This window comes from Ostrinia nubilalis, chromosome 16 (assembly GCF_963855985.1).
Source record: "Ostrinia nubilalis chromosome 16, ilOstNubi1.1, whole genome shotgun sequence".
NCBI classification, from domain to species: domain Eukaryota; kingdom Metazoa; phylum Arthropoda; class Insecta; order Lepidoptera; family Crambidae; genus Ostrinia; species Ostrinia nubilalis.
In genome coordinates, this window is record NC_087103.1 from 12,555,299 (window position 1) to 12,699,477 (window position 144,179).

At 36.4% G+C, this 144,179-nt stretch overlaps 1 protein-coding gene across 1 annotated transcript; it reads right to left on the reverse strand.

The window, feature by feature from the left end:
• Positions 1 to 2,668: 2,668 nt before the first annotated feature.
• LOC135079447 (acetylcholine receptor subunit alpha-like 1) lies at positions 2,669 to 86,557 on the reverse strand. The gene is made up of 7 exons (XM_063974111.1): positions 86,367 to 86,557; positions 33,887 to 33,931; positions 17,317 to 17,426; positions 8,746 to 8,926; positions 6,753 to 7,343; positions 5,451 to 5,726; positions 2,669 to 4,886 (listed from the first exon to the last, which is right to left on the reverse strand). The coding sequence occupies exons 1-7, from the start codon at positions 86,550 to 86,552 to the stop codon at positions 4,674 to 4,676; spliced, it is 1,602 nt and encodes a 533-aa protein (XP_063830181.1). The 5' UTR covers positions 86,553 to 86,557; the 3' UTR covers positions 2,669 to 4,673.
• Positions 86,558 to 144,179: the final 57,622 nt, after the last annotated feature.

Genomic DNA, 144,179 nt, shown 5'->3' on the forward strand with positions numbered 1-144,179 from the left:
CATTTTTCAATGTTTTACAGTCATAGTGGTAATTCTACTATTACTGAACTGTTGTAAAGCTAAATAATACTCATGTAATGCAAATGAAGATTGTAAAAAAAATTTTTTTTGTGTAAAAAATACATAGTATGTATCCATAATAATACGTATCAAAATACATAATATGTATCCATCCATAGATATTTTCGATCAAAACTGAATAATAAGCTTCCATTTTAGTAATACTTTAGATGTAATGACACACACATTTACCTACATAGACGAGAATAAAACTTATTTTGAGTCGGTTGAATAAGTTTTAAATAAGAAAAAACATTAAAAAAAAGAGAAAACGATTGCCTTTCTAAGAAAAGCAATGAGAAATGTATTCCTGTCTTCCTCATAAGAAACCTTAGACAATGTTTAACATCATGAGAAACTATTGCAAAGTCCGATCACCTAGCTAAGCGCTAAAACCCGTTCTCTGCCTTACCCCATATCTCTTTAACACCGAAAATATTTACAATATAATCTTATCTTAACCCTAACACTTCATTTTCATAAACATCCAATATAATTATTATATCGCCATCAACTCGTACCTAACGACCTTTAGCCTATGGTGTTAGAAAATCTATTATTACTTGCAGTCATATAAAAATAACAACAGACTGTTCATTTTCTAGCAAATATCTACAATAAAAGTTCGGATGACCACGGAACCATAGTATAGTGTTGACCAGTAGGTTCAAATGGCACTGGTAGCGATTTTGGTGAACCATAGACTGGCTTAGATATTTTTTTCTTGAATATTGTTTGAAAAGAGGCAGATACTAGACTAAAGAATATTTTTATCGTTTAACTTGTATGTATAAGTTAGTTTCATTAACATTTTTTAACTTTGCCGAAAGAACCACTCAAATTTAGTTAGAGTTGTACGTATAAAACGAAATCATTTTAAAGATTTTATTTTAACAGCACCACACTTATGGTGGTTGCGTAAATACGTAGAAGAAGTAGAAAATATGGATTTCGCATTCTACTTGTTTTCGAGAATGTTTTTTTATCTGATCCAAAGGCTTTTGAAATACATCTTTAGGTCTATGATGCTACTATTATTTGTTATGGTAGCTAACAACTCACTTTGTTATTCAAGAAAAAAATATTCCCAATTTTTTTAAGATTGGTAACACAAAATCGCCACCAGTGCCTTAGGTCTGAACACATTGACACCACTTATCTCAGTAGTCTATGGTGTCCATGAAGGGATCCTATCTTCTATTAACAGAACTGTGAGGGAAGCCAGTGGACTTAGCTAACCATTAATGATATTAATTAATTACTAAATTGGTGTGTGTTTCGGTAGGTGCAATAGCACATGCCTACTTCATTTAAATCGACGCACTGTGTAGTCTTATAAAGAAATTAATTTAGTTAGTAGACGTAACAATTCCATCGAAAATTCCATCGATTCTGTTCGACCACAAAATACTAATTTACAGAAGGCCCGCTCGTGTAGGTATGACGTTATTTTGATGCATATGTGCGTCAAATAGAGGCCCTTTACTGCGTTTTGGCGTTGCGTCAAGGCTACCCACATTGGGTTCCCAACACCATACATTATGTTATAGAAAATATCAAAATCCAAGACTTGCTTCATCGCAATCGCAGTCCTAAGCCCAATCAATCGCATACGAAGAAAAAAATTAATCTTATCACCTTAATTCGTGAGACGAGTAATTTTTTGCACAAAAGAGCATATATAATCTTATTTTCAAGTTCACCTTATTTGATGAGACATGTAAATTATTGCACAAGAGTGCACATCCTTTTTAATTGTGGTAGAAACCGTAGTTATTGCAAGGAATCGTATAGTAGATTCAATAAGTTGTACAGTTGTACATCAAAAGCGTTGTGAGTCTTGCGACATAATGTTATATTATGTATTTTGATCTTATGCCTCAATACTTATTCAAATTTTTAATTTGAAAGTTTATATAGAGTTAGTGTGACAATAAAATTCTTCTATCAACTTATTATGTCTTATCATTTCCCAATCGATTCAAATCATACTGGCATACACACGGCTAAAACACACTTGCATCTTATTTACTAAGAGCGGGCCTACTGTCTTACAATATATTGCGACCAACCTTAGAGCCAGCGTTCGTTTTGTCGAGCATCATCGACGATAGACTAAGAACATTCAACCTTTAGCGAGCTTCATGGCTTCGTCTATATTGGGGATGTGCTGTATTTGTTGGTGTTAATCAGGAAAATGGCCTGAAGGAGCCGATAAATGTCCATTGGTTCCAAAAATAATGTCTTGTTGCTTCAGACAAGAGTACTAAGATTGGGCTTTAGCTACTGTTTACTGATGGGTTTTGGGTAGGTCTTCACCGGGAAACTACAGGTTAGTAACTTTAAAATAACATACAATGACATGTCAAAGTTACTAGTTAAATATCAATCAAGTTTTACTAGGAAAACACTTTAAATTATAAATTTCATAGCTAGAACAATAATGAGGGAGGTGGTGTAGTCGTTTGCATATCATGCATCATTTTACAGAAATGATTTCATGTTTTTTTATTTAATCGGCGTTAAGTTATTTTATAATAGACAAGCTAAGACATGAGCAGATTTTCACTAGGGTCATAAGATCCACCTTTTTGTGCACTTTTGAAAAACCGTAATCCGTCTTTCCATCAGTAGGTAACTAACAGACAACCTTCAAAGTGAGACCAAAATAGGAATGAAAATGCAGATACTTCAACCCCGATCATCTAAATAGACCATTGAAAGGTAGAGTTTTGTTCTATAGAAATTACGAAATATACCAACAAATAAAGCACACCCCTTAGACCGTTCCACGTAAATTACTACTACGTTCAACTATTCTAAACTAGCCCAGTGTAGCCTCACACGAACAGCTCTACACATCCAGTAACACTTACATTATGAAGACGAACAAAACAACTGAAAATATATTATTTAACCATCCCTGTTTCCCTAAACTGCTCGCTGTGGATTCATTATCAATAATTCAGAATTATCTAAGTAATCTAAATATTATTATGAGTTACGTTGACATATCGAATACGCGGCTCGAAATTTTTTTTTAAATTACTTTAGACTGCTACAATACCCTACAAAATGGGTCGAAGTGAGGAAAACCCTCTATGAGCGAGGTTTGAAAAACCTTCGAACACACTAACTACAAATTAATTAGTAAGGATGAAGAAGGAATACTTAAGTGTGGTAGAAATGAAACACCTAATTTTGAATCTAATCTAGGTACAAATTAATAGGTTACCTAAATTTTTAAGACTAACGTCAACAATAGTGTCTTATCTAAAAGTGGTAAAGTGCCGATAAGTGAGTAAAAGACATTACAATCTGTGAAAATTTGTGAGAATACAAATCAATAGAAGAAACTTGTGTACTAGATTACCCTGTACTCTAGGATTTATTAGTGAAATTACTGTTAACATTAAATTACAGAGGTGACGTCTGCAGGCGCCTCAACTTAAGCATAAATTGAATCAGATCATTCAGTCATTATTTTTTGGGCAAGCATTCGTTTTATTTCTTATAATTATCACTGAATCTTGATGAAGGTCAAGCAAAACCCGAAACAAGACATCGTACAGTACATACATAAATAGTATTAAATGACAGTTACGAGTTTCATTGGCATTGTCCGGAACTATAAACTTTGCTGGCAGATTTGGCACACCGTTTAAAAAATCTAATAAAACAAGTTATCGAACTATCTAAGAATATCGACTTTTATAAAAATGTTTTTAATTTTACAATTGGCAGTCAATTGTGTGTCACAAATATATTCTAGTCAAATAATATCACCATCGCGACGTGACTATATATCTATTTGGCATATGATAAGTGTTCACTCCACCTTGATGACTAGACTTTATCCTAATATATCTACAATCCCTTACATAACTATTACTACTGGGAAATTATTACCATTCGTCAAATATCGATATTGTCCTTATGATTTTTACGCGAGTACGTAGTTATCAAATACTAAATTATAATTCAAATTTTTACATCACCATCTTTAATCATCTAGAATGTCCGGCTCTCATAGAGGACGTTTGCAAAAAACTATCATAATAATGTTGATGCTAATCGACGTTTGATTGAATAGTACCACTTTACAATACTTAAACATTACGAAATTGAGCTCGATTTTATTTGAAGTAAACCTTAGAGTAGTATTAACGGTATCATACGCATGTTACTCGAAACTTAATCTTCCTATCGCAAAAAACAATAAACCTCCTAAAGATAATCTGTACAATGTTTGTGCGCTCGTATCAAATAAGTTATGGGAAAGTAAAGTCCGATGGGAACATACAAAAGATGCGTTCGCTTAAAGTATAAACGTTCAATACAGCGTTCTAATTATAAAAAATAGTTGCGGCGGTCTCGGTTGTAACCGGCGGTTCACTATCGACGGACACATACTAAAGTTTCAGTTACAAAAGACGGCTTATGATGCGCGTTCGCGGTATCGTCCGGCGCACCGTGCATTGCACCACGTAAGCACTAAAGTCCTCGCCTGTCAGTTCCTCTCTGGGGCCTTACATGGATCATCCATGCCACCACATGACGATGAGCTCCCAGAACGTCTTCGGCGGCGAGTGGCCGAAGACGTAAGACGAATTTCAGAGACCCGGGTCGCCTTCTGAGCCCATTTTTAGCAGCTCGAGCTTCTTCTTGGCGATCTTCGAGTAGAGGATGTCAATGGGCTTGGTGTTGTCGTAGAAGGTCGGCGCCCTGAATATGATCAGGGCCGTCCCCAACACGCAGGCTATCGTGAACGCGAACAGGAAGATTCTGTCCAGAACCATGGCCACGTACTTCCAGTCGTCCTCCACCTTCAACAAAGGGATCAGTTATTTTTGCAGAAGTTGATATGGAGAAGGATGTAGGTAATACATAACTATTTATCATAGTCTTAATGTTACAAGATTTAAAAGCAAATAGCAGAACTTTAAAGTTCAAGTACTGTGACATATACTGGACTTTGTATTTTAAGTAATCTTTGGTCAATTTAATATGTTCGATTACCATCAGTTATGTCGGCTAAGAAATAAATAATAAATAGAACCTGTAATACCATAATTTGAAGGAAACTACAAAAAAGGTGAAGAAAAACTTATCATGATACTAGCTTTCCGCCCGCGGCTTCGCCCGCGTGGAATTTTGTCTGTCACAGAAAAACTTTATCGCGCGCGTCCCTGTTTCAAAAACCGGGATAAAAACTATCCTATGTTCTTTCCCGGGACTCAAACTATCTCTATGCCAAATTTCATCAAAATCGGTTGCGAGGTTTAAGCGGGAAAGCGTAACAGACAGACAGACAGACAGAGTTACTTTCGCATTTATAATATTATAGTTGGGATTGTAGATACCCTCATAAAATACAGAAAAGAACTTACGCTCTCAAACTTATCCTTATTCTTAACGTGCTGCGCAATGAACCTCGACCCTTCTATAGTTTTCTCCATCTCTCTCACGTAGGGTTTCTCTAGAGATGGGCTGCCATCATCCAGGTCCAGACGGCAGGGGGATCCGGGGGGTGGCGAGAAGAGCTCATCGTCACCCCCCGGGGGCGGAGGGGGCGATGGGGGCATCCCTGGTAATTCGTACTCCTCGCACCCCCACTCTTTGAATTTTCCATCCATGTCGTCACCTCCAAAGACATCGGTGATCACCTAAAAATAAAGTTGGATTAGTCATAGTCAAAATTAGATTATGTTGAAATTGAAATTGTACAATGAACACACTTTAGTCATGATGTTTGAATTGTATATCTACGAGTAAAAGTAGTAAGTATAATTTGTTGTAGGTACTGTGTTGTTTATTTACGCAAAAAATTTTTTTATGCAAGTTGTATCAAAAATATTTAAAGGCATTGTTTACTACTTGCATCGATGTTTAAGATCGCCTTTTAGACATACGAGTACACTTTAGTACACCTACCATTCATTGTATTTAAAAATACTGCCAGCTCTACTTAATTATGTTAATAGCTTCAGCAGGAAACTCCGCGTTCCAATTTAGCTTTAGAATGTGCTCTTGACTAAATAGATTCACGAGCCCGAGTTAAAAGGCCAGCCGTCCTATTCCGGAGTGCTAATGTCTGTACGTGAAATACCGTGAGATTAAAACGTCAGTTGGTGTTTCGCGGGATAGTGTATCGACGTGGCCTAAGCCGGCACACAATTAGGCCGGAGTAGAGCCTCAGCTCGGGTCTGCTGGCCGTATATCGCGCGATCCGTTCGCAGCCACCAGGGGAACATAAATAACGCGGGCTCGCGCTCGTTAAGCCTCTGGCGTTGAGTAATAAAGGAAAATCGAAATGGAATGAAATTGGGTTGGAAACGATATTTCCACGATACACACAGAACACAATGGATTTAGAATATCGCCGAAGAAACCTTCCCCAAGAGTGTCGCGGCTGACGACAATTAAAATCGTTACTGTTGGCTCGACTGTAACGCCGAATTGGTTCTGGCGGAAAATGTTTTGAACGAATTCGCGGAGAAAAGGAGCAGCTTGTTTTTTTCGCTCAAAAGGGATTTCAACAGAAGTACTTCATTTGTAAAGGCATTCACTTCTCAAGTTTAATTAAAACGCTACTCTATTGAGTGCTCAGGTAAATGATTAATGAGTTCAGGGAAGTGTGGGTGCTGTTCGGATTTTTCGTTAATGTGATTTATTAATTCAATATTTCTTACCTCGGTCGGCTTATCGTTATCGTCATCATCATCCGGCGGCTTCTCTGGCCTTTGTATACACAATATTCTGGGTAAAAAATCTATAAAGACCTTCCGCACCCACGGAGCCATGTGGTGGGTGACTGGCGACCTAAAATTTACGTTTAGCACCACGATAGTGACAACTACTGATAATGTGACTAGCATCATAGTGAACAACAAATACTTTCCCAGCAGTGGGACTGTTAAGGACGTCGGTGGGATAATTTCTGCTAATAGCAAGAAGAACACGGTAAGAGAGAGCAGGATTGAAATGCAGAGTGAGATCTTTTCACCCGAGTCCGAGGGTAGGTAGAAGACGAGAACCGAAAGGAACGAAATTCCGACGCAGGGGATGATGAGGTTGACCGTGTAGAAGAGGGTCTTTCTCCTAAGGGTTAGGTTGAAAATGATATCGGGGTATGGTTCTTCGCAGCACGAGTAGAATTTCTCGTTTCGCGTGGCGGGTACTCGCATGATGTCCCATTCGACGGAGATGTAGTACTCAGAGAGATCGATGCCCATGCCAATGTGATCCGAGTCTGGCGTTTGTTTCAGATGCCTCAAGTCCACCTGCAACAGAAATACAACGTCAAAACGAATTCCATTATCGCTCGGGTTGTAATAACTGAGGTTACAACCCTAATGTCAAACGTAATGAACCGCCATATGCTTCTGACGTGGCTCAATTCAACCGACGCGGCGACGTCATAAAGTGCCCTCGGAGTACGCGGATAATTCTGATCAAAAGGGTTTTGGCGAAATTCGTCAATTCAGTATTTTTACTCATGCGTCGTCAAGTAATATAATTTACTTGAATTTGTAAATAAATACTTTCATGTAAAAATTGCTTGACATTGCGTTCTTCATTTTAATCACTCTATTTCTTATCTTTGAGAAAACTTTGACAATACGGTAAGTATTTACTTTTCGGAAATATTTAGTAGACGAGAAACATTTAAATACAAAACTGCGATAGCCATGTGGTTACGACTTACGACTCTCGATTTATGCGATTACTTGGGAACTACGAAAATACCGAGCTATCTGTTATTAGGGAATCAAACCATCCAGTCGGTTATAAATGCCGGTTGCTATCTCGAGCTACGATCTGAGGTGTGAGCAGAAGTTTGGAATCCCTTGTGAACTTTAACACCGCGATATAAAGCACAGAATAAGTCCTGGCTTATTTATGTTGAGTTGGTAGCCTCAGATTTATTGGCTCCCTTACACCGATGAATGGTGGTGTCTCTTTCAGAGCTATCATTGTAAACTCAGGTTGAAACTTATTATCACTTCCTTTCATCGCATATATCTCATTTCCTGCATTATTTATTGCTACCCCATATTTATTTCTTGGCAGCAGAAATTGGAACCCTTTTGCGGAATTTCGATTACATTCCTTTTTTAGGCTCGGTACAACATTCTTTGTAATTCGTGTGTTTTTGTAAAAGAAATGTAGGCGCTATTACGGTCGCTGGTTCTGTGAAATCAACTATCATTCAATTGGCGGAAAGACTTTTTATTGCCTGTCTCAAATTATTTGTATTATAGCTGTGATTGTTGATTGTGGAATTTCTTTTTCGTTTTATTTATTTGTTAGAATCCTAAAAAAGGTATAGTGTTTAGAGTGGTTACTTGTTTACTTATTACTTAGATAATTTTAGTAGGATGAATAAGTCAGTAAGTTATCGACTACCTACTTCATTAAGATGTATTTAATAAGTCTTCCTTGAAGATATTCATTGATAAACAAAATTATGAAATAGTAGTTACATTAATGTGAGTCAGATCCATCACATTTCATTTCACAATCACTCAGGTAATCCAAAAGGATTAAGTTACTCATATGTTTTAAGACATGGAACTTTGCAATTTTTGAAACGCATTTTGATTCTAATGAAATTCACCATGAACCTTAAGCTCGTGCATTAAGATTATACTTCACAAGCACATTAAAATTTTAAAATCTTACCGTGTAACCATCATAGCTCCAGGACCCGAACTTCATGAAGCAGGTCTGCTCATCAAAAGGGAAGTACTCGACGTCGATCTCGCAGAAAGACTTGTAGATGGCCGGCGGCTTCCACACCACTTTGCCGTCGTGGTGGAGGATGGCCTTCGTCATTATTGTCACTTCGTAGTTACCATCCGCGCTGGAAAGAAAAATGGAGTTAGAATTTGACACAAGACTTCGCAATTTTCCCGTCACGGTCCCCCGTGGGCCCAGTAAAAATGGGCCCCGTCGACGTAAGACTCTATGCACTTACCTATAGTTATTAATTATGAGTTTATGACGAGCACTTACTGAAGTAAGTTTTTTTCGGCTCTATGACTTGCAGCAGATTTTGTGTGTCAAGAGTTCGAGACCCAGTGGCTTAAATCAATTTCAACGGAATTTGCAGTTTGAATTTCGCTACAGTTGAGTTTTTGGAAAGTTAGGCTTTCGAAAACTCAAAGTTTTTACGTATCAAACTACTATTGCCTATAGAAGTTCAGCCAGCAAGGGGAAATAAAACATAGTTCAACAAATCAGTCAAGTAAGTAGGAGGTAACTTTTGTGAGACAAATAGTTATGGGGAATCAATACTGTAATAAAATTAGTTACATCTTTTTACGATGGTGTTACACCGTCTTACTCAAACACACCCGTATAATGTTCATGATATACTTATATTATACATCCGGCTCGAAGGATCATGAACAGGTCTGTACTAGGTAGCTACAATAAAACCGTGGACTGTATGTACTATATCCTTCTATTTGGCTTTCAAACTAGTTCTATCTCTGTTCTACTACAATGTTCTACCTTTTTACAGACTTTGATAGACACATAAACCCAAGGAAATGGAAAAAATCAAATTGAACCGCGTGTTAATCGACCCTCAGTGCCATCTAGTATCACTTTGTAACAACTAAAACCCAACATATACAACAGTACTATATTTTGATACTAGAGTTACTTTATACACATATTATGTGACTTCAACAGGTATATTAAAAGGTATGGTATAAGGTATGATTCATATAAACAAAATATGTTATTATCTGTAATAGGTAGGTTTAACATAGACCGAGCTGTAACGACTACACAATAGACGTCTGTAAGCCCATGTTACTCTTCAAATGTTGTTGTAATTTGTACATTATTTTCTATAAAACAAAGGGCACTTTCCCGTGCCAAACTATCGTCCCAGCCACAGGTTTGACATACAGAGGATTATCGTGATAAACCGGTATTAGGATGCCGCAGTTAAGCCCAACCGTGGACATAAATAAAGTTAAGACAATGTACTAGGCTTAGCCGAAATAAAGGGTTCGAATTAGGTAATTGATATACACATAAGCGCTAATACTACATACGAGTAATATTAAAGACACAAAATGAGAATGGCAAGATGTTTTCTATTCCTTCACAAAATACAATTATTATGTTCGTACATTGTTAAAGTCATCAGAGTAGCTTATGGTGTACGCTGTAGTCCTGGATAAACAGATGTTGACAATATTTAGTGACTGAGTTGACTGAGTTCCTTGCGCAGCTTCTTCTCAGCACTGGCCCATTTATTGTCCCGAAGCAGTGGTAGGGTTAATACTGGGACGTGTAAAAGTGCTTTTTAAAAGCCTACTTGCATAAATAAATGAGTTTTATGAGTTTTTATGAGTTTTTTATGCAGCAATGAGAAGGAGAGGTGAGAATAGTCGCGATTTAAATTTGATAGACAAGTAGGACACACGCCAGCATTATTATTATCAGACTAAACATTTCTGGTTGCAAAATATCACATAAAATTACAAATAAATAGAATGCCACAGATTACCTTGATGTCCTGACGTCCGTAATACCCACAAAAATGCAAGTATGTATTCAGTTATTGATTAATGTGTTATCCCTTGGCCAATAACGAACCATTCGACGAAATGTTTCACTAATTACAAGTCATAATCATCAATCAGATGTAATAATAACGTTTCCTTGATTTGTACAAATATATGTAACAAAACCATTGTGACTAGATGCTGTTTACGAGTAGAGTCATAAAAGTCATTATTGTAATGAGGCTTTTAAAAAGCGCTTTTACACGCCCCATTTCAACCCTACCACTGCTTTAGGACAATAATGTGAGCCAGTGCTGAGAAAACTGTAGCTACTTATAATAGGTTGATTATAGTTCAACTCACGAAGGCGAGTGAGCTTTACTTGTGTGTGTACGTGTACATGCTAAACGATAGTGTAATGTCTATCAAAACTTTTGAAAACGAACAGTAACGAGCCACCACTTATATAAAGCTCTCACGCCTTTGTGAATTGCAACAACTATACCTATTTAATGACGTGATGACACATCAGTACAGGGCCTTAATTAAAACAAAGAGAAAATTAATTAATGTTTCCGCAGTCTTTTTAAAAGAAACAATAAACCTAAAAGTCTTATCAAAAGAAAGACAATACAGCGACAAGTCTCACATTGACATTGGAACAACTTAAGACTGTCACAAGCAACTTTGGAGCATTCCTGAAAATGGCGCCATAAAATAGGTCACCTTCCATTAACGTAACGCCGTAACATTAAAAATAAAGTTGGCAGCGAATTTCCGAGAGCTTTTAAGGGTCACAGGTGCATAAAACCGCGTCTGCTTAAATTTGAAAATATTACAGCAAGCCATGGACTAAAGGCTAATCTTAATAATATGTTGGTGTTGCGCATTACATTTACAACTTTAGTTAAAGAGGTGAAAGGGTTAAAATGTAGGTAAGAGTTTATTTGGGAATATTCGTTTAAATTGCCCATATGAAAAGGATAATTGAGATTCATTTCAGTTTAACTGTCTTATACATGAAACTCGTTTCAGTCATTAATTTTTCAATGTTCTCGTACCTTTGGACTCTACATTTAAAAACCTCGTAAGTGACGTCAATTTTATTGTAAATTAAATTTAAACTTTTTTAACCCTTTCATACCACGTTCGTTGTTTTTACACAGTTGAAAATTATTGACTGAAAATTTTATTCTGAAGAAAACCTACAGGAAATTACATCCCACTTATTCCTAACAGAATTTCCATTAGAAAATTGTTTGCTGACCCAATGAAACAGGGCAGACATAGACCCCTTTGACGCTAGAGACCTCACAGACGAGCGAAATTATTATGGCGACTGTTAGCGACTTAGGCGACTGTCGGCGAGAGTCTCTGAATCGCGCCTTTCTCTGTCTTGACGTCATGTTGACACTCTGACTATACGTGACTGAGAGGGCGTAGCTACTGGCCCGTCTCTGAGAGTCATCGGTGACTGTCAGCGACCATCAGCAGTATTCGCGATGCGTCGACAACGGTCGTCTAATTTCAATATTTATGTTGCCTGCGATTATCGACGACTGTCAACGACTTAAGTTGCAAGCAGTCGCAGCAATAATGTCGCTCGTCTGCGAGCTCCCTTAGCCTCCGCACACCTTGATGCTATTTAGATTAAACGCAACACTTATCGTGTCTTCCGCTTGGCCACCCCTAAGCGCACATTCCACTCCCCTAACCCCACTCAAACATCCACCTAAACACCACCGGATAAGCCACACTTTCCATCAACAAACCACCACGCTAATGCATATAAATGTGGTGAACTACTGATAACACTGACGCTGCTGGTGTTGGTTAAAAATGAACGTGACTCATGAAGGTGGATGACATTAAAATTTGCAGGTTAATGCTGTGCAGTTAAGTGAATGGTGGACTTCTTGGCAACTATTCTGTATGTTGGTTTTTTAAGTAGGTGTTTTATTTTAAATATACTAGCTAAAACATGCTTGCATGTATTGCACTTTAGCGGTTCAACATCATTATCATGATTTCAGCCGCAGGACATCCACTGCTGAACATGGGTCTCTCCCAATGATTTTCTTATTGTCCAATTGGTAGCGGTTTACATCCAGTGCTTTTCTGCTACCTTCATGAGATCGTCGGTAACTTTATTATTTCGAAAAATGAAATAAGTAGTATTATTTTCAGGTGAAAAGCGTATTTGAAAACATAACCTGAATAAGTCTCCGACTACAAGATTTTCAAATAATCTTAAAAAAGTCACTGGATTCTCGCAAAGGAACCATTTAATTTTTTTTTCTCCACACTACACTACTGTTTTTATTCGTTTTAAAATGTCAAGTCAAACGATTGCTGGAAATTACCTACTCAAGAAAAGCTATGTATAGAACTTTCAAACTTAATAGCAATTATGTTACTTAAGTTGGAATATTCGCGTCTAATTCTGAGCGCAATTTAGAGAATAAAAACTAAAGCAAAAATGCTTCAGATGACTGCAAAAAAATTAAGATTACACAATTGTTTTACAGTGTACTGTCAGCAGATGGCAGGCGGTATACAGGCTGATCCTTTAGAATTTTTGTAATGAAGTACAGTATTTGTTTGTAATAAGGAGGTGTTTACGTTTAAAATCTTGTTTTTGTACATGTCATTTCAAGTCCTAATCAGACAGTCTGATTTTTAAGGGATATGGGTTAAAATCAAGTTTGATAGAAATCTGTTTTGTTGAATTTGACAAAGATTAAATAAAAATCATCAAATTGTCTGATCATTACAGCTCTATTGCAGGAGCATATACCTCTCTACTTTATCAGAGGATTTGAGGATACAGATCCTGTTTAATTATTTTATTATTTTCTCCTTTCGAATATAGTAAACAAACTCTATTAAGTTAAAACTCATCATAACTAAACCTAACTTTGAGGTTCAAACAAATTCCCACACACCCTGTATACAGCGAGCAGGTATAACAACTGCAGAACTGGTCTCAACAACTGAACCGGTGGGATTGTAATTAGAAAGCTCCACGCTACGGTTATGGCTCGAATAGTAAAGCAGTTTTGAACAAAATGAATATTAGAGCAGTCAAAAAGGATTCTAAATAACACAGCTTAGGTTGCAGAAACAGCTGGGTTTTGCATGTCATTGGATTCTGCTTCTATAAACACTATCATCTACATTAAAACCTGATTTGATAACACTAATAGCATTTTACACCACCCAGAAGGTGGACCGACGACCTCATAAAGGCGCTGGATGAAAACCGCTATCAACCGGGTGATGTGGAAATAATTTTTGGGGGCCTATCTTCAGCAGTGGACGTCCTATGTCTGAAATTAATGATGATGATTAAGAACAGTTCTTCTCTATGATTTTCAAGATAATAGTATACTCATCATCATTTTTCATATAAAATCAATCCAGTTTTACCATGTGAAAATACGTGAACGTAAATATTAGCGTTTTAGTGATCCCTTTCATTGATAAATTGGCTGAGAGAGAGAGCAGGATCAAATTTACCAAATTGGTCTATTATGAGAGCGGATCCGATCATTAAATCTTGTGTGAGACAATTAATTTGTTATTGAGCGATCATCAGACACCTAGCATGTAATTATACCAAACCAACAGACATAACCAGCTGTTAACATAATTGGATTTGGAATAATAAGGTTGTGATTATGTTAAAAACTATGACACTATATGGGTTATCTTTTAAGTATGGATAAAACAAAAAAAAATGATTCTACAGCTCAAATGCAACAATTTTCCTCAAGAGAAAGCTAGAAGTTCGTATCTTAAAAAAATCCATACAAATTATCATCATCTATAATTATTATCAGCTAATTATAGTAATATTTTTTTAAGAATTTCGGTATTTTTTCTGTATGAAAGTTTTTGCATTTGAGCAGTAGAATCAATATTTTTTGTGTGATCCATACTTAAAAAGACACCCCGTATGTAAACACTATTCCTTGGTTCACCTAATAAATGCTTCTGCATATCTTTTCTTACAACATCAACCTCAATATCAACTAATTCACCTCGACATTCCCACAAAACCCGACTGTCAGATGCAATAAAAAACAAATGTGTCGACGAAATTCAGTGGCCTTTCCGAAGCAGTCCTATTGATTTATCTTTTGACTTGGAGCCAAAAGTGTAATGACCGAACGTAATATAGGCTTCCTTAGATTGAATCTGGTGTTTCCATAAAGGATAAGCCACACAAGATGCGGTCTGCGATCTCAAAATGAACGCAGACCGCATTGTGTTTGAACAACATTGTCGGTCAGGCAACGGTCCGGGCAAGACAATCTGTCAGCGGTCGTGCTTTGCGTTCTTTGTTCATGCCCGTACGGTCAGATGGCCACAAAGGGGACCGACGACCTCATAAAGGTAGCAGGAAGGCGCTGGATGCAGGCCGCTACCGGCCGGCCTTTGTGGAAATCATTGGGGGAGGCCTATATTCAGCATTGGACGTCCTATGGCTGAAATGATAACGATGATGTACGGTCAGATCGCATCAATACAAAATGTATAGAGACCGAGAATTTCGTTCATAGATTATGCGGGCTTGCGTTCACTTTGACCTGACCGCAGATCGCAACCAGTGTGGCAAGTCCTTAAGACGTACGGCTAGAATTCCCAAGTTTTAACCCAACTAAGAACTTCTTAACAGTTGAATGCTCTAAGCGAAAATGGGGATTTTAAGTCGTTACGAACAAAAAATGAGAGAAATTAAAATTGCTTTCATTTACAGTGTTCTTTGTAGATTCTTTGGGCTGATGTATTGTTTCGTAGAATGGGGTGGAATGAGATCTGGCTAGCTTTGTAAGTATTGTAGATGATTAAATCTGTGCTGGTAATATAATGCTTAAAACTTCTGATTATCTTTGACACTTGAATTATTATACATTGGCAGGGATAGTTTCATTTCAAGGTAGGAAGTTTGTTTCAAATACTGTTCCATACTGTCTGTTTACCAAGCTGGCAAGTACCTACCTCATTGCCTAAAATTCATTGCTTGCATATACGTATACTGAATATAATTAATGTCAGAAATATTATTACAGTTAAACAGAACAAATAGAAGAATAGTGGAAAAATATACCTGCGGCTACGACATTAATAAAATTGTAAAAAAAAACTCGTAATCTGTTATTACATACTGTCAAGCCTACTGCAAAAACATCAATGCCTAAAATTGTAACAAAACGCAACCAAGCACTCCCACAAATCAGCCCGCCATATAAAAACGCCGTAACTCTTCCCATTGTATCCAAACGAATGCATAAACCCCACAAAATAAACCTTGATTCAAAACAAAGTGACGTAACCCTCCCCATCTTAACTCTGCGATCTCATTCTTGTATCAGTCGCGGTTAACTTCCTACTAAACTCGTCTGCTTGTCGCGATAATGCAGAATAATAGCCTCCCCAGAATGAGGATGGCCTCGAAGAAGGACTTTATATATCCTAATAGAAGGACCTTTATACAGGGTGGAATTTTGTAATGCCACCTGGAGGGAAAGTACTCTTATTACTGTAGATAGAAAATTTTACTGAAAGAAAACATTCCTGTATTTTTGAAAAGAAAGAGAACTGCATTCAAAGAATTTCGATTTTTTTTTCGAAAATTCACTACCATACGAGTACCATACAATTTTCTGTCACATTATTAAAATAATTTAAGATTTCATGCTTTTCCTTTCATTTGATTTATCAAGTTTGTTAAAGAGATTTCATCCTTATGCTTAACCCTAACGATCGATGTATTTTAATACAGTTCGATTCCCGGGTGTGGCAAGAAAATTTTAGGAATTCTTTGAATGCAGTTCTATTTCTTTTCAAAAATAAAGGAATGTTTTGTTTGAGAATTTTTTTCTATCTACAATATTAAGAGTACTTTCCCTCCAGGAGGCATTACAAAATTTCACCCTGTATATGTGCAAAGAGAGGTCAAATTCATTGAAAGGAACGGCGCAAGTTGTGACGGGCAGACTTAAATTGATTCCGCGGTAAACAGTGTTGGAGTGAGATTTATACGGGGTTTTCGTCGCTGATTGGGAAATGTGGGGCTTTAAAGAAAGAGACGAAAAGTCTGATTAGAGTTGGCCACTTGTTTTTGGTGAACTTAAAACTTGAGTAGGGAGACCGAGAAAGTTGTAACAGAGAAAAGTTGAGACATTGACGATTTTTTGGAACTTATTAACTACTAGCGAGCTCGTAACAGTGCGCGCTTTTCAGTTCAAGTCTCGAGCTAATAAATACGCGCTGTTGCGAGCTCGCTGACAGTTAATAGGTTTCCAAAAATGGACAATCTCACAACACTCTCCTCAGTCTCCCCTAAGCTTAAAGTTACTCGTAGTGACAATTTACTACAAAGCAATTTAGAAGGAAATCATTACAGCTGCCTAGGATTTTCCACTCCTACTAAATATTAGCTTCATGATAAAGATTTTGGTGATTGATGGAGAAAATACAAACATTCATCATTAATTTTCTTCCAATTTCAGATATTTTCCGATACATACAAACCCTTGGAAATCCTAATCTCACCAAATAGTTAGCTTTTAAACCATTGTCAAGGAAAAATCCTATGCTTGAAGTACCAAGTAAAAAGGAAATTTCTTCTTGCATCATGATGTACAATTTTACGAACATTGCTGCTATTTTTGCATTTTTTATTGCTAGTAGAGAAAAAGAAATATAAAATTGGACTTACTTATTGTAAAGCACGATGTCTGGCAGCCAAATGTGTTCTGAGGGTACGTGCAGCGTCTCCACACCACCGTAGTCGTCTGGGTTCCACTTCAGCTTGTAGTCATTCCATTCCTGTAACAAATAATAACTATCTTAGTATCTGTCATACTAACTATCACACACCTCAACAAATAGACATCATTTGCCATAATCTTAGATCTCGTTTCATCCACGAAGATGCGCCCCACCAATTTTTGGTCGAGGGAAGCGCGAGGTGCGGTGGGTTTGATCCGAGCAATCCGAGCGTCATTATTGTAGTGTGTGTGTGCACTCATGGACAATTTAACGTGTACCAAACATTTAAACATTAGCGGAAGAATGGTGGGGCGCGTCTTTGTGGATGAAACGATCTATAAATAATTATGCCCTACACAAATACGTTAATATCTTTAACTTTGCCTAATTCAGTAACACATTGTTGGATCCTCCTATTGAGCAACAGATTGTGCTTATGCTAGGAAGCAGCGCTCTTCCATATGATAGCAAGATTAATAGTTAGATAGGCAAAATCCTATAAATATCCTTATTTAAGTCTCGCCGCTGCCTTGATAGTTATTTAATTAAAATTGTGCATCGTGACCTGAACTAACTTCAAATAAAATGCGCTCGTAAATAATGACATCATTTAACACGTAACTGTTTACCATGAGTTTACGTTAGGTGTGCTCGCTAGCGACTGCGTAAAAAATTACATTAAATGTTTGACAAATTGTAATAGCGGCTAATTTCAAGAACTAAATCTTCATAGAATTTTTGACGCACTCGCTAGCGAACACACCTAACGTAAACTCTTGGTAAGCACATGGGTCTCATTATACGATATGACTTAGTTTCTCGAATACAACCATCACTAGATCTGCTCCTTTTGCTTGCTCGCAATCGACTAATTAAAGTTATCAAGTTCAACACAGTCTGAGTCTCACTGTACCAGAAGTGTTAAAGGCTTAGAAGACAGTGCAATATCTGTAAATACTCGTATGTAACTAACTCTTAAAGAAAACACTCTTAAAGGTTTATACGGTGGAAAATGCATTCATGAATATAAACAACTTTCATAATAAGGTCAACATATAAATTATGTAAAAGTTTACATAATATTCCATACATTATTGTTAAGAGTTGGCAGATTTTTCATTTTATAGCAAAAGTTGGTATCTTATGCGCGTATTTCCTTCTTACATATTACAGGCAATAAAATGAAGTCCCACCAAATTGATATAAGCAGGTTAGTATGGTACGGGTAAGTTAGGAGATAACTCAATGCCTTGTGTCTAAAAAGATATTCATGTGGACAATCATCGCAATGCATTTGACTATGCAGTCGGTATCCTTTTTCTAGTTAAACACACCTACACTAGAATGGTAGTAGAATTGAATCTTACTGAGGGTAACTTATGGCCTAATGAGAATTACGAAAGAACGAAAAAGAGGTTGACCAAGGTGACTGAGTTTCTTGCGCCACTTCTTCTTAGCACCAGCCCAGTGGTGGTAGGGCAAGCTATATTTGGGACGTGTATAAGCGCCCTGGAATGGGCCTAAGTGCTGATTAAGAGATTTGATAACCGCCTCTGTGGTCTAGTGGTAAGACCACCTGCTTCAGACGCAGAGGTCCCGGGTTCGATTCCCAGTGGGGGCAGATTTTTCTGTTCGGTTTGGTTGGTGGTAGGGCTTGTTCTAAGTCCGCCTGGCTAGCTACCACCATCTTACCTAAGTCTGTCACCATAACAACAATGTTAACAGCATTATTGTGTTCCGGCAGTTATAGGTAAGATAGCCAGTTCCTCCGTGGTTGAGGATTCCGGGTGAAGCTCGCTTCCACCTTCGGCCTGATCGTCACTTACCATCAGGTGAGATACAGGCCAAGAGCTTCCTTGTTGTGGATAATATAAAAAAAATTATTCGATCAAAATAAGCAAAAACAAAAGAAGTCTAAATAAAAATGGTGAATTCAAAAAATCTCTCATTTACAACTCACGTAATGTACTGTAATAAAAAACCATATCCAATTACACAGCAATTATCCGAATAACTTTTAGGCACCGTAATATCGTTAAACGTAATGCCCTATCCAAGAGACGTTAGGCGTTCCTTCGCTAATTTTAGGAGCATCCCAGGATGACTTTGGGAAAGTGTTAATTCATACCTATGTCTTCCATAAACGCACATTAATTACCTTATAATGATTCATAAACCCAGACCCATTCCAGTGAGATATCGTAAAATAAACACACCCGTTACTTGCGTGTGTTATTCTAATACAAGCCAGAATAAACCCTGTTTCAATGCGCGAAGACGCACTTTGGGAGGCGTTTTTATGTAGTTTTGTGATTGCAGCAAGATAAAATGTAAGGGTGAAATTAGGAAACCAATTAACAGAGATAACATTGAGAAAGACGTGTTATATGTATGTAATGAAAATAATACCTTTAAAAACGCGCGTAGGGTTGTTAAAGTTTCAGAGATAACATTTTTAATTTTTTTATTTCCATGTCGACTAGAATTGCTTGTCACGGTCTAGGTTTACCTTATCTCTTAGATATCTCAAAAATGGCTGCCCGAATAACTATTATAGATCAAGCGCTTTAGTAAGTCAGCGCCTGAGATATGGGAGTGGCATGGGAGGGTGTTTTTAAGACGTCAAATGTCATCGAGACCACAGATTTTGAAAGAAAGCAAGAAAGAAACATTTATTGCCATGGACATCACAAAAGACAAAAGAGGCAAATAAAAAAAAAGCAAATAAGACAGAGGTGACATAAAACATACAATGAAAGAGCAAGTAAACTAAGCAGTGCCACCCTGACCAGGCCTGTTCATCTCCGCGAGTTAACATCGAAAACAAAACACGTACGATGACCCACCTACAGGATACTATTCGACAAGGCCTCACATACGAGCGAACATTGACTCACGCACGCGTATTCTTGTGTATGATGGAAGAAAATAAAGAAAATGGTGTACTAAATACTGTGCAGTATTTAACTGCCTAAATAATAATAAAAACACAGAATGTACTTTTTTAAGTTGCCTCAAGACACTGAGAGGTAAATAAGTAGTTAATATTATTCATGATAATTCATGCTAAATCATGTATTTCCTCCGCCATTTTCCGCAGTTTGGCACCTCACGTCACATAATTTTACCGAAGTCAGCCCTATAGCTTCGGCGCAGTGCCGATCACTGACGTTTGTCAACAAAATGGTGCTTGAATCTTGAGACAGGCTAAATTACACCATATTGTTAATGACATTGAGCATACATTTTTTTAAATACCTTCGCGAAGTAAAACTTCTGTACGTAGTACTTATTATTATTCTGTGCCCTGACGCACAGCGATGGGACCCCACTCAGCATATGCCGTGGCCCCCGGTGAGGGAGGCCACAACACTGGTTTTCAGTGTACCCAGATTTGTATACTCTATCACGTAATAATTTTGTCAATGTCACCCATCCCCTACCGCGCTCATACCTCAGGCACTGGCTGAATTATCGGCTAGACCTATACGGGACTATTCCCACCTCTCGTTCCCACCACTGCAACTCCTGTGTAGCCAGGATCTACAGCTTGACCGCCACAAAAACCCAACCAATGAAGGTCAAGTTTGTCCCGGGGGAAAGTTAAACTGTCATTGGACCCGCAACGAAATGAATCAGAAGAACATAGGAGGAGTTCGAAATTAAGGCTAGACCTATAGTAAAATTGACTCACTTTCTGCAATTCATGACGTAAAATTGCAGGTACGTGGATATAAAAATATTTAAAGCTTTATTGCTAACGGACAGACATAAAGTACTGCCCGTACTATTCAATGCCATAATTGAGATAAGTTTTTCTAGACTAGATGGTGCAGTGTAAAATATGTAACATATTTATTTATTCCTGAGGCTAGTGGTATCTTTTATCAAAGATTAAATACCACCGAATTATTCCCAGTATCTAAAGCTAACCAAAGTAAGTCAACAAAACCAACCCTGAAAAGAAACTTGGCGCCGACTCTTGGCAAGCGTCATGTAGAAACTCAATTATTATTTTGGCTTGGCGAATACTTTGTTCGTGAATTACTGTAGCCATAACTCAATTTAAAATCGTCTACGTACAACTTCGGGAAGGTTGCGTTTTGTTTAATGAGAGTTGATTGGATCGCAGGTGTGAAGTTTAATGAGTTTACGACAGCACGTCAAAGTGTACGAATTCAATGTGGTGCAGTAGTTGTAAAGAAAAAGGACGAAGCACACTTATCAATCTGACGGCCGATGGGGCAGCAAGGTTCTGGAATGGAGGCCACGTACCGGAAAACGCAGCGTGGGACGTCCACCTACAAGGTGGACCGACGACATCGTAAAGGTAGCAGGGAAGCGCTGGACGCAGGCCGCTACCAATTGATCAAATTGGGGAAGGCCTATGTTCAGCAGGGGACGTCCTATGAAATGATGATAATGATGACACTTATCAATCCCGGAACAGATCGTAACAATCAACTTGGTGCGGCCATTATTCTTTGTATGAAACTCCGTACTGCTACGTAACGTAAACGCCTCACCTCGCGGCGAAGGCGATACTGTGGCGATACGGTGTTGATCCATTTCCGGGTTAATAAGAATACCATGACCTTTACGCCCGTATTCACAAACATTACTATGAGGTCTCACAGTGCGCGTGGACGCATAGGGTGACACACGAACCAATCACAGAGCTCTTTCAACGCTGTGCGTTCGATTTCAAGCATCGTTTGTGAATACGGGCGTTAGATGCTTATTAAACAAGCTACCAGGAAGAGTTGAGGTACTGTTCCATCAACCGTTTATTGACGTAATCGATTCACATCACTCGACCAATTTCTCGCCGAAACCAATGAAAATCGCGGCTTTCGAACTCACTCGTAAAAGATTTTATAACTTCGGCTTTTCATCTAACTTACGGTCCCGACAGTGGCGGACTTGAATCGTCCTCGGAACATAATAAGGCCCCGCAATTTCCCGTGGCCCGACTGAGTCAACAACTGCCCATCCCCCAAAACGGCCACTTTGTCAGCCTTAAATGGGGGTTAAAATCGAAAAACGTAACCGTTCCGATTTTACGTTTTATTATTTTAGATTGACGACCGAGATATCGGTGCGGATATGATTAATTGTGAAATAAAATTTAATTGGACTAGAACAATGGTCCTCTTAGAGACTGAAACGACGCTGAAAATCGTTCGTTTTCAAGTATAGATAAGGTTGGTTAGATCCAATATTTATACCGGCAATTAGAGGTCAAAGATTGTTTTGTGATAATGATGATGGTGAGCATAAGCATTTATTTACTTGGAGTCATGGATGTTTTTAGCGGGTATATTATAAAAAAAAACGAATTTTACATGACAAGGATTTTTTTAAGTCAATGTATAGTTACTCCGTGATAATAGCGCTTGCAACAGTGCTGAAAAAAATAAATAAATATTTTTTTATTAAATAAATCTTTATTATTTCTTCACAAGTAAATATCGGAGGCTCGTAAATAAGGTCAAGTATCTGTCATGACAATGTAGCAATCCCGTTTATAATTATTCTAATGTTAGTAAACATGAAATAAAACCTCACTTAACACCAGGTGCAATTACGGTCAAATACCTACCTTGTCTAGCATAAAAAAAAGTATACAAAAAAACGCTTCCTATTTTTTTTTTTAGTTAGTCTAAACTAACCACCTGCAATGTGGACCCCAATAATTTTATTTCCAAAGTTCCATAATAGTAGGCCACTATACGAAATACCCCCATAAAATATTATTAAGCTCTCGCCCCATCCTAATGTGCCGCGTTAAAACGATAAAAAAGTTCGTATCGTAAAAAGGTAATAGTTGACAATCCTTTTTTTCTGTTTTTAACTTTTAAAAGTTAAGCTTTACTTTAGTTGATATTGTCTTTTCTGTTATTGCTTCTATAATTATTATTATTGTTCTATAAATAGAATAGTATTAAGGCTGAAATTTGAAGCTGAATTAGTTTAAGCCATGGAATACTTTTATTGGAAAAGAATGAAAACATGGTATTAGGTAAAATTAGAGAGCTCAACTATCGAGTTATTGAATAGTAGCGTCAAAATTAAATAAGCTACTTAGTTAAAAAAAACACTCTAAAATGTCTTTCGTTAAGAATTTGAAAGCTATCAAATATACATTCTCTGTTAGAAATGATATTTTATAGCCTAAAAGAAGTAAAAATAAGCAAAAAATAAATGAAATTACGAAATCGTCATATCTTTGCACAGTCAATTGATTGCGAACGCACCGATCTGAAAATCGGCGTCAAAAGGACACGAAAATTACACGAATAAAATTCCAATAACCACCTCCCTTTGTAATAGTAAACAATTGGTCTCGCATGGCCGAAAAACAGCGCGCGTTCGACCGTACCATTCAAATTTCGAGACGAACGATTCACTATGGCCGAATAATCGGGCTGAATGAACTAGTGTGTCCGAAAATCGATAGGACCGATGGACCTTTTGTAATATAAAAATCGACAAGCTTATTTGTTAATATTTTATTAATTCATGCCATGAAATAAAATACGAGTATAAATAAAATATCTATAGTTACTTTTGATAAGATATAAAAATGATTATATCGATTGCGGGATCATATCGAATAAAACGATTATAACTTAAAAATCTGATGTTAATCATGAGGAGGGAGACAATATTATTATAGCTTAGTCAATGAAATAAAATAAAGTCTTCTACTACAATTATAAATGTGATTCACGCAAACACTACAGAATGGATTTCCATGAAAAACAACAAGCGTGTTAAAATTATGTTTAAATCAGACTATTAATATAAAGTTAATAGGCTTACTGAAATGCACGCGGGCAAAAGTTTAACGAATTTCAAATAAAGTTCCTAAAGAAAGACCTAAATCTTTTTTTTTATTTCGGTAGTTTAACAAGCAACAGCATTTTTGTTTCTCTCCAATATAAAAACATTTATCAGTGGTAAACACAGTGATTTCTTACAAGAAGAATAGTGCCAAGCAAACCTGATCTAACTATCTACGATCTGAACTATGAATTGAAAGTTTTTAGTGCTCATAAGTGCAGTTTTCTTGAAAAATAATAGACGAGTGTTATTGTTTTGCTGGACATTAATCACAGTCTGCAGTGCTTTGAGTATTACGCGTAAGCGACGCGTATCGCACGGCGCTTACGACCTTTTCGCCGCGACCATACTAGTTACACAAGTCAGCGGCTCAGTACTACAATATCGCTTTCGCTGCGCAGATTCTGTTACGCTGGACGGCAGGAGCTTTACATCGCTTAAAGCGATTTAATCTATACACAGCCGAACGCGCCGCCCGTCTACCTTCTACAAAATGCCTAACAAAAGCAATAGATGCGCTGCTTGCCCAAATGTTTTGAAGGGTATTAGCTTTCTACATTGTTGTCGATGCAAGGAGCAATACCATTATTCATGTATGAATTTCTCGGCGGATGATTATAGAAGCTTTACGGCTGATTTTAAGTCTTCATGGATTTGCCTAACATGTCGTTGTAAGGAGCCTAAAACCGGCAGTAACTGTGACACTCCCGTACGGCCGGCGCCCGCGGGGCCCTCCACCGTCCCTCAATATGACAATGTCACCCTTCGAGCCAAGAAAAAGTCAAGCACGTCTTTCTCCTCTCCCCCACCCGCTCAAAGTTGCTCATGTCTAACTGCAGCTGACATTCGAGCCGTAGTGAGGGAGGAATTACATCAAATTGTTAGAACAGAAATTAACTCTGAACTAAAAGAGATAAGAAAGGGCATGTCAACATTGGAAGCGTCAATATCATTTTTTAATGAGGAATTTGAGAAAATCAAGACCGCTGTAGCCGCGCAGACTGATACTGTCGCCGCCCTCCGCAAAGACAATGACTTTTTGCGCAATACTACACAAGAGCTCTCTGCCAGGCTTCGTCAGCTCGATCAAAGATCCCGTTCGTCCAATTTGGAAATTCAATGCGTACCCGAGCACAAGCAGGAAAACTTAACCAATATGGTATTGCAGCTAGCTAAAGTTATTAAATGCCCTGTAAATGATAGCGATATACACTATTGTTCTAGAGTAGCGAAACTGAATGCGAATAGCACTAGACCGAGGTCTATACTATTGAAATTGAGAAGCCCTCGCCTCAGAGACAATTTCTTGGCAGCAACTTCTTTATTCAATAAAAAGAATTCCACCGAGAAGCTGAATACGAGTCACCTGGGGTTAGGCGGGGAGAAAAAGCATCCTGTCTTTGTGGCCGAACACTTGACTCCAGAGAATAAGGAACTTCATGCTGCGGCTCGTCGTAAATCTAAGGATTTAAATTATAAATTTGTTTGGGTACGAGACGGCAAGGTTTTTGTAAGAAAGAGTGAAGAGACAAATTATATACATATACGTAATATTGATGCTCTAGAAAAGATGACCTAATTTGTTAACTTATTACTATTAGTTTTTGTTTGGCCGCGTGTTGGATTGTTTTTGTTTTTGTTAAGTTCGCTGATTTAAAGATATATTATCAAAATGTCAGAGGTTTAAGGACAAAGACAGTGGATTTGTTTAATAATGTAGTATGTAACAATTTCGATTTGGTTGTTTTTACTGAAACCTGGCTTAATTCAAGTGTTCATGATTCGGAGCTCTTTGATAATCGATATGTTGTTTATAGAAGGGATCGGGAAAGTAGTGGTTTTCATTCTCATAAGGATGGTGGTGGTGTTCTCATTGCAGTCTCCGTGAAACTTAAGTCTTCAAGACTAAATAAATTGGAATCTAGCTGTGAAGATCTTTGGATATCTTTAGATGTTGCGAGAGGTGGAGATGGTTTTAAGAAGCTTTTTATTTGTTGTGTATATTTACCTCCGCCAATCCAGGGTCACATATTAAATCATTATTTTGAAAATGCTAGCCGTATCATGATAGCCAATCAAGGAGTAGGTGACACGATTATAATGGGCGATTTTAATCTAAGCAGTGTTACATGGAGCCCAAGCGAGGACTCAACTATAATGAAGGGTTTCAGCAACGGAGGTAAGTTCACTGATGATTTGCTCGAATTTATGGCCTTAAATGAGCTGGAGCAATATAATTGTGTTTTAAATGTGAAGGGTAAAATACTAGACCTGGTACTTTGTTCAATTGCCATTACGGAATTGGACCTAAATTCAGATCCTTTAACATCAGTGGATCCGTTGCATCCACCGCTTCAATTCATAGTCCCTAGTGCTGACCCTGTAACTCTTTTGCCGAATAGTGACGTAAAGTTCTGTTTCTTCAAGGCTGATTACGTTAAGATAGTTGCTGCGCTACAGAAGATATCATGGAACGACGTATTACCGGACGACCTTGGAGTTGATCTGATGTCGACCAAATTCCATGCCATCCTTCGCAATGTAATCGAGAAGCATGTCCCGAAGTCTAAACCACCAAACTATAAGTTCCCGCCCTGGTTCACGCCGAGCCTTATCAAATCATTAAAAGAAAAACACAAATGCAGACTAAAAGTGCGCAAGTATAACAAAAATCCACGTGATATTTTAGAGTTTGAGCTGTTAAGGCATAGATGCTACCAACTACAAAAATCTGCATACAATAAACACCTGAGTAACCTGGAACAGACATTAACTTCTAATCCTAAATTTCTATGGTCCTTTATCAAGCAAAAAAGGAAGGGTAAAAGTATGTACCCAGCGGAAATGTCTCTCGGGGATGTTGCGGCGACTGAGGGCAGGGAAATTTGCAATCTATTTGCTTCCCATTTTGAGTCTGTGTATAATCGAGATGCTCCCCGAGCTGCTAATGCCTCGACATCGGATCACTCTGGTAACGTCTGTCTCGCTTCTGTCGTCTTTACCAGGGATCAAGTTTATCGAGTTTTGAAGAGACTGGACTTGCATAAGGGAGCGGGTGAAGACGGACTGCCGTCGGTGTTTGTGGTAAGGTGTGCCGATGTTCTTGCATATCCATTATCACGCATATTCAACAAATCATTGAGTACCGGCACATTCCCATCGAATTGGAAGACATCATTGGTTCTACCTTTACATAAGTCTGGTCATCTGGGTCATGTTGATAACTACAGGCCAATTTCTATTCTTCCTACATTTGCCAAAGTGTTTGAATCGATGGTAAGCCCCTTGATTTCCTGGCATTTCCGCCAATTGGTTTCTCCGCATCAGCATGGCTTTGTGAAGGCAAGATCAACTTCCACCAACCTAGTAACCCTTGTAGAGGATTTGGTGAGATCTCTTGACCAGGGAAAGCCTGTGGATGTTATCTATACAGACTTCAGTAAGGCTTTCGATAAAGTCAATCACGATGTACTACTTCGAAAACTTTCCTTGATTGGTATTAGTGGAAACCTACTGAATTGGTGTGGATCATACCTACAGAAACGAAAGTCAGTAGTGGTAGTGAATGGCTACACGTCGGATCCTTTCGATGCCTCTTCTGGAGTCCCACAGGGATCTATTCTCGGCCCAATTTTCTTCAACATCTTTATTAATGATATTCATCTTTGCTTTAAAAATTCTAACATTTACTTGTTTGCCGATGACCTCAAGATTCTGAGGCAAATTGAGGACATAAGTGATACTAAACTACTACAGGAGGATTTGGATAGTCTGGTTGAATGGTGCGAGGTTAACGGCATGTCTCTAAACGCGAAAAAATGTTTTGTAATTAATTTTACCCGTAACAAAACGTCCATCGCTAGAGATTATACTATAGGACCTGACAAACTTATGGAATTGAATTGTATTCGTGACCTGGGAGTGACTCTTGATAATAAACTGCGATTTAATATTCATATAGATAACATTATAAATAAGAGTTATAAATTACTTGGATTTGTGTTGCGAAACTGTAAAGAGTTCAAGAAGCCACAAACTAAAATAGTTTTATACAACGCACTCGTGCGAAGTGGTCTAGAATATTGTAGTGTAGTGTGGAATCCACATTACGACGTTTATATAAAAAAACTTGAGCGCATCCAAAAAAGGTTGTTATGGCATCTGGCATTCAGTGTCAACCTGGCAAAAAAATTACCCCACTATCAAGATAGATTACGTTACTTCAAGTTAAATACTCTTCAGGAACGCCGCTGTGTGCTTGATAATTCGTTTTTATACAAATTGGTCAACGGTGCTTTTGACTGCCCTAACCTGCTCTCAAAAGTTAATCTAAACGTTCCCTATAAGTTGCCTAGGATATCCCGATACAACTTGTTTGCGACCAGGAGCTCCAAATCAAATCTAGGTCTGTTTTCCCCTTTAAATAGAATGTTTAATCAATACAATGCCCTGTCTAGGTCCAATAATGTTAATGTTGATATTTTTTTCCTTAGTTTACGTAAATACAAGTCCACATGCTTGGACAAATCTCACCGATTTGAACAAGCATAGGGACTTCTTTACACCATATTAAATAAGTATTTTTAGTTTTTAATCCCTAATTGCTGTTGCTTTAGTCTCTAACGCATGATGTTTTCACCTATAATTAAGTTTGCATTTAACAAGTGTCATTTTTTATAGTTACTTTTGTGAAGCCTCAATGTAACCTTGTTGGTGTTCAAATAAATAAATAAATAAATAAATTTCAATTGAACACAATCGATTAAATTGGCAATCGATTTTCGACGGCACTACGCCGAATCCGGTCCAATGAAATGCCCCGTAATTTAGTGAAGGGAAAAGGGAATATTAAGTGACATCCCCCCGCTGACGGCGGCAAGTTTTACAATTGACCGCGTCGGCTTTAAGTGCATCTTTTGGGGAATAGAGCTTTTGTAAGATTTTGTCTATTCTTCAGTTTTCTGAAGGCTTAGAATGTGGCCATGTTATTTAAAATTGTATTATTATTTTAAAACGTAGAATATTTTATAACCCTTTTTGGCATAAAGGAAACAGCCGTAAAACGTAAATATTATTAAATCTATCTAAAAGACTAACAGCTCTTTTAAAAAAGTATCTCAAAATTATCATTTACAATGCAAAAAAACAGCACAATATCCGATATCTACGTAAATTTGGTAATCATTCTTAGGTATTTGTCATAACTTGTAAAACGGCTTGTTAAAATAAGTGTAGGAGTATCTATATACCTAACTTTAATGGTGCACAATAATAAACAGAATGCAAATCTAAATATTTAAATCTAAACACAAACTTATTTTTACCAAAACAATTCAAAATTGTATTTTTAAGCACCATCCAATTCTCGAGCACTAAAAATCATAGCTGAACAATAAAAAGTTTCGCAAGTGCTGTTTCTGTTTACGAAAACAATCCTCCGATGAGTAACGGAGGAATAACTTCCAAATTCAAATACAGAACAAAGCAAAAAACAAATGAGTGTTGCTACTAGGTATTTTCCGTTACAAAAATTCCGCAAACTTTGCCGCCCGGCGGGAGACCGAAAAAGAATTTGCGGAAAGAATGCATTTAAAATGGCCGCTTTAAAAAACATCACGTAATAAAATTCTCGTCGAATATTAACGTTATTGTTAACGGTATTTCGTTATTACACGTCGTCAAAGCGAAACAGAATGAGATTTTTCAACCGCTCATTTTCGATGGACGCAACTTTTAATTTAAAAGTCTTAAGGTCAATTTCACCTTTAACTCGAGAACTTTGGCTTTGGCGAAGTTAAATTCCATTTAAAACTTTGGCTCACCGCAAAAATACCAGTCGGTAATCTACAAATGATTTATTCGGGGCTTTAAAGGGTTTCTTGTGGTATTGTTTACTTTGAAGGCAGAAATGGATACAGTTGGTGAGCGACTGATATTAAATGATATAAAAATATCGTATTGCTCCAATCGAGAACGACAAAACATGGCTTTTAAATCATAAGAGTTGTTGTAACAATGAGGGTCACAACTTAAAACCATGTTAAAGTTAATTAAATTGTAGATAAGAAATAAATATTAGAAAGGATCCATAAAGAAAACTTTTCCGTTAATGGCTTATTTTATAAGTAAAATACCTATTAAGGTTCGGCCAAACCAACGCGATCATCACACGCGATCAGCCGGCGTGCAGCGATGGCGACCAGACTTAAATGCATTGATCGCCATCGCTGCACGCCGGCTGATCGCGTGTGATCGCGTTGGTTTGGCCGAACCTTTATTCAGTCGCTACTCGTTTCAGCCCCTTAAAACGCCTACCTCCAAAATATTAACGCCTCGTACCTCAAGTGAAAAAGCCCTCACAAATTATAATCGACTTTCCATGTCGTGAGTAGATATATCGCGAAAAAAACACCCAACATGGCCGTTCAAAAATGTGTTAACCGGGCTCGGCTTGTATGATTTATGATGTACTGCAAGGGACAGAGAGACCCTTCGGTGTAGGGATGATCGATGTCTGTTGTTCGACATCGATGTTTCGATGTCGGTAACGACCACTCTATGTTTAGTTCCGTCTTCAAGTAGACAGCGATTCATTCAGAAATGCGACTTATTGTTAAGTCTTTTGTGATGATTTCGGTCACGTTATTTTTAAATGTATGATTTAAACTTATAAATTACTAGCTTTTGCCCGCGGCTTCACCCGCGTGAAATTTAGTTTGTCACATAATATTCTGGGTTATAAACAATAATACTGTAGAGTTTCATCAACATCCGTTCAGTAGTTTTTTCGTGAAAGAGTAACAAACATCCACACAAACTTTCGCATTTATAATATTAGTAGGATATTTTTTTCTTTTGAATATTATAATTTTATACACTTCTCTAAACTCAAAATATTCAAGTATTTTAATTTTCAAATGGTTTCGCCTTCATTTTATTAGTAGGTACTCTCATGTTATGGTGCGGCAAGCAAACAAAGCTACTTGACTTTTCCGATATTTTCTTTGAACATCAAAACCAAGAATCAAGTAACGTGTTATCGATAAATTCATTTAACAAATTAGCTGTCTATCCCCATCACTAAAAAGGATTGCACGATCCTGGAAGCTGGCGTATACTAATGTTATAAAAATATTTAGGCCCTGATAAGGGATGTTGGCGCTCTATCGACTCCAGGATTAATGTCCTCATTTTTGATAGATTGCACAAATATCTGACTTTATCGGATACCTATTGAATATTCAGTAATCTTTCTTTCGGTACGATATCTTTTATTGAGCCGATTTGTATTGGACAGTACTGTATAACACCAATAAATATGACTACTGTGCTACTTATTCAGAAGCAGGTTTGTGTGTTTCCAAATTCAATCAAACAATAGATTTATCGTTCAATTAACAATGAAGACTCAAAGAGAAAGTTGTTGAGTTAATAAAAGGGTCAACAACTGTACAATTTGTATAATAGCCTTTTAAATACACAATGTAGACATTAAAACACGTGCCAATTGGACCCATCTTGCTGTGCCCGCGACTTCGTATGTGTGAAAATAGTTTGAATTTCGGTTTTTACTACATTTTTTTACTGATCCCCCCTTATTGGCTGTAGGGTGATGTTATATCCTAAAGCTTTCATCGATAATTTGCTATTCAACACAAAAATATTTTTTCATATTGGACCAGTAAGTCCCTGAGATTAGCGCGTTCAAGCAAAATAACTCTTTAGCTTTATAATATTAGTATAGAATAGATTACTGTGCCATATTAATACATACTTTTAACAACGTTAACCTACGTCCAGATTCTATCAGAAACATAAAAAAACTAACTTTTAGCTCCACTCGATCTCAAAGATCCTACAAAGTTTGTTTGCCTCCTTATTATTATTTTATGTCCCAAATATACTGTGGACTCGAGAACTATCTACAAATAAATAAACCGTAAACCTAACTTCGTCATAACATTTTTATTGTCGGAACAAGTTGTATGAGAGAAAACTTTGCGAACCGGATGAGCGAGAGGCAGATATCATTTGGTAATGGATGAAAGAGATGAATATACTGTCGTGAGCCCAATCAATATGTTGTTTGAAAGCTCGCATTACTATATTTGGGGTAATAAATGCGGGAGAATAATAAATGTCCTGGTATCATTTTGGGTGTTCGTCAGGATTATGGAAGGTTTGCTTTATCAAGGTTTATAATACACACGCATTTATACGATACATAAATAGTTTTATGTAGGCGATTTGTGTATTTTAGTGAGTAAAAAAGAAAAAGGTATAAACTAATATCTGCAGTCGAAGCACGTAGATGTTTACTGCTCAATACAACCAATACCAATACATAATAGTTGAGGAGTTAGCAGATTACTGTAGTACCTAATTAAAATAAATTAGTTAAAAATTATTTATTTTAGATAATTTTAAAAGTCCATATTAAGCGGGTTCAAAATTTAATATCTACTGCAATCTTAGCTTTGTGGCTAAGCAATTCTATATTGTTATTCTTTTTCTATTGTGAATAAACCTTGATGTAAGGCAGCCTAGGCGTCTAACATGAAATAAAATATCTAGACGATTTTTACTAATGTTCAGTGTACCTACCATGAGTTTACGTTAGGTGTGCTCGCTAGCGAGTACGTCAAAAATCTCTATGAAGATTTTGTTTCTTGAAAGTAGCCGCTAGGGGCGCTGCACAATATGTCATACAATTAATGTCATTTTTATACGCAGTCGCTAGCGAGCACACCTAACGTAAACTCATGGTAGGCACACAGAATAATTCCTTGTAGGCAATTAGGTAGAGTTTAAAATGAAGGCACAAAAGCTATGCGTCTGATTTGAGAGAGTCAAACTCTCTTTTTAATGGAGTTACCTACTCTCCAGCCACTGAACCTTGATCGTATTTTTAGTAACAGTCATAATTATTCAATTTTAAATTCGCATTCTTTATTAGTTCGATGTCCTTTTCAAGGCACTTATTCACGTCACGTCCCTATAGCTTGCTCTACCACCACTTCGGGACACAATATATCGGCTGGTTAGAACCATTTAACCATATAATTTTCTTAGAAGAAGAAGTTAAACTCTGTCACCTCTCAATTCTGTAGAGGTCAAGCTGTAGACCACGCAGGAGTTTCAACGGGAACGAAAAGTGAATAATCCCGTTCAACGGCCTCGGAAGCGATCTATATTTCACGTTGGTTCGTAAAAAAAAGGAGAATGTGCTAGTCTAACCGAAATTATTTCCGAAAAGTATCCTTCCGTTGTGTTTATGGCGGTCACGTGAGGCCCGCCGGCCATTTGTCACGGGAATGGGACATGTCCTGCGCACGTTTGATAATTTTGCCACAGTGTTCCGGTCTGAGATAAATTGTTGAAGAATTTAGTTTTCTTACTTTAACTTAAGATTAAGCTGCGATTTTAGTGTCGTTTGACCTCATATTGTTTTTAAAGGTTGTGTGTATTATTGACCCAATTAACACTTTAACCGCCAGAATATTCGTCATTTCAGCCACAGGACGTCCACTGCTGAACATAGGCCTCCCCCAATAACTTCCATTCGTATAATCATAATATTATAATCACGGACTGACTACGTGAACGGCTGTAAAAGGTTTAAGATAAATCATTAGACAAATCGCCAGTGTAAGTAATTGAAAAAAACTCACCTGTTCTACCCACACGTTCGTTGTCATGATTTGATTCTTAAGATTCTGAAAAGAAGAGAAAAAGAACAGTTAGTAAATATGTCATACATGATAAATTAATAAAAAAAACGACCTACTTTCTTAAAATAAATAATGGGAAATTAATTTCAAAAGTTATACTATGATGTTTGCTTTCTGTATGTTCAAAAACTATTTTCGACAGATAAAAGCTTCAATATTGCTTCTGCACTTCTACTAATCGCATTTTGCCTCCTATTTAACCACATGACGTTGTAAACACAATCTTCGCATCAAAAAGGTGTCAACCGAAGTGCGAACACTTACTAAAAGTGTAACACTTTGTGAATTTTCACACTTCGCCAACTTGCAGGCCGCTTGTGCAGTGAAATGTAGTTCAGTACTAAAATAAGTTATAGGCCCTTTTTGCCCTCGCACCTTGCAGAGTGCCATAAAGTGGCTCGAATTTATTTTGAGTCAGTAATTAAAGCTAAAAGGTAATAATTCGTCATTCAGTATTTTTTTAACTACAACGAGAAAGCCTGCATCTCACTTGCTGGAAAGTGATTATCAGCCTGAAGGTGAAAGCGAGCTTGGGTATCGGTGTGACTGTTTCAATGCAAAGATAGAAGTAAAATGATGTTTTATTTTTATTATTGTGACAATTTTTTGTGTCATTATCACGAAAAATCTAAGAGTTGGTAACTCTGGTGTAAATGTCAGTTAGCCCTTAGTAAGTTTGCTTCTTCTTAAGTGTTTTAGTCAAAACAATAGTCACTAAATACCAACAGGAGATTGCTCCGGAAAAACAACTCTTAAATGTCACGTCACCGCTCCAGCAACTGTAACCGAAGTGAAAAGTATAGCGGCAACATTAACGAGAGAAAACACACACGCAGGAGAAAGTGGGAACACTCCGCTAAAGTCTCAATGAGCCCCGCCCCAGTTATAGAGGCAGTTTAATGAAATTTCTTGGGAACAATCGAACTAAGTTATCGTTCTTTCGTGTATAAAAGATACCGCGGTTAGTTATGATCGGGCTCTTTTATGGAGCACCTTGGAAATCCAATTCGGTGAGGCATTGGTCGGATGAACAGGAAAAAACTGGAATTAAACTTTGTGGGTTCGAATCCTTTTATTCTATGGGTTTCTTTATAGTTTTTTGTTTGCGGATTTCGCAGAAACAATTATCGAGGATTTCTTTCTAAAGATAGACTCTTTGAAACAAATAATTTTGTATAAAATATCAGATACCTAACAGTATCGATGAAAGGAATTAAGACGCCCTGCATACTACGAACTTTTTTCGGTCGATAGTTTGGTTCGGCTGTTAATAAATAAGTATGGAAAATAATAGGCACGTATGAAAGGGCGTATATTACACAGATTTTGTATCAGCCGACTCCTCATACAAATCAGAAGCCGGCCTAACTATTGGTCGACTGAAATCTATAGAGTGCAGGGAGTTGTAATTTTTACAATCCCGTAGTCAAATGCAAATCACGTGCAGTCATTCATTATTGGCTGTAAAATACTCTCAACTACATGCATAAAATATTTGTTGTTAACATGAAGTGTAAGAGTGTTATACCATTGGCTCCAAAAACACTACGCCAAAAAGAGTGGCTGGAGCCTGAACACAAACAATTGAAATTTCAAACAAAGTTGGTAGAGTTGGGCCAACATTACAGCAAGTAAGGTGGCTTCCACACATGCATAGTGTAGGTACAATTCCAGAATCTATGTGTTATACAAACATGAACTGTTAGTGGAATTAGCTACTTGATGTTTTTGTTATTTTTACAATATTTAAAAAAAGAACTCGCACGATCATAACAATAAATCTTTGTATTTTATTAACTCTGATTCCAGTTGTTTTAGCGTAGTTAATAGCCAAAGCTCTATCTGACGTGTTAAAGGTGGTTAAAAGTTGAAAGTCGTTGACTATGATTTCAAAATAAGTTTCGCGGTTTCGGTTTGATGTGTGACAGTGTGATCAAACCTTGTATGACAGAAGGGAAGAAACCGTGGATAAACGCATGTGAGCAACGAGCGGTGAACCTATAAATGAAGGTGAGCAATATTAACTTTGTGAATAAATAATTTCAGCAACATCTATGGAGATAACTTTCTTCTTAATTCGATAATTCTTCGATAATTCTTTGTTAGTCCCTTTTCAGAACACTTAAACACGTCCCAGTTTCAATTTTCATTTAGAATTGTACTTACTTTATTTTATAAAGTCTGCTATTCAATTTCACTAAACTATGAAAGTTCAACAATGCCCGTCCACAATGTGGTCGCACCTTACCAGCAAAGCGGTAGTTCGCACTGGACCCATTGTTTGAGTCAACTTTAGATTCCCTGACTTTAATTACCGGACTCCGGACTCCGGATCTGATAAAATTGCATTCCGCAAGTCCGGAGAGACGCTAACACAGATTCTTCTAAACGTAGATATTCAGGAATCCTTGGAATGTGTTTCTCCTTTATTTGTATTGGCATTGGCATACGTTGGAAGTGGAAATATTTTCTTGCCCGCCTTTTGTAAGCGAGCGAATTCATAGTTGCAAGATTTTATTTTAATTCGAAATTAAATTTGTTTTCGAGAGAATGCTTTCGGAATGTCTGATTTAAGAATTAAAGGAATAATTCAAATGAATGTAAAGTTTGTGGTACTCGTAGGTAACATTGCTGGTGAAAGTGATAAAGAAGAAAGAAAAGTGCTTTTAACTTTTGATTAAAAAATGTTTTACAACGTAAGCTCAATATCTCTATCAAACTGATAAAGAACCTTTGAGGAACAAAAAAGCAAATGAAAACTCTTGCTAGAGCATTATGTTTTTAGAAAAGGTCATCTACAAAAGTTTGAGAACATTGGCATAAAGTTTGACCGAATATCTATATGGGTTTAGGCTGTGGTGGCAACTATTGTTTTAGATTCAAATATTTTCAAAAGAAAACATTTTTATTAAATTCTGATGTCTAGTCGGTTAGGAAATAGGAATCTCTACATAACTCCTGGCTTCCCCACAGTCAGTTTCAGACAGTTTTTCACATGAATTATAATAGTATGTAGGTACCTACCGTTTATGCCTTGACAACCACCCGCTAGATTTACGTAGAATTCCCAAACTTTGTAAGTCGAAAAAGTCTGATATAACGGTCCTTCTTCAGTTGATAAGCGAACTTTTATACTTTGCAGTAATTCATGACCTGCTTATACTATTTGGGCTTTTATGTGATTGAAGGTAGGTATATAATTTTTTACTATCAAACCTTCTCTATATTTACCGATATTGCCTTTGGTATTTAGGATGTACTTGTACATTGAGACCCTTTTCTGCCTGTCTTAGTAAAGACGTAGGTATTCTTGCATGGCGAATGCTTAAAGAAATGTTTCCTACGTGTTTTAATCGGGTGCTCCTAAATCTTGAAAAGTCTTTAAGTTGGTAGGTACCTACTTAACTTCGTTTAAGTGCTCTTGGTCGTGCTTTTAAATTTACCACACTTTCTTACAATTTTGATAACGTTGAATAGTTCCAATTTAAGGCTAAGTTGCACCACCTTATTTTAACCGTATCAATAACATTATGCGGTGCTTTTTGTATGGAGTTTGACAGATTTTTGACGTTTGTTAAAGTTAAAGTAAGATGGTGTAACCCAGCCTAAGTTTTTATCAAGTAACTATTCATTAATTTCTTTTCGTTTGTTACTATCTTCTTGTGAAAAATATTTATCGTCTATTTACCTTAACCCTAAGAATTTGCGAACGATTATGTGGGGTTGGCGGGATGACGTCATAAATGCTAAACGACGCATAAAAAGTATTATGACTATTTGTTTTCGTAACAGTGTTTCGATTGAGCATTAAACTGCCTTTTATATTGACGCTGAAGACTCGGAATCGTAAGTAAATTTTATGATATCACCCAAACTATCTGTTTTATAACTTTGTCACGATGTTTGCGACATATTTTGCTCAAGGTGGTGTCGTTATGAACCAATAACAAAAAATTGGGTTATAGGTTACCTCATTTCTAGATAATTTATTATATTTTGTTCTCCAATAATCAGCTTGAGCTAATGTTTAGATATAAAATTATAATCAACTTTCACTTTTTAAAGTTTATGGGTTTACAACTACCTAATTATGAGTAAAAAAAATTTTTTTTCAAGACATCATGGCGTCTAAAATCGGCCATTTAGATTTTTTCCAATTTTAATATAGACAGTGTCACTCTCACAATTAAGACGAATCTAACGACACCTAAACTCACTCACGCTAAAATCGGCCAAGCTGTTTAGATTGTAGGCCGTGCTAAAGAAATATACATACATACATACACTCGAAAAACATAACCCTCCTTCTGGCGCAGTCGGGTAATAACTGACAAACAATCCAACGTAATAAAGTGTATTTTAGTATCGTATCCACACTGCATCTAAAATTTTGCAGATGTAAATACGCGACAAGTTGCAAACTGACCGCGCTTTAGAATTCAATACAGCGTACCAACTTTAGCATACGCTGACAACTAGCTAAAACTAGCTGAAACTAGTTACGGGTAGCTTATGATGGACACGAATGTCAGTGGATGTCAACAAATGCGCTGATTAAACTTCGTAATTGGCTGGGAGAGGGACTTTTGTAAATTGACAGTCAAGCTTGCTCGTATGGCTTGTGAAAGTGTGCTGTGAGATAACATTTAGTGAACAAAAGTATACTTTAGAAATAGAGTTTTTGTAGGTGATATTATTTAGTCAAGAGTTGCTTATCTTTTGAGGACTAATTTGAGGTATCTATGAGGTCAAGATGACCGCGGTTGGTCTTACCTAGTCGACTCAACAGAAGTGGGAACACTCCATGTTTCTAATGTGTTTAAGTCTCAAATAACTTGTCGTAGACCCATGGCGCCGCGGCGTGTATGATTAGGCAATTTTCAAGGGCTAGAAAAAGTCTATTTTGAAGTTTTTTTTTACTATTATTATCAGGGACTATATTATAGCAATTAGAATGATAGTCGTCTTATTATGCTGTTGTACTGCACATAATTCCCACCAAAAATACGTGCTAATGTTGTCCAAAAATCTAATTTAAAATACATTCCTTCCTATGAAGGTGTACGTCCGGGCTTGGGCATAATCGAAATGGCCATAAACCCCGTAAAATCCCATTCAATACCGTATCAAGTAGGATTTGGATGATGTATGAGCTTGGGCTTCGCTGTCAACGCGTTTTGATGCGCCGGCTTGAGTTGGGTGGGTTTATATTACATGCCTTTGAAGGTGGCTTTGCCCGTGTGGTTTCGTAACATAGTTATATTATTTATATAGCATAAATGCATATTTTGATGTATACGATACAACTGTAAACTTTAGTATTTGTTGAAATTCATCATGGAAGTCATTCGTGGAGGCCTATGTTCAGCAGCGGATGTCCTATGGCTGAAATGATGATGTTGAATAATACATCCATTCATCCTATAGAACTAGCCTTTTACCCAAAATTCTACCTTCCGTGGTTTTCAGCTTGACTAAGAGCATTAAGAGCACAAAGGGCACTCAATCTATCACACCTAAATATTGTTTCGTGGGTTATGCTTGAAATGTAACAGGCAAACAGAGATGCATTTAAATTAAACTTGTAATTTAGTTATGGCAGTTCCATGTCATAGATTTTATGTATAATATACTACTTCATTATTCATTATTAATACTACTTTATTTATTGAGCATTTACTAACTCTACACGCACGGATGATGGCACATCAAACTAAATACTAGCATGTACTTAATACTTACTATTTTGTAACAAAAATATGTCTGTACGTAAACGGAGTTTTTGTGTGAAAGACGAACAAATATAGGTACATCTACCCTCACAAACTTTCGCATTAAGGATGCCTGTTCTTTAGTAAATATCTGGAATTCAACCTTGAAACGAGCAACAAAAGATAATTCACCATACTTTATCTAGGCCGCCTAAAGCCTTCCGAAGGAATGTGCTCGGGAGCGCTCGTAAATTTTTAACTAAGCTCTTAGCTGGTATCTGTACCATGAGTAGCGACATCTGTGTTCTGAAACTACACCCTGATGAGTAATTAAACTTTGTAATTGGATCGGTCGGGTCAGCGGGAGTGTGGTCGAAGTCATTTGCCTGCTGAGGGGAGGCTGGGGCGCGTCAATACTTTTTTTGGGTGCTGTAAAAAGCAACCTCATTTACGAAGTGAAACTAATTTACTGGGGTGTTGGTGGTGATTAGCTGAAATTGGTGAGTTTTTATATGAGATTTATTGTGTTAAGGCGAATTTGTTCGCACGTGGCATACTTTAAAAGTTCATCTTTGAAGCAAACAAAAATTAGAAAAGAAAGCGGTTTAAAGTTTAAGTGAAAAAATACGAAGCTGCGAGTAAGACTAAACAGTTTTGATATTTTAATTGTTATTACAATTTGTTGGAATTTGGGCGTAAATTTAAAAGTAAAATTTCCTAGTGCGGTTATGATTATTTTCGTATATTATGAAACAAAGATAGAATGTTCATGTCGTGGGTAGCGCCTTTTGTAGATGGTTCTTGACAGAGCTGTCAAGTTTCTTCTTTCCCTAAGCGCAGAATTACGTTAAGACCAGACAAGATAATTCTTGGGCATTTCTAAAATACTAGTAATGGAATAGTTAAATGATTGTTAACTAAAACACTCATTTATAGCAAAACAACGTTGTGACTATTCGATAAAGTCAGAGATTCGTTTTGGAATGCAAGTCGATTAAGCTGTATCAGTGAGTAAACCACGCAAACGCAATGCTGCCAAACAGCCTGCAATCGCTAACCTAAACGTGCCTAAACCGAACCGATGTAGGCTCCCCAAACATTTACACTAACTCGATTCCCGCGCTAACTGGACCCAACTATGGCTGAAGAATCAGCATCGGCGGAAAACGTCTAAATCAGCTGAAATAGAAAACTCATGCCGTAGTGATGAGCTACGTTGGTACTTTTTATCGATAGACTGTGAAAATAGTACTTAATCAAAGATTTAATATAAATCCAACAGTAACACACAAAATAAAAAAATCTTTATTGTGAATCATGTTAATACAGTTTGTCAGACACATTAATTGAAAACATTAATTCATCGAATCTTAAAAGATTTCTAAATTTTCAAAACTTAGAAATTATACTTTGCATAGATTTTAAGCCGTGTGGTGACGGCAGAGTAGAATACATTTGTCACCAACCCCTACTCTTCCCGCGGGTGTCGTAAGAGGCGACTTAGGGACTACACATCAAACAGAGAATGGGCAGCAGCGCTCTCTGAAAAACATCAATCTTTTAACCTGCGATCTCCAACCCGCCTGCCAAGCGTGGAGATTATGGCAAAACCCTCCACTATAGTGGAGGAGGCTCATAGTCCAGCAGTGGACTGTAAACGGCTGTTGATGATGATGATGATGATAGATTTTTACACCGGAATTTATTTCCAAATGTAGGTAGAGAATATTAGTGTACTATAGATAGAATAAATAAATGCAGGAAATCTACACGTACCTAATGTAAAATGTCATGTTACTATTATCTTACTAGGTTATAAATAATAATAAATAGTTATTAATGAAAATAAAAGCGTTGAACTCATTATGCCAGAGTTTACATACATAGCTTAGAATTAATATTACAGTAACACAACGTCAAATTAAGTCTTGTATTAATGAACCACAACATTTCTTTTATCTCACAAACAGCAACTGTCAGTAGCTAATTACTGTAACCGTTACTTTATTATTCCGTAACAACTACATCACTACGGCAATTCCGAGGTTATTTATTATTAGTCGCTTAATGAGCCCTTGGCTGGCGTTACATAACACGATCCCATTATTATACCACAAAAGAAGCCATAAATCAACATAGCCAGGGGAGTTGACATCTTTTTTATTAACAATAGCCAAGATCCTCTTTGTAGATCATCGTTACGGGTACTTTTGTTTTTTGGTGCAGTAAAATGAATTTTTGGAATGCTTTTACGGTTGTAATCAGGGTGAAAGAATCTTTTATGAATAAAAAGATAAGCCTATTGTAGGTAGTTATGCTTTTAAACGAAAAGATGTAAGTAAGAACGGAGAATGTCAATAATTTTTTATTATTTTCTAAATAAATTAATTAAAACGATCAAAAATTTCAATTTGGTCAAAAAATATATTACAGAAAGCGTTATTTGATTGAATCAATAAAAAAAGTTATGTGGTTAATAATTTGACCATTATGTAGCTTTTTTTTTACTATCTTTATTCTAGAAAAACTTAAAATAACCGTTGTTACAAAAACTGCAAAAAGACAGAAATCTACATACTTATTATAACAACACAGCATAAAAATTGAGTGTCTATTCCTGTATCGCTCGCCATAATCGCGCACGTTTGTTTTAGTAGTCCTCGAGAAAACTTGTGAATAAAAATTTGCCATCGACAAATCGTTTCCCAATGCGGGGGAGAGTCGTTACGCTCGCAAAATGGCGCCGGCTTTTAACTGCCTGAAAATTTTCCACTTTGAACTTAGGAAAAAATGGAAATTACAAAAGTAATTTGATTATGTCGTAGTTATAAAGCAAAAATATTAACCTTACTTTAAAAGGTTTCATGTTCGTAATGCAAAAAATTAAGAAGTTAATAGGAAATCCATTGAACGTTAATAGGTTATTTGAAAGGTTCTTTAATTTCTTGCGGCATTAATGCCACATTGTTGGAAGAACTAAACGACTCATGGGTGCTTCATTATTTGAATACATTTCTAAATGCTTCACGCGAAGTTACCGTTTACTTCAAAGACTTTTTGTACACAAATGTGTCAACTCAATATTCACGGCAAGTAAATAAGCGAATACCTCAGTCTAACCCTCGTTAAAACTGTAGTACCAGAAAAATTACCCACTTCAACCAGCACGAAAAGGAAATTATCCGTGATATTTACTCAACAAATATTATTCAATCATGCGAATAAATGGGAGTTCCGAAGGCCGATTTTCTTGTTATGTCAGCAAACACGTGACGACGTCTGTCAACACACTCGAATTTATTTTGATGCCGTGATCAAATTGGTAAAGCATGTTTTACGGATTGGACCGTTTTGTTGATGCGGTTTTGCATTAAATTGGAAATTCGTTTTAAACCCATGCCGTGTTTATGTACCTTTTTCGATTAGTGCTGGAATAGGTCCCCATGATTTCGTTATGTAACCTTTTCAAGCGTCATAAAGTTTGATTTACAATCTACATACCTAATTATTTATTTATTTAAAGACTTTATTGCACACACAACAATGTTCCGTACAAAAAGGCAAGTTTAATGCCATACGTCATTCTCTACCAGCTGACCTTGAGCAAAACAGAGATATTGAGTAGGCGGTGTATTGAATTATGTATCTTTGTTTGACAAAGTCTTGTGGGACGTCCACCCACAAGGTGGACCGACGACCTGATAAAGGTAGCAGGAAGGCGCTGGATGCAGGCCGCTACCAACCGTGCGATGTGGAAGTCATCATTGGAGGCCTATGTTCAGCAGTGGACGTCCTGTGACGCTAAATGATGATGATGATGTTTGACAAAAATGACATCATTTTGCACTGTTGAGAAGTTCTTTATTATTTTTAAGATATTTTTTTTAGCGGCTGTCGCTACAATGCGGCACAAAATAGATCTAAATAACATAAATCTAGACAGTATGAATGCGCTTATACAAATTGTCTGACTGGGTCAAGCGTTTACTACGGTTGGTTTTACATATTATTATAACTTTTTACTGCAGAATACATTTAAATGTTCTTCTCTATCTTTGAACTGCAATAAATTAAATTCAAAAGGCTTCATTTAAAGCCCCAATAGCGGGTATGAGAAGAGAAAGCGTTGCCAATTTCCGCGTCGTCTGCCCTATGACGGACGACGGTTGGAGTACGGCCAATGCAATTCTGCGTACAATGAAAAATCTCAGTTATGGTCAAGTACAGTGATATAAATTCAGTTATACGATCCCGTGGCCCACTTTTGGTTTGTCTTGATTCTTTGCGTTTACTGCAACCGCGGTGTTGTTTATCGCAAGGTATTTTGCATTGTAAACTATAATGGCGCCTTTTATGTGTTCTTTTTTAAATGTGATTTTGGAGATGTTCGAAAATAGAACAAATTGACAAAAGAATCGCGCTTACTTTTTTTACCGTCACTACGATTCTTTTTTTCTTTTATAAAAATACTGGCACGTTAAAAATAGCGTCTCAAAAAAGAAATAAATTTAAGGATGCGCCAAAATAAACCTAAAAATAGCACAAAACGTTTTTAGGGACAAACAGACACTTGGACTAGAGTCGAGAAACCCTTTCGCGACACAAAAACGCTGACTTCGAAACGGATCTTTTGTCGAAGTCCTTTCACGGCGACCATTTATCAGTGACCTGTCCGTTTCTGCCCCAATTCCTCTTTTTGTTCCCGTGCAAAGAATAGTAAGGGCTTGTTCCCACGGCTATCCAGTTTCGCAGGACATGGGAAAGCAGGATCCGAAAACTGGACTCGTAAACTACTAAACGGGTCATGCAAAAACAGTTCCGTGCAATAAACAGGATGTCTCCGTGAGAAAAAGCCCTCCTGAATATTCCATTCATCATCATCTACGAACATCCCGTTTGCAGTCTCGCAAAAAAAAAAACGATCCGTGCAAATTCTGAATTAGAATTTCAAACACACATAGGCTGAGTTGCACCACCTAACTTTTACCGTAACTATAACGATAACCGGCGTTTTTTTTATGGAGGTTGACACATTTTTGACGTTTGTCAGAATTAAAGTGAGATGATGCAACCCAGCCATAATGTATACCTACACACGATAGTCCAGTTTTGCAGCATCCTGCATTACTGGGTCCCGAAAAACTGGATAGCCGTGGGAACTAGCCCTAACGCCCGTATTCACAAACCATTATTACTTAAGTGAAGCAGCCAATCGAACGCACAGCGTTGAATAGAGCTTTATGATTGGTTCGTGTGTCACCCGCCTCCACGCGCACTGTGAGACCTCATAGTAATGTTTGTGAATACGGGCGTAAGTGTCAACTAACACTGGCCGAGTCTATTACGGTAGTCACGTATGCAACAAAAGAGAACTATGATGAAGGTCTCCTTGTTATTAAAACGTCCAGAAGCCCTTTTATACAGGGTGACCTTGCAATCTGTATCCATTTTTTTTAAATAAGCTATACAGAACAATGTAACAATACAAAACTTTATATTTATTTATAATCGTGGTAGTTTTCGCAAAAATAAATATTGAAAATCTAATTTGCATGAGAGCCCCATATCTTAAGTTTTAAAAGTTAAGGCTTATTTTTGCGCACCACAATTATGTCTATTAAGCTTTGCAGTTAACCATTTATTGTACGTATCTTTTTATAAACGAAGTTTTTATTCGCTTGTGATAATTTTGAAACCGCGCGCAGCTGCTAAAAATAATTAAATATGAAAAAAAAAATTTTTTTACGTAAATCGATTGGTTACTGATTCTGAGTCGCTCCTAATTTGGACACTAATAACAAATTCACCCTGTATATGCCTGAAGCCCTGAACGTACAGTCGGCACCATACATGTTTCTTCCAAAATAGACTCTATTACAAGTGTGTAAGAGACCAAATTTTTAGCTTGATGTCATCTGTACAAGGTCGGGGGAATCTGTTGATGACAAGTTTATTGTGGGTTAAGATATAAGGCCGCAAGCGATTTCTAGGCATGTAAATGGTCAAAGGAAAACGAATTATTATTTTGGTTTGTCTTTTAGACGGTTCAAATGATTATCTTGACCGGACTTTATAAATTATAATATGTATTGTTTTTAATTAATTTTGGATAGAGATACAAGTGGTGGCCTTTGTGGAAATCCTTGGGGAAGGCCTTTGTCTAACAGTGGACGTCATTTGGCTGAAACGAACGAACGAAAGAGACAAGAGAAAAAAAAGAAACAGTTTAATCAAATTCAATTTCACTATTGAGTGCTTAGACAATTTGAAAACAAAAATCTTGCTTTGTTTTACACAACTTTGTGATCAGTACCGTAATAATTATTTTTTTGAAAAGGAATAGCTTAGAAGTATTAAAACTAATTTAATGTAAGAATTATAACAATAACTCTAAGGCTGAGTTGCACCACCTGACTTTCACCGTAACTATTAGGATAACCGGTGCTTTTTGTATGGAGTTTGACAGATTTTTGACGTTTGTCAAAGCTAAAGTAACATGGTGCAACCCAGCCTAAATCTATGCAAGTATTTGTTACAGGATCCTAAATTACCCCGCATACCTACATAGTACATACATAACCTCCGAACTATTTGCTACAATATATCTACCGAATCTACATTGCTAATGGGCCTTAGTCCCTCTTAGTTATATCTGTTACTCTGTGCTACAGTGTATGTAAATGAAGTAAGTTCAATCAGTATATTAGCCCACTATTAAAGTTCTATCTATAGATTTGAAGGGATCAAAACCTAATAATGTTCGACTACCACTTTGTGAAGGGCGATTTGGTTATGATACACAAATAGACCCTAAAATAGTGACTAAGAAATGAAATGCTTGTGGACTTGACTTACCAATGAAATATAGCTTTAACTGCTGAGACATAATTTTGAGGTTACCTCTTGCTTTTTCCTAGCATCACACTTGTATAACAAACTAAATAAGCACTTAAATATATACAGCAAATCAAGATACGAATGTAGAAATGTCATTGGAAACTGGTTACTTAATACTAATTATAATGACACTGAAGCTCTATTAGTAATACCGCAATAAACAATTAATGATAGTAGTATCCAACACAACTAATGTTACACACACACGAGCTCACGTACACACACACACACACACACACACACACACACACACACACACACACACACACACACACACACACACACACACACACACACACACACACACACACTAACATATCACAACGTATACACGCGCGCCATAAAAACCTACGCATAGGCACTTAGCACTTAACTTGAATCTTTTTGTAATATCTTATTGTGCTCCGCGGGTGGGGGACCTGGAGGCCTGAAATACAGGGTGACCCTAGTTTAGGCTCCAGATCGCACACTCAGAACAACAATTGTTATCTTCCAAAATGTTTTAATGTACTATAATGAGTGTCTGATAAAATAAACAATTTTTATTTATTTATTATTTATTTTTACACTAAACAGCAAAATAAACGTTTATATTTAAAGATGCCGCTCACAAAATTACTTTCCACCAACCCAGAGGTAATCCCTCTCCATATTAGGTATAATTATAGGTACTAGGAATATTTTCTATTATCAGATTATTTTGAGGTGTGTGATATCTCTTATTGCAGTTTGATATTTCCTGAGTTTCAAATCACAACTCATGACGACTACGATCACTCTGTCAAAAGTGTAACGATTGAGAAGAAGAAAGAATAATTACATGGCCCAAGAACAGCCATCGTAATTCTAGCTCTTCTGAATCTATTTATATTGTGAATACGGTATCCGTAGACATTTACACCAGACAATAATCTTTCCATTATTACCCCCACAATGGGTCTTAATAGATCCTGTTTGGGCTCCTGTCTTACTGGGCGGGTAACACTGTAATTGATATAAAATAATTCTGTAACAGATTAATGCTGGTTTTTTGGTCTTTGGGAACTAGTATTGATGGTAATTAGAGCTGTATTTAGAGGATTTAGCTGGATTAATTATTAGTTGATCGTTTCTTTTAGCACTTTTTGTTTTTTCAATATAAGAACAAGACGAATGCTGAGTAATCTTTAAGTATTTTGTAATAATTTAAGAAATAATGATACTTTAAAAAAAAGAGCTTACTAATATAAGAGTTTCTTTATTTTGAAATACTTAACGAGTACTAAAATTCATCACCCATCATGAAGTTATAGAAAAAACTTAATATACGTAATACCACACATACTTTCCCTATAATTTTTAGAAATTAGACCCATTCCCAAAAATTTCACTCCTCAACTTGAATATTATCTTGAATCCGGTTTTATACAAGACGAGCTGTGCCCCGCGGTTTTACCCGCGGTAAAATGTAGCCTGTGTTAATCCAGGGTGTCAGCTAACTCCATACCAAATATTAAAATCGCTCCAGCCGTTTAGACGTGAAGAAGTAACAAACATACACACTCGCTTTCGCCTTTATAATATTAGTGTGATATAGGGAGGCCATTGCATTTCCACGTAAATTCCATCCCGACGTACCAACATGTAAACAACTATCTTTCTCATTCTAATGTACGACCTTGTAAATCTAGTAAAAGATACATAATGCCAACATTACCGCTACAAATAAAGGCCTGTTTTTCTCCGGGGAGACCCGGGGCGAGCTCCTATTATATATTTTACGGGAATCTTTACGACCTAGATATTATATAAACCGTATATGTTTATTCAATGGATGTGAAAAGTTGGAGGGTTCGCGTTTTGTGGAGTTGAAACTGTTTGTGAAAGATATTTCATGCTTTGGTACGGCTTTTATTTTTGTAAAGATTTCCGAGGCTGTAATTGGATTGGATTTGGTAAAGGATCTTGAAGATGAAGATTCTAATATAATATTAAAAGGTAACGTTAACAATGCTGGGGATTCTGATTTATTAGTTATCAGTAACAATTAATATTATTCTCATCAAAACGAGAGTTAATAAGCTTTTACAGGGCAGGTATGTATCATCGTAGTCAAATAAGTAGTTGCTTTATGCTACTAAATAAAAAAATATATCATCTAGAAGATTGTCTAGAAGTTATAGAAGTCTTCAATCGGTCGTCGTGAAGATCCATAGTGGGCCTATGTCCAGCCCAGCAGTGGATGACTTTAGGTTAAAACGAGGGCTATAGAATCTGCCCGTATTCACAAACATTACTATGAGGTCTCACAGTACGCGTGAATGCACAGGGTGACACACGAACCAATAACAGAGCTCTATTCGATTTGCTTCTTGACATAAGCAAGTAGCGTTTGTAAATATGGGCATATGACACTATACATTTCATACTAAAATCTGCGACAGACAGAACAATAATGCTAACCTTCTTTATGAATATGCTATCAATTCCTATCAAGATATTACAGAACACAAGGAAAGTAGCGACATAAATCTCCCAAGATCGAAAAGTGAAAAAATGGTACACATCAAAAATGGACGAGCGGACGCATTCCGAATTCATCGGAATTGGATGTCAAACCCACATCGGTGATGTCTGATATTGACAGATAACAGCTCACCGTGTTTCGGGCAAGATTGTTTATGCCCACCTTATAATATTCTGGCAGTCCATAGACACGGGAGATCTAAAAAACGACGCGGTAAAAATAACGAATTTCATGAATATGGAAACATAGAAAAATAGGTCGTATTTTTTTGGTGACAATTATGATTTCAAAACATGGCTGCCATATGTATTCACTTAATGATCTCTACAAAATACATATTTGATTGAAATTCAGTCTGAGACTTTCACAATATGTAGATTTACAAACTACATAATTTGTATAATACAATAAAACAAAAATCTGAAACTAGTTTAAATAAAGCAGTGTAACATATTTTGACAAGCTTTACATTTTGTTTTAACATCGTTTTACAACTAAATAGGTATGCCATCATCGTACCTTGCCCCGTCGGAGAAACTTCAACGGTCAATGTATATTTCGATTAATGTAGGTATTATTTGAACGAAAACAACTCTTAATCTACACAACTTTTCTCATAATAACACGCTCTAATCCATACAAGCAAATAAAATCAATCAGAACCCCTCATCATCCCATGTTAACAAAATAAACTATACACGTTAATGTTTCTACGGAACCGGCATACGTTCCCGAACACACCCTTGATTCTCCTCCCTTACCATGTTCCCCCCGGGCTACTATTAAATTCGCTCTCTGACCTCTCTAATATTGTTTAATATTCAACGGAATTAATGAAGATGTTGCTAGTTAAAAAAAATCTCCCGGAAAATTGCGAGAACGATGGGAACATTCAGGGAGATTTTAAAAATTGATAGCAAGAATAATGGAGATTAATTTGATTAATTTCATTTTGCAGGTAGTCTTTTATGTTATGTCGATGTTCCTGTCAATATGAAGAGGGTAATGTTTTGGCTATTCTTGTACTCAATAAGATTATTCCAACAGAATTGAATCTATTCTTATCATGTCGATGTCACTACCTTCTGTGAGTTTGACAAAATTGGGCAAAATACCAGCGTCATGGAATGTATACCTCAGCATGCTGAGTGAGTAGGTAGGTACTTGTAATGCTTGGTATAATATTTTATTTTATTTTTGTTTTATACCATATGTGTGTCAATTTTATAATGTATTATGCCAAATTAGTTTTTTTCATTCAGTTTGTAAAACTGTTTATTATTAACACAGAACTTATTGCTAACACAGAGAAAATGGATTTCGTTTATTTAACAAATTTCTTCATAGTCTAAGATCCCGCTATACAAGGACCTTCACCGAGATGCTTATTTGATGAAACATATTTTATATTCAATTTAACATGTCAATAATTATATTGCTTAAGGGTTGCCTAATAAATTTCAGTCCAGGATATGATTAATTAATCATTAAAAAAAGTTTTATTCTTAAATATTTCATCGGTTTGATTATTAAACAAACTCCATACCAATCGAAAGTATGAAGCCCATAGAATATGCAAACGTTAGGTTGCCTATTCTTTTCCAGTCATAACTCTCGGGTTGCCAGGTATAAACAGGTAAATTGATAGAGCATTTTGCATCGGTCTGATAATTTAATCAAATATAAATGAAAATAAAGATAATTTCATTATGAACACGGTGGTATAGGGTTGCCTGCGAAAAATCAGTCCTGAATGACGGTTGTCGAATTTTGTAAAGTGAAATTAAACTGAAAGGTGACATTTTTCGAGTAGTTGGCAACATTTGGGAAAGACGAGTTGTATGAGGCGTTTGTGTGTCTTGTCAAGAGGTGTCGCTTGGGTGAAGAAATTTCTCCAGTGTTGCCATGCTTTCGGAGATTTGGTCCAAAAATGTCGAAAGTGGAAATAACGACTTCCGGTCAAAAATTTGGATGACGCCTCCTGCAAAAGAGTCGTACAAATGACATTTGATCATTTTCATCTCGATCACCTGGCAACACTGGCAGCTACGGGGAAAAGTATTTTTTTTTCGACATGGGTGTCTTTAAAGTTAAGGACGGACAGAAGGAGATATGGCAGAAAAAAACCAAAAATGGGGTTTGGTCGGTTATACAACCCAGATTATGGGAAAAATCCGAAAATTCAGAAAATCAAGATGGCGACCGAGTGAGCGGTCATTTTGTAAAAAGTTTCAGATTTCTGATTTTTCAAATGCATTTTTTGGGCAGTTGGCAACATTTGGGAAACTCGAGTTGTATAGAGCGATTACGTAGTTTGCTAAGGAGTATCGTTTGGAAAAACAACATTTTCCAGTGTTGCCATACTTTGAAAGATTTGGTCAAAACATGTAAAAAATGGAAATAACGACTTTTGGTCCAAAATTTGGATGACGCCTCCTGCAAATAGGTCAAACTAATGACATTTGACTATTTTTATCTCGATTACCTGGCAACACTGGCAGTTACGGGGCCACAAAATTTTGGGACTTGGGTGGTTTTAAGGAATTGTTTCACGGGATTGGTTTAAGTTAGAAAAAAAGTAAAAATGGGTTTCGGCGCGGAAAATGGTCTAGATTAAGCGAAAAATGCAATAAGTATGGCAACAATGGAAAATGTTGTTTTTCCAAACGATACTCCTTAGCAAACTACGTAATCGCTCTATACAACTCGAGTTTCCCAAATGTTGCCAACTGCCCAAAAAATGCATTTGAAAAATCAGAAATCTGAAACTTTTTACAAAATGGCCGCTCACTCGGTCGCCATCTTGATTTTCTGAATTTTCGGATTTTTCCCATAATTTGGGTCGTATAACCGACCAAACCCCATTTTTGGATTTTTTCTGCCATATCTCCTTCTGTCCGTCCTTAACTTTAAAGACACCCATGTCGAAAAAAAATACTTTTCCCCATAGCTGCAAGTGTTGCCAGGTGATCGAGATGAAAATGGTCAAATGTCATTTGTACGACCCTTTTGCAGGAGGCGTCATCCAAATTTTTGACCGGAAGTCGTTATTTCCACTTTCGACATTTTTGGACCAAATCTCCGAAAGCATGGCAACACTGGAGAAATTTCTTCACCCAAGCGACACCTCTTGACAAGACACACAAACGCCTCATACAACTCGTCTTTCCCAAATGTTGCCAACTACTCGAAAAATGTCACCTTTCAGTTTTAATTTCACTTTACAAAATTCGACAACCGTCATTCAGGACTGATTTTTCGCAGGCAACCCTATACCACCGTGTTCATAATGAAATAATCTTTATTTTCATTTATATTTGATTAAATTATCAGACCGATGCAAAATGCTCTATCAATTTACCTGTTTATACCTGGCAACCCGAGAGTTATGACTGGAAAAGAATAGGCAACCTAACGTTTGCATATTCTATGGGCTTCATACTTTCGATTGGTATGGAGTTTGTTTAATAATCAAACCGATGAAATATTTAAAAATAAAACTTTTTTTAATGATTAATTAATCATATCCTGGACTGAAATTTATTAGGCAACCCTTAAGCAATATAATTATTGACATGTTAAATTGAATATAAAATATGTTTCATCAAATAAGCATCTCGGTGAAGGTCGTTGTATAGCGGGATCTTATACTATCAGCAGTGAAGTTTAAAATCATTTGAAATTTATGGCATGAGATAATAAGTAAATATAATATTATGAACTTACGAGTATTTATAATTTACCTACGATCTCTAATAATCGCAATTCGATTTGTTTTACAAGTAAACTCAAGAATTCAACCAAAGACCGGGATGGTAGCTAAAAACGATTACCAAGCCACTAAGCCGTCCACGCGTTAATTATTGACATGACAAGGGTCCGCGTTGTTATCTCCGACAGTGGGACCCTAATTAAATGCTGTCTAGTACCACCGAAGTTTTTGTTTCGGCCGGTTTCGGCCGATAATTGTTTTCGGCCACAGATTTTGGCAGAAAACGAAACAGTATTTTTAAACTTAATATTTTGTCAGGAGATTCAAGTACCAATTGAATCTCTTCATCCTTACTAAGTATCATCTTGTCCAAAGGAGACAGATCTTAGGAGGAGTACAGCTAAGTAAACCACCAACTAAATTATGTTCGTTTCGAATCGATGTTTAATTAAAATAAGCACCTATACATATCAATCACTAACTCATATTTTTTTAGGATCCATCATAATTAATTTGGCTTGCAGAATAAAAATAATATTCGGCCGAAACTCAAGAGCGAAAAAATCTGTAACGTTTTTGGTTTCGGCTGAAAATAGCGTTTCGGTATCCTTACTGTGTTGCATGTGTGCGTAACGTTATGCATGTTTACTACATTAACGTAAATGTGTGTATAATGAGATGGCTGTTAACTTGGCTCCAAATTAATGTTCCGAAAGACAATGTCAGCTCAGAAATATGTTCGCTCCGTCGGCTACATCATTATAATAATACAGGTTCAGTGTCAGTTACAAATTGACAACCAAATAAAGAACTTACACGTTTACATGGATTTTTAATAATGACAGTTTTTTTTTCAAAGCTATATTTATTTACTTTTCTCTCTCATCGCATTTGGAGCCTCGTTTATGTTTTGTGATGAACGAAATTAATAAATATACCTAAGCCAAAAGGTTTGATTGCAAGGTGCGAAGGTATGAGACCAATTAAAACATTTTTCTCAATTAATTGATAGAGATGCGAAATTAGCTAAAGAGCACGTTGCAGGCTTTAATAAACTTGATTCGTTGAAAAAGAAATATTAAAGAGATCACGTCAGGTCATAGTACTCAGAATGCATCTTCTTAGACGGTTGTGGAGACTCATAAAGCTTGACCAGTTTTGTGTCGTCAGTTATTGCAACCCAAACGATCCACGAGAACCAACCCAAAACCTATCGTGTAGAGCTGTTAAAAATAATGTAGCAAATCATCATCATGGTCACAATAACTAATAAAATTCCACTACTTTACCACGAAAGCTTCCCCCCAAAGAATGCCACGAGGCATCTTCGTCAGTTCATTCATTGATCTCTCGTATCTATAGGTCCATAGAAGTAGTGCCTAAGCGTTTTTCTCTATCATAACCAGGAACCTGCTTCCACAGATAATACACATTACACATGCATTATACATAATTAGGGTCCCCTCACACGAGATAGCGCGCGTCGACCCATGTCACGTCATTGATTTCCTTTCGCCGGATTGCGTTAACACGTACGCTGAGCTTTATTAAGCTCACAGCGGAGTGAGCGTGGCTTGGCATTTTATGATTTGACTATAGTTTTTGCATGTAGCGCCACCCGTATTGGAGTGAGAGTCTGTGAACTGTATCTTTGTTGTTTTATAAAAGCTGAAAGTTTTTCAGCGCATGCTCCCAACATAGGTAAGAACGTTGGTGAATCATGAAATTTGGGTTATCATGGCTTTGGTTTATTATGAACATAGCTATTATGAACATAGCTATACAGTCTAAAGTGTTATATTAGGTATAGGGTGTTTATCTTAATTAACATAAGAATTAAATGTGGTAAACAGACACTTAGATTGAGAGAGACAGAACAGATTTTTGAATGAACAAAATCATTTAATTGCAGTCCCAATAATTAAATTTAAATTAGTAAAATGTGAAATTTAAAGTGATGGCCGCGTCGTGTTGTGGTTTCGATAACGACCACCAATGGAATAACGACCACCGCAACTGGTGGAGTGAAACTTAACATGATTTTATACGTTCTGCTGATCGTCTCTGCGGTTCGTATTAATCTGCTTGCAATAAAATTGTGAGGCAAAATTGGGCACGTTTATTTAAGTTTTCTGCATTTTGGCTGGAGGTACAAACTGTGTAACGTGAATCTCACTGTGGAATCTTACGTTTTCGCAACAGAAAATTCCCACCGAAACGTGTAAAATGTTGCTAAGATGGGGCCGTTTGGATCGCACTGTCAAAATTTTATTAAATCTGTGGTAGAGCCAAGCTATTAACACTATAAGTCTAGGCGCAGACCAACGACTTTTTCTCGGCCGATAGTTTGGCCCGATTTTAATATGTATGAAAATCAAATTGGTGTGGTGTGTGGTTCACTTCCATACATGCCCATACTGATTAACTGCCCGACTAAACTATTTAAAGCCGACAAAAAGTTGACGGTCTGCGCCTAGGCTTATTCTACGCCTAAGACAGGGGTATCATAACCCTAAGGTAAAAATGTTTTATTATTTAGAATCGGTAGTAATTAAGTCCACATTTTTTAAAATACTGTACACATTCAAAATTTTTAATTCATATCCACCCATTTTACGAGTATGTATAACCTTTTTAATGCCCATCTCATTACCTTCTAAAGAGATTAAAACGGAGCTAGGAAAGAGGAGGTCCGGCCCTCAGCAAGCCCAGAAGAATTATGTGGCTGAATTAATGGGATTCAACGTTAAAACCCTTTGCAAAAAGAACTTGGGAATTTTAAGGGATGCTGGGGAAAGATTGGCATTGCGTACACAGTTTAAAACATTGTGCTTACCTATGAATTTTCATCAGTAAATGAATTATTATTAAGTCAAGATTTTCCGGTTGCACTAATTGCGTTAAATCATGGGCTTTCCATGCTACCAATCGATCAACATGGAAAGCATTGGGGGAGGCCTATGTTCAGCAGTGGACGTCCTATGGCTGAAATGATGATGATGATGATGGGCTTTCCAATTTATCTAATAGGTAATCTAAATGCATCTCGTCACTAATACATAAATAAACCTAAAAGTCATACATACATGTAACTTCTGAATACCATCAGAATTTATGTTAAAAATCCACTTTACTTTGATACAAATTTTGTATTCTTCATGCTACCAATGCTACCAATCGATCAACATGGAAAGCATTGGGGGAGGCCTATGTTCAGCAGTGGACGTCCTATGGCTGAAATGATGATGATGATGATGGTCTTTCCAATTTATCTAATAGGTAATCTAAATGCATCTCGTCACTAATACATAAAGAAACCTAAAAGTCATACATACATGTAACTTCTGAATACCATCAGAATTTATGTTAAAAATCCACTTTACTTTGATACAAATTTTGTATTCTTAAAACCGTACTACGCGAAGCGATCTATTTTCTTAGTAGAATTTTTTGTCATACAAATTCGACACCTTTAGTAAACAATATTGATACATTGTTATTGAAATTGAGAATAAATTGAAAGCAGATTTCATTCGCTTTCCATCAGTCCTTTCAAATAAAGAATGAAATGAAAACAAACAAAATTGGAAACCGAAACCACTATCCATTTCGGAGGACCTTCCAACCGAAATGTATTTCCATAAAATACTGCAATACCAAAACTCATAACCGGGATGCAAATGTCACTATTAATAAACACAGGCTTAATAAGAAATTCTTTATTAAAACCAGGAGCGACTGCCTAATTTCCATACTGTCAACACTGGTAGACCGGGCGCCCGGAGACACAAAGAGCGCGCGAATCGTATATGACCTTATGGAGCGTTGTCTTTCATATGCATATACACACAGTCATGTTAATCTGACGAATAACTCTACTTGATTTTATGTTGAATATGTGTACAATGCATCTCACGCAGAACTTATTAATTTGTGCTAAGTAAATTCAGATTAGGTAGGTACTTACCTACTTCATGAATTGTAATGTGTTAACGTGCACATAATTATTATTATGAAAGACGGTACTTTGTATAGCATTCATGACCCCTTTTTTATAGCGTCAATTTTAAGTATTTACTTTTCCCTCATGAAAATAAATTGCTGCCAAATAGGTACTGCTTGCCCACTTATTAGTAAAAAACCATAACCTAAACTCTTAAAATTAAATTCAAAATTAAACCCTACTTCATTTATTTCAAATAATATTAATATTATGAATACTATTGGTTGAATTGTCTACTAGTGCTATTTAATAGTCTGGATATCGCCAACTTAACAGCAAAATGAACAACTGAAACAAAAACTATTTGCTCATCGCCGCCTAGCCTACAAGCAAAATGAGGGATGCATCTCATACACAATGTTGGATAGAATACCACCCAAGGGTAATAGGCAAATATGTACACACGGGCTCGGATTGCAGACGCGCGCGCTGCGACTACGTATTTCAGAATTAGTCAAATAGTTGCAGTGAACTTGCAGTTTGATGAAAATTCGCGGGGATTGTTGATTGTCTAAACGATGTTGGGGATATGAGATTGAAGTTGAGGGATGTGGAAGTGATTAACAGATAGATCTGTTGCAGTGCACATTATTATGATTGAAATGAGAACTGAACTGTGAGGGTATTGCAGGTTTTTAGCATCGAGGTTAGGGTAAAATAGATATGGATTGTAAAAGGAACTTTGTAGTTTTTGAAAAAGCTGTGCACAATGTACTATTCTACAATGAACCATTCCTTTTGAATAAAAGACCGTTTAAAATATTGGAACTTTTAAATTGAATGCATGTAACCTAGCTGAAATTTAAAATCCGTATCCATTTGAAGTGAGACACCGGTAGCCAATATGAACCCGTGTTTTCCAGACACATACGCTCGGCATGTATGCAGTGATTGCAGCGGGTGTTATTGAATCCACCTGTGTGCTATGACTTGACATAACGTTCAATGGATTCAAAGCAAAAGGTACGGCTTGTGTTTTATTCAGTTGTATTATGTAATTTTGTCATATTTTGTACTGGTCCATGTCATCAATATCGTAATTTATGTACTTAAATGACAAAACAATTTGTCGAATATGAACATTGTATCCTACCACATCCTGACAATATCCTACTAAATGTAAAAGTTTGTAAGGAGGATAGATGTTTGCGATTCTTTTTCTGTGTGCTTACCATGAGTTTACGTTAGGTGAGCTCGCTAGCGAGTACGTCAAAAATCTCTATGAAGATTTTGTTTCTTGAAAGTAGCCGCTAGGGGCGCTGCACGATATGTCATACAATTAATGTCATTTTTTTACGCAGTCGCTAGCGAGCACACCTAACGTAAACTCATGGTAAGCACACTGAACGCGTTTTGATGAAACTTTACAGTGCTTATTAGTGTTTATACATCAGAATCACTTCTTCTTCTTCTTCAATCAATTTACAACGATCTATGACAATTTAATAATAACGTAGAAGTTATAATCGTTACGGGTGAAGCACCGCGCTAAAACTACTAAACTGTAAAGTGATCGTGATTGGGTGTGAATGAATGAATCAGTGTGTTTTGACAAGGAAATACTCGTGCCTATCTCATTAAAATTTGACCCCAGCGGGAATCCGACCTGCAACTTCACTAGCTCACTAATTCCTTAAGATTAAAAGCTGCTTTACAATTAATAACTGGAAGGCTCAAACCTCGCTTGAGTAAATCCAAAAAGACTAAACATGAGTAATCCTGCAAACTAAAACAAGGTGAATAAAATTGTGAAAGTAAATCCTTTTTACTGTCGCATCGCTCTTAATTTTAATGCACTGTAATCTCGGGGTCCATTAAAAACTATAAACACCAGGACATCAGGGCAGGCGTACATTTTCTCATTAGACCGAAGTAACTACGTATTATAGCGTCGCTTTTTATCGTCTAGATAGTAAGTTACTAAGTTAACAGTGATTTAGTTTGGATTAGGTACAAAAGTGGGGTAATTTCTTTGTTGCCTGTACGTAACAAGTTACATAGGTGCTTGTATGAAAAAAATGCACAAACGATTAATTTAGTTTTCGCATTTCTATGAGATTAACATCGTCAACTTAATTACTTATGGCTAATAAATGGTTCTTAAGAGAAATACGCTACTTAAAATGTAAACCGTAACCTTTTCAAAAAGGGAGTTAGTCTTATTTATTTAGAAGCTAATTTCAATAAAACTTTAAGTGGTTTTAATTATAAAAAGGGAAGTTTGTCTCGCTAATTAAGTTTTTTATAATAAAGCATGGCAGCAGCAAGGCTTCATTAACTTTAACTGTCATCTAAATACCTGATCCAGAATTACACTAATAGCCTTAATAAGCTAAATAAACTCTAAATTGCACTATTAGATAGCAAACAGCTGTAAAGGCTTATAATATCGATTTTATCTAAAATTCTGTATGTCCGTTTAGTCTCAATCAACATAAAATCTCAAACTTCGTTTAACGTTTTAGTAAGCTAACTCTATAACTTTACTACCATCGACTCTACTATCGCGTTATTAAAGAAAGGATACACCATAAACGAATACGGCCAGTTAAAATATATATCCCCTGGGACTAAGCACGGAAATTAACTGGGTTTTCTTGTCACACAGAATTAATAGGACTACCTACTAGTGTTTACACGGGACGTTCATTGGGTTCATTGGTTCACATATTATGTTACAACGTGTTCTTGGGGGTGTTATTTTGTAACTAAGATCTGTTAGTAATATCTATACTAATACATCAAATAAATCGCACCTCCCGCGACAAGCACTTTCAAACGTATGCATCCCCACTTCCCACCAATATTGGCACCATTTCAAAACCTAGTTCTAACCTTCATTTTATTAAAGGAAAGGTTTTTACCCCAAAAATGTGTCTTTAGAAGGATCCAGAGTCACTTCTTTAAAAAATAGGTAGTAACGTTTGAGCCAATTTTTATGGCTATAAAATCATTAAGTTGGGATTAATCGCTATCCATCTGTTAAAGAGGACACGTGAGATCATTATTTGGTTTTATAACCATAAATATTGGTCTAATTGATCCCAGAGGTGGGCCCAAAGTGAGGTATTTATTCAAGTCACATTTATGGTATATGTTAATCATTTATTAAGAAATTAAATGTGTTTTTCTTAAAGGATATTTATTGGGCTTTCAAATAACACCAATATTGTTGGGGCACCATGATTGTGTCAGAAGAAATTCTTTAAAGTTCGCGTCGCGGAAGGTGCGGTTTATTTGACGTTGAGTATATTATAAAGCTGAAGAGTTTGTTTGTTTGTTTACTTGAACGCGCTAATCTCAGGAACCGGTCCGATTTGAAAAATTATTTCAGTGTTAGATAGCTCATTTACCGAGGAAGGCTATAGGCTATATACCATCACGCTACGAGTAATAGGTGCAGAGCAAAAATGAAAAATGTTGCGAAAACGGGTTTTCACGCGTACGAAGTCGCGGGCGGCCGCTAGTAGATTTATAAAATCAAGAATATGTTGTAACACATTTTCCTAATTGAAGTTTAAGGTTGTGTTTAAAATGTCCTAAATTGAAGTTACTTGTGCATTTAATCAGTAGAAATTGTATTTATTTTACATAGTCAAGGTTTTTATGAACGGCTACAATGTAGTGAGATAGAGAGTTGTACTGACATGGTAGACCTGGAAAAAGGCATTATAATGATGAAATAGCTGCACTTAGGCTTAGTTGCATCACCTAACTTTGACCGTAACTATAACGACAACCGGCGTTTTTTGTGTGGAGTTTGACAGATTTTTGACGTTTGTCAAAGTTAAAGTAAGATAGTGCAAACTGTAACCAAGCCTTACAGTGGTTTGGAAATTTCCTTTACCCTCTGTCTATTTCTATGAGTACATAAAACTATCAGTTGCCACAACCTATCTACATACTACAAGCTAATAATAAGTTCGTCTGAGACTGTTTAAAAACACAATGTGCGTTATCTTTCAATGTATAATAAATTCATTCTTTCCATGTAAAATACATATAAAAAGCGTTACCTAAAACAAAAAACGAATCTTCCAAGAAAAGAGATCGCGATGAATTTGAAATTTGAATATCTGGACGTTTCATCTCGACGCCGAAATTGATGAATCAGCTGCGACATACTTTATTAGATCTTGACTTTGTTTTAGCGAGGAAATAACGATGTTAATTCAAAAGAAATGTGATAAAACTTTTTTTAATGGAAAAATGTTTTATTGAACTTCATTTCAACCTAGTTCTGTCCACTGCTGGACAAGATTTCCCTAAAGATTTCCATAACAACCGGTTATTTGCGACCTTCACCAGATCGTCGGTACACCAAGTGGGAGGCCTGCCTACACTACGTTTTCCGGTTCGTGGTCGCTACTACATAATAAGCACATAAAATTGTGTTTGTAATAGCTTGTTATATAACACAGGTAAAAATTTCTTACCGAAGAAGTAAAACATGAACTGCGATGTAATTCTAAATAGCTTGATCTAATAGATTCGTTAATATCTCAGATGTCACGAAAAAAGTATGGCTGTTACATGGAACTACTTGTTGTAAAATGCTTCACTGCTATCCGCATTCAGTCTTAGGCCGAGTTACACCACCTAACTTTAACCGTGACTATGACGATAACCGATGTATTTTGTATGGAGTTTGACAGATTTTTGACGTTTGTTAAAGTCAAAGTAAGATGGTGCAACCCAGCCTTATTCGCGTATCAATAATAAATTAATCTATCTGTTTTGTATCGTATGAAAACATTCATTCATTCATCCAATAGTTTTTAATTCTGGATACGTATTAAAATTTCCCAGAAGCCAGTTTATTTATTTATTGATGGATGTCAGTAATAAATAACCGCTAAATATTGCTTAAAAGCTGACATTTGTTGTTCTAGGAAAACCAATATTGTAGATATTTCGCTTTTACAATTTTGCAGAGAGTGCTAGCTACTATTAAGGCGATTAGAGTCCTCAATCCGCGTCAAATGGGCATTTTGTAAAGCCTACTCCTCTTTTACTGCTGGACAGAAATAGTTGAAAAAAATATATGTTATACAACAGTTCAAGGACTACATTTGTGACGTTTGAATTTTCGCTACGTCTCTTTGTTTTGGATTAAAAAAATAAATACGGGACATCGATTTTTTACTTAAATTCCCTACTCCTCCAAAACGGCTATGTTAATTTAATAGATTTTTGCACGAATAGATTAGGAATTCTTTAATCTTTAAATGACACGTTGCATTTTTTAATCGAACAATACTTTCATTCATAAATTTTACTTTTGATAAATTCCGAACGTTTTGCTGTTGAGGGGGCCTTCGCGGGGTGCGGGCGGCAGTCGGCCGCTGGCCTTCAGACGGGGAGGTTGTGTCACTCGCTGCAAACTGACATTAGCGATCAAAATGAATTTTTTCTTTGACTGAGTTGCACCACCTGACGTGACCTAACTTTGACCGTAGCTTTGGCGTTAACCGGTGTTTTTTTGTATGGAGTTTGACAGATTTTTGACTTTTGTCAAATTTAAAATAAGATGGTGCAACCTAGTCTTTGTTTGACAATAGTTTTTATGTCAGAGTTGTTCATAGAGCACGTTCAGTCAGACGATACGATTGAATTAAGGCATGCTCGGACGCTATTATCTACCTAAATAGAATCAATTAGTGTAAGAAATTCGACTCCAAAAAAAACGGCACTAGATAAGTAAAAGTTGAAAATATATTCCGTTATTTATTTACTAGGCCTTTGCAATCAGTATCCAAATTAGGAGCGAGTCAGAATCAGTAACTTAATCGATTTACGTGAAGAAAACAATTTATATTTTTCATACTTAGGCTCGTTGCAAATGGGCCATTTAGAATTAGATTTTCGATATGTTTCTTCGCGAAAATACGACAGTTAAAAAAAATAAGATAAAGTGGTATTGATAAATTGTTCTATAGAGCTTATTAAAAAATGTGGATACTGATTACAAATGCCCGTATATCATGATTGATATTTTCGGAGTCGGTGACAGCCTACCTTTTGGTGATTCGTTTTGGAGTTGGTTTTAATTTTTGGTGAAAATTGATTTATTTCATGCCTTTAGTAGACTATAGGTACTCAATAGACCTTGTTGTTGCCACTGAAGGTGCATAGGTACACAGTACATTGATACCATATTTTTCATGTTAAGTGCAAATAAACTTCCCTAAATTACCTAACCATGAAACGTACCTATAGGCTATAATAATTAAAAAGTTTCGTCGATAAAAACTGAAATCCTCTTATAAGATGATGAATTTTGGGAGCATGTCATGAAACTAAAATTATTAGCATACAAAAACTTGTTTTTATAAAAAAGGTTTTTTCTTTTAATTTATTTTTTTATTTATGATGCGGAATTTGCTGCGGCGTAGTAGCAAAGATTTTTCGTTATGTAGCTCGTAATAATTTCGAAGAATAGGGATGTTTCCTGGGTAAAGCAAGAGTCTGAATTAGTCCGTCGGTCAACTTACCAAAAGAATACTTTAAATGTATTTTTCACTTTTTTAAACTTATGAAAATTTAAAGAGATAAAGCGCGCCAAAGTTCAGAAGAGGCCCATGACGTTAAGGCGTGCTTAAAATTGTTGCGATTTGTGACGTCACGCGGAATTTCATCGCATCATAACTTCGTAATTACTTGTTTGTTGACAAATAAAAATATCCCGTGTCCAATATTTTTTGATAGTGTAATTGACGGACTAAAAGTGTTTTTTTAAGAAACTAGCCTATTCCTACGGCCACATTCCAGCTCCATCATCAGACCCTGTTTGCCTTTGAGAATTGAAGTAGGTAGGTACTCATGATTTTTAAAGTAGCTTACTTACATAATATTACTTACTTATATTTATTTAAATAAATAAATACAAATCAAACGAGCCTAAACTCGATGGAATCGTTTAATCCCGGAGTTGCTATGGGGCCACTGGCATTCCAGCTCTATCATCAGATCGACTCCATGTCATCACAATATTGCATTGTCATCCGAATTACCTACATGTATATCCAAAATTTTAACTCAATCAGTTGTTGAAGGATTTTTAATAAAAAGGCGAGATTAAACACATTTTCAGTTTATTCTTCATAAGTGACACAAAGAGAATGACAATAGACAAAAGAAGAAACATTTGCTTTTTTAAACCATAGACAATACTACTATGTGTTCCAATACCTACAGTTGTCGTCAGGAAGTTGGTCTAACAAATTCAGCTTGCAAGATTCCACCCGAAGTTTATGTAGGTAACTTCGGGTGGAATCTTGCAAGCTTACATGTTCAAATTTCGAGAACGGCTGAACCGACAAAAATATTAGAAAATTTACAAAAAAATAAAAAATATCCCGTACAAAATGTTCATGGATTGTGTTATTTTTATTAAATACCTTTACGCCTGAGTTAAATGACACCGACATCAAGGTTCATCAATTCAAGTTTAAAATAATAGGCAGTAATGTCATGAAAAAAGAGCTTCTATTCTGTATCTACCTATGCCCGTGTAATTTTGATCGGTGTCAAATCGGTTTTTTCGTGCGGGGTGCGCGGGTGTTTCGCGCGGCGTGAAGGTCAAACGCCCAAGGTCATTGAGGACTCTAATCGCCTTAATATTGTTGATTGGAAAATTTTAATGATGAGGAAGTAGAGGCTATGTATGAGGACATAAGTAGGGCCATACATACTACTAAAACCTACTTCAATGTTGTTATGGGGGACTTCAACGCGAAGCTGGGCATGCGAGGTGATGATGAGCTGAGAGTGGGGCAATTTGGATGTGGGCAAAGGAACCCCAGGGGGCAGAGGCTGGCCGAATTTCTGGAGAAGGAAGACCTCTTTGCGATGAACTCCTTCTTCCAGAAGCCGCCTCATAGGAAGTGGACCTGGACATGGATGAGTCCCGATGGTTCTACGAAAAATGAGATTGACTTCATCATGACCACAAAGCGACGAATATTTAGTGATGTCTCCGTGATCAACAGGGTGAAAACCAGTAGTGATCACCGAATGGTCAGAGGCATACTAAATATTAACGTCAAGCTAGAAAGGTCCCGTCTGATGAAGTCTACGCTCCGACCCTACAATTCCCATATCCACTGCCCCCGAGAGCTTTCAGCTCGAGTTGTCAAATCGCTTTGCATGCCTGGAAAACTGCGAGTCAGTGGATGAGATCAATAACGGGTTCGTAGAAACTGTCCAGGCGGCTGGGTTTAAATTCTTTAGACCTCGTCGTAAAGACAAGCCGCAAAAGCTCACCGACCACACCCTCAACCTCATGGCAGAACGACGTGCAATGACGCTGCAGTCCTCCGTTGACGCTACGGCATATAGGCAGCTCAATAGACAGATAAGGAAGTCCTTGCGACATGATATTCGCAACTTTAATACAAACAGTATTAAAGAGGCGATAGAGCGGAACCAAGGCTCCAAAGTGTTCGCAAGAGACAACTCTATTGGGCAAAGCCAGCTGACGAAGCTAACGACGGCGGACGGTAGTGTAACGTCAACAAAAGCCGAGGTTCTGGGTGAGATCGAGAGGTTTTATGGACAGCTATATACCTCGGTCACCAAACCCGTTGATAGCTCAACTTCAGATCCAAGAGCTAAGCTAACTCGACACTATACCGAAGATATCCCGGACATCAGCCTATACGAGATTAGGATGGCTCTCAAACAGCTAAAGAACAACAAGGCACCGGGTGATGACGGAATAACATCGGAGCTTCTGAATGCGGGTGGAACACCGATACTGAAAGTCCTTCAGAGACTCTTTAACTCCGACTTACTCCAGGGAACTACGCCAGAGGCATGGAACAGAAGCGTGGTGGTGCTCTTCTTCAAGAAAGGTGATAAGACCTTGCTGAAGAATTACAGACCCATCTCGCTTCTGAGTCATGTCTACAAACTGTTTTCGAGAGTCATCACGAACCGTCTCGCGCGTAGGTTCGATGACTTCCAGCCTCCCGAACAAACCGGATTCCGAAAAGGTTATAGTACCATAGACCACATCCATACGCTGCGGCAGGTTATACAGAAGACTGAGGAGTATAACTTGCCACTATGCTTGGCGTTTGTGGACTATGAGAAGGCCTTCGATTCGATTGAGACTTGGGCAGTGTTACAATCTCTCCAGCGGTGCCGTATTGACTATCGGTATATCGAGGTGCTGAAGTGCTTGTACAAAAACGCCACCATGTCGGTCCGAGTACAGGAGCAGAGCACGGGGGCGATTCCACTGCAGCGAGGCGTTAGGCAGGGAGATGTTATATCTCCGAAACTGTTCACCGCTGTATTGGAAGACGCTTTCAAACTCTTGGAATGGAAAGGATTCGGCATAAACATTAATGGCGAGTACATCACTCACCTTCGGTTTGCCGACGATATTGTAGTCATGGCAGAATCGTTGGAAGATCTTGGCACAATGCTCGAAGACCTTAATCGAGTTTCCTAACAGGTAGGCCTGAGGATGAACATGGACAAAACGAAGCTTATGTCGAATGTCCATGTTACGCCCTACCCAGTTTCAGTTGGGAGCTCAATTCTCGAGATTGTCGACAAGTATGTCTACCTCGGACAAACGATCCAGCTAGGTAGGTCCAATTTCGAGAAGGAGGTCAATCGTCGAATCCAACTCGGCTGGGCAGCGTTCGGGAAACTACGCAACATCTTTTCGTCCAAAATACCTCAATGCCTGAAGACTAGAGTGTATAACCAATGTGTGTTACCAGTGATAACTTATGGCTCGGAAACATGGCCTCTCACTATAGGCCTTATACAGAAGCTCAAAGTTGCACAGCGTGCTATGGAGAGGGCTATGCTTGGTGTTTCTTTGCGAGATCTAATCAGAAATGAGGAGATCCGTAAACGAACCAAAGTCGCTGACATAGCCCGACGGATTAGCAAGCTGAAGTGGCAATGGGCAGGGCACATAGAACGCAGAACTGACGGCCGATGGGGCAGAAAGGTTCTGGAATGGAGGCCGCGTACCGGAAAACGCAGCGTGGGACGTCCACCTACAAGGTGGACCGACGACATCGTAAAGGTAGCAGGGAAGCGCTGGACGCAGACCGCTGCCAATCGATCAACATGGAAAGCATTGGGGGAGGCCTATGTTCAGCAGTGGACGTCCTATGGCTGAAATGATGATGATGATGATGGAAAATTTTAATACTGAAACAGATAACACTCATTGCATTAATTATTTTTTCTAATGAAACACAAAACAACAAATAAATTAGTCTCACTATTATTTTATTAACAAAGAATGCATAAATTATGACTATCGATTTGGTAATAAAATTAACAATTAATGTTCGCGGAAATCATTAAAACGATCAATTCCGGATTAAAGAAGATGTAAACAAAAGCAATGTTTGAAAACTGATAATGCCAAGTATTTTAATTTTAAATTAACGCCCGTATTCACAAACGATGCCTGCGTAAGTGAAGCAGCAAATCGAGCGCACAGCGTTGAATAGAGCTCTGTGATTGGTTTATGTGTCACCCTGTGCGTCCACGCGCACTGTGAGACCTCATAGTATTTTTTGTGAATACGAGCGTAAGTAACTAGATTATTCTCCAAAACGAACTAAAACTAAAACGGTTAAGCGAAAGCTTCATAGCCTAAAGCTAAACTAAATAAGGCGGAATCAGTGAGCTTTCAATTAAACGTTTTACTAGGCCAAAATTAACCAAAGCACACAAAATAACACTTCACTAATTAAGTACTAAGCACACTAAACCTCCACTTGGCTGGCTCCAATCTGAACCTCCGCAAAATCGCCGCTTTAGTGGTCGCAACTTGGCAGCGTGTTTAAGGATCTGTCACACTGGATGTGTTCTGCGGTCAGGTTAAAGTGAACGCAGCCCAGATCATGTATGAACATTGAACAACTTCGTCATTAAAAAAACTCATTAAAACTCATTTATTTCTGTAAATAGGCTTAAAAAAAGCACTTTTACACGTCCCAGTATTAACCCTACCACTGCTTCAGGAAAATAAATGGGCCAGTGCTGAGAAGAAGCAGCGCAAGAAACTCAGTCACTATTGTCAGCCTCTTTTTCAAAGGTTTACATGCTTTAAAATGTACAAAGTTATAAATATTTATGCGAGCTAGGCAGTAACGTATCCCAAATATTTTTATCTTTTAAATAATCATCGACTTTATAGTAGCCCTTTTTCATTAAGGTACTTTTAATATAATGTGCTTTGAATTTATGAATGGGTAGTTCTACAACAGTTTGTGGTAATTTATTAAAGAATTTAATACATTTTCCCATAAACGAATTACCAATCTTGAAATTTGGAACGGCAAGTTTATTTTTGTTTCTTGTATTAAAGTCGTCGGTCTCTATACATTTCGTATTGATGTGATCAGGGGGCGTAGTGTGAGTTTACGTACGCACCTTCACTCAACCGCTGCCCGCGGAACGCATCCAGTGTGTCATGTCCCTTAGTGGTCGCAACTTGGCTGTGTGCTTACCGTGTTTTCCCATGCAGACAGATACGAGACGCATTCATTGTAATTATTGTGGGAACGAGGTAAATTTTAGATAAAAGCGAATGCAAACTACAGAGGTACGGTTTAGTGGATGCAAATTTGTATTGCTGCCTCGAATTTGTAAAGTGCAGCTGATCTGGTTAGTAAATACGTATTTAGTTTCTACTTTTTCTTATGCAAACGGCGTCTTGGGTAAAGTTTCGGGATGAGACTTGGTCTCATCTTATAAGCGATCTTCATAAAATTACAGGGTGTTAGGTAAATGCATACAGATTAGGTTTAGCTTATTAGAATAATATGGTTTTAAAGGACTTAACATACCCATTGAAGACTATCTGAAAACACCTGGGATAATAAATCTGTGAAATTTTAACGTTGGAATTGGAAGTAGTTAATACATTCACTAATCGTCGTTTAAGTTCTATCACCACTTAATTAATTTTTAGCAACTTTTCAGGAGATTGGACGAAACGACACGTCTTTCGATTCTAGAGAATGGCATCAAAATGACAAAATATCTTACGTCGTGATAGAACTTAACCGATGTAATGTACATGTACTTATCTTGTTACAGTAGAAAAGGATAATACTAATATTTATAACCCTTTTCCTTTTTTGTCAAAACATGACCCATCAGCTTTTCTTATAATAAGACAGACAGATAAGACATTTTCTGTAAAATTAGAAAGAAAGAAAGAAGAAAGAAAACAATGTTTTTTTCGCAACAAACTCAGGCAACAAATTAGTTTCTCTACGATATTATGATACAATACTTTAATAGACCCTCACCCTCAAGTCTTTCCCAAGTTTTCATCAAGCAATATATCGATGCTATTCTATTTCAAAGCATATTCATCGCATCGTGTCGCCAGGGAGCACATGTCCGTTACAAGACCCGCCTGATTGACTTATGGACGAAATTCGGCTTCAACGGAGGCATCTATTGCCTATCATAGCATGTCAGGCAGACAGCCCGGTCAGGTTTAATTGGACGGTCAATGGCTTTATCTATTTATTGTACCTAGGAAAATACAGGGTGTTTCAAACAGTAGCCAGATATTTAGGATGGATATTCTATTTTTTTTTTGGAAAATCTTGGCTGAAGGCTGAAAGACTGCTAACGGAAAGTGGGAAAGAGGTTCTTCGGATTCTTTAATTAAAGACAAACTTCAACTGCCGAAGTACAACAATATTGTTAACATTGTTGTTATGAGGATAGACTTAGATTAGTACACTGTGGTACTGTGGTAGTTAGTCAGGCGGATTTAGAACATATCCATATCAATCATAATCAACCGAGCTGAAAATTTTACCCTCTCTGAAAACCCGGGACCTGTGTATCTCAAACAGGTCAGACAGGTGACCACCTGTTACCACTAGGCAGTAGTGACCACTAGGCGTACCTAAAAGGTCATAATCATAATCGCTTCTAGACCACACAGCAACATTTACTATGGGACTGATAGAGTCGCGAAAAAAAAAACAGCTGCTCTAAAAGAAGTCGCTAAAGATTAAACCAATATGAATAAAACAGTCAATTCCTGAAGCATCAATAACATCGACTCAAAGGAGTGTCCATGCCGTCCAAAGTCGCTTTAAACTACCGATAAATAACGGTCAATAAAAATACTCTCTAAACTCTACAGTTTAGAGCGCCTCATACATAGTAAAGTGGCCGAGGACTGATATTGCTTGGTACAGTCTGCGCCAATAGAGTGTGGCTCTTGTAAATAAGAAGGAAGAAATACTGAAACCATCTTAGATAATACAACTTTTGGAATAGGTACTCTCTTGCAAATATCTCTACATATTGTCGCCTGAGTATCGTACTCCGCGTAATTATTTTTGGAGTTTGACATTTTGATATCATTCGATTCGGGATTATCTAAATCTAAAAATGTACACTTGAAGGCTGAATTCCACCACCTAACTTTAACTGTAACTATAACGATAACCGGTGTTTTTTGTATGGAGTTTAACGTATTTTTGACGTTTGGCTAAAGTTAAAGTAAGATCGTCAGCTTACTTAAGTCTATCCGACATACCTTGGATAAAAAGCAAAAATAACATGCCTAAATGTTTTCATACAGGTTATTTTCAGTTAAAATCAAACGCTTAAAGAACTTTTAAAGGCAATATCGTGCGTGCCTTCGCTGTGGATGTTTCCAGACTATATTGGTCGCAATATTGGCTATTTCTCCCGCTGAGTGTACTGTCTACAGACACGCTATCTCTCTTAACATCGCAGTTTACTGCGACCCAGTGAGAATTTCAATGGGTCCTGAACACCCGGTCGGGTATTGGGAGTGCATCTTTCAAAGTGGTTGTTACAGAGCATTGGAGCCTTTTATCTTTTTATTTTGATCTTTTCTTCCCTTTGAAATAGATTTGAGAAAGATATAGATAGATATTTATGCGAGGCTTTTGATGCCTACCTTCAAATTACAGAGTAAACAAGCGAGCTGTGTTATGAATGGATTTTATCACAATTCAGTAAAAAGTTGTTAACTCTAAAAAAGTGTCACAATTTCAAATTGCTTTCAACTAAAAATGGTACAAAATTATTAACATAATATTTTATGTTTTTGAATTTAAATCCGATGTCTTCATTCGCAAATTTGCAATTTAAATTACAGTAAAATAAAGCAAAACACCTTCGTTTCAGCCAAATGACGTCCACTGCTGGACAAAGGCCTCCCCCAAGGTTTTCCACAATGAACGGTCCTGCGCTCACCTTAATCAAGACACCTTAATCATTATAAAATATTACAGGTTAAAAATTAGGGTATCACCATTGTTCTAAGGCGATCGACATAAAAAACCGAAGGTAAGCTTAAAGGTTACGATCGCCCGTAAATATCTCGTATACGACCTGCCCCGATACATCAAGCGGACTTACGGCAGCGAAAAAGGTGCCCAATTGCGTATAGCTCGCTCGACGAAAGTTGAGGCGAAGAAACTCATAATACAGGTGTAATATTGAAAACAGAACACAAACAATAACACACTACACATTCAAGTTCAAATATCTAATTATCGAGCTACCTCGCTCTTGTTAAATTTCTGCGAGCAAGACAGAAAGCACTTGTGAGTCCGAATACGCAAGATGTTAGCATAGACAGCGTAGGTATATTATAGAGTGTTTTCTTTTAGTTGATCAAACAAAACGGGTTCATTCTACATTCTACTACAGGGACAATGTCAAACTCTCAAATAAAATAGACATTTCTATACTAAATAACTAATTTGTATGAAAAGCTTTTTTTAAATATTTGAACTTTAGTCTCTTGGGAAAATTTGGTGCATTTGAGAAGCAATCCTTTTTGTTTGATCAAATATAAACACACTGTATAGAAACAGATCTTTGCTTGTTAAAAGCCTCAATTCTTGTCGCGCGACCTATACCCTCGAAACGTCAATAGAAAAGTCGCGTTTCAAACAAAATTAACTCCAGTCATTAGCCGGGTATGTCGGGCATTTGTCACACTCAATTTACCCCCAAAAGGGTAGCGTGGCCAGGAAATGAATCAGCCGATTGATGCCCGAATCCACTACCTGTCTACTAATCGAAAGGCCGTGGGTTTTGGACGTTTTTAGGTTTAATTGAATTTATGTTACGTATGTGAAGAGGAGGAATACCTACATACCTATTGGTTTTTCAGGTAGCTGAAAATTAAATTGTGAATCCGGATCATGATTAGTTTAAAACCAGTTGAAGGTTTATTTCATGGTGCCTAAATTTAGGACTTTACCTAATTTATAATCACTTCTATCAAAATACTAGGGGAGACCTAGGAGAGTTGTGACAGAGGTGAGTTGTGACAAGGACGATTTCTCCTTACTTAATATAGTTAGGAAGCTGGTAAAAACGCTTGTTTGTCGCTTTTAAGACGCTCTTCTTGACTAAGTACCTGCGGGCGGCGCAAGAGGCACGGTTACGTAAATATGACGTCTGTGTACAAAAAAATGCGAAAAGTAAGTTTTTCTTCAAAATTTTATTTCAATTTATATCATGTTTTAGTATATGTACACTGTTCTGTTATTTTTTCTCAAGTTGCATGGTTATTCAGGTCTCGAAATGTAGCACTGATCTTTTGTGTGCGCATCGTGTTTAGAAAATAAAAATTATTATTCGAACCAAGTCGTCATTTTAAACACCTAGGAGAGTTGTGACAGGCTGTCACAACTCTCCTAGCTTACTAAATTTTTCTGATGGGCCATTTCCACAATGTTTTTAGATGTTTTTTAGTAGGTTCATAATTTGTATAATTGCATGCTGTTACTGTTTTGATTCAGAATGCCTAATAACTATACATGAAAGCCATATAGAGGAACTGCTTGTTAGAGCCGAAATCTAGGACGGGGCTTATGAAGTGATTAGGTTAAAGGGTTAAAGTTTAAGATAATATGCTGCGACCTCTTACAATCTAAACTTGTCAAGATATATGAAGAAGAAAGAGGCTTATCAAGTAAACCCAGAAGGCGAAGCTCCGTCTATGGATTATACCACGACTATTTTATTTTTACAGAAGAGGAAGAAATAATTATATTAAGTGACTATTATTACTTAAAAATATAGTAAAAAAAATCCAGTGTCGTGGGAGAAAAATGAAAGCTGGAGAAATGGCTCAATCTGTGTAACGACATCCTATAACCTATAACACAGATAATAACTATTTGTTTTAATTAGTACTAAGGGATGATTAAAGTACTTTTTTGCTAAAAAAAATCATATTTGATTAAGTTTAATAGTATTTTTATATCTAATAGATGAAATACAATGCTGTCACAACTCACCTCGGTACCTGTCACAACTTACCTCGGTGCTAGGAGAGTTGTGACAGAGGGAGTGGTCTAAGATTTTGGTGATTTTCTTAGAAACCCTAATACTTTAGTTAACTTTGGTGATTGTTTTGAAAACAGAAGGAACGGCGCTACATTAATTTGTATGATTCATAGCTGTGGAATGTTTTTTGACCGAGATATGGCCCCTAAAGTAAAAATTGTCACAACTCTCCTAGGTCTCCCCTATAAGGTGTATTAGAACTTTTTTAAATTTAGTAACGAAAAAATGTCCACTAGAAATATTCGGACCTAATCTGATACGCAAACTAGGTAGTATAACTTCGATATAACTTACCTTGTTACCTATATACTTATTTACGCCTTCAATGATTATCCTATCATCATCCACAAATCATCTTACTAGCTCGCGAAACCCTAAGTGGTCACATGAGACCGCGGTAACAATTGATTTCTATGGTGTCTTGATTCGCTGGTACTTGAAGCACTAGAGATAAAAAATTGGCACAAATTGTATCGAACTCATGTCATATTATCAGGTAACGTGGAAATGTAGCATAATGGCTGCAAATAGTTCACTGTTCACCTAAAACTATATGCACTAAAAGTCACTAAAAGCCTTCGAACACATCGATACGCGCAAGTTTTAATCTGCGCATAATCTAACTCTAAAATATTAGTCGGCAAACCGCCACCAGTTTGTTTTGAACTCGGCCACCAACAAACTAATTTTAAATACAAAACTTTCCTTTTAGCCCCATTAATATTTAAATGAAGCCCTTTACACGGCGTGGAAAAACAAATAAAATTTGTTGCATACTAAATAGTTTTAAGATCAAAGAATGCTTGATGAGGGTAGATAAACTTTGAGATTTTTGCATAAGCTGCTGTGGGGATTATATTATAAATATTCGAATAACAGAGTTTTAATTATACGTAATTTCTTACCTTAATGAGATCTGATGGGGAGATCTGGGAACAATCTAATAGACGCAACTTCCTACCGAAGTCTTTCGGGAATTGAAATGAGAAATCATCATCATCATCATCAACAGCCCTTTACAGTCCACTGCTGGACTATGAGCCTCCTCCACTATAGTGGAGGGTTTTGCTATGATCCCCACGCTTGGCAGGCGGGTTGGAGATCGCAGTTTTAAAATGTTTTTCAGAGAGCGCTGTTGCCCGTTCTCTGTTTGATGTGTAGTCCCTAAGTCGCGTCCGAAATGAGAAATGAGACAAGTTAATTAAAAAGTCATAACATTGAATTAAATATTTTTTTATTCAATTCTCTTCTTCTTCTTCTTCTTTTCGTGTCGACAACAAACCTACACAGTGTCAGCCCAAAACTCCGCCACATGAGTGGCGTTGTCAGTAACACTCATCAAATCCTCCTGAGTGCAGTTGCTTGGGCACTCAGGGCATGACATCAGGTGCTTCATCGACTGGGGAACAAAACCGCACCTACACTCCATGCTCAAACCATCCAAGAATCCCCACCTGGCCAGATTGTCCTTACTACGGCCAACCTGCGTCCGAAGTCTATTTAAAGACTATTTATTCAATTTATCTCATCAAAATTAATCTCTATTAATGTAAAAACAACGGATAAGTATTGTATCGCACTCGCTTATAATTGTTCTTAGCGTTATAGCCTACAAGTGTACCTAATGAACCCAATTTCACTAATTAATAAGAACCCCCTTCTAGCAGAACGCGGGCCTAGCAGGAGGTTAAATTAGTGTTGGGGTAAATATACCGAATTGTCTATCGATATGGATAAAACAGATAAAAACATATTTGCCACAAAGCAATATGAGTTTTAATAATAGTTGAAATATAAGTTAATGAGCTAAATAGAAACATTGTTAATAATGGGATTGAAGAAATTTGAAGCTGGGAATAAATACAAAGAAATATTTGTGTGATAATAGGGTATAAGATGGGTGCTATTTAGTGATACTACTAAAGATAGAGGCATGCGTTGTGAATTTTGTAATAAACATTGATATGGTTAGCATGCCACAACACATATAGCTAATGACTCGGTTTGATTAGTACCTAAGCTGTACTAGTTGATTACCAAAATACGGTAATTGTCGCCACTCTTGTGGCGCAGTTTTGGGCTGACACTGTGTAGGTTTGTTGTCGACACGAAAAGAAGAAGACGGTAATTGTTAATTTATTATTTAACTAATTTATTTATTTATTATTAAACGACATCGATACTGAACACAACACTAACGAATATGAATACGACGAATTAGAAACGACGGCACGCGGCATGACGTCGCTTAAACGAAGCGATACCGTTACGTTTTACATTGATCTTGCCTGTTGATTTTAATTAGGGAGCCTGCGTGGAGTGTAATTGAAACAATACAAAACGTTGTCTTGGAAATTGAGAATGCCATACACGTTTAAAGCAATTAACCAGGTAAGATGGATAGAACAATGGAAAAGAGTAGAGATATTAAGACAATACAATCTATTTTTTTAATAACCTTGTCTTTAAACAGAAATAATTATTAAAAAAATCAAGCTAACCAGAGTTAGATAAGAAACTAAGGTAAGGATTAAATCACATTCACTACACAATAAACTTAAATTAATCAACAAGTGGTATGAAATGAAATTGATTTATTACATTGAATAAAAGTAATAGTAGTGGCATATTGAGGTAAAATGCTATGATCAAAATAGAATCGGGAAACAAGCTATTAAAAGAGCAGATGAAAAGTACGTAAAAAGGTTGTTTAGTAGAAGCAAAAGCGTAAAAACGCATGACGTCTTTTATTCTGTGTCTAGACAAAAGCAGACAGACAGGTCTACCCACCCAGCAACTTGCACCGATTTATGCTTAATATGTATTATAAATGCGAAAGTAACTCTGTCTGTCTTGCTTTCACGCCTAAACCACTGAACGGATTTTGATGAAATTTGACATAGAGATAGTTTGAGTCCCGGGAAAGGACATAGGATAGTTTTTATCCCGGTTTTCGAAACAGGGACGCGCGCGATAAAGTTTTTATGTGACAGACAAAATTCCACGCGGGTGAAGCCGAATAATATTTAAATAAAAAATAATAAAATAAAATAGCTATCTAGACAAAAGCATCATTTATGGACTCATACATCTTGCAACTAGGACGAAGACACTAGTTGCGAAAGTTCGCAACTACAACAAATATGGCTCATAGACCATTGCCCTCCGGGGCAACGTCGTTAATAATTCTGCAAGCCAGCAACTTGCACCGATGTGTTAACATCACTCAAGAGTCAACTTTTAGTTGGCGCCCGGGGAAAATACTGGCAACTAATAAATCAGAGAAAAAAACTCTTTTGATGAACTTTTTGCAACTTGTTTAAACTTTTAGAAAAGTTTCAGTTTATGTTTTGTTAGATAATTTTATACAAAATACTAGCTGTGCTCGCGACTTTGTACCACATTGAGTATGAAAAAATTGATTACGTGCAACTCAGACCTACTGAATACACACAAAATTTCAAAATCGGTCAAGCAAGAGGAGGTTTTTTACAAACACGGTGTCACAAGAACTTTATAAAGCATGTTATAGATATAAAATCTCTACTTATTCAAGAGCAAATTGTAAGTTCTACCATTTTAACATGTCGTGGTGACTCTAATACAAATTCAACTGGCAGTCATCTTCTTTTTCTATACCTAAGTAGTATGAATCGGTGTAATTGGATTCACAACCCAAGAAAAAAATCATTTGATTCATTTGCTTGATTTTTCTTTGGTTGATTAAACATACTTACACTGTAACTGCAAAATATAAAGCTCACTACTACTCATATTTGAAACGTCACGAATATAATCCGCTCAAAACGACCCAACGCCACAGTTCAATTTCAAAATGGGTTCATTTTGAATTCACAATACCCGACTGCACCATGAAATTTTAAAACATTCTCCAGACCTTCTGGTCTAAGTGGCCCATCTGCTTCTAAATGCATCCGTAAGAGCCATTCGAATACGGGCTCAGTGGTGCGTGGTAATCGTACGAAGAACATGCTTTTTCATATTTGTTATGGAACATGAGGGGTCCCTAATTATTATTGAGAGCGCATTGAAATGGTTTGCTTAGAAAAGTCGGACAAAATTAAGGTGGATTTATATTTGTGTCAGACGTGTTGTGTCGTGACGCGACGCATCAAAGCGGAATCGGTTTCACTATGTAATTTGATTGTCAAACTTCAGTGTAGTGACGTCGTGGCTTCTGACGTCAGCGTACTAAACGTATGAAAGAATTTTACCGTCTAGAAATTGATCACATGGTAAACGTTTCTCTCACATTGTCACTCTTTCTCCAGAGACCTCATGTCTCTCATGTTGATGTGGTAAGATGCGACTAAGGGAGATATATGAACAAGAACATCGAGTCTTCTAAACCTATCTGGCCAGAGTGCAGGACAAATCCTCCCATTTGCTTCTAGTAAATCTAGAAATGTTTTCCTGCAGTGGAGACTACTTAATACCCGTACGCTGCTTGCTTGCTTAAGTAAAGTAGCAAATCGAACGCACAGCTTTGACTAGAGCTCTGTGATTGGTTCGTGAGTCACCCTGTGCGTCCACGTGCACTGTGATACCTCATAGTAATGTTTGTGAATACGGGCGTAAATGACCTGAAGCATTTCTTCTCAAGTATTTAGATACGAAACTTGCGTAGCTAACACTTCCATATTTATTTAAATTAAAACTAAAGTAATAAGTAAACTTTGTGGAACCTAATGAGGTTACAGTGGCCGCGTAATATGGCTCTAGAGTACCATTAGTTGGAACCTAGATTCAAGCAGAACTAACTAAGATGCATCTTAGGAGAAATGTCGTTCTTATGTTTAAAAGATGAAGTTTCAAGTTGAATAAAGTTTGTCATTAGTTGAGAAAAGAATCGTGAGTTTCCAATCAAATGTTAAAATTAGGTCTACAATTTCACCTTTAGGACCGTATTATGAAATAAAAATAACACTCAAACCTTGATTCAGACTCAAGAGGCTCAGAAGTTAAAATAATATTGAAACTCGACTAATCACAAGCCTTAATCCCTACTTGAGTAAAAAGCCAGTTTTGAGTATCATTGTAAATTATAAATGTTCTATTTTATTTTGAGTAGCATTTTGTAATACAAGCCTAATTTAGTCATTGAATCTTTCTTTACATAGTATAATTCGCTCCCGCAGTCTGTATGCTGAGATTTTTAAAACTACGCGACGGATTTTATTGCTGTTTTCAGCAATATATAAAGTGATGAAAGAGGAAGGTATAATAATAATTAATTCAATTAAAACATTTGGATCTAACAAGGGGTGAACCCTGTTACCGAAACTAGTAAAAAAATACTGTGTTTTCAGTGTCAGTGATTCCTCGACATTTGTAGGCTAACATAGAAAAATTTAACTTTGTATAATAAATACGTACAAAGCCATTATATATAAAATACATGGTCAATATTGAAACAATAAAGCAGTATCCTTGAAAAACGTCAATATACAAAGTGTTCAAACATGAAATTGCACTCAATACGTTCGAAAACAACATATTCGCAAATAAAATCGATGCAAATCCAAATCGTTCTACACCAGATTCTGTTTTCGAACATTTTTCGTCTTCCATACAAACAGATCTACAATTTGACAGCGAGGTTTCAGGCATTACCATATTGGGAATACGAAAAATACCTGCGGGTGGTTGTGTAAACAAACTTGTCTTTGAATAAGATATTTCGTGTAGAAAGTGCAGGAACAGGGCCGGACTATTAACACCTTTGCTGCGGCAGTAACTTTCTGATACTTTCCATTCCTGCGGTACAAGGTCAGTAAACCTGGTATTAAAACTTACATTGTGGCGGCACAAGGCTTAAAGACCTTGTAATATTTAAGATATATTAATGTTATTTTTGGCTTCATGTTAATAGATATTGTGTTTTTTTTCTTTGAATATTAATAATAATGCATTTATTGACATACACCTGAAGGCGTTCGTGAATAACTTGTTTAGTATAAAAATTATACCTATATTCAAAATACAAGGCTTATGCACCCTGTGCCGCACTGAAGTAGAGAAGTCTGGTGGGTATTCTAGGGATGTGAAATACAAATATCGATAGTTTAAATTAAGTTTTAAGAAAAAATTAAAAAAGTAACAAACAAAGATGTTTTAATAATTTAGTCTAAATATTTTACAAATAAGACATACGTGCATAAATACTTAAATAAGCTATATTTAAAGAAAACATATTATTTAATAACATTTAGTTACAACTTCAAATGTTTGTCTCGAAAAACATTATTTAAATTAGCAATAAATCGTGTAGCAAATTAAATTATAATCAATTTGCAGTTTTGATTTTGTTTGTTTCTCTTGACGCCATGTCGACATGTGCGTTTCTTACGAATGCGAGGCAACACTGGCTGCACGAAGCTAGCGTGGGGTGCGGTACCAGGTGCGCAGGGTACAAGGTGCTTCGACCTGGTTTCGCATTGTGAAGATATTTTATTACTTCCGTGCGGTACCAGGTCTAAAAACCTGGTATTAAGGTAGGTACATCATTGGATTCTATTTTAAGAATACATCATAGATATATATTCATCACTTTCCTACACCGGACCCAATTGAAGTTATGCCTTTCGCACGACAAGGAAGACTATAATTTTCTTAGCCGCACGGTAAGCGAGACGTACACAAGGTCTATAGACCTGGTTTCGCACTCAACGTGTTAACGGACTTGTGGGCCCTAAAATTCCAAATAGGAGTACCACGCCAATCTTGTTCTGTAGATGCCGTCAAACTCTTCTTACAATGTCAACAAGGGAAATGTAATGAAATGACCATATTTTATGCTAACCATAAGAAACGCTCTAATGCTAGTTCTTATTGCTTGTTTTAAGTGATTAGTTAATCTTCTTGAATATTAATCAAGAGGTGTAATGATTAGATATTGGATAATCTACTCATGAAATTGAAAAAATGTACCTATCTACATATTATGGTTCTAAGAATGGATCTTCAGGATAGACCAGAATAAATATTACTTACATGTAAAGTATGTATTTCCAAAGAGTTCAAGCACTATTTTTAAGCAGTGCTTAGTTCTTGTCTGTGTACACCAGCAGGGCCCACAAGCTTTGCCTGAATACGGCCCAGTCCTGCATGCATTACTATTCCGCGGGTGCCCCTGAGTAATGAGGGAGCGAGCTACCAATACTTGCATCGCACAGCCCGGGGGATTCAGAGGGTTTGTAAAGTATCTTTATTTATTTTTCTAAAAGAACATGACGTCATGTCATGTAAAGTGGCCAAGGTTTTAAAATAACTGAAAATCGAGATGAGGCACGCATAGTCAATACATTTTTCACGAAAATAATATCTTGCCAATATTTTGTTGATAAATAATATTAAATCTTGTGCCTAATATGAATAACCATTCAAGTAGGTTAAACCTTCTATACTCAAAAATTGATTTAAAATCAATTTTAAGACTGTTTCCAAAATTTAATTTTCAGTAAGCTCTTCACAGGCTTCAATAAGATAATGTGTTCTACGTTGCCTCCTTTTGACTTTAAGTTCTTAAATAAGTATTTAAAATGTGGTTTTAATTTAATAATTCATATCTTTATACAATTTCAAATAGCTTTTTGTTTTAAACAAAGGAGACTTCATTAAAGTCATCAGTTAAATATGTAAATATCTTTAAGTAAAATTCGGTTCGCTACTCCTGAACTTGCCCCACTCATTAAGGAGGAAAGTTTTTGCAAGAAGCAAGGATTTCCTCTGTCCCGCAAATAATGAAGAAACCGAAAAGGAACGCCGGGGTATTTCTTTAGCAATGGTAATTAGTGACAATGGAAAAATGCAGTGGAATTTAGAGTCATATTTTAGAGAAAAGGATACGGTTTTTTTGGGGGTTGCTATTGATTGGGAGTTTCGAGGATTTCTGGAACTTGACGGTGCTTTAATTGATGTTTTATCACAGGGGCTTGTGAAAGGTTAAAATAAAAACTTTGAGTATATTTTGTCCATGGCTTTGTTTGTACAAAATTACATTGGTATCATTGATATTGGTGTCAAAGGGATTTTGTTTGTAGCAACGACGAGTAAGGTTGATGTAAAATCGAAATACTTGATGGTGTTTCTAATGATGGCTTATGCGAAGGATTTTGTTTAAATAAATTAATCAATTATATTTGTCTGATTCTTTGAGTATTAGTTAACAGTCCCAAGAGAATTTGTCTGAACAAAGTCAATGACTACTGAAATATTCTAAACATAGCAAAGTAGGCGTAAAATTAATTAATTCAATCGTTAATCAATTTTCACTTCTCCTTCACGAAACAACCTAATTGATCAATAATCAAAACAACGAAGCGAATTCGATTCCAATCCTAGTTTGGTCGAGCGATTTAGTTAGATGAGTTTAGCCTCCATTTTGAAAGTTCAATGCAAATTCGTAGCTGGCTTAAGGTAATTGTACACTTACAACTTGGGGTTTAGACTATGAAAACATTAATTAGTATAAATTTGTTAAGGCAATTACACAGAACACAATGCTATTTCGTGTAATGAAAGAACAATGATGAACGATGTAACGTTATGTTACCTAATAATCTAGTATTCTAATAATATTTTTTACTGATAATTAATATCAGTCACTTTAGAGGTCATTTTAGAGACTGAAATGCTTAAATCATAGTCTACGTTTTTATCTACTTCAAACTGATTTTTAGCTGTATTCCTAAATGTAGCAAACAAAATTAAAGACACATTGATTCAAAGTTTTTGGACACAAATAAGGCCGCCTAACATACACTAATCGACATTGAGCTGTTTAAGTACCTAGTGGTACAAAAACTTTTATAATAATTGCATTTACTAAATTACCTAACCTAGGTCTCATTAACCGACTTCAACAAAAGGAGAGGTTCTAATTTTCTAGATAGAATTGAAGATACAATAATGGTCCAAAGCAAAGTAGGAAGTATTTCCATTTACACTTTTTCTTAATTAAGGCATTCCAATTTTAGTAAGTCTAAAAGGAGAAATTTTACCGGTAGACATAATTCCAAGACAGATCTAAATTCAATTACTGTAGCGTCTAAAGAGGTTTAGTTAAATGAGTTTGGTCGGCGCCATTTGTTGTTAGAGTTAAATGCAACCCGCAGCTGGCATGTAATTTATTGAATGATACTGTTTAAAACTTTAGCAAAGTCAGAAACGAAGATATAACGCAGGGCCGAGAGTAGAGCCTTGTGGTACTCCTCTAAATGATATAACGCTTTGCTAAGATCTACAGTTTACAAAATTATATTTTGATTGAATAGGATATTGGGTTCTGAAATTAAAATTGGATTTTACGATACGAATGACGTATAGTCAATAAATATTTAAATCATAACTACAGCACTGTTCCAAAAACAAATTATAATGTAAATTTAAATAACTGTAATTACGGAAGCGTGAAATCCATAACAATTTATTTAATTAAAAATGAATTCGTCAGCTTTAGTAGCTGATGGTATTGAATTCGTAAAATTCAATTGACTGCTTCAATAGGCTTTACAAGTTGATTTTCGTTGAAAAGGATAATTTGGTTTGAATTCTGAAAACTCCATTGTCTTCCCGATTCCATATACAATGGGACGAAGGCTTGGACCGTTCAAACAAAGTTAAATACAATTCCGAACAACCACAGCTTACACTCGAAGTTGAAAACTATGGAACTTTAACTTTTCTAATACGCGTGTATAACAATTGCCAGCAATATCGTCCATTTGTAGTTAAAATCGTTTCAAATGATATCTCGTAAGCGTATAATTGTGTAATGTGAATTCGTGTACATGCACACCTGAAACTTTTTTATTTATAACCAGCGAGCGATTATAAAACGGCGAAGATGGACTGATCGTAACCCAGTCGTAACCAAAGCATATTCAGCGTAGTACGAGGGGTTAACGGGACTATTAGTATGTAATTTGCGCAAAACTAATATTTTCCAAAAGAGTTATAAAACACGTACTATTTACTTTGTAAGAGTATGTTAATATCCCTAAGCGCATGCAAAAAGCTCAATGTAACCCACGTGAATCCTTTCTAATGAAGGGCTTTAAGCTATTCGACTAAATCCTGCTATACCTATCCAAACTATTTAAAGGGGAGACGTGAACGAATTGTAAATTAAACTGTGATCCCAATAGAGGGTCGGGTCATAAAAGGTTTAGTTTTGTTATTATAAGAAATGGTATGGCTTGTAATACGATTGTTTTGGGTATTCTTGGAAGAGAAAATTGGCTTTTAGAGACGGCTCTTTGTAGTAATGAAAGAGCTTTGATGATAAAAATGTGGACGGCTAGTGGTAACGCAGTGAATGATAAAGTAGTCCAGAGAAAATTTTACACGTTGTGCCGTTGTAACTGATATTATTATGTATTTACGTGCCGTACATGTGTGTGAAAAATGCGTTGGTGCATCCTTGAGGTTTTTCTTACGCAGTAAGTATGCAAATTGAAAGTCAATGTGTGTCCTATGTTTTATGTTCTTCAACATAATGTTGTATTAGTGATTAGTTGACCAATCGATCGGATTGAAAGTAACTACATTTTGAGAATCGATCGGATTACACGGAGTTAGGAGCATTTTGCAGCTTTCAGCAGGGAAGCACTGGACGCAGGCCGCTACCAATCAATCAACATGGAAAGCATTGGGGGAGGCCTGTGTTCAGCAGTGGACGTCCTACGGCTGAAATGATGATGATGATGAAGATGATGATGCGCATTTTGAGCTTATTTTTTATTTCTTACTTTTATTATAATAAACATATAAATCATTACTAATCTATCCGTATATTTTCCTACAATTCTTAGTTCCACGTCCACCAAAGTGCTTGTTTCGCCTCACTGGGCGAGCTCATAAATTCAGATTTCTGTGCCGACTCCCATTTTACTAGTTGAAAGGTACTTTGGGAGAAAAAGTAGGGGTATGGTTGAGGGTTAAATGGTCTATACCCAGCTGTACTCTATGGCACAATAATAGATGATTTAAGGCTGTGATTGATAACATCGGAAGTTTTTAGTCGTTAGATAAAATAAAGGAGACGCTTGAAATTTACGTCTGGCACTATATTGCCATTTTTGTATTGAAATTAGTGGTTGTACGGGATTAACTTTCAGACAGCTTAAATCATTTCGTTTAATGATAATCTTGTCCTCATTTAATTGATTCGTCTTTATAGTAAGGCTCAGTTCTGTTGCCTTATCGTACATAATCTTATAATCTTTTTGTGTTATCAGCGCTAGGATAAAACATTGTCAAGGTATTCCAACGGTGTTGACAATGACTATCGGTTCGAGATTCGATGAACACTAGTTTGATCTCTGTTGATCGCAAGACGCTGTAGTCGTGTCGGCAGCCTATTCAAGATTCGAAGAACCGTTAGGCGTTGACTGCTGAACTTTAATTGCGGTGAACCCACTCCTTACACAAGCATTTATCCCCATCCTTCCCTCATCTTGACGGTGAGCCGATCTGAGTTGTTTCTCATGGGCCGGATCAGGCGGTGGTAGTTATTTTACTCTTTATGCCTCACCAGGTGGAAAGAATGAAGAAGAAGAAAAGAACCAGGTGAAAAAAAAATCGTCTAACGGTGGTGCCAATAGTCTAACCGAGTGGGGAACAAACCGCCGATTCGAATAATCAAGGAACTTTTGTATGATCTCCTTCTCCGTCGATCGCAAGATAAGTATTTTTATAGTCTATATAGATAGAGCATTAAGTATTTTTATGACCAATTCCTAGATTTTTTAATAATAGAAGGTAGTTAAAAACCGGCCAAGTGCGAGTCGGGCTCGCACACCGAGGGTTCCGCCGTACAAACGTAGCGGTTTACAATTTATGACGTATTAAATCAAATTACTTACTTGATTCCGTTGCGAGTAGTGGCGAATTTCAAAATATGCGGTATGATTATTTTTTATTTATTTATTTTTCCTATATTTGCATTATAGGTAGGTACCTACCTCAGCGTTTTGAATTTTTGCGTTGATTTAGAATTTCTCACAGTTTAGAGGCAATTAGATTTAAGAAGTGTTTGATATGAATTTCAACTTTATTATCTCTACGCGTTCATGTGAAAAAGGGTAGGTAGTAAGTTTATAATTATTAAAAAAATATTTTATGTCATGTAAGCAAAAATAATATTTTAAATTTTATATAACTTCAAATTTATCATTTTCGCAATTTTTCCTTTATCTGTACTATATAACGTTGCTTCGTGCCGAATTTCAAGATTCTGAGTTCACAGGAAGTACCTTGTAGGTTTTGATTCCCTAGCGTGTGACGGAAATTCGTCTAAGGTGTCGGTATAAACTGCTGTATCTTTTGATCGCGTTAACTTAGAAGTTTGATTTTTTTATTTCTTAAAGGGACAATAGATCTAGGTATTTGGTATAAGTTTCAATTTGATACCTTTATTCGGTCGTGAGAAATAAGGTAGTAAGTTTCATTTTATTAAAATATTTTTATTATATTATATAACTAAAAAAATGTAATTTTCGCAATTTTTCCTATATTTGCATTATATGACAATGCTTTATGCCAAATTTCAAGATTCTGAGTTTACGGGAAGTATCCTGTAGGTTTTGATTCCTTTGCGAGTGTCGAAAATTTGTTGAAAATATCGACATAATCGGCTGTATCTTTTGATTGGCTTGGCTTAGAAGTTTGATATTTTCACAGCTTAAAGGGACAATAGACCTGAGTATTTCATGTGAATTTCAGCTTGATACGTTCACGCGTTCTTGAGATAAAGGGTCTTGACAGAAGGACGGACGGACAACAAAGTGATCCTATAAGGGTTCCGTTTTTTCCTTTTGAGGTACGGAACCCTAAAAAGGAGTAGGTACTCACAACCCCGATGAGCTGACTGAGCCTTAGCCCTATCTTGACGGTGAGCCGGTCTTCCATGGGCCGGATCAGGCGGTTGTAGTTATTTTACTCGTATATGTGTCCTAATCTTTATGCCCACAAGCTGGGAAGAAGCGCCTCAGTACAAACAAAGTGACAATAGCCTAATCACGTGGGCAACGGACTGCCGATTCGAGATTCAAAGAACGCTAGTTTGATCTTCGTCGATCTGCAGACGCTGTATTATGGTGACGAGAACCGCTTACCTTACAGCAGTTCACATGGAGCATATGTAATTTTAGTTATGACAAATTCCTAGTTTAGTTTTATAACAGTAGGTAGTAAAAGGAGTAAGTACTCACAACGTCGATGAGCTGACTGAGCCTTAGCCCCATCTTGACGGTGAGCCGGTCTGAGTTGTTCCCGACGGGCCGGATCAGCCGGTTGTAGTTGGACAGCAGGTCGTCGTACAGCCGCTTCGCTTCAGGGTTAGCGACGGTCAGGCGGCCCCACACGCACAGGAGTCCGACCACCAGAGCCAACACCATCTTAGGCTAACACCACCCCTGGGGACAAGGAGAAAGGTGACTTGAATATCTGATGCGAAGGTCGCTTTTTAAAACAAAGATCGATTTTTTTCTTAAAAATGGTTAGTAATTTGTTATTACACACATTACTAATAGAATAGCAGAGTAAATACAAATGAGTAGGTTATCTTCATAGAAACGCACGGGCGCGGTTTGTATGTGAGCGCGCCAACACGTATGCGGCGCGCACGCACACACTGACAAAATTTAGAGGGATTAGCGGGGAGCCAGTCGTGGTTGCGCCTAATTTGATCAGTGTGTGCGTGCGCGCCGCATACGTTTAATATTGGCACGCTCACATACAAACCGAGCTCGGTGCGTTTCTATGAAGATGACCTACTCATTTGTATTTACTCTGCTAATAGTCCCGTTAGACACTCGTACTAAGCTAAATAATATGCTTGTGTCACGAGTGAGCTCACCACAATAGTCGAACGGCGGCGGGGACCGAACCCACGTTCCCCCGATCACGAGTCGGCCAGTTGGACCCCTTCACCGTTCGGCTATCGTGGCTTCGAATTTGATTGACATCAGCCATAGTCCTTTAATTAATCTCGTTCGTTTCAGCAAAATGACGCCTACTGCTGGACAATGGCTTCCCCCAAGGGTTTTCATAATGGCCAGTTAATTCTGCGCTGCCCACATCTAGGTGCTTTCTACGGCTTTCACCAGATCGTCGGTCCACTGAGTGGGAGAGTAAAGTAAAAAAAATATATTTGTAGAAATCCTTAGGGGAGGCCTTTCTCCAGCAGTGGACTTCCTACGAGTATTAGCTTAAATAGTAAAGTATAATAGAATAGGACATGTCATAAGAGTCAGCCAGCGTGACGCTAGATTAAATTTCAGGGAGTACTTGTTAGTTTCTAAATCAATCAAAACTTTAAGTTATAAAAATAACAAGAGAAAGTAACATAAAAAACAAATTGACGCAAAAAATAAGACCCTTAATTTTAATTAGTTTACTCTCCAGTTACAGTAAACATCCGAAAAAGTTCTCTCTCGTTGAACGCTGGGTATTTTTACTGGCATTCAAGAATTCCAGTTAAACGTAAATTGCTTTTAACGCCACTCAGATAATGTAGTGATGAGGGTCAACTCTGTCGATATATTTGTATAGTTACCATACTTTTTATGAGTGTACCTACTTATATATTTGTATACGTCTGTCATACTTATTTAGTGAATGATATTGCTTATAAAGTCTTCTTTAAGAATATGGACTAAAATACAATAATATAATGAAAGTTTATGTATAAATAGTAACCAATTTATATCAAAAAACCAATCCTTTTCTGTTATAAATAAAACTTAATTAATAAAAATGTTGTAACTTATATTGAAAGCTCTTACGCCTTAGCCAACCAATGAGGGTTTACGCGAATGAAAAATCGCGAGGTCCAAATGCTGCATGATTGGTTATTTTTGACATGACATTGACAGATATGTCAAAATCCACCAATCACGCAGCAGTCAGACCCCATACACGTCCCGCCATCTAGCGGATCTTTCATTCGCGAAAACCCTCATTGCAAAATGAAAATCTCTAGACTCACTTGTGTGGATTATTAAGTACTTACTTCAAATACAAAACTTATTTGTACATAATAATCGAATTGTCCTTACAAAATTCCGCCCATCACTAGTAGCCAATTTCTTATTTTCTATTATTATTCCAAGAGACTCTCCAATTGGTTTAAGATTCTATTTATTTCCTCTTTATTGTGTCAATTAACGATATTTTGTGAAACAAAGACTTCTGAAGTCCATTGTTCTTTTGTTTTGTTTTACGTAGTTACCGTCTTCTATTGGTCTTGTACTCGTATTTCAAAAGAAACGTACCTATTTGAAGTGTCTATTAAAATAAAACGTCTAAAGACAATCTGTGTGCCTACCATGAGTTTACGTTAGGTGAGCTCGCTAGCGAATACGTCAAAAAATTCTATGAAGATTTTATTTCTTGAAAGTAGCCGCTAGGGGCTCTGCACAATATGTCATACATTTAAATGTAATTTTTTTACGCAGTCGCTAGCGAGCACACCTAACGTAAACTCATGGTAGGCACACTGAGTCCCTTGAATATTAAACCTAAGGTTTAAAAATCTTCTAAATATTAGGTTATAACTCAAAGGTGACTGACTGACATAGTGATCTATCAACCCACAGACCAAACCACTGGACGGATCGGGCTAAAATTTGGCATGCAGGTAGATGTTATGACGTAGGCATCCTCTAAGAAAGGAGGTAAAACGGGATCCACGCGTATTATTCAAATTTTTAAACCAAACGGCAAACAGTCAGCAAATACAAATACAAATATTTTATTTAGATAACACAACGTTTACACGCTCATACACAATATTATTATGATTCAAAATATATGAAAATTTTGAACATTCAGCGTTTGGGAGTTTAAGGCCGGGTAGCAGAGAAAATGGCGAAAATGAGGTTTTCATTTTTCATTTTTGAGGCACTAAACAGTAAAATTAAAGGCTAAGATTTTTATTGGGCATAGTTGAGGATATTTTCTAGGGCTATTAACGGATGGAAACACGATTTGATGAAGTTGACTCGATAGAATAAATTCCCAAAGTTACCTCTATTCGTTTTCTATTTATGGTTTTATTTTTAAAATAAGCGATTTGAGATTCTAAATCTTTTACTAAACTAAAGTTCAGAAATAACTTGAGGGCTTTTAACGGATGAAATTTTTATATTGCGTCTTATTTAGTTACTATGTTAAAAAATGTGGAAAAAATCGTCCATGACGGCTTGGACAATCTCAATCAGTCGCGCGGTGGCGCTTACGGAGGACGGACGCGTGTCAGTTTTTTGGCCGTGACAGTTCGCGATTTGTCAATATTTTTGACAATGATGACTTTGATGAGTCACAGTATAATAATATCAGTGTTACTGGAGAAAGCTAAAATTTTTGATAATTAAGAATTATCAATTTTGTCTACCTATTGAAATTTAAATCGTTTGCATCCTTTTAAACGAAGACTCTACTCATGATACATAGTACATTCCTCAAATATGAGACAAAACCAATGAGTTAAAATTACATTTTAATAGTACCTACATACAATTGTCTTACACTCTTTAGAAGAGCACACTGATACAAATAAATAATAAAAAATTAGGTCAGTGGGTCAAATATAGGGGCAGCTGCACGTCACTGAAAGACGATTCTGTTTACTCGGCATCTGGGCTGGAGAACATGAACCCTTGTTTACAGATGCAGATGTAAATGGAGTTATAACTGGACAAATTTTACATGAAATGTTTAACAGAAATCAGTTAAAAGACACATACATGGAATACCAATAAGGTTGCGGAGGGAAAGCTACCTATTATAAACTAGCGGCCGCCCGCGACTTCGTTCGCGTGGACCTCGTTTTACCCCCGTTAGATATCATGTTGATAGATGGCGTTTCACGGGCTTCCCCCGAATGAATATTTACGAACGTCATACAGTAGTTTGTCCAGCGCTGTAGATTTTAACCAATGACGATAGGTAGATGGCGCTTTTTAGACACGTCTTATTTATTTATTGAAATTTATTTGTCACATATCGTCATAAGTTAGCCTATTTATGTTAATCTGGGTTATAAACAAAATATTAATGAATTCAAAAAGAAAAGTGATATTCACCAAATTAACACTAGAAATAAAAATAAATTGGCCATACCCGCTTTTAGACTTAATAAAGTGTTTGCCACATTTATGGGACAAGGTATCTATTTTTATAACAAAGTCCCTGATAAATATAAAGAGCTACCGTATAATAAATTTAAAGGTATAGTTAAAGATCACATGCTTAAAAAAGCCTATTATACAACTCGAGATTTTCTTAATGATAAGTCATCCTGGGAGTAGGATTATGGTCCTCTCATGCTCGCACTAAAAAGAATTAAAATGAAAAGTAATGTATAAACTAATAATAATTTCTCAAATGTTATAGTGTCATGCTTCTCAATCTGGACTGTTACTTAGCTTTATTATTAGTTTTTTTTTAAAGAGATAACTTGGAATTGTCATTCTCACTAAAATGTCTCTGGGGTGGTGGCGTAGTGAGGCGGGTCGTTACATTCCCTCTAATATGGTCGAGTGAAGCGATGGCTGGTTCACTCGTCATGTCTGTGAACAGGCGCTGCTTTCGGGGACTGGTCAATCCAAGTTATTCAAATTTATGTATGCGAGTCATTTCTACTAGTATCTTAATATGTAAGTCTAGATATTAGCACGTCACTACCTTGTTTAATATACCACGCAATCTTGTATACCCATTCTTATAAGATACACCATACAAGAATGCATGGTAAATTCAGTGAACTGCTCCTGAATCGAATGTACCTACTACTACTATTTATTTATATTAACCGGCAGACAGTGGTGACTGAGTTTGTTGCGGCGCTTCTTCTCAGCACTTGCCAAATGTTGGTCTCGAAGCGCTGGTAGGGTAAAAAGATTATGAGACATGTAGAGGCTCCTTAAGAGCAAAATGACGATTTGTAAGAACTATTTATTAGTCTAAACAAATAAAGAAATTTTGACTTTGACTTTGAAACAATAATACTGTAAAGTTTCAACAAAATCCGTTCAGTAGTTTTTGCGTGAAAGAGTAACAAACATCCAGACATCCAGACATCATGACATCCAAACATCCAAACTTTCGCCTTTATAATATTAGTAGGATAGGATATTTCACAATCCAAACTAATATTTACTGTAAGTAAATGCTAAATAGTAAATATTAGTTTGGATTGTGAAATATTTAAAATAAAAAAAAGAACAAAACAAAATAGGGTTTCAAATATTTCAAGAAAAAAATTAAAAACTATTATAAAGCTCAATTTTGCTCTCATGGAGCCTTTACCTACTCTGACAAATTAAGACTTAGAGAAGAATTTCATACTAAAACTATTTAACTGTCCTGCATTGAAAAGCTTGATCGGGTACAACACCTCAAGTTATGTCAGAACTTGATTTCATTAAAAGACTCCGAATATCAAATCGCTTAGGTATCTAAAGTCAAACGATTCTGAAATGTCAAGTGGCATAAAGTTGGGACTAATGAATAACCCATTAAGATAGTAGCGCCCTCCTGTCAATGACATACCTGGAACGATAGAGTATGGGACAACTAATAAAAATGCTTTGTCCTAAATGACTGACGGATATCGTAGAGACCTAAATGATGGAAGGTGTGTTCTTTGTATGACGTAGGCATCTCATAAGAAAATATTTTCCGAAATGGGGTCATGAAATGAAGGGGGTGAAAAAAAGGGGCAAAGTTTGTATGGGACAAAGTGATTCCTTGGTTCAATCTACTTGAAATTTAGCTTAACAATTCCTTAATATAATTCATGAAAGACGTGTGGAACGGGTAGAAAGTCATTTTGGCAGTCATTTTCTTCGAAGTTGATATCAATACTACTTAGTGTGCCTTTGATTTAATTACTTTTTATTTTTACAAGTGTTTGAAAACTCCATGTCAGATTGTGTTCAATGTCAAGTGAAATCTCAAATTGAAATGTCTCAATCTCAATGAGGAGACTGTATTTATTCCTAGAATTCCTAACACCGTCAAATTTCCCTTTCGAATTCAAGACAGTGCAGTTTCCCATCAGTCTGCTTCGTAATGACTATAAACAAAGCTCAAAGTCAAACTCTAGGGACCTCTGCTTGAACTCCCATGACTGCACAGAGGTATGCAGGTAACCGCGTGTGATGCTCATAGTAATTTTCGATACAGAACCCCGTACATACGTCATACATATTATAGATGGAAAACACCCAGACCAATACAAACAAATATGTTTTTGCAATTTTAGTATGATATTTTTATTTATTAAAAAACAAAGAGACTGAACAAAATTCATGCGTTTACTGATTAATGTTATTAACCACATGCAAAGCTTCGTGAATTGCAACAACTATAACTTATTATCCAAGCTCTAAATAATCGCTACTAAGAATAACTTATCATAAAATGTTTTTCCAATCGCTCAAGCACCCAAGGGCCTACCGATAGGTCGGGTGACGTAATCTTGAAATTCTTTAAGCCGGCGCAGAACTTCTAGAAGATCGGGCGACGCCACGGCCACTTTGAACCGTGTTTAGTTCTGCAGTTATATTTTATATTTATTCGATTTTAGAATATATTCCCAAAAAGTCTGAAAGGTGTTTTAATTTGTATCACTTGGATATGATTTGTATTAGAAAGTGTTGTGAGTGTGACGCTTGAAGGGAAGGAAGTCAACCTAACCTAACCAACTGCGTATTTTTCTATACTGTGTAGCTGGAAATTGTGGCGGGAGCTCTTTGGCGCGCTGTCTTCGGCGAAGAATTGCGCGCGCAGATTTTGACAGCGCGAAATACCTACTTTAGCAGAAATACCAAGCCTTAAAAGAAGTGGTAAGTGCATATTTTAGATTCATGAAGTTAGGTGGACTGTGGTAGTTGAAGCCTTTGTCTGGATTCCTCTAGAATTTCGCAATAAGGCTATTGACGAAGCACGCATTTTAGTGGGTATGCTTTCATCCTGCCGATGAGGGAAACCCGTGAAAACCTACCTTTTTGCGGAGAAAAAAATGAAATTATTCTTTTTTACCCCGAAAAAAAAAGCTTTTTACCTGCACACTTTGGAGGTGAAAACTGTCTAAGCTTAAACAAAATATTAGTACTCCTCAAATACCTCCAATCGACATCCCTACTTATTTGGCCAGACCCTGGATTAAGGTCAACTTAGTCTTAATTACAAGATAAGAGACCCTTAAGCCACAATAAACCAGCCCACAATAAATCAATCCAACTGAGATAAAACCAGACTAGATCTTTTAATAAAGACTTGTTCTGAGAATAATATGGCTCGTAAACAGGGAACGGTTTTTGTGGTTTTATTTACCTTGACTGTTACTAAAGGCACAGAATAATAATAAGTACTACGTACAGAAGTTTTACTTCGCGAAGGTATTTAAAAAAATGTATGCTCAATGACATTAACAATATGGTGTAATTTAGCCTGTCTCAAGAGTCAAGCACCATTTTGTTGACAAACGTCAGTGATCGGCACTGCGCCGAAGCTATAGGGCTGACTTCGGTCACTTCGGTAAAATGATGTGACGTGAGGTGCCAAACTGCGGAAAATAGCGGAGGAAATACATGATTTAGCATGAATTATCATGAATAATATTAACTACTTATTTACCTCTCAGTGTCTTGAGGCAATTTAAAAAAGTAGGTACATTCTGTGTTTTTATTATTATTTAGGAAGTTAAATACTGCACAGTATTTAGTACACCATTTTCTTTATTTTCTTCCATCATACACAAGAATACGCGTGCGTGAGTCAATGTTCGCTCGTATGTGAGGCCTTGTCGAATAGTATCCTGTAGGTGGGCCATCGTGCGTGTTTTGTTTTCGATGTAAACTCGCGGAGATGAACAGGCCTGCTAAAGGTCTTTCTCAGTCAGTGCTTGAGGTATGGGAGCGGCATGGAACGTCAAACGTCAGCTCTATTTCAGATACTCAATACTCAATTCCTTATAATGCATCCATAATGTTACAGAGATTTACTTTTGAAAGTTTATGAGGAGATTGAAACCACCAAAGAGATTTAAAAAAATGTTTCTGTTGTTCAGGACTTGAACATGTACCCGCATAGTTTGTAGTCTATTGTTAGTCACTAAGCCATCAAACCATAATCATCATCATTTCTGGCATCATCAACATTGATGTTTAGAAGCCCTACTTTGTATGCGTCAATTAATAGAATATAATCCAATTGCTTTTAATCACCTAATCCTAGTTTAGCAATGAGATTAAAATTCATAACTACAAGAGCTATAATAGAAAGTCAAACTCATAAAACTTCATTCAATAAATTCGATACAATATCCCTAACTAGTGTTGCCAAACTAACAAAAACTAATTTCATTCAATCGAATTACCGGTTCGAAATATCAAATGATTGTGGCTTATTATAATATCTCGGTATATTTTACTCTGAATAGGAAGTAAAATGTGATATTTACGAGAATTGATAGTCCAATACGCCAAACATCCGCAATTGAGTATCAAATTCCATTAAAGTATCGTCACAAGAAATAAATGTTTTCTGTTTTAGAATAAACAATTTCATTGAATTGGTTTAGTTAGGTCAATTTGAATATTTGTTTGATATTTTAATAACTTCCCGTGGTTTCGTACTGGAATGATCTTATCCATAACAAGAGTTCTTTTCAGTTCTAACGATGCTTGCAAATTTAACGCACAGCGTTGAATAGAGCTCTATGATTGGTTCGTGTGTCACCCTGTGCGTCCACGCGCACTGTGAGGCCTAATAGTAATGTTTGTGAATACGGGTGTAATATTTGTGTGAAAATAATAAGTGGTTAACTATACTAATTATTTTGATACATTTTTCATTGCTGTACGAGTAGTTAAGGCTATTGGAATTATAATGAAATATGAGCGGAGTAAATGGTGGAAGTGGCTGGGTGAAAAAAGCTGTCGGAGCTTAGTGGATTTCAATAGTGAACTTACAGAGGCTGAAATTATGAAGTGCAGGTAAAAGTAATATAAAATAACTCAAACTTCCAATAAATGTAAAATTCCAGGTAAACTATCTTGCAAAATGATATTTACCAACAAATATGATTGGAATACCTCTACGTTTCACATATTTCTGTACGTTTCGTGTGGATATTAAAAAGCATTTGTCAAACGCAGTCATACTATTTACGCGCACGATAATATCGAGTGAAGCACAGCTCGAGAATATCAGCCAGGTTGATCAGAGGTGGAATTGTGTAAAAAAATGAAAAAGAAAATGAAATTTATTCGTCATTATCATAGTTACAAAGTTTATTCTATCAGACGCTTTGTTTAACTGACTTTATCGTACGTTATGAACTGTCAAATGATTACGATTGCTTTATACAATTCCACTTTTGAAAGGAACCATAAAGGTGGCCGTGCTAACTCTACATCGTCTTATGAAATAATGTGGTATTTTTTTTAAAAAGAAATAAAGAAAAACTTTGTTGTCACAGCAGTTTTTCATTGCAATACTTTAGGAAAATAATAATAGGAAGCCTGTGCCTCTTCTCAGCAAGTATCGTAACATGCTCACAAGGGGCGTCAAGAAGTTTTTCAATATTTTTTTATTTATTTATATCAACATTTCACTGTCATTACAGCAGGTCCTATTGCGACAGTGAAGACAATGCATTAATATTATGCATTAATTGTTGAGTGGTCAAGCTAGATAAAAAAATCTAAATTTTCATTAGAACCTACCGAATACGTGTGCATCTACACTCAAGAATAATGTTAGAGTTTGAGTCAAGTTTGAGCTTCAAGAAGTCCAATACTCAATTTTCTCAATTCACAAGATAACAGAGCTGTGAAGTGTCTTTTACATTTTGTTTTGTCTGTGCTGTGGCGCAGTCACCGCTGTGGAATGTTTCTATCACATTTGCTGTATGTAGGTAAATATTTACAATTTCTATGTAAGAAGTGTTAATGCACGGACAACGACATAAACCTAACCATTTGGTGTCTTGGAGTCTTACTTACTATACTACAGTATCAAATTCAAATATTTTATTCAGTACATAGGCCCTTTCCAGGGCACTTATATCTACCTACTATACTTTGGATAGACGAGTTATATATAATACATTTTTTTTCTTTATAATTATTTTATGAAAGTGATAATTTTCTTTCATCAATATTGTTCACATGGTGACTTGGCGCCCGCATGTAACGCAGTATTTTTTGCCAACGAAGATCCTTATAATAGTCTAACTAAAAATATATCTTTTTTCCCAACAATATTTAAAGAATAACCCTACTTTCCTTACAACGCCTCCTATATGCAAAGTAAACTCAATAGAATTGACTTAAGATTGAATTTCGTTGAAAATAACGCGGCGTGACGTCAAAGTGAGTCGCTGCCATGCTTAAAGTTGAGGTATTATGTAAGCAGCTTACCGAGGGCTGTCAGGAGTGACACTGTCCCGGAATATCCCACCCTTGTCCTAAGTGGACGTGACTACAATATTACCTTTTTAACCGTTGTCAAGTCATAAACATTAAAGTAAATATTAACGTTTTTCTTTCATTAAGTAAGTAATTTAAAACAAGGGGATTAGAGCAATATTTAATTTTTATGGGCACATTTTGATTTGATATTGCAATGATGAGTAGTGGATTAAAATCCCATCGATGGCAATCATCAACGGAAATGTGTCTAGTTTTTTTTTTACTTTCTCTTGTTTATGTAACTTATGGCACAGTAATGAGACGAGTTTATTACTTACTTGCTATAATTTATATCTACAAATGCAACAAAAAAGACTTTAAGCTTGTAGAATTTAACTCTCAAAACCAAAATTTTTGTCCCAATAATTATTAATTCTCATTTGCGAATGTAACAAGAAAACTTACCTAAAGCTATTTATAAAAGCGAAAGGTCACTGATTGACTGACTTACTCACTCATCACGAAATCTCAAAAACTACAAGTGCTAGAAGTCTCAAATTTTGTATGGGGGTTCCTTTTGGAACGTAGGTGCTCGCTAAGAACGGATTTTACGAAACTCCAACCCTAAGAGGGTAAAACGGGATCCACGCGTACGAAGTCGCAGGCGGCCGCTAGTAATTTATAATTTTCGTCCCAAATTATGTCTCTCTGGCAACCCTAGCCCCACATATTCGCCTCGAGGCAAGTAAAATGACGTCAAAGACGAATTATAATTTCGAGGGCGTATTTGTCGGGAATTTTCTTGGTTTGATATTTCGCTACTGAGCTGTGGGGTCCACTGAACATAAAACGACATTTGAAAGCAAATGAAGGATACTTTATGCTTATTACTATGATTTATGTTTGCTTCTGATGTTTTTATGGCATGATTGACTAATAGGGATTAGGGATCAAGGGGGTTTGGGAGAGGTTTAGTGGTCGGTCTTGAGATTGGATTGGACTCCTCCAGTGTTTGGGTTTCACTTAAAGTTTAAAGGGATAGTTTTCGGCTGGTTTTAAGTAAATTTTAACATGTTTTATTGCATGACTTGGTTGTGTGAAAAAATATTACAGATATCATGGTTGCTAAAACTACTTAATAATAGTTTATGCGAACTTCCATAAAATATAAACTTGTGTAACATGCGGGGCCGCGTACCGGAAAACGCAAACGTTGGACGTCCACCCACAAAGTGAACTGAAGATTATCGTAAAAGTACTTAGCAGGGAGGCGTTGGACGCAGACCGCTTCCTACCGGGCAACATGGAAAGCATTGGGGGCGGCCTATGTTCAGCAGTGGACGTCCTATGGCTGAGATTATGATGATGATAATGTTACACATGTAAAAAATCCTGATCATCCTGTCACTAGACCTATTATAACTCTATTTCAATTTATTTTCTTTAAGCTACTCTGAGCTTCGAAAACGATAATTTAAATCTATTGTTGAATTCCTAATAACGCATACTCTACCTCCTCTCTACTCTTCTTAGTAAAACATTGTCAGCAATACTGGTGACGATGACCATAAACCAACCGTACGTTTTCGCATATCTTATTTGTTTAAAAAAGCGATATAAATCCGTGCCTCGGCCATGTGAACAGCATAAATATTAGCATCTAGAGCCTCCATAAAACACAGCTCATGCAGATACCCAAGCACTGGAGCGTACGAATAATATAAAAACGCATCTGGGCTCTACAAAATACAGCGCGATGTTGGACTGTACCACCCATAAAATAAGGTCTAGCGATTAGTGAAATATTGCCTCCAGAGCTGAATTGAGAGAAACCCATCGCCAAAGCATTTTCAACCGGCGCCTATAAATTTTAAAGTCGAGTTTACAACGCGAGATTACTGTGGTACTGATTTTAAAGTCTTTTGATTTATTTTTACGAACTAAACCAAATTCTATTTAGATCTCGGTTTGTGGCTACCGAGGGATTCGGTTATTCCATTTAAAAATACTTGCTGGGAAATGTTTGGAAGCCTACTTTTACGCTTTAGTCTATTTCTGGGCAAATTATACGAATACATTTTCTATTTAAATACTTCTTGTTTATTGTGAGATGTAAAAAACGAGGACACGGCCCTGATGTATGTATGTGATGTCAAATTTAATGAGCCACTATGTGAGTCATGTTTTTTTTTGTATAATCAGGTTGATTAAAATAAACATACTTACTTACTTAATATTTAGCTTTTCACGCGTCTTTTCCTGGATTTTATTACGATCCTATGTCACTCAAGAATAATGAAGCTTTTTACTAATCAAATAAAATTCACAATCAGTTCAGTAATTCCAGAGATAACTTCGTAAAAACTTATAAAACATTTCCTTTTAGTAAAGATATTATGCTCTTAAGACAGTGGATATGGTCAATGAGAAAATCATTGGGGGAGCTCTATGTTCAGCAGTAGACGTCCTGTGGCTGAAATGATTATGATTTGAATTAATGACCGGTTATTTAATTGAATACCATTTTCATTTAATACCATATTATGTAAATCCTACTATCCTACTTTAATATTATAAATGCGAAAGTTTGGATGTCCGGATGTCTGGATGTCTGGATGTTTGTTACTCTTTCACGCAAAAACTACTAAACGGATTTTGATGAAACTTTACAGTATTATTGTTTATAACCCAGAATAACATATAGGCTATAATTTATGACGATCTGTGACAAAGGAAATTTCACGCGGGTGAAGCCGCGGGCAAAAGCTAGTATTATTATACATTTAAATCTACTCGTATTCTCGTATCAAACGAGTGTCATAAGCCGCCTATAGACCAAAGGATATTCCGTTCATATTGTTGTGTACGGTATTATTGAAACCATAGCGACGCAGTAGGTTTCCTATTCAAATACTATCTGATAAACGGTTCGGGTAGTAATCCTATAAGGAGGCTTTTCATGGAGCATTCGCTTTGCGAGCATTCGTTGTTGATCATACGTTACGTGAGCACATTCTTCTGTGAACAGAACAATGTTTGTGCTTACTTAGCTCATCATTTCAGAACTAGAAACTTTTTTCTTTGTTCCAGATTCATTTTCTTAGTACTGAAATGCAACAAGACTGAAAGCTTTCGAGGAGGCTTTTCATGGGAGCATTCGCCTTGCAAGCATTCGTTGTTGATCATAATTATGTTACGTTAGCACATTCCTCTGTAAGCAGAACATTGTTAAAATATGTTTATTTAGCTCGTGATTTTCAGGTTTGAAATTTGTCAGTTTGTTTTTCAAATTCATATTCTTAGTACTGTAATTTTCAGTTTGTGAAAGGATATGCCATAAAAAAGGGCAATTTTTGAGACAAAACGGCGCTGTTTTAACTATCTCGCTTAGCGAACGTTCGCAGGTCGAATTCGCGAACTGCATATTCGCGTTGCCATCTTTTGAGTGGTCCTGAATCCTTGCTTAAGGATTAGTAATAACCCGGTTTGGGAGCGCCATGAAAGATTATTTCGTTTGATAAATATGTATCGAAGTGGGGCGTTGACTCTTTATACGGGGAGTTGTATTTCAACCATATTTAAGTACGAAGGTTATTGTAGTCTGGGGCCAAGAGGTAAGAACATCCTGGGGTTTGTTTCAAAATAACTAAAGAAATTAAAAAATATGTAGTGTCAATTTCTTATAAATTGCTATATAATTTATGTTTCTAAGTAAATAATCTTCAAAATAAGTAAAATGACTCGTGATGAGTGCGAATTCATTTTATTTATTTTAAAGAAAAAAATCTTACCTGTTATTAATCAAAATATTAGTAGTATTAAGATTAGCGTTTCAATCACGAGGAAAAGTATGATATTCGTCACAAATTATATACTTATTAGTATATTTAAAGATACCTTACTGTCTCATAACTTTAACAAATATTATCATTAGTAGCCCAATCTTTTTACCTACTTGTGCAAATTACACGCATGATAGCTACATATTATGTACCCCAGTTGTTGTCAGTCAACATCTACTCGCAAGTATCAGGTTACATAACATCATTGATTATCCCGTCATCCCGTACAAAGCCGTAATAATCGCGTATAACATGAGCTGCTCTTGTATTGAGTATTTTAATTTCAAACAGGGATTATAGGGAGCGCTCCCGGGCCCAATTACCTTGGAAGGTACGCGTCCAAGTCAGGAGAGCTTGGTAATAAGGGAAATATACTCGTAATCACTTGTTTTTTAGATATTGATACGTGGAATAGCTGTGGCATCCAATTTAGTTGTATTAATAATTATTTTGTAATGATACATTTAAATTTTTACTGTTATTGTATTGAAGTTGTTCATGGATATCGTCATAGCCTAAGGTTACTTCTGATAGCCAAATTCTTTGCTGATCATCTACTGGATTCTATATACTCATATGTGTAATGTTTTATATTCATTATCTGGCTATTTCTTAACACGAGGCCATCTAATTTATCAAAGATAGGCGAGCTATTCCTATTTATTATTAATTTTTACTCAGGCGGTACCAAATGCAATTTCAAAGTTTCTAAAACATATTATTAACATGAAAGAGGGGTAAAATAGGGGATCAAAAGGGAGTAAACCTCTAGGCAAAAATATGCATAATTGCATATATCCTATTAAGATTTTCAGTAAAAAGGCGATATATTCAAGCAAGTGACTCACTTGCAAAATCTAGCTGACTAGAGAGTCTAGAATCTAGATCTTATCGATTGCTTCAGCTTTTAATAATCTCTACATATTTCATGTCTACAGCGAATTAAGCCTCTATTCCTACTTAGGCTGAGTCGCACCATCTACTTTAACTTTAACAATCGTCAAAAATCTGTCAAACTCCATACAAAAAGCACCGGTTATTGTTATTGTTACGCTTAAAATAAGGTGGTGCAACTCAGTTTTAACCTTTGCTAAGCCGATATTCATTTTGCGATCCCTACCCGCGATTGTTCTCGGTGACCCGGGCTTTGTAATTAACAATAACCTAATTAAGTTTACAGTAAACTCAATTAAAATTTTAAAACTATTCGGTTAAGTCGCGCAATTTCCTCGGGGCTCGGATTTGCCTTTTGCGTTAGTTGATTTTGTTTTGTTGTTGGTATTTGTATTAGCATGATGAGATTCCGTTTTGTACACTGGATTTTTCCCGCGATTCTGTCTACTTATGTATATTTTTATTCACATAAGCTATGATATTCTTATGATAGTTTTGTGAAATTGTTATTGAAAAAAAAAACTTACTTACTTGAGCTCAAAACTTACGCTTTTGTAATATTAGTAAAGATAAGCTAACGAGTATAGTCCCAAAATCGGATCGAAAAATAACTGTAAGTATTTTGTTTTGGTAGGTAAAATATCTAGTACCAATTACAGTTCCGAATTAATGTCATTCGTAATATTGGTCAAGCCTTACATGCGTTGATTTTTACCAAGTAGTAGTTGCTAAACCAAATCGCAAGACATGGGACTATGTCTTCAAAAATGTTGAGCAGAACAGATCAAAGGTGACCTTGATGGTTTGTTAATTCGGATATTAGAACTCATGCAAGAAACATGAATAAGGTAGGTATTGATAACTTTTTATACGATGCACGAGATTTTTGCTTTTTCTTCCTTGAGTGTTAAAGCATTTTAACAAAAAGGCTTCATATTTCACTTGTTCTCCCCACGAGTGCCCTGAATGAGTTAACTTAGTAAGTTTCTGGAGTGAAGTGTATCGCATTTTTTCAGTAATGGACTGTTTGTCTCGCTCTAACGTTGTTGCTGTCTCAGACCCTGCAGCGTTCAATATTTCACTGTAATAGCTTCCTAGGAATAGTCGTTCATTGTAACCAAATTGAATTCCGCATAGTGATGGTTACAATTTAAAATGTCAACTAACTTTTCATGTTTAGCCAATTTTGTGAACTTACTGAAAACGACAGTTTTCTACTTTCTCTGTCACGCTTACACAACTTGGTATGCTGTAATGAGAATGAGATAGATAGAGTGAAGAACTAATGTGTGTGTTAGGAGATAGAAAATTGTTTTGTGGTAGGACTTTGACGTACCTATTCTAGCCAATAAGATACGTGGAATATTAAGTGTATAGAATGCTACTAAGCATATGAATTAGAAACCTTTGAAATAGACATTGACCGACTCTTAATATAAGACTTTCGATGTCTTTGTAACTGATATTTTGTTTAAAGAACAAAAGCTTGGAAACTGAACTTTATAAGGTAATATCTATTTTTACAACTAGCACAATCTCCTGTCCAAACCTTTTCAGCATAAATTAATCATAATTTACATAATTTCCAAATATTTACTTCAAAAGCGGTCTTCAAAATATAATAACAATATTATCTATGCGAATGGCGTAAAGCAACACTGTAAAGCATAATTTCCAGCGCTACAACCTTAATCTTTTCAAGAAAAACATTTTAGACCACTAATGTTTACGTAGATCCTTAACAAATAATTCACCTAACCTAAACTGCTCCATAAATCCGTGTTGCCTACCTTTTGCTACCATTTACACAACTACTTGAATTAATTACCTACAGCGGTTTATTTTGCAAGATCACAAACCGTGAAGGAAGTTCAAAGTACTTTAGGATCATAATCGAGCGCATCTCCAAAGCAAAACTTAAGCAAATGCAAATCATAATCCAAATTTAAATGCAGCGAATTGAGACCTTCTCACACTCAAAGTTACCCCGCCAATTTGCATGGACCTTTTATTTAATTAGTTCACGCAAACAAGGCGTCACCCGAAATCGGTCGGACAGTACAGCTGTCGCAAACCTCTACAAATAAAACAGAATTGGTTTCAGCCGTCCCTTTTTTTTCAGCGTATAAATCTAGCTCGTATTCCTATTGAACCAGAGCCCGTTTTTCCACGTCAGTCTGGATGCTGGAATTAAAAATGCTTGTGCTTGTTTTGATCTCCGAACGATGATGCAGCAGTTCTATTTACATTTCTATTAGATTTTCTGCCATTATTGAGTAAGGTTTGTATAAAAGTGTTTCCTTTTCATCCCTTTTGAAGTCCTTAATTAAGTTAAAGCGGTATTTTGTGTGAAGAGTTCACTGTTTACAAACTGTAAATTATTAATGGGTAATATAATATGAAATAGTGATATCGACATAATCCGTTTATCGTCAAGCCCAGACCCAAATACGCATGGCTGGACTTGTTGAAAAGTAAATAAATACATAAGTAAATCGGATCGAAAATGCTCGCTATTCGGAAATCTCGATTGTCCATTCGAGTCCGATCTTTAATATTGGATTCTTACGTCCAAAGGCTGTACAAAGAAGTATTTTGGACTGTAATACGTTTTGCGGAACCCTTTGAGAGTGGGTGGACGCAAGAAATTGAAAATTTTCAGTCTTTTATAAGTGTAACGAATTGACAAAGTTGTTTTAGAATGAAAAGTAACATTAGCCCTTTGTGTTTCTGATATTTTTGTTTTACCATGCATCATTACGTACCACGTGAGTCGTTTATGAGATTCATGCTTAAGCTGTTTTTAAAATTATTCTTGTAAGTTACAAATCATTAAAAATCAAGGCATAGCTTGTTACTGAAAATAGGATACGGGATAGGAAACTATTGCAATACGGACTTTTTATTATTTACATAACTTTACTCGCCTGTTTCGAGAGCATTGTCATATAAAGTTTTTCAAAAACTTGTTTTTTTTTCCAAAAGCTTTGGATATTTTTATATTCCCTAAATCCAAGATTGTATCAAAACGCCAATCTATCCTTTTATCCAATTCGTCAAAATTATTTAGCGTTTATATTATGATGAAATCGTAACTTTCGTAGCGCATTGACTGACAAAAAAATATGTGTTTATTACTATGTAGTCTTATTCTTTATTTTCATCCCTTATAGGTGCTATCGGAAATAGATTTATGTTTTGTATTATTGAAAGACTATGACAAGATTGTAAGAATGATGTGTGAGTACATACATACGCTGTCTATGAAAATCACTATCTATTATATTAAGCCATAAAAGAAATAAGACATGTGGTAATGTCAGACTTCCTATCACTGGGGACTGGGAATGGGCAGGAATAATATTCTTTAGCGGTAATGAGACATCTTGTGAGAGAATCAATGGGATAGTAAGAAAGTATTTACGAGGACACGAGATTTCTTGTCTTTTTGATATTTATTTGCTGTCAAAAATAAGAATTAACTGTCAATATCAGTAAAATGTACGGCTTGTGTGTGTAATTGTGTATTAAAAAAGTTAAAATATCTTGGCTTTTGTTGTACCTTTGAACTGAAACAACCTTTCTGTAAAATGCTATAATAATCATAATAATAATAATCATTAATTTATTGCTTCATAAGTGTACATAGGTGGTTATCTTAAACTTAGTCTCAACTTATGTTCTCTACCATTAAAGAAACTTGTTATCACTAATCGTTATTCGGGTATTCAATGGATAATGTATGTATTTGACTTTTAGTCCATATAAACTTAATAAATATACCTAACTGCCATGCCCAGCTCGAAAAATGACATCTAATTTTTTTCCGAGTCTTCTTAAATTGAACGTTTATATCAAATAAATAAATTTAACCCACCACCAATTCAGAAGCCATTGAAAGTGGAAAATATAATCGCACCTCATTTCCATGGTTCAATCGAGTGCACGAAGGGTTAAGTGTCAAACGTCAAAGGTTCGTTTGACCCTAGAAACGTCTTTTTGTCGGATCCCCGCCGATTCGCCCCCTTTAATGTTATTAGGGATATCTAATAGGGTCCGCTCTATTGGAAGATTGTTTTGGATTTGCGGATTACGTAATGAAGGCTATAAGAGGGGTTGAGAATAAAACTGTGGCTGTATTGGAAACGTGGCCTTGGATATAAAACGGTCGATGTGAGTTATTTTATAGGCTTTATAGACTCAATCCCTACTTCCCTACTAATATTATAAAAGCAAAAGTAATTCTGTATGTCTGTCGCGTTTTCACGCTTAAACCATTGATCCGATTTTGATTTTTGGCATAGAGATTTTTAGAAAGGACATAGGATAGTTTTTATCCCGGCTTATGATTCAGGGACGCGCGCGATAAGTTTTTCTCTGACAGACAAAATTTCACGCGAGGAAAGCCGAGGGCAAAAGCTAGTAAGGCATAAAATGTCTTTTTATAAAATGAACTTCATAAAATTTAAAGTAATGATGCAATTGATGTCATTGACATCATGTAACATTTCTAAAACAAGTGAAATTGTTGATAGTGTCCCATTTCCCCTCTAAAGTTCAAATAAAAATATGGTGGTCATTAAGTTAAAGTACACTATTCAAAATCAAAGATAGAAAATGCAAATGCAAGTAAAATAGTACCTAAAGAATTTCGGTTGTTACTTTTAGGCTGGGTTGCACCATCTTACTTTAACTTTAACAAACGTCAAAAATCTGTCAAACTCCATACTTACAAAAAGCATTGATTATCGTTATAGTTACAGTTAAAATATGGTGGTGCAACTCAAGCCTTAGTTCTCTACATTTAGTTTACTGTATTCGTATCAACGTTGCTTTTAACTGCACCCGATAGTTTCAAGCATAACGCAATTTCTACCGCAAAGTGATACCAAAAAAGTTTGGCCAAATGAAAAACCCCAAAACGGATTAAAGCCCGTGGTCCAATGCTGTACAGTCAAATGAATTAAAAATTCAAAATCGCACGCCTGCCTTCTGCATCTAACTGGGGGTATATTCTGGTAAATGGCGTATTTGGGAAATTTATCGCCAACGGGCGCACGTACTGGAACTATAGCGATGTGCCGAGTACGGCTTGACTCGAGTCAGACTCGCTTACTAGTACCAATTTATTTTAACAGTACGCCGGACTCGAGTCAGAAAAAAACGATTTTGCACTCTTTCTTAAATATCTTCATTAATATCTCTTGTTGTTGTGCAATAAAACAAATAGGACTTGATCTTTATTACACTTGTGTTTGAATTTTACTTCTTTTAGATTTTACCTTTTATTCTAAGATTATCAAATCAAAATCAAAATCAAAATTTTCTTTATTTGTTTGGACTAATTAAATTAGTACTTGCAAATCGTCAAATGCTCTTAAGGAGCCTATACATGTCTCATTCTTTTTTTGCCCTACCAGCGCTTCGAGACAAACATTTGGCAAGTGCTGAGAAGAAGCGCCGCAACAAACTCAGTCACCACTGTCTGCCGGTTTAAAAATATAAAAAAGTAGGAAGTTACAATACATTCAGAAGCAAGTTACTTACCACGCGCTCCCGTTGATAGAAGACGCCCATCTAGCACGAGACCGCGTGGCAGTTTTGAAAATATTTATTTAGTGCCGTGCTAATTTCTAGGTTAATTATTGCGTTTTGATACATATTATATATTTTATGTCAGGTATATCTTTCCTTGACCAGTCCCCGAAGGCAGCGCCTGTTCACAGACATGACGTGTGAACCAGCCATCGCTTCACTCGACCATATTATAGGGAATGTAACGACCCGCCTCACACGCCACTACCCCAGAGACATTTTAGTGAGCATGACAAGTCTAAGATATCCTTCTGGCTAAGTGCCAGATATAAAACTATTTAGGAGACAAGACAAGAAAACTCTAGAGAGAAAAGCAAGGCACCATAACAAAACCGTGTGGTAGTTTTAAATAAATTGTATATATTTATATTTAGTGCCGTGCCACTGTCTAGCTTGATTGTTAATTGTTATGTTAAAAAAAATAAGGTAGGTATATCTTGTCTTGACCAGTCCCCGAAGGCAGCGCCTGTTCACAGACATGACGTGTGAACCAGCCATCGCTTCACTCGACCATATTGTAGGGAATGTAGCGACCCGCCTCACACGCCACTACCCCAAAGACATTTTAGTGAGCATGACAAGTCCAAGATATCCTTCTGACTAAGTGCCAGATATAAAACTATTTAGTAGACAAGGTACGAAAACTCCAGACAGAAAAGCAAGGCACCATAATATAATAGAGAGAGATGGCAACTAATGTATCTATACAATTAATTAGGTACATTGTGAGAGCCTGAGAGACTTATTTCCAAGGTAATTTATCATTAAGGTAATCAATTGTAGTGTAATAAGCTTTTTTTAGTAAGTGTTCTTTAACTATACTTTTAAATTTATTAATGGGTAGTTTTTTATAGTCTTCAGGAACTTTGTTATAATAGTGAATACTCTGTCCCATAAAAGTACCATATACTTTTTGAAGTCTAAGATTAGGTATAGCTAATTTATTTTTGTTTCTCGTATTAAAGTTGTGAACGTCGCTATTTTTCAAGTATTTATTTATATTTTGGTGAACAAATATAATACAATTTAAGATGTATTGTGAGGCGGCCGTAAGAATACCAATTTCTTTAAACTTCTCCCTAAGGGATGCTCTTGGTTTCAATTTATAAATGGACCTAATAGCTCTTTTTTGTAGGATGAATATAGTTTCAAAATCAGCTGCCTTTCCCCATAGTAAGATTCCATATGATAGCAGGCTATGAAAGTAACTGAAGTAAACTAAGCGAGCAGTTGGAATATCAGTTAGAGATCTTATTTTCTTAATTGCAAAAGCAGCTGAGCTAAGCCTACTTGCTAGAGCTGTTATATGGGGTCCCCACTGAAGTTTAGAGTCCAGTGTAAGTCCCAAAAATACCGTCGTATCCACAAGCTCAATTGTATCATTATTCAATATTATTTGGGTATCAACAGATTTTACGTTGGGCAGAGTGAATTTAATACATTTTGTTTTTTTAGCATTGAGCTGCAGATTGTTTGCGGTGAACCAACTTAGAACTCTTGATAGTACATCATTTACATCGTCAAAGTTAGCCTTGTTTCTATTAATATTAAAAATCAGAGATGTGTCGTCGGCAAATAATACGATTTCACAGGAGTTCTTTACAAATGATGGAAGATCATTTATATAGATGAGAAATAATAATGGACCCAGAATGGACCCTTGAGGAACTCCCATTTTTACGGGTGACCCACATGAAATAGTTCCGTTTATATCTACTCTTTGAATCCTGCCACTGAGATACGATAGAATTAATGAAAGTGCTGAATCCCTGACTCCGTAATATTCTAGTTTTCGAATTAGCGTTTGATGTTCAACACAATCGAAAGCCTTTGATAGGTCGCAAAACACCCCTAAGGCATTATGAGAAATTGGCAATGGATATGAGTACTCGAATTGTCAGACTAGATTTTTGGGTGCGAATTTCTAGTCTACACTCAACATTCGAATACCAAACATATTACTCGAGTACTGGGCTCGAATCGCAGAATCGAATCATAATCCGTATACCAAACTGACTCGAGTCGACCCTCGGCACAACACTATAGAACCTTATTCTGAAACTAGACACGCGATAAAGTATTCCGTCTCGCTCGTTTGTTTGGTCGGGACGAAGACGGAGCGATATTGAAGTTTAAATGAGTTTGTAAAAGAAAATTAAGTGCGTGTTGTTAATCAAGTTGGTATGCACGTTTAGTTTTATAGTTTTGTTGTATGCAGTAGAAGTAGTGGATGTTTAAGCCTTGTTATTATAAGGTTTTATGTCATGTGTGTTTGTCGAATGAGTTAAGTTTTATTGATAAAAAAATTCGGTTGCAGCTTAAAATAGTACTTTTTTTGTTTTTATCAATACTTGAACTTAAGCGTTTATCTCCTTACTAGCGGCCGCCCGCGACTTCGTACGCGTGGATCCCGTTTTACCCCCTTAGGGGTAGAGTTTCGTAAAATCCTTTCTTAGCGGATGCCTACGTCATAACATCTACCTGCATGCCAAATTTCAGCCCGATCCGTCCAGTGGTTTGGGCTGTGCGTTGATAGATCACTAGGATGTCAGTCAGTCAGTCAGTCACCTTTGAGTTTTATATATATAGATTAATCAAAACTTCAAACTATAAATACTTATAATCCTTATTTAAAACGCTTTTATTACTATAGTAAGCGACATTAATTTCCTTCACATCCTCGACAGCTCATTACCTTCAAATTCTAAACAGATTACACACGGCCAAATATTTGCTATACCAAGATCAACCCTCATCATGGACGTTTCCCATTGTCTTTGATCCGCAGTGTCAATAGCACAACTTAGAATCTATTGAAAATACATGGCCAATTTAACCTATGAATAGTTCGATTGACTTGTAGAGTAAGTTTTGAGGCTCTACTTAACACGTATGATCATTGACACGATTAAAATTCCTATTCAATCAATTATTATTATTGATAGCAATTTGATATCATTGGATGATCATTGTGACTGAAAACGAAATTAAAAATTAAAATTTCTAGCAATTTGACATAATAAGAAACATCCTTAATGTGTGGCCATTCGAAAATAAAATCACTAATAATAATAATATAATAATAATAAAATCATTTATTTGCAAGAACATGGTTAGATTGGTGTTAATTTAGTTAATTCCAGCATATTCTGTCGCATGCGACGTGCAAAAGTTTTTGTTCTTAAAGTTATGTTAATTGTTATTGCTACATTTGGTCTTAGATTTTACATATTTTTACAACTCAAAATACTTATTTTACTCATAGACACACTTTGTACACTGTTGTAGATTACACTTTGTACTATTTTATCTTTAAATATTGGCCAGAACCAGACGCCTTAAAATCATTTAAAAAGAAAACTGTTTTTCACTTGACACTGGCACGCTATAATCAGCGCGAATTGACATAATAAAAGAAATAAAAACTCTTAGCGCTAAAGTGACGCTGCCCAATATGTTAGTAAAAAATCATAATAGGTATAAAAAGCCTGAAAACTTGGCTGAAAATAAAATATTATTTAATGTACTTTTTTTCATGATACTGGAATTATACTGACCCTAAAGCTATGCGACTTCAAGCTGTCTTCTTTAGTGTTGAGTCATATTTTATTCCATTCATAAGTTTTCCATACAACTTTAATAGTCACAGTTCATGCAACTCTACGTAAACACGCACTCGTCGAAAACATTAATCTTCGATTTTTTACTTTCAGACGATCGTTACAAGACCCAAAACAGTATGCACGTACAAAACTCGTTCTGTACTCCCATTTAAATCTAAACGTCAAGCAGCGAGTATAAATCTTAGTTAAAACAACGGCAGACAGTTTATGCAATGCAGCCGGTTATCCGGCAGACTCTGGGAGTTAGACAGCTCAGGTTCTGAGTTTACGGAGATCTGTTGCGGATTTAGAAGGATTATATTTGACTCTACATTTCGAAGGCTGTAAGGCTGGGTTGCATCATCTTACTTTGACTTTAACAAACGTCAAAATCTGTCAATCTAAATACAAAAATCACCGGTTATCGTTATAGTCACGGTTAGGCCCAGAACAGACGGTGAAACGCAACTGCAACGAAACTGCAACTTTCTGATGATTCTTATGAACGAAACTGAAACTGAAAGTTTCAAACTGGTCGCGTCATGTGTGGTCTCTCAACGGACGCTATGGCAGAAACTTAGATGCAACTCAAAAGTAACTAGCAGTTGCAGTTTCGTTGCAGTTGCGTTTCACCGTCTGTTCTGGGCCTTAAAGTTAAGTGGTGCAACTCAGCCTTAGTGATTGTAGTCGACAATTTGAAACATGATTGTACTCACGAAGGATACGATTTTTTTTATATGAGAAATAAAGGGTACTTCTGATAACCATCCATCCCAGTCTACGTAAATATATTTTATTCCTTTCACAAATCCAATTTCTTTTGTTTCTGTCAAAATAAGTTAAGCGGCTTTTGACAAACAAATATAAACAACTAGCTGTGCCTGTGACGTCGTACGCATTGAAAACAGTTTGAAATATTTTTTTTCCGTTTTCGTAACATTTTTCATTGATCCTCTATTAGTCGTAGCGTGATTGTGCATAGATTTTCCTCGATAAGTACAGTATTTAACATTTTTTTTCAAATTGGACCAGTAGGTAGTTCCTGAGATTAGTAAATAAACTATTCAGCTTACAGTGTACATACAAAAAAGTCGTAATTTAAGTGTTTACTCTCTAAAACGTCACTCGATCACTCGATTTAACGAAAAACTCTTTATAACATCACAATTTCTTGATTTTGTTGGTTTACCTTGTTTCTATCTGCTCTACCATGTCACTCTTTACAACGACAACTCATAACGTCAAAAAATTATCAGTCCATTGAGTGTCGTTATAAAGAGTTTACACTGTATCAGTAACCGTAATTTCAATAAACTTGACCTAAAACCTTCTTTATCTCCCAAATTGCTTAGTTCATATGCGTACTGTACCAAAAACGTTGGCCTACCCACATTTACTCCCCGAAACTTGTAATAACGCGGGCACGTGATAAATAGTTTAGTTTTATGAAAACGTTTGATTTATTCCGCCGTATTTTAGTGGTGAAATATTAGTGCCAATAAAGTTTCGTTGTTTTGTACCGGCTCTGAAGGGCTTAAAAGGTTTGGAAAGCGTTTCAGGATTGTTCAATTGAGGCTTGGAAAGTTTTTGCTTCCTTGTTTGGTTTCTTACTGAGCTTGATGTTGCAGGTTCATTACCTGTTATGGTCATCACATGCAAGACATAGTTATGATGCTATTTGATTATGTCTTGTCTGTTTGTCACGCTACATCTCACAAGCATTTTCATTTTAGTTTAGGGCATTGAGAAATTCAGACCTTTATTTTAAAGCAAAGCTCAAAACGCGATTCACACTCAAGTATAGTTTCAAGCATAAAATATTTATACCCATCATAAGGTCGAATCTCTTTTTGAGTGTAGATTTTGTGTCATTGCATTATGAACTTAAAGCGTTAAAATGTCTCTTATTTTTTTACCTATGACCTGTCATTTGTCTGTGATTGATACATTGTAATGTTATCATACTATGTTTCAAGCCACGTTGGCAAGTGACTTTCAGAAACTAGGATATAGTTAATTATATTATTCGTTCGTTTGTTTCAGTCGAAAGACGTCCACTGCTGGACAAAGGCCTCCCCCAAGGATTTCTACAAAGACTGGTCCTGTGCCGCTCGCATCCAGGCACCTCCCGCGACCTTCACCAGATCGTCGGTCCACCTAGTGGGAGGCCTGTCCACGCTACGTCTTCCGGCTCGTGGTCGTCACTCAAGAACTTTCCTGCCCCAGCGGCCATCAGCTCTCCGAGCTATGTGCCCCGCCCACTGCCACTTGATTTTAGCGATTCTGCGCGCTATGTCAGTCACTCTGGTTCTCCTACGGATCTCCTCATTTCTGATTCGATCACGCAGAGAAACTCCGAGCATAGCACGCTCCATCGCTCTTTGGGTGATCTTGAGCCTTCTTATGAGGCCCATAGTAAGCGACCACGTCTCAGATCCGTATACCATCACTGGCAACACACACTGGTCGAATACTTTTGAATTATATTATTAATTTACAGCAAATACATCAAATACATAAGCGGGAATACACAATCTATCTTAAGTCCTTTCAAATTATCACGTCTATACCTAATGAAGAGGAAACTCAAGAGAAGGGAAGAGATACATCACACAATATTTCATAGCAACTTCCAGATAGTAACAGAACACCTAATAAATTTAAGACTGTATCATAATTAAAGTATACAAAGTAACTCCAAAGTACCAAACATTTTACACACCTAGTTTAAATGATATGTTACGCCCCCTGATGGATGTGAGATAAATAATAATAATAATAAATAAATATCCTTGAACTTACACTGCGCTTCAAGTCCCAAACTAAGCAAAGCTTGTACTATGGGTACTAGACAACGGATATAAACATACTTAAATACTTTTTTTGTAAATACATACATATTATACATAGAACACACCCAGTCCAATACAAACAAATATGTTCATGCACACAAATGTTTGTACTGTGCAGGAATCGAACCCGCAACCTCCGGAATAGTAGTCCGTTTGATGCCCATACGAGGGCTGCACTAAAAGTATCGGGAATGGAATATTTCCACTGTTCCTAACATATTAAAATATTTTTAATTGCAAACTCCTTGGTTTTAAGCATCGAATACCATTTATTTATTTAAAAAAAGATTCTCGGTCTTATCACAAGGTCTTGTGAAACTTGTTTAGTCGTTGAGAAAATGGAATTGACTCGAGAAAATTCAAGAGCGATGATTTATTATGACTTTCGGAGTGGTTTAACACAAAAACAGTGTGTTGACCGGATGATTTCTGCATTTGGTAATGAAGCCCCATCCAAAACCATAATTTATCGCTGGTTTGCTGAATTTCAACGTGGACGTGTCAAGCTCAGTGATGGTCCCCGTCAAGGTCGTCCGAAAACTGTAGTCACCCAAGAAAACGTTGATGCTGTGCGTAAGCTGATTGAAGAAGATCGACATGTGACATACCGCGAAATTCAGGCAATCGGTGACATTGGCATGAGTCAAATACAAATAATCTTGAATGAACAATTAGGTGTAAAAAAGTTGTTTTCCCGATGGATACCGCATTCGCTCTGTGAAGAGCAAAAAGCGGCTCGCGTTACTTAGTGCGTCAGAACTCTCGGAAGATTACATGCAGGATCCTCAAATGCTGTATACAACATTGTATCAGGTGACGAATCCTGGATATATGCGTACGAACCCGAAACAAAAAACCAGTCACGAGTTTGGGTGTTCGAAAATGAGTTAAAGCCAACAAAAATTGTTCGTTCACGGAGTGTTGCAAAAAAAATGGTGGCCACGTTTGTCTCCAAAACCGGCCATGTTGCGACTATTCCTCTTGGGGGACAAAGAACGGTTAATGCAGAATAGTATGCTAGCATTTGTTTGCCACAAGTCGTTTCTGAACTCCGTAAAGAGAACTGCAACCGCCGCATCATCCTCCATCACGACAATGCGAGTTCTCACACCGTGCACAGAACAAAAGAGTTTTTGGAGCAAGAAAACATAGAATTATTAGACCATCCGCCGTACAGCCCCGACCTAAGCCCTAATGATTTCTATACTTTCCCTAAAATAAAGAATAAATTGCGTGGTCAGAGATTTTCATCACCTGAAGAAGCTGTGGACGCCTACAAAACGGCCATTTTGGAGACCCAAACTTCCGAATGCAATAGATGCTTCAATGATTGGTTTCGCGTATGGAAAAATGTGTCAAATTTCGCGGAGAATACTTTAAAAAGCAATAAATACATTTGTAAATAGTAATGTTGTTTCACTTCCTTGATTCCCGAAATTTTCAGTGCCGCCCTCGTAACATATACCTTACACCTACGTCGAAATGACTTATCACTAGATTCGGTATAGCTAAATGTCACGTAGTAAGAATTTTCAGTCAAGAAGTTTGGGGCGAAGTGATGACGTAACAGATGTTTTTTTTTATCAGTAGGGGGGCACATTCTCTATAAGTTTATCTCTATGTGTATGTTTGTGAATGGGCCTACCTCACGCATCTTCATTACGATTCTAAGGCGCCTAAAATATGGCTCCTTAATTAACTTAATTTAGCTAATTAATCAAAGTGAAATTTGTTACAGACGAGTATTTATTTATTGCGGACATTGTAGCCGAGACCCCTGGGTAATCTTTTTGAAAGTGGATTTGAATTACCGATTCGACTATACATTTACCTTAAAGTTTAAACGTCCGAAGTAATTAAATTTCCAGCGAACTCGACCGATTCCTTGAATTTTTCTACCCTGAGAATTTCAGGTTCTTACACACAAAGGTCGAATCGGTAAACATAATTTTGGACTAATTAAAGGGAGTGAAATAATGTGAAAACTTTACGTGTTTTTCATTTTAGTCTAGTATTTAAAACCTTTTTAGTTATTCTACTGAATTTTAAAAAACCAAGTCTAAATCGCTGGCAGGCTCGAATATTCCAATTTCAAATTACAAACTATCATCATAAAATATGAATCGGTGAAAATCAAAGCTGCTAAATCAGCATGACTGGCCAGTAATAACCAAACGTATTTTCAACCGACTTCAAAAAAGGAGGAGGTTCTCAATTCGACCCGTATGTTTTTTTTTTTTTTTTTTTCTATGTTTGTTACGCGATAACTCCGCCAATTATGAACCGATTTGAACAAATCTTTTTTCGGCGTATAGGTAATACCTCAAGGGTGGTCCCATTTAAATTTAATAATAGAAAAAACAACCCCCAAGGGTGGAAAATTGGGGATGAACTTTTTTATACGCAATATCTCCGCCGATTATAAATCAATTTGAACGAATATTTTTTTGTTGAATAGGTATTATCAAAAGGGTGGTTTCATGCGAATTTGAAGAAAATATTTCACCCCCAAGGGTGGAAAATTGGGGATGAACTTTTTTATACGCAATATTTTTAATTTTTAGTATTTTTTTGTGTTCACGCATTTGAAGTCGGTTTTATTTTTTTTAAAAGTTAATTATTTTAAACATTTGTCGTTTGAAATGTTACTTTTTCGAATTTTAAATTTTTAAATGTGTACCAATAGAACTCCGACAAGGGATACAGACGCCGCATTTTAGTCACGAATTCCAAACGAAAAAATGTCAACTGCCCATGGAACGTTTGGTTGAGACGCTATCAATTCTGATCCAGCTCCGGAATGGTAGTCATGGCTGAAATATTTGCTTTTGTTCCAGAACTTATGAAATGACGTCTTAGGTTGTCTTATATTTTGATTTATAAGATCCCAAACTAATTACTTACAACTAGTTCATCATCATCATCATCATTTCAGCCACAGGACGTCCACTGCTGAACATAGGCCTCCCCCAATGCTTTCCATGTTGATCGATTGGTAGCGGCCTGCGTCCAGCGCTTCCCTGCTACCTTTACGATGTCGTCGGTTACAATTACGATTACAACTAGTTAGTTTATCACAAACATAGGACTACCTACGCATTTAATACATGTGAAAGAAGATGAAACATTATTGAAAGCTTTCAATTGTTTTAGTCTTTATGTCTCGCATAAGAAAAGCTAATTAAGTAATTCAATATGCTTAATTAGAAGCTTAATTAATTCAAATGAAGTAACTCTATACTGCTGAAAATAAATGCCCTTACATCTTAAATACATTCAAAATTACTTTTCCGTGAAGAGTTTTTAAATCCTGATTTTATTGACACCCTGAGCCGTAAAAGCTAGAATTTTCCGTTACATTTACCCCAGTGAATTTAGAATACGAATACGCATTTAACGGTCGTGTTATGGTAATTCGATAGCACGCACCCAGGGCGTTCGAAATTTAAATTTTAAAAAAGTATTCATCGAATTCGATTCATTTGAGCAGCGACGGCGCGACGAACCGATCGTATTTCATAACTAAATTCCGAACATTACGAGTTTAGGAGTTCCAACGTTTTGGAATTTTTGAATTTACGCGTTCGTTCCTGGACTGTTGCGATTGGTAATTGGAAAAGTTGAAGCAAGTATTGTCTTGGCTTAGGTGTTTGTTTTTCTGCATTTAGAAATACAATTTATCATTGAACTGATTGATAACTTGAGCTCTATGTAATTTTGTAAACAATTTTCATAATTTGTAGCGATTTTTTTTAACATCGTAACTATTGTTTTGAAAATAATGAAACCAATAACTATAAGATACTTATGTAGACTCAAAAACCATAATGAGGAATATTATATTATTGTCCCAGTTTCAAAACAAAGTTGCAAAATTGTTGCCGTCTATTGCCACTAAAAATACAGTCCACAAAAAAAACATACAGGCAGAGTTGCAGCAAAAACATGTCTCACAAAACCTAGTAAATTTCAACTCTAAAAATACATGAATCTATTCAGTCAACTGCAGCCGACACGAAGGACCATTTGTCAAGCTCTTGTACCACTCCTGGTTTTAATTAAATGTCATTTTGCTTCGTACTTAATTAACCCTTACTGGTGAAAATCGACTATGGTGTTTGGGTACATTATTAACAGTTTGTTCAGTAATTAGGGAAATATAATATGTGGGAATATTATTAGCCAAGTATAAAAATCCTGGCCACAAAAAGTTGCAGCAGGAAAAGTAACCATAAAACAAACGGAAACGATCGAATTTTGCACGAACATTTAAAATAAAAAATAAAACAAAAGCCGTAACGAAAACGACGGAATTTCACACGAACGTCAAAATAAAAAATAAAACAAAAGCCTGCGTTTCTAAAATGGAACACCTCTATTCTAAAACAAATGCAGTGCAACTACACATGACATTGATAGCATATAAAAGACAATGCCGGAAATTGGGGTCTTTTTTTTTCGCGCGGCCATCTACCAAACTTTGTTTTTTGATTACCAAATAGTGTAATAAATCAAACTTACTATGACATGTATACCTCTAAACTCAGTCTGAACTGAGTTACGAGCATTAGAAGTTTGATAATTTTCATACTAGATTTGCTTTTTGCGCGCAAAGTTTTGTAAGAAATTGCAACAAACTAGTGAGATTGTATGTGTAAACAAACAATACCATCCATTAAAGGCTCCAGACATCAGTATGGAGCAGAATCAGCGCAATAAAAAAATAGCGCAATATTTTGTTGCAATTTCTTACAAAACTTACGCACAAAAAGCAAATCTAGTATGAAAATCATCAAACTTCTAATGCTCGTAACTCAGTTCAGACTGAGTTTAGAGGTATACATGCCATAGTAAGTTTGGTTTATTACACTATTTTGTAATCAAAAAACAAAGTTTGATCGATGGCCGCGCGAAAAAAAAAAGACGCCACTTTCCATACAAAATCTGGCATTGCCATTTCATAGAGATATTTTCATAACAATAATTTACGTTCTTACTAAACGTACTTTCACATCTCTTGGGGGCAGATAAAATTTTATTTGCTCTTTGCAACGTATTCATGGCGTTGTCCAGAGGTTAGGTTGTCACGTTGCTTATAAAACTTTACATTTTGTGTTTATGTTTGTGAATACCAAATACTTGTCTGGTATTTACAAGCTGTTCTGAATAAAATTGTGTGTACAACACAGGAGCATCTAAGCTAAAATATCTTTAAATTACGTTTGTAAACAAAATGCACGTGTAAATACTCTTTACTCTTCTCGCTTTTTTCACAGTAAATTGAGAAGATGTAACTTAAATTCCCGTAAACTTTCCAATAACCAGCGTATTTCCCAGTAATACAACATACTATATTAAAATTACATAAAAAGCCAATTCTTCTAATTTATCACGATTTTCTCAGTAAATTGGAAAAATTCCCGTAAACTTTCCCATACCCAGCGTATTTCCCAGTAATACAACAGACTACGCTGCACTTATAATTATTGTCTGAAAGTTGCTACTTGATTAATTAGTGTAACTTTAATTACGGGACGCGCGTGACGGCCGCCATGTTGGAAAATGTCAATGTTGCCGTTTTGTTGCGGGACACATCCATTTATTATGTGAGGGCAAAAAGGTGATGTTAGTGTTTTGTATAGAAGTAGTCATTTTGAGTAGGTACTTAGGTACTAAAAAAGGCAGTTTTGTAAATAATATAGTACGTATAAAATCTATAGCGATCAAACTGTCTTTCAGATGCATTCTTGAGTTTAAATCTACCAGCTATGATTTTTTTTAAAGTATACATTTTATGGGCATAAACTATTGATAAATAGGTACAGGCCACTGCCAACTGGCCAGTCTGGAGATTATTGGGGGAGGCCTATGTTCAGGACGTCCTATGGCTAAAATGATGATGATTTTAAATAGTTTGAGAAAAAGGAATATAAAACAATTTTCGTACTTTATGCACTCAGCAAATGAAACTTTATGTTCTAGACTGGACGTGCTAATTTCTCTTCCCAACAATCCTAAATGCGAGTTCTAATTACCCCACACAAAGTTTATCAAATTTATTTTTTCCCTAGACACCAAACAGAGCCGGAACTACCATTCTGTGGGTTTAATTAAAAATCTTATGATACAAAAAACTAGTTAACTAAAACGATATCTTATTAAACTCTGTCGTAACAAATAATGAACGCAGTGTTAGAGATACTTTGGAAGTTACAAAATTACTGAAGTTTTAACCTAAAAGTCTGGCCAAACAAATGTCGGGAATCCTAATAACAATTTAGTTGGAGAGAGATAAAATCTTCGGGAGTATCTTCCATTGACCTACTGTAATGATTTGTAGGTAGATGGTAGATAACTACGTGATTCGCGTGTAATAATGATCTTTACTTATTTCAAACGAAAATCTTTATTTATTTGCATAGGTCCTACTAAGTCTGAATGATCAGCAACTTACGCCCGTATTCACAAACATTACTATGAGGTCTCACAGTGCGCATGGACGCACGGGGTGACACACGGACCAACCACAGAGCTCTATTCAACGCTGTGCGTTCGATTTGCTGCTTCACTTAAGCAAGCATTGTCTGTGAATACGGGTGTTACTCTCATAACTACCCGTAAATCATGCCGATACTTGACTTTATCATAGGTAAATAGTAAGTAAATTTTATTTGGCATCTAATTTATGTATTGTTTGTAGCAAATTTTCGTCAGCTTTTGTAGAGCAGATGGTAGAAGCAAGAGCTCTACCATTGTTACAAGTTATAGATAGAAGACGCCGTAGAAAAACGGTAGAGCCTAAAATGAACATGTAACATAAATACCCTCTCCTTTTGACATACTTGCATAAATGCTATTACAATTATGACATTTATTATTTCATCTCATCCAAGTCATAGGTATTTGTGTTAATAATTAAAATGTTTAAAAAACTTAATGCATTTTAATTTAACTTAATCAAATATATTTTTGAAGCAGTTTCAATTCCGCTGCATTAGGTAGTAATCAAATTACTAATCAAACGCCAGTAAAAGCAAAACCAAAACATCCCCCAAATCCCACCACTTTAAAATTGCACGACGACCAAAACTGCATCAGGTTGCTAATACTCCATGTTCAGCTCAAAGTTTCGAAGTTGGTCGTGAGAACCTTAAATCTTTGAACCGACGACTCCACAGGGACCCGAAGTCTGCGCCAGATTGGATAACTGCAGGCAAGTTTGCTCAATAGATGCCTCTCATATTAAACACTAGGGAAGATGAAGTTTGCTGTAATTACTTCTGATTAATTGCGATGTAGGGTAGGATGGCCGGAGAATAGTGTTAGGTGATACTTGTTGCTCTAAATTGTTTGGTGACGTTTAAATACTGAAATAGAATAATGTAACCAGAAGAAATAGTCAAAAAGAAAGAAAGAAAGAAAGTATAATATTCGTAAAGAGTGACATTGCTACGCGCTGTTGAGTGTCTCGACGCCCGCAAAACCGGTTCGTGCAATCGAATGATTGATTGCGAAGAAAAAAGAGAAGACTGACTCGTCAAACATCAATCTAAACTCTTGGCTTTCTTAAAAGTCCACCCGTGAAGGGGTTTTAAGTTTGTAAAAATTAAAATTAGGTGAGACGATAGAGTCGTAAAAAGTAATTTATTTCACCTCTTCAACTTTAGCAAAGCTGAGGACAAAAGCTAACCTAAACCTTATATAATATACTGTCTTAACATAACATGGATGTTAGATCAGGTCATTATCTTGCTCCAGGTAAATTTTTCAAGAGTTCTTTTTGCGAGGGTGCTGAGTGAATAGGCACTTACAGGACAGTTAAGTACCATCCCAAACTGCACCTCACTTATAACATCAGGAGCATATCTGCCTTGTTCTGCATAAAAAAACAAACCTGCAAATACTACTCATCAGATCGTCAACTTTCTTCAGGTACCCTTTTCAAGGCCAGAGTGCTGAGTGAATAGATACTTATAGGGCAGATATGTACCATCTAAACTGCATCTCACTTAACATCAGGAGCATATTCTGCATTAAAAAAATCAAACCTGCAAGTACCGGTTTTGTTTAATTCTAAAGCAGCGTCTATAAATCTAAGTTCTCTATTAAATACGCACCCCGGGGATTCCCCTGCCATAGCTAGCCGATTCCTAACTCAGACTGGTAAGTTATGGAAATTCCAACGCCGCGATGCTGTTCGTTAATTTAGCTTGAAAACTTCGATAAAATTAGATTTTTAATTCGCTTTGAAATTAATTTGAGACATGATGGAGATTCTTTGGCTATGTTTTTATTAATTACTGAACTAGAAACTCACATATTCTCTTTACATAGTATTAAAAAAGTCGCTCTCCGTGTCTGTGTGCTTAGATCTTCTAAACCAAGCAACGAATTTTAATGCAGTTTTCAGCAGGTAGAGTGATGCAAAAGGAAGGAGCGAAGCCGGGGCAGGTTGCTCAATTTGCAAAATTTCTCAATGTAAAGATTCTTGTAAATTACAACTAAATCTCTGCTATCGTAAATAGGTCATAGAGTTATTTGAATTTACTAAAAAAAAATAAGTACGTTATTGCACATTTATTACAAAGAAATAAAATTGAAGAATTAAAACTGTTTGAAATTTCAATTGAAAATATGATGTTTAACTTTAAATTTATCGTCTTGAAAAATACAAATAATGCTATGCACATAAAAATATTTTTATCAGTTATTTGGCACAGAAATAATGAAATTTAAAACCAACTAACGAAACAGTACAATGACTACGAAGGAATTCGCTGACGAATGTGAACCGCAAATAGCTCGACACTTACTTAGGTACTTTGATAAAATTAATTTCCAATAGTTGAAATTACGATTTGAAAATGCTTAACCTTGATTAATGTATAAAATTCTTTGCCATTAATAAATCAAAACAGAGAATTATGTAATAAAACATTCACAAGACAGCACATTTTAAAATTTAAAACTTAATTGACTCTACATAAATATTTATTGTTACCACTGAAAATTACACTGACAACCAATATTTAAAAAAAAAAATATGTGAAATGAATAATTTCAAATACCAATTCTAGTGATATTAAATCTTCAATTAAAACTCTTTTAATTAAGCAAACAAAATTCATTACAATGAATAATTAATAGATAAAGTCTTTAACCAATTTCTTTTAAAAGTATTGAAATTTATATTTGATGAAGTAAACTGCAAATTAATATAAAATATTTAAAAATGTGTTAATAATGTTATAATTTTGGACATTATTCAGACTTCAAAATTACTTACTTAATTTGACCCTTCTACGTTAAATTCTTATTTTCTATAAAAAATACACAAATTACACAGTGGCCACATGTGAATTACAAAATTAGTTATTTAAGTATTTAAAATGTAATTTTTTTTTTTTTTCCAAAGTTATGTTAAAATTTAAAAGAAATGCGTAATTTAGTAGGTACTTGCTAACGTTGATGAAGTATTTAGTAGTCATTTCATCTCCTTAACGCGAGCTTCATCATCCGACGGCATCCGGAACCTTGACACGAACTCTCCCAGCAGCCAGCAACAAATCCATCATCTGACTCGAACAAACTCCCAGCGCCCTGCACATCAACAAACCTCCATCTGGCACCATCTACGCCCGGCAGCCAGCATATTTTCCATTTTTCTTAGTTTTAGATCTTCTTAAAATTCTCCGACATTCCATTTATTTCACTTGTTCTTCAAATTAAATTCTTCATCTTCTTTATTCGATTTTATTTTTCACCAATTTTCGTATTTTAGTCCATTTATAAAAAAAATCACATTATTTATTTAACACCAATTAATTCGTTATTTAATTGCACAGCACTGCCCTAAGGCAGCACTGGCAGGGTCGCCATGTAATGTGGGGACCGGGAGTTGACAATGAAAGAGTGTATACTGTGCGATGCGAGTATATTGTGTGCGTCAGTTTACGCAGCAACGTCAAATATATAGGTTTGGCGCGTATACATACTACAGTACCTATTTAATATGTAAATTGTAATAAGGCAAATGTGTAGAAAAATCTGACATTTTTGTCTCAGGTTATTAAATACCTTAATTACTAACAAGTTTCTTGAATCGAAATCGCACGCCTTAAAACCTTAATTTACTTTATTGTCCAAGTATTCTCGACTAAATTACCCTCAATAGCTACGTATTCATATAACAAATATTAATAACCGCTCAAACTGTTACAAAGGCGCGTAAATCACATAAAAGTTGCACGCGAGTTTGAAACTTGTAAATGTAAACAGAGAAGCGTTATTCGCTTCAAACTTAGGTTATTATTATTGTTTTAATATTGCAATCCGGGAACTCTGTATGAATTTATATTTTGTGTGCTCGGTTTATTTAGTGCCGTGGATGTAGACAAAGAAATTGTTTTAATAACCGTTCTTTGAATTGTTTAATTCACAATGAGTTTTGTGAGCTTGTTTACTTTACTTGCTTCTTCATTCGGCACATGGGCCTTGGATATTAGGTCGAGAAAAATTATAGAGAGCTTTAACTAAGATTACTTGTGGAATCTAGCATGTATCTCTATGAAAAATGATCTCGCATGTTCCCATACCATTTCTTAGTTCTTATAAGTATCAGTGTAGTAAGAACTGAACGCAATTAGACACTAGTCCACCAAAAGAGACTGGGCGAAAGTGGTCCATGAATGTCGTCCAGGTGTCGTAATTTAATATAATAATATGTTTTTTCTCAAAGCTGCCGGTCCAGATATTGATGCCCCTTTCTCAAGAGTATTGAGGTATCCCCAATTAAATACCATAGCAGTATCGCTATTGGTTCATGGATAACTTTCCATAGGAATGTGCCCAGTCTCTTTTGAAAGTTGGCATGATAAGATACTGTGATGCTTAAAATACCTCTTAAACTTCTCAACTCACGTCTCCCCACTTTACCTCATTTAAATAATCACGCAAGCACCGCACAAGGAAATTCATTAAAAACTGCCTGAAACTCCGGTCACATGTCAATTATTCAATAGGAATGTTTGACAGAGCTCCTTACTGATTCAACACATTGCTCAGCGTTCGTAGAAACTTTTTCAATTAAGACCCTTGCGTCGATCGTATTAAAATTCCAACATAATTTCCTACAGTCGGCGAGTTGGGGGTCTTATAAGTATTAGGATAGGGTCCAAAGTTGGGGGGTGTTTCGCTGACAGTTGTACGCCTGATGAGCGAATTCTAAGGACGGTGGAGAATGTCCTCGAGTTCAAATTGCTGTGGTAGATATGTATGTAGATTGTCAGTGACGCAGGTAATTAAAGTTTATGGTTTGAGACAACACGTTATCATTTGGCTACGAAAACAGAGTAAATACAATGGAAAATTAAAGGAAACATACCTAAAGATGATCAGTGAAAATAACTATAAACTACTCCTTAAAACTTATGTTTTGGCAGTAGACCAAACGCTTGAAATTGATAATCAAGAAATCAAAAAACTTGCATGACCCCCTCACATAATTATGAATCTACAATCCAAAAGGTCAAACTATGCTCAAACTCTACCATAGATAGATGAGACTGTGATTAAAACTCAACATTTATTACAAGTGTATTAAATTCCATAGTGTTTTTTTTCAGGCAAGTATGGTATTATATTTTAATGTATGGATTTACCTAAGACTGTCCAAGTCCATACAATGACTATTCAATCGCTACTCGGTGCCATTTTAAGAAGCAAAAAAAAAATTTTTTTTCTCATATAAACTTAAAACAATCCACGTGCGTGTTCGAAAATCATCCTAAACTCCGATTCCCCACCTATCCCCTTCACAAAACTCCATAGAGGAACTCGGAACATAATTTACCACCAAAAATTATGCCGGCTCGTTACCATAATGTGGGAAGTGGGAAGTTAACCTGAAGTTCGTTAATAGTACAACGAGCGAATGTAATTACATTATTTAAAATTGTAACAGTTTTGATTACTGAATCGCTGTTTAAATAAGGAATTAATGAAGTTTACAATTTGGTACTTTATTACTGGTGATGATCAATTTGTAATAATACCAATAGTAACTAACTAGGGTGATAATAGTACAGTTTTATAGTTAGGTAAAAATAAATTGTAAGTTTATTTGAAACAGTTTATGATAATTATGCCAAAAGAATCAAGATATTAACAAATGAATCTTTAGTTTTTGGAATTATAATATATCAGTGTTGATTCACAAATGAGTAACTACTATTAATTTTAAGTTGGTAGGTACCATGAGTTGAGATTAAAAGTTTAGGCAAAATATCGTTCACACTACTGTACTTTTCACTATTTCATTAGTTCTTTTTTTAATTCTTTAGTTAGAGGAACAGACACAACCTTTTATAGTGAAAAGTTGACACAACACACAAACAACTTATCCCAGTTAAAAAGATACTATAACATAACATAATTACTACCATGGTTCCTTTAGCCCTCTCGCTTGGTTCGCAATAGACCGCTCGTCTCCAATGATTAGTGAAGCATTTCTCAATCAATCGTAATCGTATTCAATCGAACTCGAATCGATGCATCGAATCAAAGTGCGCGTCTCAAAGCGAGAACTCGATTTGCCTAACACCGACTAATTAAGTTTATCCAGATCCCCGACTTCCACTGAATTCGGATTTAATTAGAGTTCTTGTAATTTAATATTGTTGTAATACTTGTAATTGAATGGTAGTCTGGTTGCCAAAGGTAATGATGAATACTCGCGCGAGTTTAGTTTGTTGAAGGCGACATTTTGGTAAGTTGATTTGAGTGCTCTGGCATTAGTGAAGACCTAGGACTTTTTAGAAACATTAAAGTTTTTTTGCGTGTATTAGGCGTTAACCACTCAAACAATTTTGATACTTACAAAATACATGAAAAAATGATGATTTTAAGATACTGGAGAAGAAAATAGGCTTACGCTATGTCACAAAAATTACATATGGCGTACAAATGTAAAAACACAATTTTCGGTTGTTATAAGTACCACATCGTTTCAATATCAATTTTAAAATCTCAAGAAATAAATAAACTTGTACTAAAAATAGCATTCTAAAAATAGGTCCAAAGGTAACATGCATTGTGATAGCACAGCGGAAGATTCCAAGCTTCAGTGCATAAACAGGCGAGCTAGATAAACATTTACGATCTCAGGCGCACGGCAAGGTAAGTAACTTAGGTTTCAGTAATGTAAAGTTTAGTGAGGACCTAGGATTTATTTTTAAAATGAAAGTATAAAATAGTACATTTTTGTCTGTCTTCTTGATAAATTTTACCCTAAACCACATAATATTAGAGACTAAAGCAATTGATTAAATTTTGATAGAGTACGAAGAGCATAGACCTGAATCTGTGTGACATAAATAAACTTAAATTCAGTTGCATTTGCTTTTACAGTTTTTTTTTTGTAACGTACGTAATGATAGAACTATTTCTTAGATTATAAGTAGGCGAGTTTAAAGTTAATCTTTAAATAAACTTGGTTAAAAAGTCTGTTTAGTCTAGTTAGTTACTCTAGTCTAGTTTTATATCGAAGTAAAGGCGGTAACCAAACCCAATAAAAATGTATGCAAGGGGCTGCAGGCAGAACTATAGAAGCGATACTAAACCTGAATACACACCTCAACTAAAATATCACCTTCAAAACCCTAACAAACAAATCAACTTGTACTAAAAATAACGTTCTACAAATAGGTCAAGATACAAGCTCAGCGGAAGATTCCAAGCTTCAGTGCATAAACAGGCGAGCTAGATAAACATTTACGATCTCAGGCGCACGGCAAAATGATTTTACGTTGACGTTCAATGAACTATAAGTTTTGAAGCGATAAGTTTATTGTGACTACAAGGAAGTGAAGTTAACGTAAAAATATAGACGTGGGACAGGTATTTTGGACCAAATTGATTCTTAGGCTGGGTTGCACCATCTTACTTTAACTTTAACAAACGTCAAAAATCTGTCAAACTCCATACAAAAACACCGGTTAGCGTTGTAGTTACGGTCAAAGTTAGATGGTTGCAACTCAAACAAGTGATGCTACCTGAAAATTCTAGACTCATGTTATTAATTTAATTGCCAACGTGCAATAATCTAAAGGATAAAACCCCGTATTAAGAAGCTTGATAGTATAGTACAAGCGAAAAGATAATTATTCAAATATCCAATGCATGACGATGCATTAATTCTTCTACCACCCCTTTGAAATAAATTAATAAACATGACTGACTCAAAAATCGACTTAGAATTACACCGATAATTGAATGCTTGCCTTAGCAACAAACGGAAAAGGCCACTTTACAAAAAAAAAAAGATATCATTACTAGGTAGGTAACCACCCACAAGGTGGACCGACGACCTGATAAAGGTAGCAGGAAGGCGCTGGATGCAGGCCGCTACCAACCGTGCGATATGGAAGTCATTGGGGGAGGCCTATGTTCAGCAGTGGACGTCCTATGGCTAAAATGATGAACTAGATACTAAATTTTGTTCGTCTTATTTTCCATTCAAACCGTCTCCTCAGTGTCTACTGACTGACTGCTCTATCTAGAGCACTTACGCTACACTCTAAGGCAGACTTAGGCTAACACTCCAGCACTCCGACAATGGATCTCCGACTTTGGCACGTGTTTGAAAGCCCGAATTAGCCGTAATAATATAATATCGAACGTAACGGTTTAACTCAGATAGGGGTAGAGCGGTATGCACACTGTTAGAATTGTGATTGATATTTGAATATTGGATTACAATGTCGCATAATGTTTGGTAACAGGATCCTTACTTGTTGTTCTTATTACGTTTTAGAAGTATCGGAATGTAACCTTAAGGACTCGACTGTACTACACACAAAGCTTTATAATGGCTTTATTTAAAAAATCATGTCGACGATTCACAGTTTCTATGACTTTTGACAATATGTCTAAAATCGACGACTCAAGTCGGCGGGTTTGCAGAGTAGCCTGCATTAGTCATACAGTCATACTTATGAAGTAACTCTAATTTATTTAAAAATACATTCTGAATAATTCACTCGATTTAGACTCATTTGAGTCTGCCTTGATGAAGTTTATAATTTTGGATGTCTGAACTAATTAAATTAGTAATTGGAAATCGTCAATTGCTCTTACGAAAGCTTTCTTATCCCATTACATTTTTTTTTGTTCTACCGGCGGCGCTTCGAGTCAAACACTGACAGGTGCTGAGAAGAAGCACTGCAACTCAGTCACCAATACAACGCGAGAACGGTGACGTGAGCATAAACATGAGGCCTGCTGAATGCTAATTTTTATAATTTATTCAAATCAGAGTAAATACAAATGAGTAGGTCATCTTCATAGAAACGCACCGAGCGCGGTTTGTACGTGAGCGCGTCAATACGTATGCGGCGCGCACGCACACACTGACAAAATTCAACACCCCGCTAATCCACGCAAAATTTTGTCACTGTCTGCGTGCGCGCCGCATACGTATTTGCGCGCTCACATACAAACCACGCTCGGTGCGTTTCTATGAAGATGACCTACTCATTTGTATTTACTCTGATGTGGACGCACCCTAACCCTTAAGAGTTGCCAGAGAGATATAGTTGTGCTATTACTGCTCAGAATTGAAGGCTTAGACGTTCGGGCGCTGTAATCTGGGCCCGCTAAACTCCATCGGCGTTATTACATGGCTGGCTTAAGAAATAAGCCGCCTCAGATAGGCTGCCTTTGCGGTAAAAATAATGAATTTAGAATAAAATAAAATTAGGTAAGCATCGGGTGCGGAAACGGATTTTGAGATTATCGGGCGAGGTGAGATGAAAGGGTGATGTGAGATGCAAAGAGATGGTGTGGAGTTTCTGGAGGTAATATTTTTAAAATATTTTTTATTAACTTTGACAATTATTTAAGATTTCGGAGGATCAACTTTATTCTCATATTAAGCATCTCTAGTCAAATACAGATTTCAAAAGATAAATAATATTTGGATTTAATACACACTAGCTTTCCGCCCGCAGCTTCGCCCGCGTGGAATTTTGTCTGTTACAGAATTTTTTTATCGCGCGCGTCCTTGTTTCAATAACCAGGATAAAAACTATCCTATTTCTTTTCCCGGGACTCAAACTATCTCTATGCCAAATTTTATCGAAATCGCTTCAGTGGTTTAGGCGTAAAAGCGAGACAGACAGAAAGACAGAGTTACTTTCGCATTTATATTATTAGTAGGTATAGAAGTATACATTTAAGTGCATATCTTTGAGTATTCATTAATACTACTAATTGTGTCCTGTTTCATTTGTTTTGCCAACTGGAAAAATGTATGTTTGTTAATCCAGGTCAACCTTCTTAGGGCTCATTAGCAAAAAACTATTAAACCGTGTCTTAACTGAAATTAAAACATTTCGTTTCATAAAGTCACGCGATTATCCTTCAAAATGTTCTCATAACGGCGAAGATAGGAAAAACTAGCAAAAACAGCGTCCGAATAATTTAGGTCAGGAACAAAAATTAAATACCGCAGAATATTTTTTATTTAACGCTAATTGCAAGCTGGCCACAAAAAGAAGTCTCGTTTAAATCAAAAGCCGTATATTGGAATTTAAAAAGAATGACACTCGTATTTCCTTTTAAATTTCGAACGGGGTGGCGTTCTTATTTCAAATTCATCCTTAACTTGTCCGCTACGTGGCAAAAGCCGATAGACAAAGAGCTGATAAACGCCAGACCTGCGTCATTTACAACGTAAGTAGAATAAACAGTCCAATGAATATTACAGCAAAGGCCACCGTACAAGTTAGGCATAAGTTATACCATAAAAGCTGATTTTTATGTATACTATTTGGGCAATGATTAGAAATAGTTTCCTCATCAGCCAGACAGATAAGACAGTCCCAACTCCTTGCCAGACAATCTTTTGAGGGTCAAACTTCATGGTGCACCAACATTATAACCTATATTGGGAGCACACGCTGACAAACTTTCAGCTTTTATAAAATGATGTAGGTCTGGCGTTCACTAGCTCTTAGTCTACGAGCGAAGGCGAAACAGGGCGAATTGAAATTCTGGCGGGAACGTGCCGAACCGGCAACGAGGCGTGTGTTCGAATTTTAAATGTAATTCCTATACGGCCACTATTTACAAACAAGGTGCGGAAATGAAACTGGCAGCGACCAGCAACGAGCAACCTTTGTAGTTTAATGAAGTTGAAAAAAGAAAATAGCAGGTTTCTTTTTTAAAAATAATGTGGTGATTAAATCTAGCATACAGTTTTTTCTTACAAAAATATTTCATCTGAATAAAATATACTTGTAATTTTACCATGGCGATGGGAGTAAGATGTCATGATGCTTACCTGAAACAAAAAAAAACATTGCTAAGTTAATGTAAAAAATAGTTTAATATTAGTAGATAACATTGATTTAAGAGTCAAGCACATAACATTTCATCAAAGATTTTATGATATTACGAGGTCCATTTATATTTCGATAACGCGTCGTTTCTATAAAGTTAGGAAAGGTCGCATCGTAAATGTATATTACGTCAAAACTTTGACATCATTACAATTTACTCTACTGTAACCGAAAGACCCAACCCTTTGAAACTGTCGAAGTGATAATTTAAGAATTAAATCGACCGAGGGCGCCCTAAAAAATTTTCACGCTAACAAAAATGCCAGTCTTACCAGGTCTACCCATGCCAGGCTTAACCCCCCACAAGCCTTTAAACCCTCGCGAATCAGACCGTAGACGTTTATCTTTTGTCTACACCGATTCAAAGGGATTTTTCGACCGAACCCGGCGAATATGGACAAAATTATATTTGAACTTAAAAAGGGTTGAGTTTATTTTTCTCTTTTGTTGAATGGAATTTTCAATTCATTGCCTAAGCGGCCAGTTGTAATTAAAATTCGAGTTTCAAATGGTCGTGGTGAATTCTTATTTTTATTGGCCATTCTGTTGCTTTCATTAGCGACTTGAAATTGGCTAAGTACTTAATGAGGTTCATTTGTCGATTTTGGAGTGTCAGTCAACTGAGGTAAGTAATTAAGGATGTAGGTACATTATAATGCACACATTAAGGCAGGCTTGCACCATCTTACTTTAACTTTAACAAACGTCAAAAATATGTCTAACTCCATACAAAAAACACCGGTTATCGTTAAAGTTAGGTGATGCAACTCAGCATATTCATCACGTTCTGTGTACCGTTATGGTATACCTAGTAAGAAGCTGAAATAGGTAATACACTTGTATCAGGCGTGAGACGGTGCAACTTATTCACTATTTTCGTGGGCATTTCCTTCGCATAATTCCAAATAAGTTTAGGTCACTCGTACGTCACTTCTGTGGCATAATTTTTAGGCAGCCGAAGACCGTGCTATCTTGTTCCGTTCTAATGGATGCGATTTTAAAAAGAATATATAAAAAGTAAAAAAAAAAAATGTACAAAAAAAAAAACTACTGTAAAAAAAAAAATAGTAACTTCATTTGTAAATTTAAAACCTTGTACATAAATAAACGTGTATAAAGTTTGGAGACTACAAGTTTGCTCGTAGACATTAGCGAGAAACTTCCAGCACTTGCTAAAAAAAAAAAATACATTGTTGTTTAATTACAAGAAATTTGCCTTCAAAAACCGAACTCCGGCAATCTAAAAAATAAAAATGGATGCGATTTTAGAACAAAATGGTATATTCTGAAGTGTAAACTATACCTACACAGAAACGTGTTATTTAGCTAATCCAAATTAAGCAGTATTTGGCCATGGTATGGACCTATTCATGTTGCAATAACGCAACATACCGGTGCGGTCGGCCATAGCGCGCCTGTCCTGTCCACTGCACCGGTATGTCTGGAGATATTGTATTGTATTCCGAAGCGTTAGAATTCCAATTAGAATAACACAAATCGCATGCGATTAGTGCACGAAATCACGCGAAGTTACGAGTATACTCGTATGAAATATAACGGTTTTGGAAAGGGCCCAAAATGTTTTTTTTGTACCTTTTACATGAGAAGTAATGTCATAAAGATACCTATAATAAATAGGTCCAGGCCATAAAACAAACAAAAAGAAGACAAAGTGATTTTACACAGTTTTCCTTAACTAAATATTTAAAACTCAAAGGTGACGGACTGATTGACTGACGTAGTGATCTATCAACGCACAGCCCAAACCACTGGACGGATCAGGCTGAAATTTGGCATGCAGGTAGATGTTATGACGTAGGCATCCACTAAGGAAGGATTTTACGAAACTCGGTAAAACGGGATCCACGCGTACGAAGTCGCGGGCGGCCGCTAGTTTGTAAATAAATTCGAAGCCGTCATAACAAATTTTGAACTGCAATTTGCAGTTATTTTAACTCTTTAATACTAAAGAAAAGCCGTTCCAAAACATAAATCGGAAACGTCATTTATATCAATCACATCGCACCATTTATCAGCCAAATCATTCAACTTCCAATAACCAAAGTGATTCAGGGCACGTGCGAAGTATTATATCACAAAATGCTCGTTCAAAGTTACGCGAAGTCGAAATATTAATTTACGGGCCCGATAAATCCGGTATTATATTGATATTCAAAACAATATGGCCCCGAAACAAAAGAGGACAGTGTTATGATAGTACCTTCATGCGGGCTAACTATAGTGATGTGACAGGGTATTGTCGATAAATTAGTTAATTAGCCTTTGCAACTTTTAAAGAATCTGGTACTAAATAAAATGGCATAGAATATTAGATTTCAAATCTAGTTCGCCAAGTTAAGCACGTATAAGACTTGCTGCAAATAATGTAAGAAAAATAACATGTCAAAAATGCGGATCAATATCTGAAAACCATGAAAAAATTTGTAGGGCATGGAATAATCTAAAAAAAACCTTTTTCATATGAAATAAAACATATTAGCTATATGACGGTCAATCTAGTAGGTATTTATTTGAATTTATGTACCAATTGAAAAATATTGAGACTTATTCAATTTCTATCATACTGAATGACAACGATAGATTCTCAACTAAATTGAAATAGTGCATTCTGCAGGAATTTAATTTAGGTACATTTGTTGCCTAGAACTACAAATGCAATATGTACTTCGACATTGACGGATAGTGGCTATTAGAGCTGACTTCCCTGACGTTGAATGATGTAAACTTAATTTAAATAAATTATCCAACTAAAATGTAGATTTTCAAAGCAGTGTGCTCAGCGATCTGTAAAATTAGAGCGATAGATGCCAATACTATTTTGCATCCTACCTATTTATTTGTGTGATGTGTCAATACAGAGATTATACATTTTGTTTCTCAAAAACGCTCCTTACAACGTTATAAAATTTCATATTGTTTCAAATTCTGTCGTCGATATTACACAATGTGTGACTAAAAGTATCCCGTGATCATGGCTACCGGTAGGTATTTATATCATGTAAAATGTTGCCAAGACGAACATTATGTGGCACATATTTTGTAAAAGCTATCAGATTTTATGTGAAGCCAAGCTTATAACCATGCAAACCCTAACTGCACAGACGACACCTCAGTCAAAATAAATGGTATAAGCATTAAGATCAGAGGTGGAATTGTGTAAAGCTATCGTTATCATTTGACAGTTTATAACGTACGATTATTCTGTAAAACGCTTTGTTTAACTGACTTTATCGTACGTTATGAACTGTCAAATGATTACAATTGCTTTACACAATTCCACTTCAGAAGCCATCATAGAATCCAAACATAGACAACTCAAGAATTTCAAACTCCTTAAAGACTCGACAGTTACATTACTTATCGATATCTTATCTCTCGACCCCTCCCTAGCCGGAGTCAGTGTGCTGTGAACTCCTATCCCCACTAAATTAAACAGGGCACTATTCAGTTATTTCCCGCGGGTGGGGATCGCACAATTTCAATCTAGCCGTAGGTAAGCATTCTGTACAGACAACCACATCAACCTATACATTTTTGTACTAAAATAGCTCTTAATACAACTGAATAAGAACCTACAGTGTTTTACTTCATGTGCTGTCTACTTCTGTAGGTACGTAGTGTGTGAGGGACCTATTGTTGCGTACCTAGGGGAAAAAAATCATTGCGTTCCCGCTTACCCAACGGTTAGCTTGGTTGGCTCATTCCGGATTTTTATGTTAACATCGTTATTGTAAAAACTATAAATATTGTTTTCAGCTTGAAGTTTTAGCTTCAGTTGGGCCTTGAGCTTTTATAAAACGCTTACCAATAAAATTTTGAAGTTAACGCTTTAAGCTTACATTGTGTCATAAATTATTTTTATTATCAATGCCATTTACCCTTGAAAAAACATTGCATACTCATTAAAGTGACATTAATATGCAACCGGGTAACATGGAAAGCATTGGGGAGGCCTATGTTCAGCAGTGTACGTCCTATGGATGAGATGATGATGATGATGGTGATGGTGAATATGCATACTAATTTTTATGAACCTATCTTAAAGTCTGACGCTAGAGTACAGTAATACTATGATAGTATTATCGTGACTAGGGTGCTTGTAGTCTCAGCCACACAATAGTTGTAAAAAATAATGTTCCTTAATTATATTTGTTAATGGATAGAAACCTATGTCTGTAAACCATTTAAAATTTACTGTTTCAGCAACAATTTAGAACAATTTATAAACTCACGTGGTGTCGTACACATTTTAGTTTAATAACAGCTAGCACCAGTCCATTCAAAATAAAAGTACAGCTAAAACGAAATTTTTCAGAACTCCAGTTAGTCTACAAATCCATATATCCACTTTACTCACATAATTTGAAGCCGAAATTGCTGCATCTGTGATTCAGAGTTGGATTTCCTAAAAGTTGTTCTGCCACATGGCACTTCGGACATGCGCTGAAGCGGCAGTATTTTAAAGGCAGTATTACAGGTCATATGTTACATTTAAATCGCAGTCTGCGTTTTAAAGCGAATTTCCGAGACGGTTAAAGCACTTGAGGAGTTTTAGTAGGTTATGCGCCAGCTATATGGTGTCGTTCAATCGTAATACTAAGAGCTACGTAAACTTTGCGTGAATGGCCGTTTTGCCGGCGTGTGAACGGTTTATGTACGGACGATGGCGTATCAAGCTAAACAGTGTGCCTTATCTAGTTGGGGTAGGAGCTATTTTATAACAAAAGTGCGGCTGATGGGTTTGCGAATGTACTCATTTTAGATACTGGAGTTAAGTCCACGTTTTGGTCGGAAATTGGGGAGTTGAAGTGAAATCTACACACTTTGTGGTAAATATAAAGCAATATTCCAAATTCACACTTAGGTAAAATTTTAAATTCAGAGAGAGAAACGGAGAGAAAATTGCACGAGTAACCAAATGATTTGTCAACATTTTACTTTGCAAAGAAATAGTGTGTTAGCTGAAGAACGAAATCCACTACTAGAAAAGTAATCTTAACATATTTTCATAAACTTTTGTACACAAAACTATATGATAGTACAACTCAATTACTTTTGTATTAGCTCTACTCCTTCAGTAGTATTAGGGACACAAAGAGCTTAAAATTCTAAAGCTTTATGAATAATCTAAGTATCCTTTTTTCCAAGCAATAGAGACCATCTCATAAGCTCTACTGCGCGTTAACAAGCAATACGATACTCTAGAGCTCATAGCAAAAAATGGCTGACAAAATACCATCGCATCTCACCATAAAAATGAGGATCATTATGCGCATAACGACGGTATAAACCTTTGGTTAATAACTGAAAATGCAGTTCATGAATTACTTTTACCGGGTTGCAATTGAGTTACCAATTTATTTAAACTTTCTTGATCACTTACATTAGAGCTATTAACGGGATTGCTACCATGTACCTTATTTACGAGTCACGAAAATCAAGCATTTTCAAAAACTTCGTCTTCGAAAATCTTGCATCTCCGTCAGCAGGGGTACGCCGTGACAACAGAGGGCCCCCACTGAAAATCAGTTTCAAGACAAGCCCTGGCGGTCTTGATGTATGCTAAGAGGGTGCCTTTTTGTCAGAGGGGCACAACCAGTTAACTGTCCACTTGTATATTTCTTTCTGTATGTATCTATGTCTTGCCTGCTTGTATACCTTTCTTTCAAATAAAAAGTTTTCTATTCTATTCTAAACTAAAAATATAAAGAAAAACTTGTTTGCTTTGGCTCTACCAATAAAATTAATTTAACTTTCTATTTCCAACAATAAAATTACACAGTTTTTACAATAAATGACTGTTCTAGGCTGGTTGCACCATCTTACCTACTTTAACCACAAAAGTCAAAAATCTATCAAACTCAAATTTTGTTACGTAGTTATTGTTACGGTTATAATAAGGTGGTGCAACTAAGCCCTAACTTATTCACAAACAGTTCCATTAAATGGATCAAATGCATTTTATAAAAATAACGGGATGCAGCTTTCCGAAGAAACCACTAAAAGATTAGTTTTTAAAAGAAATTAGAAATGCTAGCCCCTTACTGATATTAAAGTCCATATTGGAATTGCTACAAGTTTCGTGGAGTTACAAAAACTTTGTATTTCACTTTCCCAATTTCATAAGTTGAAGTGATTCGAGCTTTTTGCATTTAAATTGTTATTTTACTTCGGGTTTGAGAGATGTCTTAACCACATAGACATGAAAAAATGTTTGTTGAAAAGGTAACTTGCAGTAAGTAGGTAAGTACTAGTAGTTTGATTATATGTAAAAACCATTCTTTGGCTTAAAACTTACGCAATTACGCCCGTATTCACAAACATTACTATGAGATTTCACAGTGCGCCTAGACGCACAGGGTGACACACGAACCAATCACCGAGCTCTATTCAACGCTGTGCGTTCGATTTGCTGCTTCACTTAGAACACGGGCGTTAGAATAATGGAACAAACGTACTGATTGATATATTTCAGGTGTGGTTACAAAACGAGTAAGCACAGGACGATTGAAAATTAATGATTGAATTATAGTTAACGTAAATATTTCTTTTCAACGTGTGAAAAGCTGTTTAATTGTCGTCCCAATTTATCTTTTTAATCACATTATTGACTCTCTGTCAATGATATTATATTTTATGATTAGGTACTGGAGTGAACTAGGCCGTTGCAAATCAGTTGTTATCACAATATTATTCGGTTCACAATCAACCACGGTATGTTGACTTGCATCAGCTGACATAATATAGATTTAGTTTAGCACTAACAAACCTCTAATTTGTATATTGACCAACACGTACGTCAACTGTAAGCTAATTTATTATTCTAGTTACATTTGCAGTGTAACTTTAGAGTAAATATTGTGTTGACCAGTGCAGCGTAGGTTGATTAGCTCTCACGCCCGTATTCACAAACATTACTATGAGGTCTCACAGTGCGCGTGGACGCACTGGGAGACACACGAACCAATCACAGAGCTCTATTCAACGCTGTGCGTTCGATTTGCTGCTTCACTTTAGCAAGCATCGTTTGTGAATACGGGCGTCATTTATGAATCATGTATAATTTAATACTGACGAAAAGCACCTAGGTATAATAAAGGTACTACTTATACTTCAAACTTCATCGAAGTTTTAAGACCAAAATACAACATCAAATTCGATTAAGTCTTGAAAATAGCTGTTAAACTTTTTCCAGCCTCCAACACCTTCTGATTACCTACTTTGCTTTGTCTTAAATCGTCCTCGTGTATGTTCCCCCTACCCCCCAGCTCTCGACAACAAGTAGGAAAGGGGAGTAAGGAGTTTGCATTACCACACTGTCCCACTTTTGAATAACCGGGATAGGGGCTAACCAGGTGCTAGCTATGTTATCCGAGCAAACTACAAAGCCTTTGGGTAGTTTTAAGTAATATGTGGAACAAAACATCTTTTTAGTGTTAAAAACCGTGGAGTGGGAACATTGATCCATCCATCCTCACAAACTTTTACATCTACAGTTAGTTTTTTATTGTCATCTTACTTAATGACTGGAAAAACGTCCTTGATTTCGAACTACTCTTTATTTCTTTTGATTAATTTTGTTTTAGGTACAATGACAGTTTTCTCTGAGACCAACTTGGCCTCTACTGGTTGGGTTTTTATTGGTTGTCAAGCTAGACAGCTGGCTGCATAGGACTTACACAATCGTTTTAATAGTCCCTTTTACAAAATGCCAATCACCTATCTAACTAAAAAATAAAGAAATGCCTTATAATTCTATTCAAACTCAAGTCATAAAAGTCGCAACATACAATTATTAACATCTTAAAATTTCCAATCAATCCTCGACCACATCGAATCAAAAACGTGACCTCAGTCCCCGACGATGAATAAAAAAGATCCATCAAAAACGTCCCAGGGCAATATAAGGGACAGAACCGCGGCCCGAATGAGATATGAAACCGCATGCAGATTGAAAACTGTGTGCCTACCATGAGTTTACGTTAGGTGTGCTCGCTAGCGACTGCGTAAAAAAATGACATTTAAATGTATGACATATTGTGCAGCGCCCCTAGCGGCTACTTTCAAGAAATAAAATCTTCATATAATTTTTTGACGTATTCGCTAGCGAGCTCACCTAACGTAAACTCATGGTAGGCACACTGGAGTCTATTTCGATACAGTTATATTCACTTTTGGTTCAGGCTGCCGTTCAAAATTAAAGTTTGCGACTGCTGCTATTCCCGCTCTTGGGATGTCGTACGATTTATCTCAAAATCTGCGTCAAAAATATCGCTTAATTGTAACTTCGTTCATTGATAAGAGATTTGCATCTGTTGCTGAAGCAATTTCCTCTGATTCGTGGACTCTGCTAGCACCTTCAACTCTCTTTACGTCTTGACATTTGCTTTTTCACTATCACTTCGTAGTATGAAACAACCATTATTTTCCGATATAGCTAAACTAATTACTAGATTTAAAAGAGGGGTCTTTAAATATGTACAAAACCACGTTATTCATTTAAAACGTGTCATTAAACACCCAAGCTCAAAGCTTTATAAAGAATCGGCCAATTACCCCTAAGCATACCTTTACAGCATGTGGTCGGCGATATTAATTTTCCCAACCTTTTTTGAGTTTAAACAAGGTAATTTACTGTTCGTAACAGAATTAATTGTTCTAGGGACGTGTACATTTGTACAATGTAACAAGGAGATCGACGAAGGCTACTCAGATGCAATTAATATACGACGTATTGAAGATATTGTGGAGAAAACGAGTCTGGAGTAGATATAACACTTATTTGAAAACTTAGGCTGGGTTGTAACTTGCACCATCTTACATTCATCATCATCATCATCATTTCAGCCATAGGACGTCCACTGCTGAATATAGGCCTCCCCTAATGCTTTCCATGTTGATCGACCATCTTACATTAACTTTGACAAACGTCAAAAGTCTGTCAAATTCACCGACAAAAAACACCGATTATCGTCATAGTTACGGTCAAAATTAGGTGCTGCAACTCAGCCTTAGTGTACCTAGTTGACGAACCTATGACCTCAAGGTGCAAAGATCATGTTCTTAGGAATATTTAGACCTGGGATAGTTCCAGTATACCTATTGACATTGGTAGACGTTTAGCGTTTACAGAGCAGAACTCTCTTGATCCAGAAGTCAATCTGCTCAAATCGTTTTCAAATGTGGATAACTTCATCATCATCATCATCATCATTTCAGCCATAGGACGTCCACTGCTGAACATAGGCCTCCCCTAATGCTTTTCACGTTGATCGATTGGTAGCGGCCTGCGTCCAGCGCTTTCCTGCTACCTTTACTTAACTTATCATAAAGTAAAGATTCTAATGTTTTACCATTCATGAACACCCTATTTTCACCGCTGTTATTTTTTTTTAATCAAAAACTACCTATACAGAAGATATAATAACTGATTTATTCTGTCACTGCTTGCTAAAGAAAACATATTATTATTATTAATGATTGCAAAAATAAAGAGTTTTGAATCCTGAACGGGAGACCTATGGGGCTTCGAACAATCACTTTATGTCTCGCGGGCCTAGTAGATAAACTGGCCAACTGATTCACTTACTTATCGACGCCATATTAATTATTTGGGTCGAACAATTAACGGTTTTTGGCTTATTTTCACCCGGCCCATAATACTTAATCAGGGTCTTAAAATAATTGGATCCGATCGATTTAGCTCGCAAATGTTTTGGACTGTTGCATTTTACTTCCAATTTGGGGATCAAAGATTTGTGTTTGCTTTTGTTTCGTCATTGTTTTGTTTGATGACCTGTATTGTAAATAAAATAAGATTGCCATTAATTTATTTTCAATGGTGTCTACTTCTTAGAATTTTCTATCCTTATCTCCACATTAAAATAAATCTGCTCCTTTTTCTCTACTTGCCACACCTGTCGTTTAAACTACTTTTGATTTCACAGATCTCGTATATTTGAAAGATTAATAAGTACTCAATGCTCAAATATTTATTGCTAACCATCATGTGAATAACATTATGTAAGTTTTATTACACTTACACTATTTTTGCAATAAATAAATAGACTTTGTCGCGGGCACGCAACTTCAGGGCTAGATCAACGGTAACCAGCAATCTTTATTTGTCTTAAAACTATCTAACGCCCGTATTCACAAACATCACTATGAGGTCTCACAGTGCGCGTGAACGCACAGGGTGACACAAGAACCAATCACAGAGCTCTATTCAACGCTGTGCGTTCGATTTTCTGCTTCGTTTAAGCAAGCATCGTTGTGAATACGGGCGTAAATCTTCATCAGAACCTTTAAAACAGGGTCTTTTGATCTTACGCAAAATTGAAATACCAAGTAGTACAACTTAAAGAGTTCCAGATTCAATTACAGTTTTGCTTCTTGCAACGAAGTTAAATGGGAAAAGAACTTTTTATTTTTAAGTAAACTGTGTAATTATTCTGCTGCGAACACAACACAGAGTGTGCTTGTTAATAAGGATGCCTTTGTAAGTTTTTCCTTATCATCATAATATAGGTAGAGATAGTAGATCCTAAGGAAGACGCGCTAAATTAGCCAATAGTTCAATACACGGCTTCTGAAAGAACAACACAGTTCTATACTCGAAAACCCAATCAGTTCAAGACAAGATTTAAATAAATGCACATTCAATAAATAGTCTTTAATGATTTAACGAAAAAACAACAACAAACATCAAAATTTGGGAAGATCGAATTGTCGGCCCATGAAAAGTAGGTATACCAATCTCATTGATTGGTGGTGTCAATAAATAAATTACTCTATTAATAAGTACACACATAGGCATAATCACTAACCTGGTGTCAAGGGTCATCCACATAACATTAGGAAATAGGATTCGAACCGCAACCATACCTGACTTTATAGTCTAGTACGCGAAGATCCTAATTATTTTTTCACGTTAGTAACCCTTCTGGAACTCTCTCTGTTGTACTATCTCCCAGCTTGCACAAGCAAAATTATTTCTTTAAATAATATTTTTCTTGAAAATTTCATGCGCTTTTGATATTTCCGAGGAGCCTAATTAAAATAATATTAATAGCATTGTTTCCTTGTAATCACTTAGATACATAACGGTGGAATTTAATTTCATAATTTCCATCACGGATTTAATTAAATTATTTGCGTCTCTGTTTGTTGGTTGAAATGAATAAATGGAAATTAAATTAATGACGGTAATTTGAGGGTTTAAATATTATAATATTAAAACAATAAAATCTGCCTATCAGGCCACAATACACTAAAGAACATCCAAACATTTTGACGTCATTTATAGAGCTATGAAAACATTTTATAACGTTTAATTCAGTAGCATTAATAACTCATAATTTTACGACAGCGAAATCCAAACAGCTTGATGAGAAAAAATTGATTATAAACCTTATATCTTACCACATTAGAGTCAACATATCGTATCCGATACAAAACCTTGTTACATTGTTCGCACGTTCTATTCCTCAATTACCCCAGGTTCTCTTAGCATACCTGAATAATGCATCTCAAACATTTAGTACCATTCTTGATTGGCTGCTGTCAATATTCAAGCACCCAACCTTATGGTAATAGAGTCTACATTGCAATGACACGGCTTAAGACGGTGTACGTTGTAGATTGGTTTCCTCGCTTCCGAAAGCTCTTTACGACAAAGTGAGATGACGTCACATGTGTTTGATGAAATGATTACCTCTTTAGGTCTTGATAGGTGCCAATATATAGAGTTTAGATGTCGATATGATTTAGAATTTTGATGGAGATGAACTACTATAGCTACAATGTTTTTAAATTGAAATGACAACTGGTAGAGCTTTAGTAGAACGTGTATTTACTTCGATAAAGAATCATTTTTTAGTTAAATTCTGAACTATCGCTCACAAAGTAATCAATGAGGGCAAAATACTACTCACTACTACCTCATTTTCACATAACGCATCTTTCAAATAGCTTATTCACTACCAAGGCCATTTCCAGGGCACTTATACACGTCCTAAATATAGCCTGCCCTACCACCGCTGGTGGTGCTGAGAAGGTGGCGGGACCTTTGTCAGCTTCTTTTTCAATCAAACACAGCAATTTAAAAGAATTGCCAATGCATTGCCGAGGCAGGCAATGCAATAAAATCCTATTATCTTTATAATTTCCGTTTGCTATGTGCCGTCGACGTTCATATTATGTAGTCGAGCCATCTGCCTTGATGTGACATCATCCATACTAATTGAGCCTCAGACCCTATAAAATGCATGTAAATTCACAATAAATTATTACCTTTCCCTGTAAAACCCGCATCACATCAGGTGACAGTATTTACGAGTACAGTCCAATTGAACTCAATTGGTAATTATCTGGGGGCACGGCAGTGCCCCCACCAAGTCGAGCAAAAAAGCGGCACGGCCGTACCATCCTTTTCTCGAAGCAATTCAGGCCATTTTCGACCGCCTGTAACTTCGTTGTGGATAAAACTAGAAGGCTGAATTTTCATTAGCTATGCAGGCATTGTAAAGACACGGTATATTTAAAATTTCATTCAATTTGAACCAGTAGTTTAAGAATTATAACGGGTCAAAGTTACTTAATTTTGTCACTCACTGACTGACTCACTGACTCACTGACTCACTGACTCACCGATCATCAAAACTCTAAGGCACTTCTAGCAGACCTAGAAGCTTCAAATTTGGAATATAAGTAGTGTTTGGTGTATGAATCAAGGAAAAACTAAAATATTTGGGGGCACGGTAGTGCAACCGCCAAGTCGAGTAAAATTTTTCAATTTCGGTCCAGTTTTCTAGATACATAACTGCTGTCTACAAAATACAAAAAGAAATGATATTTGGGGGCACGGTAGTGCAACCGCCAAGTCGAGTAAAATTTTTCAATTTCGGTCCAGTTTTCTAGATACATAACTGCTGTCTACAAAATACAAAAAGAAATGAGATCCCATCAAAAACAATACTTGTCAAAAAAACCAAGTCTCGCAACTCAGTTGTTCTACGGTAAAAAGTTGTGAGATCCATGTAATACCAAGTCCAGGCCAGGAAATCTTTAACGTTTTACATAAATATATTGACTTGGCCATCGCATGAAAACACGTGTAAATTAAATTATTTAGTGCGATGGCCAAGTCAATATATTTATGTAAAACGTTAAAGATTTCCTGGCCTGGACTTGGTATTACATGGATCTCACAACTTTTTACCGTAGAACAACTGAGTTGCGAGACTTGGTTTTTTTGACAAGTATTGTTTTTGATGGGATTTAATTTTGTCGCGTAACGTCGTTCGATTTCACTATGGGCAGCTTTAAATTTTATTCAGAGAATAAGTATCATGTTGTTGCGGGGTCTTCACTCCAGGGTCTTTCTGGCCCA

What these genes read in the sequence shown, in the direction of transcription:
- LOC135079447 (XM_063974111.1), bottom strand. Translation starts at nt 86,552, where the DNA reads ATGGTGTTGGCTCTGGTGGTCGGACTCCTGTGCGTGTGGGGCCGCCTG. An exon ending in TCAGTCAGCTCATCGACGTT is followed by an intron (nt 33,932 to 86,366) that starts GTGAGTACTTAC and finishes TCTTCTTTTCAG; the next exon opens with AATCTTAAGAATCAAATCAT. An exon ending in CGAACGTGTGGGTAGAACAG is followed by an intron (nt 17,427 to 33,886) that starts GTGAGTTTTTTT and finishes TATTTGTTACAG; the next exon opens with GAATGGAATGACTACAAGCT.